The sequence below is a fragment of the Narcine bancroftii genome, chromosome 1 (genome assembly GCF_036971445.1).
Source record: "Narcine bancroftii isolate sNarBan1 chromosome 1, sNarBan1.hap1, whole genome shotgun sequence".
NCBI classification, from domain to species: Eukaryota; Metazoa; Chordata; class Chondrichthyes; order Torpediniformes; family Narcinidae; genus Narcine; species Narcine bancroftii.
The window spans coordinates 57,814,473-57,958,651 of record NC_091469.1 but is presented as its reverse complement, the minus strand read 5'-3'; positions in this window follow the sequence as shown (position 1 = coordinate 57,958,651).

The following is a 144,179-nucleotide window of genomic DNA, read 5'->3' as shown; positions in this document are numbered from 1 at the left end:
TTTCTCAAGCAAAATATTTCAGTAGTAATTGGGTCTCGAGCAGTGATTCTCAACCTTCTCTTCCCACTCACATACCACCTTAAGCAATCCCTTACTAATCACAGAGCACCGATGGCATAGGGATTACTTAAAGTGGTATGTGAGAGGAAAGTAAAAGGTCGAGAACCACTTATATAGACAATAAACAACAATGATCCCACCACCGATCCCTGAGGCACACTAGTAATCATAGGCCTCTTGTCTGCGAAGCAATCATCCATTACTATTCTGTCTCCTTCCATTCAGCGAATTTTGAATCCAGTTTACAACCTCTCCATGGATACCTAGTGTCTGAACCTTCTGAACTAATCTCGCATGTGACATCTTGTTAAAGACCTTACTAAAGTCCCCGTGGACAACATGCACATTTCCTTCATCTACTTTCTTGGTAACCTCCACAAAAAAACTCTATAATATTTGTTAAACATGACCTACCATACACAAAACCATGCTGACTATCCTTAATCAGCCCTTGGCTGTCCAAATATTTGTATATCCAATCTCTCAGAACACTCTCCAATAACTTACGAACTACTGACATAGGGCTCATTGGCCTGTAATTTCATGATTTACTTTTGGAGCCTTTTTTAAATGATAGAACAACATGAGCTACCCTCAATTCCTCCAGCTCCTTTTAAATATCCCTGCACTTTCTACATATATCTCTGAAGGTCTGAGGGAATATCATGTTAGTCCTAGGGGATTTATCTACCTTTATTTGGTATAAAGCAGCAAACACCCCTTCCTCTTTAACCTCTATATGTTTCATGCCACTACTGCTTGTTTCCCTTTCTTCCTATGCCAGTTTCCTGAGTAAATACTGACACAAAAAAATAACTGTTCAAGATCTCCCCCATCTCGTGAGGCTCCACACATATAACATATAACAATTTTCAGTGCGGAAACAGGCCACATTGGCCCTTCTAGTCCGCACCTATTTATGTGAAACTCCACTAGTTCCACATACCCACTCCCTTGTCCATAACCATCCAACCCCCTCGCATCCATGAACTCATCTAACCTCCTCTTAAATGACAGAATTGACCCTGCTGCAACTACTTCTACCGGTAGATCATTTCACTCAGCCACCACTTTCTGAGTGAAGAAGCATTCTCTTATATTACTCCTAAAGTTTTTCCCCCTAACCCTTAACTTATGACCCCTCGTTCCAATCTCCCCTAACTCAGGGGAAAGGGCTCAAACTAAAATTGGCAATGTGGTTAAATGTGTGGAGGAGAGACTCCATAAAGCTAATTAAGTAGGAGAACGATGAATGGAATTTATTTTATGCGGTAACACATTTGAGAAAATTATACAAGACAAAGGAATAAATAAGAATGGGAGGATTAAAAAAAAATAGACATACAACACGGTAACAGGCCATTTTGGCCCATGAGTCCGTGCCTCCCAATTTACACCCAATTAACCTACACCCCCTGGTATGTTTTCAATGATGGGAGGAAACCAGAGCCCCTAGGGAATACCCACATAGACACAAAGAGAATGTATAAACTCCTTACAGACAGCGCCAGGTTCGAACCCAGGTCCCAATTGCTCTCACTGCGCTAACTTCTATGCAACCATGATGCGCGATATTGAATAGTATGGGGCAAAAGAGGGAACCTTGGAATTACATAGATGACTACTCTGATCTTCTAAGGGACCAATCTTACTATCTTTTACTCTTAACTTACTTGTAGAACCCCTTTGGGTTTACCTTCACATTATCTGCCAAAGTACCCTCATGTTTTCTTTTTGCCTTCCTGATTTCCTTCTTAAGTATTTTCTTATATCCTCTATACTCTTCTAGAACTGCATTTGCTTTTTGTGGCCTATATCTTCTTAACCAGATCACCAATATCCATTGAAAATCAAGGTTCTCTATGCTTGTTAACTTTGCTTTTTATCCTGATAGGAACATGCAAACTCTGCAGTCTCAAAATTTCACCCTTGAAGGCTATCACTGGCTGAACACATCCTTGCCAGAAAACACATATCCCAATCTACTCTTCCTAGATCCTTTCTAATTTCCATGAAATTGGCCCTTTTCCAATTTATAATCTCAATTTGAGGACCAGATCTATCCTTATCCAAAATTAACTTGAAACTAATGGCATTATGGTCACTGGACCCAAAAAGTTCACCTACACATACTTCTGTCACCTGACCTGTCTGGTTTCCTAACAGGAGATCAATAGGAAAGTATTGCATCTTCTCTCATTGGTATATTGATTCAGAAAACTTTCCTGAGCACATTTGACAAACTCCAAGCCATCCAGCTCTTTTACAGTTTGGGACTCCCAGTCAATATGTGGAAAGTTAAAATCTCCTACTATCACAACATTCTGTCTCTTACATCAATCTGCTATCTCGCTACAGATTTTCTCTTCCAATTCTTTCTATTGGGCAGTCTATAGTAGAAGTCTATTAGTGTGGTCACACCTTCCCCTTCCTCAGCTCCAGCCATATGGTCTCTGTAGTGAACCTACTGGTCTGTCCTGTCAAAGCACAGTTGAGGTATTTTTCCTGACTAGTCATGCCACTCCTCCCCCTTTCATCCCTCCTCCTTTATCATGTCTGAAACAATAGAACCCCTGAACATTGAGCTGCCAGACCTGCCCTTCCTGCAAACAAATCTCACTAATACCAAAAATGTTCTAATCCCACATACCAAATCCACACTCTAAGCTTGTCTGCCTTTCCTTGCATTGAAATAGATACACATGAGAATTTTTCCACCAGCTTCAACCTGTTGACTTCTAACGGCGCATGCAAGTTTTACATACTTTTCCCTTCTCCACTCCTCCATCTGCACTGGCATTCTGATTCCCCTCCCCCTGAAAATGTAGTTTAAACCCACCAGAACAGTATTAGCAAATGAGTCCACAAGGATATTTGTCCCCCTCCAGTTCAGATGCAAACTGTCTCTTCAGAACACCTTCCCTGGAAGAAATCCCAATGATCTTAAAACCTGAAGTCCTTACTCTTACACCATGTCATGTGTTAAGCTGCATTATCTTTCTATTTCTAACCTCACCAGTATGGTGCATGGGTAGCAATTCTGAGATCACTATCCTGGAGGTCCTTTCCTTCAACCGAGCACCTAATTCACTGAACTCTCCTTGCAGGACCTCCTCACCCTTTCTACCAACATCATGGACCAAGGCTGCCCACCCTCTCACTTTAGAAATCTGTGAACTCGATCCGAGATATCTCGGACCCTGACACCAGGGTGGCCACATATCATCTGGGATACTTGATCTCCTCCACAGTACCTCTTATCTGTCCCCCTAATTATGGAATACCCTATCACTACAGCTCACCTTTTTTGCCTCCCTTCTCTTCTTAGCACAGGATCAGACTCTGTGCCAGAGACCTGATCGCTGTGACTTGTGCCTGGTAGGTATATTTAAAGCTGAGGTTGATAAGTTTTTGATCAGTAAGTATGTTAAAGGTTATGGTGAGAAGGCAGGAGGCATGGTGTTGAAAGGAAAGGTACATCAGCCAAGATTTGAATGGTGAAGCAGACTTGATAGGCTGAATAGGCTAATTCTGCTCTGAATTCTTATGGTCATAATGTCTTCTGTTGCCTGACGTATTTCCAACATTCTCTGTTTTTATTTCAGATTTCATTATCTGCAATATTTTCCTTTTTGGGTTATTCCATAATATTATTCAATTTGCAGACTAATTCAGGCTTGAAAGCAGTCTATTTCAAGAAAGAGAGAAAGCTTATTATGATGGTATTGCAAGCAAATTAACATTTGTTTCAAGTGTCTATTCTGGTACTCTCAATTTCATTGGAATTATTCTTATATTTATTATTGGAATTATCATTAGAATGATAGAGAAGTAAAAATAATGCTGGAAAAGGGGCAGGTTTTGCAGTAACTGTAAAGGGAAATAGTTAAGAGTTGTTGAAGGAACCCAGGAGGTCTTCAGGATTTCTGATTTTACTACAATCACAGCCTCTGCAGAATTTTGTGCTGTACTTCACCAAAGAGTCCCTTCATCAGAACTAGGAAAGAAAGATTTTCTTTATCTCTTTCTCTAAACTGATGAATGTTTCCAGCAATTTCTGTTTTTATTTTAGTTTTTTTTTCCACAGGTTATTTGATTATCATCATTTTTTTAGCAGGATTCTCTAATTCCATCTTTTCATCAAAACCTGATACAGAGGATTGTGCCTTATTCTTAATTTTCCATTCTGTCTTGACTCCAATATAAACAGTTATAAATAAACAAGCAACTCCTTAATACACATTGTACTCATGACAGGCCATCCCTCCTTCAGTGACCTAATGTGCCAAATCAAGGGCACGGTGTGAGGTTTCATTCCAAGGAGCAAATTAATTTTCCTCCTTGTTATTGGATGGAATCATGAAGCAACCACAGTTGAGTGTGTGGAATACATATCCAGCACATAGTTTTTCAAATATCAAGGCTGATATTTTCATGAAGTGTTTTCTGTTTCATTTTGCTTTGGTTTGTGTTCACCAAACCAATCCAGAAGGAAAATAACCCATTGTGGGACGATAGAATTTTATATGAGAGAGCTCAGACACTGTTAACATTTCAATGACCTCAATTGCCATTCAAACTCAGCTGCTTGCGGTGATATGATTATGTGCACTGGCTGGCCCGCCCTCCAGGTGTCTTCTTGTCCTTGACTCCTCCCTGGTCCTGCCCATGTGACCCCAGGCCATAAAGATCGAGTCCCCACTCATGGAGCACCCTGTCCCATACACCCTGAAGGCACTAAAGTGATGCCTGGGGTTGTTTTCCTATTACACACAATGGGTGCCCAACTACGTCGATAAGGCCCACGCCCTAATTCGATTAACTACCTTCCCATTATTGGCAGAGGCCCAGGCTGCTTTTAACCAAATTCAAGGAGACATCGCTAAGGCCACAATACATGCCGTGGATGAATCCATCCCCTTTCAGATGGAAAACAATGCTTCCGATTTTGCACTGGCTGCCACACTAAACCAGGCAGGCAGGCTGGTAGGATTTTTTTCCCACACCCTGCACAGTCCCTAACTCCGGCACTCCTCCGTTAAGAAGGAGGCACAAGCGATCATTGAGGTGGTGCGCCACTGGCGACACGACCTGGCCGGTAAGAGGTTTACCCTGTTCACTGACCAGAGGGCAGTGGCCTTCATGTTCAGTGCTAAACAATGGGGTAAGATCAAGAATTATGACCCCCCCCGGATGCCCTATCCCGAGGCAGCACGCATCTCGACCATCTCCAGACTCTCCAAAATAATCTGTGCCACCCTGGAGTCACGAGGTTGTACCAATTTGTTAAGACACGGACCTTGCGTACTCTGTTGAGGATGTCCGGTCCATGACCAGATGCTGCCAGATCTGCACGGAGTGTAAGCCTCAGTTCTACCGGCCAGAGAAGGCACACCTTATCAGGGCCACCTGCCCTTTTGAACGACGCAGTGTCAATTTCAAGGGCCTCCTCTCAACCTACTCTCCTACTCCCTGACGGTGGTGGACAAATTCTCCAGTTTCCCCTTTGCAATTCCCTGCCCTGATATGACCTCAGCTACAGTTATAAAGGCCCTGCACAGCATCTTCACCTTTTTTGGGTACCCTGACTATATTCATAGTGACCAGGGGACCTTGATCATGAGTGAGGAGCTGCGACGGTACTTCCTGGCCAGAAGCATAGCCACCAGCAGGACCACCAGCTATAACTCCAGAGATAATGACCAGGTGGAAAAGGAGAATGGCACCATCTGGAAGGCAGTGCTCCTGGCTCTTAGGTCCAAAAATATGTCAATGTCTCGCTGGCAAGATATCTTGCCCGAGGTTCTCCACGTCATCCAGTCGTTACTGTGCACCGCCACTAACACCACCCTGCATGAAGTCATCTTTGCTTTCCCTAGGAGATCAGCAAATGGTTCATCCATCCCTCCCTGCCTGACAACCCCAGGGCTGGTTCTGCTTCGGAAGCATGTCAGGGGCCATAAGATGGATCCAATGGTTGAAGCAGTGCACCTCCTACATGCAAACCCTCAATACACATTTGTTGAGGTACCCGGATGGCCATGAGGACACTGTGCCAATATGAGACCTGGAAAGGGCCGGAGATCCTGAGACTGCCTTGGCAGCTGCTAACCATGCCGCGGTTCCGATCGTGTTGCATCAGAGCACGACCCTGGAGTCCAAGCTGCCTGCCTTGCCGCTGGAGGTCCAGGCTTTTACCCTCTGTGAAGCAGTGGAGGACCCCCCATCATCCCGGGCATCCCTCTCCAGCACCCCGACCCCGATGGTTCCTGAAGAGGACTCTCCCCTGTCGGTCCCCTCTCCGGAGGAGTGCTGCATGGACACGCCAGTTCCCGGTGGTCTGGCAGAAGGAGGAGGTCGTCTGTGCGGCTAAACCTCCAGCCAGTGGGGGGGGGGGGGGTCCGCTTCTCCCGCCCCCTTTTGTGATAATTATTGATATTGCCACTGTTATTATTATTATTGATGTTACTGTTATTACCCCCGGTTTGCTGTTTGTTTTTCAGGTGGGTTTCACTTTTTTAAAAAAAGGGGTTGAATGTGGTGATATGATTATGTGCACTGGCTGGCCCGCCCTCCGGGTGTCTTCCTGACTTGACTCCTCCCTGGTCCTGTCCATGTGACCCTGGGCCATAAAGGTCGAGTCCCCTCTCCTTCCCGCTCATTTTCCTAGCCTCGACCCGGGCCAGCAGTCTATAGTACAATAAAGCCTATCGTTCCCCTCAGCCTTTGGTCTGTGTCATTATTGGGGCTACAGATAGCGCCCAACTATGCTGTATGTGAATGGCTTTCATAGATTCTGGACAAGCTATTAACCAGAGGATCTAAAGTTGTCAATAGTCTATTTTAAGGTAAATACAAGGCATTGAGAAGTAGTGCAGTATTTTGTCAGGCACATTCATTTTCAGTTGGATAATAACAAGTAAGACTTGATGGTGAAAAAAATCCTTGAAACTTGTTCTAAACTTCAGGAACATTTGCATTGACACAATATTTGGTGCTGGTGGTAGTAGTGTTGGGTGGTTCAGGGATACCGTTAAAAGGTCTTCAGAAAAAAATTAAATCATCATTTATTTCTTGGTGAACTTTGTTACCATAATTTTATTTGAGACAACCATACCTATTAAAGAGACATTCAAACTGTGGATGAAATTCTTGGATCAAGGATGAAACATCAACTCTCTATTGCTTTCCATGGATACTGCCTGACTTTGCAGAGTTTCTCCAGCTCTTTTTTTGTGTGTATTTTTTCAGTTCTCCAGCGCCTGCAGACTTCTGGTTTAATCTGGGATCAAGTAAATGATAAGAATCTGTAGAGACACACGAGAAACTCTAGATGCTGGAATCTGGAGCAACAAACTATCGGCAGGAGGAACTCAGCAGGTGAGCAGCATCTGGAACCTTTCATCAGCACTGAGAATGTGGAGGAGAGAGAGCTGGTTTAATGAGGACAGAGTGGGAGGGGTAGGATCAGGGCCAGTGGGGATTGATGACCTGGCACGGGTGAAGGATGATGGGCTAAGGTAGTTGACTGGCAGATGCCAAATAGAGGCAAAAAAAGCAAGGGAGTGAGACAGATTAAGGGGTGAGTTGGGTAACAGGTAGGGACAAAGGCTGCCAGTGCTAGAAACCACTGGATGTTAAATGTGTCATTGCGCCACAACCTGAAAATGAAGAAAATAAAGGTTTCTGGGGTTGCCGCAACATTAGGCAGAGTATTGTGAATCATTACATTCCTAACCTTTCCATGGTCCCAGACACTTTCATCAATATTTTTACTATTGCCATTTATTTCTGACTTTCATGTCCTTCGTTAAAGTTCTTGATCATAAATGTTGTACTTTTTGAAATGCTTTCATGAACTGTGTGTGCACAATGCCATTTCCTGACATGCATTTCTAGGATCTGCCAGAATTACTGAAGCCAAAAGCTCAGGGCAATTTTAATAAAATTGCCAACTTATTCAGCTTAATAAACATATTCTTTCAAAAGCAAAACATACAGAATTATGTTAAATGCTCAGAGATGTGTCCATAAAGAATATAGGTGAAACAAATAAATGGTTGACAAAGCACCAAACTATTCTTTCTTCTCTTCACATTGTCATAAAGTTGTTCTATTCCTACAATTCTGCTGTACAAATCATATGAATTCATAACTGTGCAACAAATTGCCTCAACTCATTTTTTCTCTGAATTCAGCTCAATGCTTTTTTTTCAAATAATTTGAAAAAAAAAAATTCTAAGTCCTCTTGGATTATTAAACTCGTACTTCCATTCTTCAACCTTCCTCGATTCTCGAATTTAAATAGTTTTTGAAAGTGCACTGTATATGTTGATATGTTTTGCAAATAACACCTGCCCTGAAAATGCTTATATGTCTTGAAGGGGAACATTCACAGGAAACCCAGGCATTTGAATTCAGTCATAGCCAGAAAATTAAAACGACAATGAAGGCATTAGGTAGGAGAGTTTTTCACAGAGAGAAGAACTGGTAATGATCACTGTAATTGGGCTACAAAATTGTGAGGTTCTGCTCAAATTTATTTGCATATTGGGAAGTGCGAAGTCGGTCATGAATGAGACTGAAAGCTAAACTTTAAAAATTGTCCCATAATATATTTAGGCAAGACAATTTTGTAACATTTGATTAATGAAACTTGTATTAGTCAAGAAGGTTATCTGAGTTTGCAACAGGGACTAGATGATTTGGTTAAGTGGGTTGATGGAATTTAACTCAGAACATGTGTTGCACTTTGGTAGGTTATACCAGGGCAGGATTTACACAGTGAATGACAATGCCCTGGAGTGTGTTGTAAAACAGGGAGACATGTAAAACCGAAGGACTTGTGAGTACAGGTACATAGTCCTTGAAAGTGATAACAGTTAGACAGGGTGGTGAAGAAGGTATTTGGCATGCTTGCCTTCATTGGAGAGTGCATTGAGTACAGGTATAGAGGTGTCATGTTAGACCTGGACAAGACATTGTAAGACAGTGTTGGGTGCTATTGGTAGCCCCAATAATGAGACAGACAGAAGACTGAGGGGAATGATAGGCTTTATTGAGCTAGGGACTGCTGGCCGGTGTCCAGGCTAGGAAAATTAGAGGGAAGGAGAGAGGACTCGACCTTTATGGCTTGGGGTCACCACATGGGCAGGACTAAGGGAGGAGCTAAGGCAGGGAGACACCCGGAGGGTGGGCCAGCCAGTGCATACAGTCATATCACCACAGTCAGCATGGAGTATCAGGTCAGTTCAAGTCACCCAGCTATGGGAAAAATATCATTAGGCTGGAAAAGGTGCAGAAAAGATTCACAAGAGCATTACCCAGACTAGTGGGCTTGAATTCTGAGGAAAGACTGGGAATTTTCTACATAGAAAGTAGTAGGCTGAGGGGAGGGATCTTATAGAGATGTATAAAATCATGAGGGACATAGATAAGATAAATAGTCATTTTTCTTAGGGTGGGAGATTCCCAAACTAGAGGGCATAGGTTTAAGGTGAGAGGGGAAAGATTTATTTATACATGTTTCAAAATTTTTGTACAAATTTATTTTATATTTTATGTCTATATGTGATTATTAAATGATGTATACTTTGTGTGTGAACCATGGTCTGGAGAAACATTATATTGTTTCATTATATATGAACAATCTGATAATAACAAAATTAAACTTTAAAAGGGACACGTGGGTCTCCTTTTTTCACAGAGATGTTGATGGGTATATGGAATGAAACAGAGGAAATAGTTGAGGCAGGTACAATTGTAATGTTTAAAAGATGTTTCTACAAGTCCCTGGATTGGAAAGATTTAGAGTGAAATGCCCAAATTAGACTAACATGGGTAGACAACTTCATTGACATGGACGTTAGGCCAAAAGACCTATTTCCATGCTGTTAAACTCTATCCATGATCGCTGAAAAAGTGGTTGTCACAAAAAGTGCAAGGGTATATTGTCAGTGCACTAACCATGAATAACTAGATTTTAAATTCATAAATTTTTTTATGATACTAAAATAGATTTCTAATTAGACTGGTTCTCGGCAATCATTCTTCAATAAATTTTAAACAAAATTCAGCACAAAGCCATTTAAAATCTGCCTTCTAGTTACATGTACCGAAAGGTCCATTAGTTTTAAGATTAATGTAAGATTGAAATGAACACCATGAGCAAAATTCCAAAAAACGTTGAGGATCCTTGTCCATTGTGGGAGTTTCTAATAACAGGCCAAAATATCACAGAAGCTTGAGTTGCAGTGGCTATAAATTGAGTTTAAAATTCTGCAATCTTTTGTACTTCTTGTGATATGATCAGAGGGACTGAGTCAATACACCAGATCACATGGTAAAATACTTGTTTTGAACAGTTTGCACTTCCTTTAGGGAGGACTGAAATTTTTGAAGGAATTGTCATTTGGTCAATGGCCTACGATAAAGTAATTTGATGTTAGAAATCTGAATAGGAAATGTAGACATTTACATACATTTACATACTAAATACATATGAAATTTGTTTGCAGTCATAGCTGCATATAGTTAGATGTGAATATAAACATCAGATTGATTGTATATTAGCAGTTTACAGTCCAATCATTCAATCATTGGTTTGCAATGTTCGAATGCTCTTTAAATCTTCCATCACTGTCACATACATGTATGAATTGAGATCTAATATACTAACATCAATTAAATCATGTCTTCACATTCCACTTCTGCTTTTTAATGTAAACAATTGCTCTGTACTGAAATGGATTGTTACTCATGTCACATTTTCTTTTAAATCATTTGTAAGTAATTCTACAACTTTTGGGGTGAAGATGTAAAGCATACTGGAAGCATTTTATTGTTAAAGAATGTTCAAAAATGGGCTTGACAGAAACAAATGCTCTTTGTCCTTTAGAAAAAACTGTTATATATTATACACACTTCAATTCAAGATCCATTTAACATACACTTTATGTTACATATTAATCAGTGCCAATCATTATTGAATGAAGGGGTGTCCAAGTTGATATAAACTTAGCTAATTGAGAGCATTGCACCAAGTGTAAATGAACCTGTGAACATGCAGGGAATAGAGAGATATGTATCATATGCAAATAGATTTTTAGTTTAATTTGGGCATCATGTTTAGTGCAGATACCATTGTCCAAAGGGTTTGTTCCTGGGCTGTACTATTGTATGATCTATATTTCTTGACAATAGAATTAGGTTTTATCATCTGGAAGCAGAATCCGATTTCAGAGCAGAATCACATGTAGCTTAAAGACTAAATCAGAGTAGATAAAATAGAGAAACAGAACATTGTATCTTTAGATAATCACATACTTCTTTAAAAATTGTGCTGCAGTTTGGATTGTAGAAATGTTTTGTGCAGAGTCATGAAATAACACTGAGTTAATTATGTGTTGGGCTAGACATAATCCAATGTGCATTCACCAGTGTTAATATTTGTAATTTAATGACATCTTGTATTTATGTAGCATTTTAATAAACTTCTAAAGGAAAAATGCAAAGCATATGGGCTGAGACTAAATCTGAGCTCAAAGCAGTCATAGCAACCATATAGTAGAGATCAACAAAGCAGAGTTGAACTATTAGGTTTTGAAATGTTTTTCAAATGTGTGGAGACTCATTACAAAATTGGTGTAAGGATGGTGGAGGGGGAGAATTCAATAATTTAGGGTTGAGGTGGTCAAGGTGATAGTTAGACAAGGAGGGATGGGGGTAAGAGTCCATAATGTATCAGAAACAGAGTAGTGGAAACAAAGTCATTGAGTAGATTATCCTAAGATATTTAGATGTATTTATTTTAAATGAAATCTTTATGTATCGATGTAATTATTATGTATTGTGTCTTGTGTGTGCATGTTTGTGCACTGTGGTCCAGAGAAATTATTTTTCGTTCAAGTTCAATTCAAGCTTATTAATAATTGGCTGTACCGGGCCGGTTGTGTATGTACAGTCAGATGATAATAAACTTGAACTTGAAGATAGAGAAATATTTCTTACTGACTTTGCAGCAAACAGGTTTAATGGATGAACAAGGCATAGTGAATTAGAATGGAGAGGAAGGAATTTTGGGCAAGCATATTGGGGCAGTACAAGCTACAGTTCCACCACAAATTTGGAAATAATTCTGGTCATGCCAGTATTATCCATGTCAACAGAACATAAAGAAGACAGGCTTAAAAGTAAAGTAATCATGGAAGATGACTTCATTATTACTAGGGAAAGAATAGGCAGAGAGAGAGAGAGAGAGCTGGAAAAGCATTGTCTTTACACTATATGGGGTATGAAGTTCAAGTCTAGGCTAGGTAGGACAAATAGATTGTAAGGTGTTGAATGAAATGAAAGGATGGAGTTTGAGCGTGAAAGTATTGGCAAGAATTGAATAAAAGAACTTCAATCGTCCCATTGTAAGTTGGAATAAGATTTGGCTCATCTATAGTCAGACATCATAAAAGTGGTTATAAAGCCAAAGGATGGAAATTTAATACTTGGTGTAATACAGTGCTGCATATGAGCATCAACCCTTTGATAATGGGTGATAGTGATAGAGGATAATTTGCCCTGAACAAGGGTAAAAAGTGGCAAGAAAAGTGAGTGCAAAATCATGTCAAATTACATTGGGTCAAGGGTGAAATAATGTGGTGCAACAGAGAAGTAGAGGTCTGCTACTAAATACCTTCAGAGCTTGAGAACAAATCAAAATAATAAGGTTGCTGTTGGCTTTTCTAGGATGTTTTCTGCTCTGCAGCCAGGTATAGAAGGCTACCTGAAGGCGGTACTGGAAAAAAAAACAGTACAGAAGGCAAGCAGGCAAAGTAGGCAGTAGAAGGATTTCAACCAACATTAAGAAAGGAAGGTATCAAAAATGCCAGGAATAAATAATAGACTGATTAATGTACTGTTGTTTAGAATGAGTCATTGTCATTGGTATCAATTTAATGAGATTGTATCTCTTTTGCTTCTAAATGTTGGATTCAGTTATCTCAGTAAAAGAGAATAGATCTAAAACATTTCAATTTCCATCTGACTTTCCTATTTAAATGCCACAAGCATTTTCCCAAGAAACAAGTTGGTTACATCCCAATAGTTGTTCATGCACATGACTCTAAGAGTAATTGATCCACTAAGATTGCTAGTCCTCTATGGAGAAGTGACTGGATTGAAATTAAAATTATTCAGTCTCTTTTTGCTATTGAGATGTGAAACAAATATCTAGTCTACAAACGGGAAACATCAAACACATTGGTAAAACAGCAGCAGATGTATAAAATAATTGTATACCCAGGAGTATTTCTTGTAACTTTAAGGAGTATCATTCACTAATAAAAACTTGGAATTTGTGATCTGTGACTAATCTGCCTTTAAAATGTTCCAGCGAGAATGAAATGACGAGACATAATGACCTTCTAGGTTGTATGAGGTATATAATTTAAGAAGACGTTCTGCCTGAAAATCTGAAGACTGCTGTTACTAAACTAATCCATACGCCATCTTCAACAGTTTTAGGCAAGGCATGAAACAGACATTATTCATTGTCTACAGGTGGTATTTCTTCTGTCAGTTTAATAGCAGGTGGTACCATGCAGGGAGAGGACATTTGTACAATAGATCATTTCAGTTGAACAAAAAAAGTATGAGCTCATCTCCTTTCCATTTTTATGGCATTGCCAGTTACCTGGGTTTCTTCTGTAAACTTTTTTTTAATTGAATTCATTCACTCCATTTTATAGTCTGAGATAGTTAACCCCATACTCCCACAGTTAAACAAAAAGGAATAGTATATGTAAAGGATATTTGTAATATGCTGCATAGGAAAATGGTTACAAACAGTTCAATGTTGGTTAACATTGATAAACGGAGGGTAAAGGCCACACCTGGGCTAAATCTGTTAGAATCTCAATTTGCACATGTTGAACCTCATTAAAGTGGAAGAACTAAATTAAGACTTACATGTTGAACAAATTTTAAAATGACCAACACAATTTTTTTTAAAGAAAGCATCAATAAAGTTATGCAGAAGTATCAATATTTTGAGGAGTTTGCGTGTACGATCTGAATCAAAAAAGCAAGTCTAAGAGAGATTCTGAAAATTTCTTCAGAAAATGAATTATTCAGCTGGAAGTGAGTTAAGCAAGCCACAAAACCAAAGAACACACAAGAAGGCACAATATTTGAATTATTTTTACCTTGAATGTTATTTTTTTATTTCACCCATTGAGGTATTCTTTTGCCTGAATCACACCATTTATGCCCCATCCAGACCTTAGCCTGACCTTGGAAAATTCATGAAAACAGGAGGAATGAAGTTTTCATTTTAAGTCACATCAACAGGTTGTGGGCTTTGCCTTCACAAGCTAATCTTGCACTTGAAAGGTGGAACACTGTTGACTTCAGAACAAGCTTACCATTCACTATATGAGCTGACCAGCAACTCTTTAAGGGATTGCTGTAGGTCATTATAAAATAAATTAAAAACACAAAAAGAAATCTTTTCAAATATTACCATGATCTTCACTGCTAGTCCCAAAGTGGTCTTCCTCCTGCTACTTTGGCTTGATTCCGTATTGTTGCTGCCAGATTGCTTGGCCCATTCCCAATTAGTGAGACGTCTGTCAGCACTCAGTCAGTACAGGCCTTGCAACACATAGCTCCCAAATGATAAAGTCAGGCATGGGAAAATGTAAAAGCACACTGATATGCTGGAGGAACTCAGCCTGTCTTTTCAGCATCCATAAAAAGTAAAGATATATTGTCGACATTTCAGACCTGAGCCCTTTTTTAAGGAATAAGCAGAATAAGCCAGAAGCAGGAAATCTCAGAAAATCTCAGAATTTAGACAATGCTGGCTGCAGGCCAACAAAAAGTGTTAAATGGATACGATAAAGGGAGAGGTAAGAATTTATCATGTTTATGTGAAAGGGGACAGAGAAAATGGATAGACAGAGCAGGGGAAGGCAAAGGGGGAAGAAATGGAGGGGGGGGGTGTGGTTAAGAAAAACCAGAGAAGTTGGTATTAATGCTGAAAGAATCCTCCAATTTGCAGGTGGTCTCAGTCTGGCCGTGCATGAGACCACGGACAAATGTCAGCGAGAAATGGAATGGGAAACTGAAATGGGTGGCCACTGGGAGATCCATGCTATTGTGGCAGACAGAGCCGAGGTGCTCAACAAAGCGATCTCTCAGTCTGCGTCCAGTCTCTCCAATGTAGAGGAGACCACAGTATGAGCACTGGATGCAGTAGATGACCGCTGCAGATTTACAAGTGAAATATTGCTTTATTTCTAAGGACCCGGAATGGTGGTGAGGGAGGAGGTGTGGATACAAGTGGAAAATCTAACCTTCAAAGAATAAGAAAACACTAACACTGATATCATAGCAAAAATTAGCTACAGTCTTATTAAATGATGGAACAGGCTCAAGGGGTGAGTTATTTTCTTCTTCTGTTTCTAATTTGTCTGTTTATTATATATCTTCTTTGGCTTGGCTTCGCGGACGAAGATTTATGGAGGGGGTAAAAAGTCCACGTCAGCTGCAGGCTCGTTTGTGGCTGACAAGTCCGATGCGGGACAGGCAGACACGGTTGCAGCGGTTGCAGGGGAAAATTGGTTGGTTGGGGTTGGGTGTTGGGTTTTTCCTCCTTTGCCTTTTGTCAGTGAGGTGGGCTCTGCGGTCTTCTTCAAAGGAGGTTGCTGCCCGCCAAACTGTGAGGCGCCAAGATGCACGGTTTGAGGCGTTATCAGCCCACTGGCGGTGGTCAATGTGGCAGGCACCAAGAGATTTCTTTAGGCAGTCCTTGTACCTTTTCTTTGGTGCACCTCTGTCACGGTGGCCAGTTTAACAGCAAATATCCAGTTTAGATAATTCCTAACACTGAAAGCTATAAAGTAGAATATAATGTATCAACATTTGATCATCAACAATTTGCAAAATGCTTTTTAGAAAATTATTAACTATTTTACAAATGTCCCATGTTTTCTTTGGCTGGGGTACTCAATGGATATTAATTATGGGCAGAGCATTCAAGGGACTTGTTCTGGTTGTCAAAGTTGCATTGTTACCACATATAACAATAGGATAGTAAATTGCACAGATATGTGAGCATTCAGTTGCTTGTAACAATAATGTCCATTCATATTCCAAAGAGCAACTAAATAGCATCGAGAGTCATAATAGAAAATACTTCTTGCAATAAATAAATGACTTCTTGCAGTAAATAATACTTCTTGCAATATTCATTAGACTGCTCATTATGCTGTTTGTCAGCAGGTGACTTAAGATTGTATGATCATTGTACTAGTGCTGCGGGGGGAGAGGCCGGAACAAATTTCTTGATTAATATGGAAGGTAAAGAGCAGTCAACATTTCAGGCCTGACCCCTTCTTCAGGAGTGCTGAAAATCAGGCAAACAGCTGAATAATAGGGATGGGGTGGGAGGTGAAAGAGGGTGGAGAAAGGAAAGATGGATACACGTGGGAGGATAGAAGAGAAGAGGCTGAGAAGTCACAGGATGATATGTAATCTGGAGAGTTTTCATAAATTGGAACATGGGTTAGTCATCTAATATGCCCATGACTTGAATGATGTAATAGAAAACTACATGGCTTTCAGAAATGAGGCATAGAGGGTGATAGGGATAAGAGGAAAAAGAAAGGAATCTCAGATTGTTTTCCGAACAGGAAGAAGTCTGTGCAGGAGTCATTGGATTTGGATCTAAGCATGTCATTGAATGTTAGTGTGCAGGTAGAAAAGGTGAATAGGGAATACCAAGGGGAGGATGTTTCATTTTGATTGTACAAAATCTTTGACAGATCTCTTCCAGTTTAGGAGATCACCTTAGGAGAACTGTCCAGTCCTAATTCACTAGGATTTAAATTGTTCTGCTTTGAGACCATGTGAGTATCATACAGGCATAAGGCACAAAAACTGGGTCTTCCAAGTCTGCTCTGACCATGAAATAGCCATTCTTTTGGATCCTATTTTATTTTTTTTCCATATTCTCATCAAGTTCCTCCAGATTTCACATATCACCTACTAAACTAGTGCCATACCCTAAAGTGCTGGAGAAACTCAGCAGGTCATGCAACATCCATAGAAGGCAAAAAGCAATTGACATTTCAGGCCTGAGTGCTGAAAAGCAGGCAGACACCAGAATAATAAGGTGGGGTGGGAGGGGTGCGGGTGGGTGGTGCGGTGAGGAAAGGTGAAGGGGGGGGGGGGTGAAGGGGGAGGATCAGAGTATGACAGATAAGAGGTGGATATAGATGGGAGGGTAGAAGAGAAAGAAGCTGAGAAGTCACAAGATGATTTGTAACCTACTGAGTTTCTCCAGCACTTTTATTCATAGTTCAAAATTCAGATTTATTCTCAGAGTACATACTGTACATGACATCACATATACCTGAGATTCTTTTTCCTGTGGGCCAGGCAGACTTTCTACTTTTCAGTAGTGCAGAAAACTGTACCCAAGAAGAGGTATGTATACAAAAGAGAGAAATGTAAACAAAGAAAGAATGTAAACAAATTGTGTAAATCAGAAAAAAAATTCAATAACCAAGAATGTGCAAAGTACGAGTCTCTGATTGAGTTTGTTGTGTAGGATTCTGATGGCGGAGGGGTGGCAACTGTTCCTGAACCTGGTGGTATGAGTCTTGTGGTACCCATACATCTTTCTGGATGGCATGAGTGGGAACAGAGCATGTCCTGGGTGGTGTGGGTCCTTGATGATTGATGCTGCTCTCTGACGGCAGCAATCCATATAGATTTTTTCCCATCTTGAAAAAACTAAAAGAAATGGGCATTATCGGTTCCATATTTTAGACTTTATTATTGGGTGACTAATATACATAATCTAGTTTTATTATTACATTTAGATAAACTAGTGAATCACCCATCTTGGGTAGAAATGGAATTGTATTTTTCCATAAAAACATCTGTCTTAGCAATCTTAAGTTCTTTTCTACCCTTTCCCTTTTCTAAATTGACATCTAACCCATTAATGAGACACAGATTAAGAATACAGGGCCAATTTAGAACATTTTTTGGTCTTAATAGATTTTCTCTGGTGAGTCTTATTGTAGATAATTACTTTTTTGAACAGTCAGTGATGGATGTAGGTTTTAAGGAATGGTTTAGGTTAGGCATTCAAAATTATAAGGATCTTTTTATTCGAGATAACTTTGCTTCCTTTGAACAATTATCTTCCACATTTAATCTTTTCAATAGACATTTTTAGATATTTACAAATTAGACATTTTTTAGAATCTAAACTTTCTGATTTTACTTTAATTTTGGAATTAATATTCTTGATTTGTTTTTGTAACTTAATTTTTTTTTCAAGGTGGATTAATATCATTTATTTACTATGAACTTTTGGCCTTAAGATCAGACTCAATGTCTGGGATTAAGAATGATTGGGAATGAGATTTGAACATAACCTTTTTGGACGAAGACTGGTACTCTACTCTCAGCTTGATTCATGATTCCTCATTTTGTGCAAGGCATTGACTTTTATAATTTAAGGTGGTACACAGAATACACATGTCTAAACTTAAACTATCTTGGTTTTATGCAGCATTTTTGAAGCCTCACTGTTTTGGGAATGCCCAAATTTAGAGAGTTTTTGGAAAGACATTTTCCAAACTTTATCCATGATTTTTAAAATCAAGATTGAGCCTTGTTCTTTAATTGTTCTGTTTGTTTTGTTTTGTGTGAGCCAGATATAACTTTGTCTGCAACTCAGAGAAAAGTTTTAGCTTTTATTACACTGATGGCCAGATGAGCAATTTTACTGAAATGGAAGGATGCATCTTCATCTACTGTTGCACAGTGGTTACATGATGTAATATCTTACTTAAGCTTGGAAAAATTAGATACAATTTTAAAGATCTAAAATTTCAATTTGTAAAGATGTGGAGCCTATTTTTGGAATACTATTATGACTGGAAAAATTATGAACTTTGAAGAGTCTGGGAGTTCACCGCCTGAAGCCTGGAGGTCGCAATCTGATTCCAAACTTCCTTTGGTATAACTAAGAGTAACCTTGATTAGAGGGAGGGGATAGATTAGTTTTAGTTTTATAGTTTTCTTTTTATCTTTTTTGGTAAATGGGTTTAATTATTTACATTAAGAATATGTTAATTGCTTTGTTTTTCATATGAATAGACAACTGGCTAACACATACCATTTTTTCTGATATGTGATAACTGGTTATATATCTTATTGAATTTTGTGTGCAATTTTATATATTCAACTCAATAAAAATATTTTAAAAAGAAAAGATTTTCTTGATAATGGGGAGAGTTTTGCATGTGATGTAATGGGCGAAGTCCGCTATCTTTTGTAGGGTTTTGCTCCCTGAGGTATTGGTGCTTCTAAAGCAGGCCATGATGAAGCTAGTCAGCATCCTTTCATCTACACACCTGTAGACATTTGCCAAGATTTTGATGTCATATCAAACCTCCGTAAAGTCCTGTGGAAGTAGAGGTACTGATGTGCTTTCTTCATGATGACTTTTGTGTGCTGGATCCAGGAAAGGTCCTCCGAGGTAGTGACCTCCAGAAATTTAAATTTGCTCACCCTCTCCACTTCTGATCTCCCAATCGTATCTCTGATTTTCCTTTCTTAAAGTCCACAATCAGTTCCGAGGTTGTTGGTGGTGCACCATTCAGATACGTTTTCAATCTCTCTCCTGTAGGCTGACTCATCACCCATTTTTATACAACCCACTACTGTGGTATCATCAGCAAATTTGTCAATGGAGTTATTGTCCTACTGAACTACACAGTCCTAGGTGTAAAGTGAGTAGCTAAGAACACAACTCTGTGATGCTCCAGTAACCATATAACTATATAACCATTTACGGAGCGGAAACCGGCCACGTTGGCCTTGCGAGTCCGCACCGGTTCACTGATTTTGTGCGCCCTCTTCAGGCAATGGTCCCGATGGGTTTGGCCCTCGAACTCCAACTGATGGAAATTGTGGAAGCCTGCTCTTAACTTGAAATATCTATGACCACATAGTCCCGTCTGCACAATAATCTTACATGGGTAAATTCAAAGTACTGCACGAGACCCTAGCATCTACATTTACCTACCAACCTGGACAATTTTTGGGGATGTGGGGGTAAACTGGAGCTCCTGGGGAAAATAAGATAATGCGCAAACTCACCTATACAGGACAGGAAGTCAAGGTTGAATCTAAGTCACCAGAGCTGTGGAGCAGTAGTTCTGTTAGCTGCACCATTCTATTGGACTATAAAGGTGGGGTGGGTGGGGTGGAATATATGGTGATCTAACTGGGTTATGTAAAATTACAGAACAATTTAATACAACAAACAATTAAGCAATTTCACAATTGGAGGAACCAGGTTAAGAAGTTAAAATTGTAAGATCTGAGCGAGGCGATTCAGGAATGAAATCAAGAATTATTTTTTTAAGCAAAGGATGTCAGAAATATGAAATAATGTTCTTAAATGACTGTGCTGGTTAAATTATAATTCTGAGGATATTGAATAAGATTGCTATAATCTCCTTTTCTTCCTATGTTCCTAAATTAGATGATGATTTAAATATATGTGAATATGCTATTCATAAAATATATTTTACTTCAAAATTATATTTTCAAAACACTTATTACAAGATGCCAAAGAAGCATTGAGTTGAAGCTTGACATGTTCTCTGCTAAATGTGTATTTGATCTTGGTTAATATTGAGGGTGAGTATATGTTAAATCCCTAGTGGAGTATATGTGTCTGACCCTTTGTGGTATTGATTGACCATATGTCTGATCTTTGATGCTGTTGTGATTGATATGAAGATTTAGCACTGGCTGTTATCTATTACCATTGGTCACCCACTAGGTGAATTTATGACTTCCTTGATTCAGTAATCTGATATTCAGAACATAATTTGATTTCAAAATTGAAAATCCTGCACTTCATTTTAAATGGGGAGTTATTCTAAATGATAGAATGGAAACACAGGTTTATGACTCTTGAGCATATAAATAAAAGGATATGCCTTTTGTTTGACAGAAAGGCACTTTTACTTAATTTTTTTTTCCTGTGAATTGTTACTAATAACTAAGAATGACTTTAACAGATGTTTGTTAATAATAAACAAAAGCACAAATTCGGACATTCTCAGGTCAGAGCTAAGGATATTTGCTGATGAATATGCAATGATCAATTCCACTTGCAACTCCTCAGCAAATGAAATAGTTCATGCCTGCATGTACCAAGACCTACATACATATGTGTTTTGAACTGATAAATGGCAAGTATAATTCATGCCATAAAGGTTCCAGGTAATGAATGACCTTGTCAACAAAAAAAAAAGATTATCCTCCTCATATGATTTTCAGTGGGATTACCATTACCAGGTCTTGTGGAAAGTACCTTGAAGAAGGGTTCAGGCCTGAAAAGTCAGTAATATATCTTTACCTCCTATGGACACTGCAGGACCAGCTGAGTTCCTCCAGCATTTCTGTGTTTTGATTCTCACCAACAGCATCTGATGCCCACTATTAAACAGGAATTCAACTGTAAATTTGGTACAGGATCAAGTCAGAGGCTAAGTGTCCTCTAGTGAGTGACACATCTTTGACTCTCATCTACCATTCACAATCACAAATGAAATACTCCCCAAATGCATGTATGAGGGCATTTCCAATAATATTTAAGAAACTTGACATGATTCAGAAAAAAGCAACTGGCATGACTGGCTCCCCACTTATTTATCTCTATAAACATTATTTGCCTCCATCACCAGTGCACAAGGGACTGTAATGTACCATTTACAAAATGAACAGCACCCACTCACCCTGATACTCTGATTACACTCCCAAATGCAGGATCGCTCCCACCAAAAGAACAAGAGCTTCATTTTCACAGGATACACCTGTGGATTCCTTTCCAAAAGATACAGCACCTTGCCTTCAAATTATATCTCCATTCCTTTGCTGTCATTGGGTCTAAATCCTGGAATTCCATCCCTCACAGTAAAGTGGGAGTGCCTTCAACAGAAGGACTCTAATTGTTCAAGAAGTGACTCAGTTCCAGCTTCTTAGGGTATTTACAGATGGCCCATAAATGTTGGTATTGTAGGTGATGCTCAGGTGGGCAAAAAATAAAAATGAATGTGTAGCTTTTGTACCAAGCTAATATTATCAGATCCAGAAAATGTACTGCAAGTCTGTAATAATGTCGGCGAAAACAGCCTAATTTGCTGCTAACAGCAAATTTGGACTTATTGAGGAATAGCTCCATGTATGATATTAATCTATTCTGCAGGGATCCTTTCTCATGCTGAAGCAGAGTACTTCAGGTGATTTGTGTATACAATTATCTTGTTATAAAATGCATTATGTACTAAAGCTTTCATTTTTTTTTCTGATGGGTTTGCAGGATTGTGTATATTACTAAGAATAAAACCGAGTATATTTCAAGTGTTTCCCAGAAGGTAAATCTCACATGAAGCATCTAGAAATTTTGATAGCTTCCCATTTGGCTCTAAGTTTCTAGTCTTATTAATGCAATTGTTTGATACCTATGGATGAAGGAACCAGCAATTTCATGGAATGCAAAGACGAATCAACAGAATTAAAAGCAGAGGAGTATCAATTATTTAAGTAGCCCATTTACTTTAAATCATGCATTACAAGGTTGCAACATTCAGACAAAGGTGAGATGTCGATGAAAAACTTCAAGGTTTTAAGTTTCTCATGTAATCTGAATAATTCAAAAGTGTTAAAGCTTTGTTATATAAGTTATTCATTTTGATTTCTGCACAAGAAATTCAGAATAAGGTGTCATTCAGTACCATTATGCATGTTGTGCATTTGCATTGTTAAATGTTTCTTGTCAAATGAAATCAGATAGGGCAAGAAGACTTTTTCATCAATATTTATGTTGCAACAATAATAAGTAAAATGTTACTGCTCTTGAGACCTTCAGCAAGCCTTGAGAATTGTCAAACTTCTCTCTATTAAAGATTAAGATCAACTATTTGTGTGTTGCCAGCTATAAGATGAGCTGAGCCAACATTTAGTTTTTGAGCAATAACTGAGTGCTGTTCCTATTGACTCCATGTTAAAACTGTGGGCCTGCTGCAGGGCTCAGCTCGCAGATTCCCAGCATCTCTGCAGTTTTGTACCTGCACCCTGATTGTCACTCTCTTTACAAACAATGTTCTGTCAGTTGTGAAGCTGCTGGCACCAGCATACCAGCCTTTTCCTGATGAATCAAAGAAGCCTTCTAGTCCTCCTACATACAGGATTTAGGACACAGGAATGCAAGAGCAGAATTACGCTTACATCAATTTCCATGTTATAATCTCAAAGGAAACCATTCACTTATTCATTCTTTAGGATTTTGATGTTACTTGAATCAAATTTTATTTAACATTGGGATTCTAATGTATTTAATTAAATGAGAAATTGACTATTTAGCATTTATTTAGCAAGGCCTTGTTATGTAAATGTGTAAATAAACATTAAGCTTTTTGGCAAGAAAAGGCATGCTAATTCTGATTTTCTTATCATAGATGGTGCTTGAACTGCTGAATATTTCTAGCACCATGGTATTTTGTGTTTATTATATATATTCTTTACCCATGTATTTTTATGTGCTTTGGCATAAATTACCACACTGTTTCATTCCTGGATGTTGAATCTTTAAAAAGATACTAGTTTTGCTATCAATGGTATTACCTTTAGTGGAAGGATGGCAATAGCTATGTTCTCATCCCTACAATTTCATGGGGAAAATGATGGCATTTCCAGCCAGTCTAGTTTGCAGCACATTACATGTTCTGAGATTAGTTTCTCAATTTTATAAATGTTCAGGATAATGCCTGTAAATATGCAGGTGTCCCAAAGAGTTTTATAGAATACCCTAATTGTGATATTCTATCATAAATAAGTCGCATGGTATTGTGAATGTTAGAGCAAGCATTATAAGGTTAAATGCACACAGAGATCTCATTGCAAAGGCCATGAAGGAAATTAGTTGGCAGTAAATTACAGGAAAGAAAGGAAATGGCGGCGACAAAAAAATGATGGGACTGAGAGATCATTTGAAAGACAGAGGAAAGGTCATGAGAAGGGAAATGTTTCAGGGATAATGAGTGGATGAAAAGAAATGAATGAGGGAGGCAGGGTGGCAGCAAGAAGATAGTGGAGAATCTCTTGGTGGGTGGATAGAATCTTTGGGGAAACATACAGAGGGTTATGTATGAGTGAATTGATGGGTTGCATTATGGATTGGACAGAACAATCACTGGGATAAAATATTTCCAACAGAATTTTAGGTAAAGTTGGAACCTCATTCAGTAATGCAGAAATTGGCATTAATACCGACTTGATGTATCAGATTTGTGCAAAGGTCATCAAAATTGAGCATTGCCTTCTGCATGCTAGGCAGTCCATTTGTACATGTATCATATGCTCAGAAGATTGGGAACAAAAATTCAGAAGTCCACAACTGGTGCATTTTATTTCCAATCATGTCGTGCAATCTGATTTTGAATACATTTTTATTGTTCAACGGTGGAAGCTTTGTGGCTTAAATTGAGACATCTCAGTGCCATCCATTTAACATAACCCAAAATTAAAACCATAATAGATTTAATTGTTTAAATTGCAGACACAATTTTTTTTCTGCCAAATACAAAGTTCTTGAACAAACATAGAAACATTAGTAAAAAGTACAATTCTGCTCCACAAGATTGTTCTATTCTTTAATGACATTATGAGTAATGGTTTAGTCAATTTCCTTTTATCTGTATTTGTTTTTCCTTCTGATACTCTTACCTAACTCTAATTTAGACTTGATACCTCCAATTGACCATCTTGCAGAGTGAATTTCAGTTTTCCAATGTCTGCACAAAAAGGAACAACAATTTCTCTCTTGAAACGACTTACCTTTAATTTTAAGATTAAGTTTTCTGACCAGAGGAAATTGCTTTAATGTACCTTATCAAATCCTTTTAACAATCCAAACATTTTGATCAGATCGGTTTTCAGTTTATTTTTGTCAGTAGAATGCAAAGTTGTTTTATGTGACCTGTCATCATAATATTTTAACATTTTCTCTTTGCTTCCTTTGTAAAAAAAATACTCAGATAGCACATTTTTCAGGATTTCCAAAAAAGTGCTAAAGAAAGAGTAGAAACAATAAAAGAATAAGAACATGCTGATGAAAGGCTTGGCCACATTGCTGAGGCTTGAGATTTATAATCAACATGACTTTCAAATAAAAGGATGCTCAGTGAATTTCATCCATTGTTCCAAACTCCTTTTGTATTGAGTGGCAATTGTAATTGTGGAATTATATTCAAGTAGATTTTAACACAATGGACTAACTGGAGCAGATTTAGAAAGTGACAAACCACTCTGCTCAAAGTTTCAGGTTAATAACTCTTTGCTGTGATGACAAGTGGTGCAACAGGAAAAAGAGCTGCTACTTTACAACCACATTAACCAGGGTTTAATCCTGACGTTGAGTGTTGTTTATGTAGATTTTAATGGTGGACTTAATGACTATTGACCAGTAGCACTTACATCAACAGTGATGAAATGTCTTGACAGGCTGGTGTTAAAGCATATCAGCTCCGTCTGAGTGGTGAGATGGATACATTCCAGTTTGCCTATCATAGCAATAGGTATGCAGCAGATGCCATCTCATTGGCTCTAAGTAAATCCCGAAAACACCTGGACAGCAAAGATACATACATCAGGATGCTCTTTATCGGCTACAGTTTGGCAATTAACACCATCATCCCCTCAAAACTCCAAGACATGGGACTCAACACATCTATTGTGCAATTGAACCTTTGTTAACCCTAAACTTCAGACCACAATCATTGAGGATTGGTAAGAACATTTACTCCATAATCCCCATCAGTACTGGAGCACCACAGGGGTGCATTTTTAGCCCCCTGCTCTACTCACTTTATACCAATGACTGTTTGGCTCTGTACAACAATAATACCATCTACAAATATGCCAACAATACCATGGTGGGGGGGGGGGAGGTTGTACAAAGAAAGGTGATGAGTCAGCATTCAGGAGGGAGACTGAAAACTTGACTGAATGGTGCACCAATAACAATCTTGCACTCAATGTCACCAAAACTAAGGAGCTATTTGTTGACTTCAGGAAAGAAAAACAGAGGTATGCAGTCCAGTGCTTTTTGGGGGATCAGAGGTGGAGAGAGTGACCAAATTTAAGTTCTTGGGAGTCACGATCTTGGAGGATCTTTCCTGGAACCAACACAGAGCATCATGAAGAAAGCTTGTCAGTGCCTCTACTTCCTCAGGAGTTTGTGGAGGTTTGGTAGGACACCAGAAACCTTGGCAAATTTCTATAGATGTGTGGTAGAAAATGTGCTGAGCAGCTGCATCATGGTCTGGTATGGGACACCAATGATCCCGAAGATAAAGCCATCCAAAATGTAGTGGACACAGCCCAGGTCATTATAGGCAAAACACTTCCCACTATCGAGAACAACTACAGGGAATGTTGCTGATGGAGAGCAGCAGCAATCATTAAGGATCCACACCACCTAACACATGGTCTGTTCTCACTGCTGCCATCAGGAAAGAGGTATAGGTGCTACAAGACTCACGCCACCAGGTTCAGGAACAGCTGCTAATCTTCAACAACAAACACAATTAGGGACTCATTTAAGGACTTTACTTTATTGATTATTTTATTCTCTCTGAATTGCATAATCATTTTGTTTACATTTGTTATCTGCTTGCAGTTCTTTATTTGTTTACATTAATATGCTGCGTGCAGTTTTATTGCACTACCAATAAGTGGCAATTCCTCGCCCCCCAAAAAAAAGAATCTCAGGGTTGTATATAATGCCATGTGTGCATTCTGATGGTTAATCTGAAATCTGAAGTAAGGGCGGGGATATTAAACCTTTGGCTCTTAATTGCATACAACTCCTCATTGAACCCTGAACGAATGAAGTTGATTAAGCAGTTGGGGTGAAATGATCAAGGAGGAAAGCTATAGCCAAATATCCAAAGAATTAATTGCAGACAATGGCTTTGACCATAACAAGGCATCAGGGGCAAGGAAAATCCAAGAACAACTATAGGACCCTCAGCACATCCCTGCCCTGTCAGGCTCACAAAGGATCACGTAATAAAATTTGAAAGACATTTTGCATGGGCTACTCTGGTCCTAGATGAGCTTCTGGAACTTCTTGATGGTTTTCATGGTTTACACAGTGGAATCTGTTACCAATAAATGATAACATTGAGTGGCTGAGTGAGTATTGCTGCTGGACTCCACTCTTACATTTAATGATGGTCTCATCTGCTCGGATGAATCTTTTTTTGGCTGGTTGAAAAACATTCAGTAAAATACTGCAGATAACAGATGCAGAATGGGCCAAATTAATGATATTTCATGAGCCTTGCATGGCCCTGTTTTAATTGGAGGCAAGTTTTAATATTGGGGAGAAGAATTGTTATATTCCCTCATTGCCTATCTTTCTTTCAAACATTCAACTTCCTTTTGACAAACATCACCTTTATCAAAACTATTTTATAGATGCTTTATTTGAGTGTTTTTTTTCTGGTGAATTGGACCAGCAGTTCAGTTAAAAACTTGACCAAAATCTAGTGTCAAGGCTCCACAGGTTTGCACAACCATGAAAGTTGGACAGTTCAAAACAAGACCGAAAAGAGACACGGGCAAGGGATCAAAATGCACTAAATCAAGTCTCCCTCAGCCTGTGAATGAGGTTAAAAAAAGTACCTTGACATCCTCTGTATAATGTAAATTTATAAGAGATATTTTCATAAGAACATAAGAAATAGGCAGGGCTAGTGCCAGATTATTTTGCGCTCTAGGTAAGGCCAACGACTTGCACCTCCACCTCCCCAAAAAATTGCCAATTTCAATTTTCAAAAACAGATGCTTTGTAGAAAAAATGAAAAGTACAAAACTTGAAACTGCTAAATTTACTTTAAATTGCAAGAAAGAATAAGTCAAATTCACTGACCTAAAAGATTTTCACAAACTTTGCAGCTCTGTTATATTTAACATAATATTTTTATATTAGTATAAAAAGTATTTTGCATTAACACTTAACAAAAGATAAAAACAAAAGGAAAAGACAGGATTAAACAACAAAGCTAAAAACTAAACTATTAATTTAAAATATAATAATATATCTTTTATCAACAAGCATTGAAACTATTTACAGGCCTGACGACTTAAAGTGATAGCATTTATTTGCTGTCAAAGCCAAGTTTCCTGAAATTTAATAAAGAGATATGTTGTGTGTGTGGGTGCTGTGCAGGCTCAACACAGATATCTATTTATAAACCAATTATCTTCTTCTTTGGCTTGGCTTCGCGGACGAATATTTATGGAGGGGGTAAAAGTCCACGTCAGCTGCAGGCTCGTTTGTGGCTGACAAGTCCGATGCGGGACAGGCAGACACGGTTGCAGCGGCTGCAGGGGAAAACTGGTTGGTTGGGGTTGGGTGTTGGGTTTTTCCTCCTTTGCCTTTTGTCAATTGTCAATTATACCGCACAACAAAATATATAGTGCGGAGAAAATGATCAGGGAAGACAAGCTTTATTGAGCTACCACTCGATAGCAAGGCAGACACGATCACTCATTCCCACGCAATGCGCATACATGGCAAGCATTGTGGCAGTCATGAGAAGAGTGGGAAAAAGATACTGTATATTTTTATTTGTGTGTGTGGCCACCACAACAAGATACATATAATAAATCAAATATGTTGGTGTCAGTTACCTGCATTTATTTATCTATACTTTATCTGTATTAATTTTTTTATGAATCCTCTTTAAAAATATTAATATTTGTCCCAAAGGATCCTCCCTTGACTCTCTTTACAATATCAATATTCTTTGCAGGGATCCCCCCTTTGCCTTGGTAGAGAATATTGATATTGTAAAGGGTCTTTCGCTTTGCCTCTACTGGGGGAGTAGGCCCGTGCTAAACTGTCCCACCTGTCTTCCGCACCCCCATTCTGGCCTCCACCCCCTCTGTTCTGACCTTCCCTTCTGTTTTGGATTCTCCCCTTTTCTTCTGTTCTGGCCTCTCTCCTCCCTTTTGTTCTGGCCTTTTGCCCCCCTCCCCTCTATTCTGGCCTCCGCCACCTCCCCTCTGTCCTGACCCACCCCCTCTTTCCCCTGTCCTGGTTCCCTCCCCCCTCTGCAGACTCCCCCTTTTTCCTGGCTCCCCCTCTGTTCTGACTTCTGCCCTCCCCTCTGTCCTGACTCCCCCCCACTACAACCTCCCCTCTGTTCTACTTCCCTCTCCCCTCTGTTCTGGCCTCCCCCTTCCCTCTGTTCTGACCTCCCCCTCCCCTCTGTTCTGATCTTCCCCTTCCCTCTGTTCTGACCCCCCTCCCCACTGTTCTGACCTACCTTCCCGTTACTTTCCACTCAAAGTCGACTAACGTGCTGCATTCATGGCTGCTTGCATCAGAAAAATGCCCCTGCGCATAGCTACACTAAAAATTCTCCGGTCTGTGGACCCACCGCGCATGCACCTGCAGGCCACATTACTCAAATCCATTGTACATGTGCAAGAGAATAAAGATGGCCAGTCACCAGACTGCGGGACATCGACTAATAAAGTAAGGGTTCAGTAACTGTTCACATTTCCTCATACACATAGGAAGTCTGGCCACCCTGACTGCACCCCTCTGAGGTCTGCTTAATTTACACAGTGGTAGTGCCAGGCCAGGAAATAGGAGCAGGAGTAGGCCATCTGGCCTGTTGTATCTGCTCCACCATTCAACGAGAATATGGCTGATCTGATGATAGCTCATCTCCACCTATCTCCCTTTGCCCATATCCCTTTATTCCCCTACTATGTAAAGATCTATCCAGCCTAATCTTAAATATATTTACTAAAATAGCTTTGATTGCTTTGAGGCGCAGCAATTTCCACAGATTCATCATGCTCTGGAAAAGGCAGTTCCTCCTCATCTCCATCCTAAATCTTCTACCTTGAATCTTGAGGCTAGTTATAGTCTCCCCCACCAATGGAAACAATTTGCTTACCTCTATCTTATCTATGACTTTCATTCTATAAGATCCCCTCTCATTCTTCTCAATTCTAGCGAGTACAGTCCCAGACAACACAATCTCTCCTCAGAGTCTAACCCACTTATCTCTGGAATCAACCTGGTGAACCTCTTCTGTACCATCTCCAAATCTAGTACATCCTTCCTCAAATCAGGAAACTAGAGGGTTGGATAAAATATACAAGTATTTGGACAGTCAAGGGCTGATTAAGGATAGTCAGCATGGCTTTGTGCGGGTAGGTCATATTTAACAAATATTATAAAGCTTTTTGAGGAGGTTACCAAGAAAGTAATGAAAGAAAGGCTGTGGATGTGGTCTACATGGACCTTAGTAAGGCCTTTGACAAGGTCCCACATGGGAGGTTAGTCAGGAAGGTTCAGACGCTCAGTATTCATGGCGATGTCATAAATTCGATTCAACATTGGCTGTACAGGAGGACAGAGAGTAGTGGTGGATAATTGCTTCTCAGACCGGAAGCCTGTGACTAGTGGTGTGTCTCAGAGATCAGTGCGTGGACCATTATTGTTTGTTGTCTACATAATGATCTGGATGATAATTTGGGAAATTTGATCAGCGTTTTTGCTGATAACACTAAGATTGGAGGTGTTGTAGACAGCAAGGAAGGCTTTCAAAGCTTGCAGAGGGATCTGGACCAGTTGGAAATATGGGCCAGAAAATGGCAGATGGTATTTAATGCAGACAAGTATGAGGTGTTGCATTTTGGAAGGACAAACCAAGGTAGGATGTACATGGTAAATGGTAGGCCATTGAGGAGTGCGGAGGAACAAAGGGATCTGGGAATAAATATATGTACATAATTCCCTGAAAGTGGTTCACAGATAAACAGCATTTTAAAGAAAACTTTTGGCATCTTGGCCTTCATAAATCAAAGTACTGAGTAAAGGAGTTGGGATGTTATGATAAGGTTGTATAGGACATTGTTGAGGCCAAATTTGGAGTATTGTGGGCAGTTCTGGTCACCAAACTACAGGAAGAATATCAGTAAGATCAAAAGAGTGCAGAGAAGATTTTCTAGGATGTTGCTGGGCATTCAGGAGTTGAGTAACAGGGAAATATTAAACAGGTTAGGACTTTATTCCTTAGAGTGAAGAAGAATGAGGTGAGATTTGATTGAGGTTTACAAAATTATGAGGGGAATAGTCAGAATAAATGCAAATTGGCTCTTTCCACTTAGAATAAGAGAGATAAATATGAGAGGACATGGGTTTAGGGTGAAAAGTGAAAGGTTTAGGGGAACATTTAGGGGAACTTGTTCTCTCAGAGAGTGATGGGAGTTTGGAATGAGCTGCCATATGACGTGGTAAGTGCAGGCTCAGTTTTAAAGTTTAAGAATAAATTAGATATAGACATGGAATGGGTTCAGGTCAGTAGGACTAAAGGAATGATGTTCAGCACAGACTAGAAGAGCCGAGTGACCTATTTTCTGTGCTGTAGTTTTCTACGGTTCTATGGTTTTCATGGTTCTGGAATTGCGTGCAGTACTCCAGATGCAGCCTTGCCAGTACCTGGTACAGTTACAGCATAGCCTCCGGGCTACTAAATTCAATCCCTCAAGCAATGAAGGCCAACATTCCATTTGCCTGCTGTACCTGCAAACCAACTATTTGCAATACATGCACAAGCACTCCCAGTTCAGCAATGGCAGCATGATGCAATCACTTGCCATTTTTCTTTGCAAAGCGGATAACCTCACATTTACCAACATTGTAGTCCATCTGGCAGACTCTTTGCCTACTCACTTACCCTATATATATATCTCTACTGAAACTCTGTATCCCCTGCACAATTTACTTTTACACAATACTCAGTATCGTCTTCTAGATCATTAATGTATATTGTGAACAGTTATGGGCCCAGCACCAAACCCTGTGGCACCCCGCTCACCACTGATTGCCAACCAGAAAAACACCCCTGTGCCCCAACTCTCTGCTTTCTATTGGTTAACCAATCCTCTATCTATGCTAATACATCACCCCCCAACTCTATGCATCCTTATCTTATGTATAAGTTTTCTATGCAGCACCTTATCGAACACCTTCTGGAAATTAAGGCAAACAATGTCCACCTGCTCCACTCTATCTACTGCGCTCATTATATTCTCAAAGAACTCCCTTTCCTGAAAGGATGTACAGTGACTTATAAAGATCCAACTCAATTTATTGATGCTATATTTATGTACAAGAAGAAATAATTCACATAATAATGGACTTTACAATTCCCAACACTTCCACTCTTAGGGTAATTGGTCTGTTTGAATCTACATGACCATTGACTTAAGTACTGATGAACATATGACCTGGAAAATAGTGCTGCCTCTCTCAAAGTACTTATCTGTTTGAATTTACTGTGATTGCTTTTGAAAATCTGCAGGAGGTTAACATATGCCTTTAAGCAGGAGCAGGTTGCACAAGTTCAGTCTTCACTTTAAAGGCAATAGTGGGACAACAGATAATATGGAGAAAAAGATTTATGTGCAGCCGCAAAATGTAATACCGACAGGCACATTTTAAATAAATAGGCTGATTTAAGGAAGTATCCTATCTGCAAAAGGTTTGAAGTTAATCCATATCCCTAAGGTTTCTGTATCAAAATAGTTTATCCATTTGCTCAACACGAAACACCATAAAACTGCAAAATCATTCTTTGTAGTCACACATGTGGTCAACTTTATCCAGTCTTCAGAATACACCAGGTTCTTTTCAACCACTTTCATCTTCTTGTATTAGCTTTTGAAAAATGAACCTTTGCAGGTCACAGAGAGCAATGCAATGGCAAGAGAGATGACGGCTGTTCCACTCCATTCTTCTCATGATATGGAGCTTGCATTTAAAATACTTGGAACAGGTAAAATCATTTCTCTGGCCATAGTTAACACTTATTGATTACTTGGTAAGTAATATGAACTCAAATTTGACACATTTTATTTATGGTTTACTCACTGAAATTAAATATTAATAAACATGGACCATCTCAATGTACATTTTATAGCAAATTCAATGTCTTTTCTAACTATTTTAATGAATAAGATTGTAAGACAATTTGTAAATGCCTCCAATAAAATAGAAATGTTCTGTAACAGTTTATTTAGCATGGGTATGCCTCCTGATTATTAATCTTGTTTCATGAAAGGGCCAAGTTGAGCACAAATAATTAAATTACCACTTATATAGTGAGAATCGTCCTTCCTGAAAGCTGTTGTTGGACCAGAACTATTGTATTATGTATCATTTCAATTAATATTAGAGTTATTTGGTCTTGGCAGAAAATGCCATGGATTTAATCTCAGGAAATATAGAATGCATTTGAATGTGGATATATACAAGTATTCTATGATCTGCAAAAAGCCACTGGAAGAAAATTCTATACGTTTAATTGACCTTGTATAATAGTGTAATTAATTGAAATAATATATCTAACATATTCAACAAGATTTTTCAAATGGCCTCTTGAGCTTTCAAGCAGCTAGTTTCAACTTTTACATGAAAGCAAAAAGACTATGCTGGAGAAACTTAGCTGGTCAAATAATGCATTTTATGTAGCAAAGATAAAGATACAAAACAAATGTTTCTGGGTTGAGCCATTCATCAAGGAATGAACAAAATGTGGGCACCCCAAAATGTTGGTTATATACCTTTATTTTTGCTACATGAAGTTAACTAAATAATCTGTTGAGTTTCCCCAGCATTGTGTTTTTACTTCAATCACAGTGTCTGCAGACTTTTGTGTTTTCTCAACTTTTACATGTTGATTAACCAATTTTTTTGTTTGAGCTCTGATGTAAAATTAACCTGATTTTTCACTTTAAATATAATGCTTGAACTGCTGAATACTTCGAGCATTTTCTGTTTTTATTTTATATTTCCAGCACTTGCAGAATTTTGTGGTGCCAAAGAAAGGCTACTTTGATACCAAAGGAAAATTTCATCTACAAAGTTAGATGAGAAAGTCAAATCACATTTACAGATGATGACTTCAATTATGATAAGAAATCTTCCTTTCAGATTAGATCCTGTAATAATTTGATCAAATTCTCAGTTTCAAGATAGTGCAGGTTTTGTTTCATACCAATCTTATGGGCCCGATCAAGATGACTGACAGTTGGGGAACCTGGTTTGAACCCTTAACTGTCAGTCCTTGGGCTCAGCCCATCCCTAACTACTGGTGAATGATCTGGCAAATATGACAGTTCAAAATGTCAATGCACCAGCCATTCTCAACGGGGTCATGTGGCTCCCTCTGGGGACCATAGCACGTTTAAGGAGAGCCACGGACTGAATTCTTTAATAAGGAGGGTGTGGTAAACCACAGTAATGCAGTAATGCAGTGATTGGCTACTGTCGGCTGGACACACCTCCCGAGACTGATCCTACTCACAACCCCTTGCATGCTCCCCACTCATTCTGCTAGGATCAGTCGATGAGGCTGGCTGCTGCTCCAGTCTATTGTCATAAGAGCCTATTGATTTCACACCCTCAGTCTTTGGTGATAATTGATGGTGCATCAATTTTATTGATTATAATTTTTCAAGAAAGATGGAACAATACCTGAAGCCTGATAAACTCAACATAGATCCTCGATAGTCTGATGCTCCGAACACTTTCAAACTCTGGCTATGCTGTATTGAGGACTTACCGACAGTGACCACGAATGTTGTTAACATGGATGAGGACAGACTGAAACTCCTCTTCTCATGTGTCAGACCGCTGGTCTTCCTAATGTATCCATGATGCAGAATCGTATACGGAGGCCATAAATATCCTGAAGGGTCAGTACTGCAGAAGGGTAAATTAGGTCTATGTAAGGCACCTCCTGGCCACCTGGAGGCAGTGATCTGGTGAGTCGAGCACTGAGTACCTTTGGGCCCTCCGGGTCCTTTGCAGGGTGTGCAATTGCAAAGTCATGTCAGCCGCACAGAACATAGAGGACCTCATCCGGGACATCTATGTTGCTGGCATTTGTTCCAGATACATAAGGCAGAGGCTCCTGGAGCAGAAGGTACCCGACCATCAAAGGGTGGTTGAACAAACAGAGATGCTGGAGGTGGCCCTCCAAAACTTGGACAACTATTCGACTGCCTCGTGGCTTCCACGACCGCTGCCAACTTTGAATGGGGAATCCTTCTGCGCCATGACCATCTGGTCACAGGCTTCATTGTATTCCTCTAGCAACCTGACCTTAGCCGCTGTGGCAGGCGATCTCCCCAAATGCTACTTCTGTGGGCAGCCAAGCACCCGAGGAAATGCTGCCCTGCCAAGGAGGTGGTATGCTCTAGATGTGGGAAAAGAGAACATTATGCAAAAGTCTGCCGGTCCAAATCACCCACAAAACTTAACAGTGCCGCATGTGGACAGTAACCACCCTGGTCAGAGTGATCAGTGGCATTTTCTCTGTGGACCAGCAACTCCATGTATGAGCCATGGTGGCCATCATCTTGGACCATGCTGTTGGTGCCATCTTCTTGGGCCTGCAGCACTTGGAACCAGCACCCGAGCAACTCGGGCCCTCCTCAGATTCGGACAGTGAATCTACACTGGCCTCCATCACCCTAGACCAAAGGATACCCACACAACCTCGCCAGATCCATGATGGATGTCCAAGTAAATGGACACATAATGAACTCTTTATTTGATAGCGGGCATACAGAAAGCTTAATTCATCCCGATACTGCTAAGTGCCTATCCCTCGAAGGGTGGCCAGTCAGCCATAAAATCTCACTTGCGTCCAAGTTCCATATGGAAGAAGTCTACAGGTCATTACAACAGTCTACAAGCACTTCAGGCTCCTGTCATGCCACAGCTCTGCACCCCCTTTGCTGCTGGGACTGGATTTTCAGTGCCAACTCGAGAGCTTTACATTGGAATTTGATGGGCCCCATTCCTCCCCTTATTGTCTGCAATGAACAGTTCCTAGACCGTCCTCCGTGCACGACCTGTGGGCTCTTGATCCTCAGGGTCACCCTTTCACTTCTGTTTGCGAACCTTACTCCTGAGTGCAAGCCTATGGCCACCAGGAGCAGACGATACTGCGCCTCAGACAAAGCGTTTCTCATCAGAGATTCAGCGGTTGTTGGGCAAGGGCATCATTGAGGCCAACTATAGCCCCTGGAGAGCCCAAGTGGTCATAATAAACAATGGGATAAAGAACAGAAAGGTCATAGATTATAGCCAGACCATCAACTGGTACACACAGCTTGATACATACCCCTTTCCTCACATAACCAATATAGTTAATCAGATTGTGGAATATTGGGTATTTTCCACAGCTCCAGATCCGCCTGGAAGACCACCAGTATACCATATTTGAGGTGGATGGTCACCTCTACCACTTTCTATGGGTGCCCTTTGGCATCACCAACTGTGTATCCATTTTACAGCAGGAGATAGATCACATCATGGACCACTATAAACTGCAGGTCACTTTTCCATACCTCGACAAAGTGATAATCTGCGGCTATCTCTTGCAGGACCATGATGCCAACCTTCGAAAGTTCCTCTGGGCCGCGAAGCTCCTGAACCTTACTTATAACATGGAAAAAAGTATGTTCTGCACAATCTGACTAGCCATCCTTGGCTGTGTGGTCAAAAATGGCATCTTTGGCCCCAGCCCCCAGCCCATGCACCCCCTACTGGGTCTTCCCCTCCCACACACCCTCAGAGCTTGAGGAGATGCTTGGGTTTTTTCTCATACTGTGCTCAATGAATCCCCAGCTATGCGGACAAAGCTCGCCCATTGGCCAAAGCTGCCTCTTTTTCTGTTGGCAGAGGCCCGTGCACTTTCAGCTGCATCAAGGATGACATCTTCAAGGCAGCAATGCAAACTATAGATGTGTCCACACAGTTTCAGGTAGAGAATGATGCATCTGGATTTGCCCTGGCTGCCTCATTCAACCCAGCGGGCAGACCCATCGCCTTCTTTTTGTATACCCTCCAAGGACCTGAAATCCACCACTCCTCAGTTGAAAAGGCCTAGGCCATCATGGAGACAGTATACCCCTTCAGGCGCTACCTCGCTAGCAAATGATTTACCTTCCTCATGGACCAGCGGGCAGACCCATCGCCTTCTTTTTGTGTACCCTCCAATGACCTGAAATCCACCACTCCTCAGTTGAAAAGGCCTAGGCCATCATGGAGACAGTACACCCCTGGACGTGCTACCTCGCTAGCAAATGATTTACCTTCCTCATGGACCAGAGAACAATCACCTTCATGTTCAACAACAGGCAGAAGGGCAAAATCAAGAATGATAAAATCCTCAGGTGGAGAATTGAACTGTCCACCTATAATTATTGGATCCTATGCCAGCCTGGCAAACTAAATGAGCCCCCGGACACCCCATCCCGCAGAATGTGCCATTGTCCAAATGGACAGATGACAGACCCTCCATAACAACCTTTGCCACCCCAGAATGACAAGGTTCTTCCATTTCATTAAAGCCCGCAACCTACCATACTCCATTGAGGATGTCAGGACAATGGCTAAAAACTGCCAGATCTGTGCCGAGTGCAAACTACACTTCTATCGCCCTGACAAGGGGCACCTAATCAAAACTACTTGCCCTTTCGAGCACCTGAGCATCAACTTCAAGGGGCCTCTCCTTTTTTCAAATTGGAACATGTACTTCCTCACTATCATTGATGAATACTTATGCTTCCCTTTTGCCACCCCTGCTCAGACATGACCACGGCTACAGTCATCAAGGCTCTCAGTAATTTCTTAACGCTCTTTTGATATCCCTGTTTCATCCACAGTGACTGGGAACCTCATTTATGAGCGATGAACTGCAGCAGTACCTGCTGGCCAGGGGCATCGTCACAAGCAGGACCACTGGCTACAATCCCAGAGGGAATAGGCAGGTGGAAAGGGAGAATGCCACAGTGTGGCATTGAGATTCCAGGGGTTCCCTGTTTCTCCCTGGCAAGAGGTCCTCCCAGGTGCTTTCCACTCTATACGGTTACTTTTATGTATGGCCACTAAAAATAGCCTCATAAACACATGTTCCCCTTCCCTAGGAAGACTGCATCAGGGACTACGCTGCCTGCCTGGCTTTGGAAGCATGGCAGGCAATCTAAGACTGACTCACTGACTCCTTCACCCAAACCCCCAGTGCACCTACTTGGGGTTTCCCTGATGGGTGCGAGGACATGGTCTCGATCCATGATTTGGCACCATCAGGAACCCCTCCAATTGCCCTTGACCACCAACAGATACTCTCCACTGCTACCTTGGGGGTCCCTGAACTTGCTACCGACCATACTCCATCCCCGGCAATGGTTCTCACCCATGATGCACCAGCACCACACTCCCTTATCCTTTCACTTGTCCCACTCCGCCATGCCCTCCCTCCCCCCCCACCCCCCCCCCCGCCGAACTATACTCAGTGGCAACAGACTTAACCCCCAAGGCTCATCAATGCACCATAGCTGTGCCACAATCATGACCACATCATTTGCAGTGGCAGAGGAGACCCTCTGACAGACTTAACCTGTAAATATGTGTATATATTTTCTTCATCTTTTTCACCCCACAGGACTCTTCTTAAAAAGGAGGGGTGAATGTGGTAAACCACAGTAATGCTGTGATTGGCTGCTGCCGACTGGACATGCCTCCCAAGACCGATCTTACCCACAACCCCTTGCATGCCCCCCCATTCACTCTGCCAGGATCAGTCAATGCTCCAGTCTATATTCAATAAGAGCCTATCAGTTTCACAAACTCAGTCTTTTATAGTAATTGATGGTGCATCAGAGAGGGTGGGGTGGGGGGCGGATGTAAAGTTGTATTATATAGTGGGGCATGGAAAATGAAAGGACTTTGCTGCTAGGGTTTGCTGTATTGTTGCCAAGCAACATGAATTTTTTTTCAATTTTGGAGGCATTTGGAGACAGCCAAGAATGACCAAGATAAACGTGGAAAATTAACAATGTTTTCAGTGTTCCTTGCTTTGATATGATTGTATTTGACTGACGTGGAACCAGTTTTGGGTGTGAATTGCCTTCCACATAGATGTTTTCTTTGTTCTGTCACCTTCAATTTCAGGAATTAAGCGTGCAGACTGAAAAGTTTTGCTTCATATTTCTCATGTTGGCAAATGCCCTCATTTTGCTTTGAATTTTCTTGATGTATCCTTCCATAAACTTTTATTGTAAGAATGTATGTATTGTACATTATTTTCCATAACATTTAAGACAACTTTTGAGCTAACCTTTGAAAGAAGTGCTTCATTTCATAATAATTAATTTTTACACTTTCAGAAATAATTTTACCCACGAGTTCCTCGGAAGAAAATGGTGTAGGCAGCGTTCAGTGGAATATTTATTGCATATTTTCATTATATTTGCACAAAATACTTCTCTGCCCATGTATTTGATTTGTTTCAATACATTTTCTAATGAAAGCATGAGGCCAAACAAGCTGAAATAATATATAGGAGAGATAAACCCTTAAATTACTTCAAAACCCTTAGATAATTTCAAGAGAAGGCGAACACTCAAGCAGATGATTACTGAAATGTCACAGAAATTATAAAAAAGGTCATCTTGTCACAGAAAAAAATAAGTAAATTTATTCCTGAAAGTGGAAATGCTCATAAGATCGCTGAGTTAATTATTTTGCCTTTAGTATCCATAATAATATTTGATGTCATGAACTTAAATGGAAATGATTCAAGCAATTCCTTCGAGTAATTCCATTGCTTCTCGAAGAATTGATGAGACAGCAAGGGAAATTGAAAAATAGTTAGTCATTCATTACAATCCAAGAAATTCTCTTTACAATTAGACAAATCCACTCTGCAAGAGACAAAGCTCTTCTCATGGCTTATGCTATATTCTGGAATGGAAACGAGCTGATGGAAGATGTTGTTTGTCAGAAGGATTAAAACAGATACTAAGGGACTGACTATTTTTGAAGAGGTTAAGAATTACATAAACAAATTCAAGAACTTATTTGCCTGTACAACTAATGGTGTTGTGTCAATGGTTGGATGATACAGAGGGTTCAACACACATCTGAAAAATGTTATACCTTCAGTCTTTACTGTGCGTGGCATCATTTATAGGGAGCACCTAGTGGATAAAATGTAGGAGGATGTTTAAATGCTTTGCTTTCAATTGCAATAAAAACTGTAAACTTTATAAAAGACTGTCTATTCTGTTGGCCATGTGAAGAAATTAACAAACATTTCCAGACGGTGCTTGCCTGCCCACTCTGAAGTGACTTTTTGTTGCCTTCTGGGACATGATTGTTTCCTTTCTTTCTCATAACGAGCATAGAGAAAAACTAGTTGATGCAAAGGCAGTTATCTTTGACAAATATAATTTATTGAACAAGATTTAACAAGGTAAACAGAATAACTTCATTGATAGAAAGCAAGTCATTGTTTCTTTCCTTAGAAATCTCAAACTCCTTTGGAGCAATATCATACATCAGGAATTTATACAATTTCCAAATATAATCATAATGCAGAGGCACAGAAGGGCGATATCATTACTGTTTTATGAAACAGCAAAATCAAATACACAAAGACCTGCAGGAAAGATTTAATGACCCATTAAACTCTTATATCCCAAATTGGATATTAGATCCATTTGAGGAACAACCCATCGAAGTTGATGCAGAAATTCAAGAGAGACGATTGATCTTCAAGAGTGATATAATTGCATGCCATAAGTTCAATCATTTTAAAAAAAGATTTTTGGAATAAAAGTGAATAGATTTCCAAAACTATAGGAAAAGGATGAAATATTTTTCATTAATTTTCTCTCAACATACTTAGCTGAACATGGATTCAGCAAGGTAGTTGCCTTGACAAAATTTAGCACCAGACTTGATATTCCAAGAGGTGACCTTCCACCATCACTATCCAATTTGGAACCTGACATCAAAAAACCTGCACAGGAACATCAAGCTCAAGGGTCTCACTAATATTTTCAATTTATATTTTTTTCCCTTTCAATATTTTTATTAACATTGAAATTTCACATCCAAAATACAGAGTGTATTTGGATATATGTTAAAATGCAAAAAGATACATTACACATATCATATAATTTCATCCAAGGTACTCCACATTTCAATCAAACAGAGTATATTTTATTAATATTATATTATTTTATTATAAATAAAAGGAAAATTTAAACCCTCTACCAAGAAAGAAGGAATTTGGCCCAAAAAAAGACAGAATTCTTCTCAGAGTGATAAATTACCTCATTAGTCAACATTTCTACCCTCATAACAAATCAAAGATGATGAAAATAATTCAAAAAGGGTCCCCACAGAGTTTTAAAATTTAAATTGAAATTGGAAATTGAGCATCTAATATTCTCTAAATGTAAACATGACCTGACATAAGTATTAATTTTTTAATTTTTTAAAAAATGTTTCATGTCATAGAGTTTATGGATAATGATTCATAGTGTACAAACCACTATGTTCTAAGAATTTTAAAAAAATTATTTTGTAATACAGTGCTCTTCATATTTGGGATATAACAATGGTAGATATATTAGCCATGTTTAGTACTTTGATACAAATCCCTTGCAATGACTGCTTGAAGTCTTTGATTCCAAGACATGATCAGGTGCTGAGTATCTTCTCTGGTGATGCTCTACCAGTCATCTACTTTAGTCATCTTCAGCTCTTGCTTGTTTTGGGGGCTTGTCCTCTTATGTTTTCTCTTCAGTATATGGAAAGCATGCTTAATTGGATTGAGATTGGGTGACTGATTTGGCCATTCAAGAATTTTCCAGATTTTAGCTTTGAAAAACTCCTTTGTTGCTTTAGCAGTATGTCTTGGATCATTGTCTTGCTTTAGGACCAAGCGTTGTCTCATGAGTTTGGAGGCATTTGCTCGAACTTGAGCCAATAAATTGTTTCTCTACACCTCAGAATTGATTTTGCTACTGCCATCAGCAGTTACATCATCAGTGAAGATAAGTGCACTAGTACCTGTGGCAGCCAGACATGCCCAGGCCATAACACCACCACAACCTGTTTCGCAGATGAGCTGGTATGGTTTTGATCTTGTGAAGTTCTTTTCACCTCTGCACATTGCACTTGCCATTACTCTGATGCAAGTTGGTCTCATTTGTCTACAAAACCTTTTTTTACAGAACTCTACAGGCTCTTTTAAATACTTCTTGGAAATCTGTAATCTGATAATCCTGTTTCAGTGGCGAACTAATCATGCAGTGTGGCTTCTCTATTTCTGTTCACAAAGTCTTCTGCGGACAGTGTGATTGATGAATCCACACCAGTATGCTCTTTCTTCATAATGATATTCCAAAATGTTGATTTTAGAAATCCTAATGTTTGGGTGATGTCGCTTACTGCTTTGTCCTTGTTTTTAAGCCTCATAGTGGCTTCTTTGACTTTAATTGGCACAACCCTGGCCCTCATTTTGAAAAATGGCATCTATAGACTCCAAAGGTGATCAAAAGTTTAGAAGCAAGCCTAGCTCTCTTTTACCTGCACCAATGAAGCAATTAAACATTCCTGAGTAAATGTCTGTGAACCCAAATATCCCAAATATTATGGTACCCTGAAATGGGGGAACTATTTATTTTAAATTTTAAATTTAGATATACAGCACGGTTATAGGCCATTATGGCCCATGAGTCCATGACGCCGGATTTGCACTGAACAAGTATATAATGTACTCCAACAATAATAGTCAAAAATTAAATGATAGCAAATACAAAACAGAAAAAAGAGGTAATAAATATAACAATTTAAATAAATGCATATTCCTAGTTGCTCTGTGCACAATAAAAGAAGTGGTGTTTCTGTAATACAAATAGATCTTTTTGGTGGTCCTGGGGTATTTTTATGGTTTAGCTAAAGTTCAAGAGCCTGATTGTTGTTGGATGCCATTGATCACTGAGGATCAGAGGTGGAGAGATGAGCAAATTTAAGATCTGGGGAGTCACTAACTTGGAGGATCTTTCCGAGATGTAACACACTAATGGCATCATGAAGAAAGCACATGAGTGGCTCTACTTCCTTAGGAATTTGCAGAGGTTTGGTATGAAATTGGAAACCCTAGCAAATTTCAACAGATGTGTGGTAGAAAGTGTGCTGACCATCTGCATCAGAGTCTAGTATAGGGACACTAATACCTCCAAGTGTAAAGCCCTGCAAAAGTAGTGGACACAGCCCAGGACATCACAGGCAAACCCCATCCCACCATCGAGAAAATCTACGATAAATATTGCTGTCGGAGAGCCACAGCAATCATGAAGGATCCACACCACCCAGTACACATTCTGTTCTCATTTTACCATCAGGAAAGAGGTATAGATGCCACAAGACTCACACCACCAGGTTCAGGAATAGCTGCTACCCCTCCACCATCAGACTCCTCAACAACAAACTCAATCACGGACTCATTTAAGGACTCATACTTTTGCATTTTATTGTTCTTTTTTCCTCCTCTGTATTTCTCAGTCAGTGTTTTACATTTGTTTATTTGTTTACATGTGTACATTGTGTACAGTTTTTTTTGCACTATCAATATGTGATAATTCAGCCTGGCTCAAAGGAAAAGTAATCTCATGGTTGTATGTGAGGTCATGTATTTACTCTGACAATAAATCTGAAATCTGAATTTGAATTTAAACCATTTGTGAACCTGGAAGTGCTGGACCATGCATCTATATCTTCTATCTAAAGGGAGTAGTGAGAAGAGATTATGATCAAGGGGCTTGGCTGCCCTCTTTTCTTAAAACACTTTGCTTAAGCACTTTAACAAAATTACACTTTGCTAAAGAAGTCAGCCAGCAAGACAGTGGAGCTAAAATTTTGAATGCAAAGCAGAAAGTGAAATTGAAAAGAATGAGCGCATGGGACATTTACCCTCATTTTGCTGTGCATACTACTCCAACCAAAGCTTATTCCTCACCCCATTTTACTTTCAACTGCGCAGAGTTGTCTACATACTTTCTCACATCCCCACCAGCCCTCACTCTTCCTATGCAACATCTCATCCCTCCCTTTTGCTCATGTTCATAGGTTATCTGTGAAGGATAAACAAGAAGCAGAGTTGGGCTTTAAGCACCTCATAATTTATAAATGCTGAGTAACAATGACTGAAAATTTGGAAATCCTAGGTGTGCTTGGCTCTTGGAAATGGGGGGATATGAGGCTCTCAGCTATGTTCTGATGGAATTAAGTATCAGACAGCCACATGTCGAAGAACACTTGCTCATGTTGAGTTGATGTAAATAGCAAGTGAAATATGATCGTATGCGTAAGTTCAAACACTCTCACTGTGACAAAACCCATTAATTTTTTAAAATCTCCCACAGTGGTCCATGTTACAGACAAAGATCTGTCCTTGTAAGAGCCATTCCTCTGAAGGCATTTTGACTCTGGACTTATGCAGGTCATGAACCAGCTTATATATGCACACTTCACAGGACCAGAGATGCAGAAATGTTGCCTTTCTTCACAAGTGACATAACCAAGACCAAAAGGTGGAGAAAGTGATGGTAGCAGAGAGTCTGCCATGGAGACAGCATGACCTTTTAGTTTTGTTATGTTTGTATTTCAGTGATCCCTGCCCTACTACACACTTCTGAGAGTGGGAATACCTACAAAAAGCACCTCAGGGTACTGGAGTGGTACTATCAATAGTGTCATTATAAATCCATTGTCAAACAGGATATATCTATTGTAGACAATTTATCATGGAGTGACAGGCATCTCAGCTTTATCATGCATGCATACAGTGAAATTTGAAGAGTCCATTTTGATTGTGATTGTTGCAAGTCTTTGTAACGATATCTTTACCCACAGATAGAACAAGGCTATCACTTAAATGCAGGCTTTTACACTTGTTTTCTATAAATTCCTCCTTATGATGGAAAAATGATGCCGACATTTTAACCATTCCTTGTCCATTGATGCATCAGATAGTTAATATTTTTAAACAATTTAGACATACAACACAGTAACAGGCCATTTCTGCCCATGAGTCTGTGCCGCCCAATTTACACCCAAATAACCTACATCCCTGATATGTTTTGAATAATTGTAGCAAAATGATTTACAGCACATTAACCTAATTTATTGCCTCCCCACAGCCAATACCCCTCAATCTACCTTGTTGCCTTACGGTTTATTGTGTTCATGCATTGATGCTGTTGGAACAGCATCCACAACTTGAATTTATAAAATGAACTTAATGTAGCAAAATATTCCAGGGTGATTGACAGGCGCACAAACAAATTGAATTTGATACTGAGCTACATCAGGAAATGCTCAGGTTAATGAAGAATGACTTAGTGAAAAAGGCAGGTTTTAAAGAGCATGGTAAAAGATGAAAGATAAAAAGAGAAACAGGATGGATTAAATCTCAAGATCAAAATCAGTTTGTTTATGGTCTTCAGAGTCAGGGAGGGTGCCATTTATTAATCAACAAGAGCTTTTTCAGTTCCATTATAGACTTTGAGGATTCTGACAGATTCAGAAACATTTTTTTCCATTCATCCAATAATAAATATCCATCATTGCCAGGGCCAGCATTTAATGCCCATTCCTAATTGTCCTTGAGAAGGCATCAATGAGACAACCTTTTGAACTACTGCCATCCTTATGGGAAAGGTACATCCACAGTTTTGTTAAATATGTGTGTGGTACTGAATAATAAACAGTAAAAACATACTAATTAGCACTTAGCTATGAATAACATTGCTGTTGGCAACTTCATCTACGGTTATCAAACCCCTAGTCTGTTGGTTTAAGGGCAAGGGTAGAATGTGGTACAAGATAGGTCATGAAGTTTACAAACTGTGTTGGCTGATGGATTGGATTCTGTGAATTTACATGTTGTAGCTATGGGATAAGAAGTAGAGATAAACAACTGAGAAATGGGAGAGTCACACATCAATCTATTTAAATTCTACTCTAAGGTTCCCAGACCTATCTCTAAGGATCAGTTGTCTTAAGAACATTTTAAATAGGAGAAGCTTTCAGTAGGAAGGGGACCAATATTATCTTTAAAACTGGATATATAACTTTAATAGCAAATCACTTAGAGTTAACAGACAAAACAGAATATTTAGACTGCATATTTCAGTTTTATTACAACATTTATCTTAATATCTTATTATCAGTCCATGTGTAAAGCATGCATCTGAATGAAAAGCTAAAAAAATGTGATTGTGAATATAAAACAAATATTTGTGTAAACCCTCTAGTTTCCTATGTTAGGCTGGAAATCATGCAGTTTAATTAACATTTTGTTTTATTAGTGACAGCTGCACTTATCTTGATTTTTAAAAATGTATAGAACTAAGAGGAAGCACAAAATTCCTCCCATCAGCTAACCACATACCATCTCAGGACACCTCCTGGGCTCAGCATGAAGCTGGCCGTAAAGAATCCCAAGCTACTGAGATGTGTTATCCGTAACCTGGGAAGATACTAATTATTAACAGACCGTTCCCTCCTCATGTATATGAGTGATGGGTTTGTTGGCGTGTGACCTTGCCCGGCCAACAGTGTGCAGTGTCCAGATCTGTGTAATGTCTCGAGTGCTGGGAAATTCTTCAGTCAAGATGAAGAAACCTGACTAAGTAATCAAACCTGCTTCTTCTGAGTATATGTGGCATGTTACTGGCTCATAAAATAACTCACTAGCAATCTTTAAAATGATAGAAAGGAAACTCGAGCTGTAAAAAGAATATTCCTGCCTAATATCTGCAGGATCTTGTTAATTTAATTAATTTTAATAATTTTAATGAGTAGAAAAGTATCAAAACTATCTTTAATGCTATTTGTTAATGTGTTCTTTAATATAAGTAGGAACACACTTGAAGATGGGATGTCACAAATGACTTATAAGGCTTGAAATTGCAGTTCGCAATTTTAGTACTTGTATACAGCGTTGCTTTTTCAATGTAGATATTTGATCTACCATTTATTTGAAGTAAATGACAATTTCTCATGAATAATGATTGCATATAGAATTGGACTGTCTGGTTAAATTTCTTCCCATACTCGACTAAAGGGCTTGTTTTCTTTTGGCAGTAATTCTAATTCTACCACGAATGCCTCAAGACTCTTTGTAATTGAATAAAAAAATTATACATTATTATTTTGCAATGAGTAAGACACCTAAATAATTTAAGGACCAAACCTAACTGAAAAGAAACAAGGCTACTTGGTTTGTTGGTAAACATTGAGGCTCACCAGAAGGCAGGCGAACCGGCACCGCTTGTAAGCACGCGGCGGGGCAGCTGGCCAAAATGGCGCCATCGGGGGTTTCCCTTCCTTCCAGCTCGTGGCTCAGAAACCCGCGCTCGGGGACCATGTGACGCCCAGATGATGTCAGCGCTGTCCAGCGTGGTTCTCAGCCAGGTCCGGGCTGGGAGTATAAGTACAGCCCAGCAGCCTGCAATAAACTAGTCTGCTCACTGAGTTCAACCCGTCTGGTTGCGTGTGTTGTTGCAGGAGCAGTGTAGCCGCCGCTACAATTGGTGACCCTGACTGGTTCAAATGTCTTTGAACCCATCATGAGTGAGCCTGGGATCAGCGCTATAGCTGTGAAACTGCCTGAATTCTGGGTTCAGGAGCCAGAGACCTGGTTTGTCCATGCGGAGGCCCAGTTACACCTCCGCCAGATTTCGTCCGACACGACCAAATTCTATCATGTGGTTGCTGCCCTGCACCAGGCCACCGCCAGACGCGTGCTGCACCTTGTTCAGCACAACCCGCCGAGAACAAGTACGAGACCATCAAGCGAGTGCTTACCGGGTCCCTTGAACTATCCAGACACCAGCGTGCTGCTCGGGTGCTGCACCTCAACGCGCTGAGGACAGGTCCCCGATGGAACTGATGGACGAGATGCTCTCGCTCATGGGTGAGCACACCAACTGCCCACTTTTCAAGCGCATCTTCCTCAAACATATGCCCGGGGACATCCGCCCACTGCTGGTTCAGGAGAGCTTCACTGACCTGAGGAAGGTCGCCCAGAAGGCCCAAGAGCTATGGCTCGCACAATTCTCGGAAGGGTCAGTGGTCCAGCAGGTCACAAGGCATGGGCAAGGGCACGGCCACACCAAGCTCACCCCTAGTGCTGCCATAGAGCACCCTGTCCCTGCAGGGGCCCCCAAGAGCATAACCAAGGTAACAGCATCTGCTTCAAGCTTCTGCTTCTATCACCAGCGCTAGGGATCCAAGGCTCAGAAGTGTCATCAGCCCTGCTCATTCCAGGGAAACGACCAGACTGGCCGCTGTTAATGGCTGCAGCGGCTGGCCAAGGACCAGCCTTCTCTACCTGCGGTTGCTCGTTGACACTGGAGCCCAGATCATCATCATACCAGCAATGGGCATCGAATCCAGGAATTGACCTCGTGGACCTCCCCTCCGTGTGGCCAATGCAATGGCAATCCAGATGTATGGAGACAAGACAGTCCACTTCCCAGATTGGCCAACAGAATTTTGTGTGGAGGTTCACCGTCTCGTCCCTCCCAACTGCCATCCTGGGTGCAGACTTCCTCCTCGCACACGGGCTTCTGGTGGACATTCGAGGTAGGCACCTGGTGGACACCTGTACCTTCCAGGCCATTCGCCTTGATGCCTCCCACTTGGAGCAACCGCAGATGGCTACGATCAGCATGCCCAGAGACGAGTTCAAGAAGATCCTGGACGAGTTCCTGACACTCCTCAAGCCACAGTTCTCCTCTGCCTTGCTGCGCCATGGGGTGTTCCACCACATCCCCACCCAGGGCCTGCCGGTTCATGCAAGCTGACAAGCTCCAGGTAGCAAAGGAGGAGTTTTCGCACCTGTTGGAGCCGGGGATCATTCGGCAGTCTGACAGCCTGTGGGCCTTGCCGCTCCACCTGGTCCGAAAGCCTTCGGTGGCTGGCATACCTGCAGAGACTATCGACGGCTCAACGAGGCAACCGTTCCTGACTGTTACCCAATCCCTCACATCCAGTACTTTACGGCTAACCTGGACGGTGTGAGGGTCTTCTCCAAGGTTGTCCTTGTGCGCGGATATCAACAGATCCCGGTGCACCCTGAGGACATAGCCAAGACGGCCATCATCACCCCCTTTGGACTGTTCAAATTCCTGTGCATGCTGTTCGGGATTAAGAACACCGCTCAGTCCTTCCAGCGCCTCATGGACTCGGTGAGCAGGGACTTGGATTTCGTCTTTATTTAGTTGGACGACATCCTTGTCGCCAGCAAGGATTGGGTGCAACACAAGGCCCACCTATGTGCCCTTTTCTCCCAGCTGGCCGACTTCGGCCTTACCATCAACCCGGCCAAGTGCCAGTTCAGGAAAGAGTCTATGCTGTTCCTGGGCCATAACATCATGGCCGAAAGAGCCACTCCTGCCGCTGCAAAGGTTGCCACCATCAGGGTGTTCCCATGCCCGAACAGCCTCAAGGGGCTGCAGGAGTTTGGGGGTATGGTCAACTTTTACAACTGCTTCATCCTGGGAGCTGTGCGCATCATGCAGCTGCTGTTCGTCCTCATCGCAGCCAAGCACAAGACACTCACTTAGAAACCAGAAGCCTGCAGTGCATTCGAGGCCAGCAAGGACACCCTTGCAAAGGCCGCCGTGCTTGCCCACCCGCACACCGACCTGCATATGGCACTCTCTGTCGATGCCTCTGCCATAGCCGTCGGTGCCATCCTGGAGAAGCAGGTGAATGGGCATTGGAAGCCGCTGGCATTTTTCAGCCACCTTCATCGCCCGCAAGTATAGTGCCTTCGACCGCGAGTTACTGGGCATGTACTGGGTGGTGCGGCATTTCCGCTATTTTTTGGACATCGTCGGGCTCTTATCCATTTCCCGGGGCAACCATTACCTGTTTACGATGGTGGACTGCACCACTCACTGGCCCGAGGTGATCCCGATGCCAGATGCCTCCACCGACTCCTGCTCCCGAACCCTGTTGCATGGTTGGGTCGCCCGGTTCAGCGTCCCGGCTTACCTCACCAGTGATCGGGGTACCAGTTCACACCTGTGCTATGGGCACAGCTTGCCAACGGGTTGGGAATACAGCTACACTGCACCATGGCCTACCACCCACAGGCCAATGGACTGGTCAAACGTCTGCACCACCTCACCGGTCCCAACTGGATGGACGAACTGCCTTGGGTGCTCCTGGGCATCCGCTCCACTCCCAAGGAAGATCTACTGGCGTCATCAGCTGAGCTGATTTACAGTGCGCTGCTGGCACTACCTGGTGAGTTTGTCAATGCACCTCACAATCCCCAGTGGTCTCCGCATGAACTACTTCCTCACCTCAGGTCGCGCTTGGACTCCTTTGAACCTCCACCGCCACCCAGGCATGGCACCCGCCCGACTCACATTCCTGGCGAACTGCTATCCATGGAGTTCATTGTTGTTCGGCGGGTCACGACTGTGGCACCTCTGCAGCGACCGTACGAGGGACCGTACCGGTTTATACAGCGTTCCGGCTTGACGTTCACAATGGACTTGGGCGGCAGGCATGAGCTGTTTATCATGGATAGGCTGAAACCAGCGCACCTCGGTCCCATCGAGCCTGTGGTCTTTGCCCAGCCCAAGAAGCGAGGCCACCTGGCAAAAAGGACATTGACACTAGTTCTGGGGGGGGGGGGGGGGGGGAGAGAGCTGTGTGGTGGCTCACCACAAGGCAGGTGAACCGGCCCCGCTTGTAAACCACGCGGTGGAACAGCCGGCCAAAAGGGCACCGTCGGGGGTTTCCCTTCCTTCCAGCACGGGGCTCAGAAACCCGTGCTTGGGGACCACGTGATGCCCGAATGATGTCAGTGCCCTCCAGCGTGGTTCTCAGCCAGGTCTGGGCTGGGAGTACAAGTGTAGCCCAGCAGCCTGCAATAAACTAGTCTGCTCACTGAGCTCAACCTGTCTGTTTGTGTGTGTTATTGCAGGAGCAGTGTAACCTCCGCTACAGGCTATTAAAATTAACAGGTTCCTTGCAAATCAAACAAACACACTCCCCTTTGACTTCTGTGAAAAATTATTTATTTTCCTGCTGAATCTGATATTTTTGCACACTCTTGCTATTTTGGTTCCACCATGTTTAATCAACGGAGTTAAATGTTTTTTTTTAACTGAGGTAAATGTTTTCATCAAAAGTAACATTGCAACATTAAGTCTAGTAGTTGTTCAAAATGGCAGCAACATCAAGTGTTGAAGCTAAAAGGTGCAATGAACATACAGTGCAATTTATTGTTAGAGATTATCTATGTTGTTTTGGGCCATATTCAATTTTATTTTTAAAATTCACCCTGGGCCACTTAAAAATGGGCAACGTGTCACAGTTGGCCCAGGGTCCATAGTTTGGCCTCCCTTGTATTTAGCTCAAACTTGAATTCTACATTCAGGTGAAGAGTTTTTTTTTAACTTCTCCACTGTAATTATTATTTAACGTGTAGAATAGTTTACTGATTGGGCATTTTACTTTGGAATTTCAAGGTTCCTTAAAGAACTTGTTAAAACAAATGGCTATTACTTCATAAATAGTAGGAAAGTTTTTTCGGGGAGGAAGTGGTTTACTCACTTCACAATACTTAAATTCTGACCTTCCCTTGAAGCTGTATTATTTATGTGGCTGGTTCTGATGAATATTAATCAGGGATGTTGATAATATGGGAAATGCAATTGATCATTTCATCTGATTTTAAGAAGATGGTTCGACTTTCACTTGCTGGAGATTATCATTGCCTGGAAACAGAATAATATGTATGCTACTGGCCTTAATGATGTCCAGATCTTCATGGTTATGGTTTTATTATCTTTCGAATTACAAGTACCTGGATTGGAGAATGTGTCCCATGAAGAAGGGTTGACCAAGCTAGGAATTTTCTCTTTAAGGGCGATAGAGGATAAAAAGTGACTTACTAAAGGTATATAAGATAATGAGAGCATAGATAGCAGCACCATTTTCTCGGGCAGCAATGCCCAATGCTAGAGGACTTCTGTTTAACGTGAGTGGAAGAAAATTTTGGGAAGATGTCAGAGATATTTTTTTATATGTTGAGAGGTGGGTGCCTGGAATGCATTGCTGGGGTGGAGAGTGAATAAATAGGGACATTTAATAGAACATGGGATGTGAGGTTGCGAAGGGTTAGATTGATGCAGGAACAGATTTATATAGGTAAGCACAAATTTGTCACCGAAGGTCCTACATTGTGCTCTACTATTTTATGTTTTAAATGGAACACTGTGCAACCATGAGATACCTTGATTTCCAGATGGAGCGAAGGTTTCTCATACAGCAGCAGAAGTGGTTAGGCTTAGGACATTGCTGCAAGGATATCCTGGAGCTGAGATAATTGGGTTACTAGAACAATAGTTATTAGTTTATGTTTGAAATACAGCTCCATTGGCAACCCACTAAACATGATCCTCATTAATATCCATGATTTTAGATATTCTTGAAGTTGCTTTGCATTAATTGATGTTTTAATGTCAAGGCCTATCTAATTCATCTCTAATATTCAACCTTCTGGGTCATGTTTAGTCTTAGGCTCTTAGGAGGTCTAAAACTAAGTGGTCTTGTTGGAACCTAAACTGAGTATTGGTGAGGAACTGATTGGTAATGAATGTGGACTCTACAGATGATTGAAGAGGTCAATGCAATTGCATTTGTTTTGTTTTGCTTAAGAGGTCAACATCTGGAGTACCATTTATAAATTGGTTCTATTATTTAAGGAAGGGTACAAATGCATTGGAAGCAGTTCAGAAGGGTTCTTCTAGACTAAGAATTAGTGGATGGTCTGACAAGGAAAGATTGGTTAGGCTAGGCTTGATTCTGCTGGAATTTGGAAGAGTGTTTGGGAATTTGATTGAAATGTACAAGATCCTGAGGGGTCATGACAGAAAAATTATAACAAGAATGAATCTTGAATGAGAGGCCAATGTTTGAAAAAAAGGTTTGGGTATTTTTTAGATTTGTTAGTCTCTAAAACTCTCTTTTTCAAAGAATACAGATCACTACAGAAGGAACAGGTAAGACCTGCAAAGAGGCATCTCCCGGGTGAAGTGGAGTTTGGAAATGGAAACCACGAGGGATACCTAACAACTGTGGCAGGGTCTAAATGACATAACCTACTAAAAAACAAAATTTAATTCACTAGGGGATGGTAAAGCTTCACTCCCAGACAAACTTAATGCCTTATACGCCTGATTTGACCACAAGCTCAATAAAGAAACACCACTCCACACCCCCATGTCCCCTGATGATCCTGTCATGTCCCTATCTGAGGATGACGTGCAGGCTGCCTTCAGGAAAGTGAATTTGAGGAAAGCATCTGGTCTGGACAGAGTTCCCAGCCAAGTATTAACAATCTGTGCTGACCAACTTACCAATGTGTTCACAGCTATCTTCACTCGGGCAGGGTGTCAACTGTTCCGGTGCCCAAGAAGAGTGTGGTAACCTGCCTAAATGACTATTGACCTGTGGCATTCACATCAACAGTGATGAAGTGTTTTGAAAGGTTGATGTTGAAGCATATCAGCTCCTGTCTGTGCAGCAACATTGATCCATTCCAATTTAACTAACAAAGCAATCTCATTGGTTCTACACAAAGCCCAGAACACCTGAACAGCAAAGATGCAAATACTGTATCAAGATGCTCTTTATTGCTACAGTTCAGCATTTAACACCATCATCCCATCAAAACTGATCAGCAAACTCCAAGACCTGGGATCTCAATACCCCACTGTGTAATTGGATCCTTGATTTCCATACCTACAGTCCACAATCAGTGAGGATTGTTAAGAATATCTCCACTACAATCTCCATCAGTACTAGAGCACTACTGAGCTCCCTGCCCTACTCGCTTTACACCTATAGTGGGTTGTGTAAAAAGGGCCAATGAGTTAATATTCAGGAAGGGGATTGAAAACTTGGCTAAATGGTGCACCAACAATTATATTGCACTCAATGTCACCAAAACCAAGGAGCTGATTATTGACTTCAGAAAGGGAAAAATAGATCTGTATGATCTAGCGATTATTGGGAGATCAGAGGTGGAGAAGGTGAGAAAATTTAAGTTCTTGGGAGTCACGATTTCAGAGAATCTTTCCTGGACCCAACACATCAATGGCATTGTGAAGAAAGGACATCAACACCTCTACTTCCTCAGGAGCTTGCAGAGGTTTAGTATGATGTTGGAAACCCTGGCAAATTTCTACAGTTGTGGGGTGGAAAGTGTGCTGACTGGCTGCATCACAATTTGGTATGGGGACACAAATACCCCCGATTATAAAGCCCTGTAATTCGTAGTGGTCACAGCCCAGGACATCACAGGCAAAACACTCCCCTCCTTCGAGAACATCTACGGGGAATGCTGCTGTCGGAGAGCAGTAGCAATCATCAAGGATTTGCATCACCCAGCCTATGGTCTGCTCTTGCTGCTGGCATCAGGAAAGAGGTATAGGTGCCAAAAGACTTGCACCACCAATTTTAAGAACAGCTGCTACCCCTCCACCATCAGACTCCTCAACAATAAACTCAATCAGGGACTCATTTAAGGACTCTTACTTTTGCCTTTGTTGGTTTTTTTCTCTTCTGTAATAAGTGGTAATTCTGCCTCACCCACAGGAAAAAGAATCATAGGGTTGTATGTGATGTCATTAATGTTCTCTGACAATATATCTGAAATCTGAGAACTCTGAGAATCTAATAGTGGATTGAATATTTATAAGGCAGATGAAGAGAGATTTTTAATTAAAAAAAAATGCAAGGTTAACAAGGACAGGTAGGAATATGGGGCTGAGATTATAATCTGATAAACTATAATCTTACTAAATGCCAGGGCAAACCTACTCCTGCTCCTAATTCATATTTTTATATTTGTATGATGTTTCAGGACAGTTTTCAACATAATCAGTTTGATCCCAATTCTAGCACTAAGCGAGTCACTCTGCATAAGGAAAATTATTCTGCAACCCGCACTGACTGCATCATCCAGTTGACAGCTGCTTTCAAGGATTTTATTGCATCCACATTTTCAAGACAACACAAATATAAAATAATATAAAATACTTAATGGGAAATGGCTTAACAAAGGGAAGAAAGGCACAGATTACTTTTCCTAAGTAGTAGAATATCCCATGACACAAAGGAAGAATAAATATTCCAAAAAATCATGCACCAAAAAACTCTATCCATTTTCCTAACAAGGTGCTGCTGCAAGCTTCCTAAAGCTGTCATCTCCAACAAAAGAAATCTCCAGACAAAGCACATCTGATTTGTAGTAATTATGGATGTGTGGTGGCTCACCACAAGGCAGGCGAACCGGCCCCGCTTGTAAGCCATGTGGCGGGGCAGCCGGCCAAAATGGTACCGTCGGGGGTTTCCCTTCCTTCCAGCTCAGGGCTCAGAAACCCGCGCTTGCGGATCACGTGATGCCCGGATGACATCAGCGCCCTCCAGCGCGGTTCTCAGCCAGGTCTGGGCTGGGAGTATAAGTGTAGCCCAGCAGCTTGCAATAAACTAGTCTGCTCACTGAGCTCAACCCGTCTGGTTGCATGTATTATTGCAGGAGCAGTGTAGCCGCCGCTACAGATGCTTATTTTATTCTTTCCCCAACAAGCACCATTACCTTGTTGAGCAAGGATGGGTGTGCTCTTGTCAAATCTCAGCCATGTCTGCTTTCAAACTGTCCACTAAAACATGCATGAAGTTCTCTGTATCTCCTCTGTCAGGTACTTTTTTTTCAGTATATTTATATTTCCCATAAATCATGTTGCATGAAACTGGCTCAGTGGTTTTGACCTTTACCAGCACAGGTGCAAAAAGGATGGATAGGCTTGTAAGTGAGAAAAATGAGGTCAGTGACTTTATGAAGAAAGGCTCTGCAGACCTCTATCCCACATAGTGAATTATTTAAGAGTCTTTAGTACAATGCATGAAAAGGAATCTGACAAACACATTTAGAATTTAAATTTCTTCTGCTTCCTATTTGTAAAAATACAATAAATGCAATCTTTATTGTATTTGAAATTTTGATACAAATATGGGGATAGCTTCTGGGAGGTGGGCACTTATAAATTTATCTTCTGTCAAAAGCATGTCTAGACTATGGGAATTCCCTTTTGTTGGCTAAATAACTTTACATTGTTCCTTCTCAACTCCCTTCTACAAAATACGAAGCAAAATTTGGTTTAATTATAGTGACGAGAATTTGTTACAGCACAGGAGACCATTTAACCCATTGAGTTTATGCTAGATCACATTAATGCCATTTATCCAAAGATTTGCAAGTTGCTGTTCATCTAAATGCTTACTTCTTTCCCTTTGAAAGTTTAAATTCATTCTGTTTCCATTTACCTTGGTTTTAGATTATAGTTTTTCTGTGTATGAAATTAGTTTTTCCTCAAATTTCCCATTGCACCTTTTACCCATGCTTGAAACATTCAAAAAGGGGAACAGCTTCTTCTACTTAGCGTATTTTAATCATGTGTTACGAGCCCAGAGGACCCAAAAACCCAGCAGCAGTAGATATTCACCAAGACAAATGATTACTTAAACAAAAGTTGTTTTTAATTATCTTTAAACATGAAAATAGAATCACACTTTAACTTATCACTAACGAACTTAACCTAACTTAACCCCCTTCAAATTCTAAGTGCACATGTATGTAGTGTGTGTGTAAGTTCAGAAAAGTTCTTTGGTTCACAGTCCACTCTCACTTCTCATTCCACCAAGTTCACTGGTTGCAGGCAATTCTTATACTGTGCACAGAATCTAACATGTACAAAGTTCACCAGGCTCTGGTGCTTGAAAGGTAAATGGTTACTGATCAGGAAGGTTCTTGTGGTTTTCAGAGAGAGATATGTTATTCCAGGACATCCACAACTGATGTACTTCCACCAGCCACTCCAGTGACTTGCTGACAAAACTGCCCCTTCAGGATTCTCCAGATGATAACCTCTTTCTTTCAGGTCACCACAGAGTTCCTTTCTATTTCACTTATTCCAAGTGAAACATTAGACAGCCGGTGCTCTCCTCTTGCATGAACCACAAGGGCTTTGAACAGGCTGTCTTCTAAAATAGGGCTTTTGCCAGCTTGTCCTGTTCTAGTTCCAGCTGCTCTTGCTAGCTGTAACACTGTACAAGTGATCTCTTTGTCTCTCTCTGAGAGAGAGAGAAAGCCTGTTTGACTCTCTCTGCTTACAAAACCACATGACCCTCTTACAACACCAAGCTGTCCTTCCAGACATCTGTTTCCTTTTGCAAACAACAATCCATTAGTGAAGTTTCCTGTCCACTCTTCAAGGCTCTTGCAAAAGCTGCGAGAAGCCAATTAGCAGAACTCCAGTGTTTCAAATAAGATCTGTTTTAAAGTGTTTGCATGTGACCTACTCTGACAAACCTTTTCCAATTTATCTCCCAAAAACATATCTATATATTCTATATACTCTGTCATACATGCACCTCTATCAGATCTTTTCTTAGCCATCTCTGCTCAGAAATGAACTGCTCCAGCTTCTCCATGGACTAGATGTCTATAGGCTTGACCTTCAAACCATTGTTTCATATTTTTGGAACAATATACATAATACCATAGTGAGTAAAGACATCCCATTTTAAATGCCAGTCACTTACTAGGAGTATTATAATGGAATAATCAACACAATTCCATTTACATTAAATTTCCACATAAATCCTGAAGCCAATGAGTATCCAATCTCTTGGATTTTGGAAAAGCACTTGCATCTTTAGCCAAAACAAAAATAATACTGTAATCTAAGCCATCAGATGCATAGAAGTCATCAGAAAATATGAACTAGAGGGAAATATCACTGATTCAACACATCAGGATTACTCAGGAATTGTCTCCATTCATTCTCATAACAGCTGCTCATTGAACATGGAAAGGTACAGCAACAAATAAAAGGGAATGCATTATATCCATAGATGAAACAAGCTATACTTGTTCTTTCTTTAAATTAGACCTCATAGGATTCTTACTTGCATCTCACTGTGAGTTTTTGATTATAAACTGTTCTAGATAAGAGATTCTTTAGATAGTTAAGGTATCTAATTGTTCAGTTTCAAAGACCATGTTTCAAAATATAAACTTCAATTAAAGTACCTTGGGGCATCATATTTTTTAGTATTTGCTTGAATTTTATTATCATTTAAGACAGTTCTTCTACTAACATATTAAGTGGACACATCTCAGCATGGTAGACTGATGTCTGTGTTGTTTTCAAACCTCTCAGAAATTAGTGCAATAGATCAAACACTAATTTAAAAAAAACATTAACTACACTCATTGACTCTGGTCAAGGTATATAATCTGGCTGCAATGGATTCAGGTGTTGCACTAGTCAGAATGTTTTTTTAATTTTTTAAAATTTTTCACACTATGAACCATTCCAAACAAAATAGACACAAACATTTCCCTCTTGAATATACATTTTCTCCCCCTTTTTCCCCCTTCCCTTCCCTCCCTCCTTCCCACCCCCCTCCAAACCCATTAAATGTTCAACATATACAATACAATAAACCCATTAAACAATGTCATCACACAATGAAAATAAACAAGAAAATTGTGTCATCTACTTTTACACACTGGATCAGTTCATTTCGTCTTCTTCTCATTCTATCATTTTAGTGGGTGGAGGTCCACGGTAGGCCCTCTGTACATGTGTTCCATGTACAGTTCCCAAATTTGTTCATATAATGTGACTTTATTTTTTAAAATTATGTTAATTGTTCCAATGGAATACATTTATTCATTTCTATGTACCATTGCTGTATTCTCAGGCTCTCTTCTGATTTCCAAGTTGTCATTATACATTTATTTGCTACAGCTAAGGCTTTCATAATAAATCTTTTTTGCGCTTCATCCAGTTTGAGGCCTAATTCTTTACTTCTTATATTACTTAGAAGAAAGATCTCTGGAATTTTTGGTATGTTGCTTTTTGTGATTTTATTTAATACCTGGTTTAGATCTTCCCAAAACTGTTCCACTTTCTCACATGCCCAAATTGCATGTACTGTTGTTTCCGTTTCCTTCTTACAGTGAAAACATCTATCTGATAATATTGGATCCCATTTATTTAACTTTTGGGGCATGGTATATAACCTGTGTAACCAATTATATTGTATCATGAGTAACCTTGTATTTATTATATTTCTCATAGTTCTGGAGCATAACTTTTCCCATATTTCATTTTTTATCTTTATGTTTAGATCTTTTTCCAACTTTTGTTTGGGTTTATAGCTTATTTCATCATTTTCTTTCTCTTGCAGCTTGATGTACATGTTCATTATAAATCTTTTAATTATCATTGTGTCTGTAATCACATATTCAGAGCTGCTTCTTTCTGGTAATCTCAGTCTGCTTCCCAATTTGTCCTTTAAGTAGGTTTTCAGTTGGTGGTATGCAAACATTGTACCATGAGTTATTCCATATTTGTACTTCATTTGTTCAAATGATAATAAATTATTTCCCAAAAAACAATTTTCTATTCTTTTAATTCCTTTTCTCTCCTATTCTCTAAAGGAAAGGTTATCTGTTGTGAAAGGGATTAGTAGATTTTGTGTCAATAATAATTTTGGTAGTTGGTCATTTGTTTTTTTCCTTTCTACATGAATCTTCTTTCAAATATTGAGTAAATGGTGCAGTACTGGTGAAATATAGAAATATTGTATCAGTTTTTCATCCCACTTATAAAGTGTATTTTCTGGTACCTTCTCCCCTATTTTACCTAGCTCTATCTTGGTCCAATCTGATTTTTTCCTTGTTTGATAAAATCTGATAGATATCTTAATTGTGCTGCTGTATAATAATTTTAAAAGTTTGGTAGCTGCAAACCACCTTGTTTGTACCATTCTGTTAATTTATCTAGGGCTATCCTCGGTTTCCCCCCTTTCCATAAGAATTTCCTTATTATTCTCTTTAGTTCATTGAAGAATTTCTCTGTTAAGGGAATTGGTAATGATTGAAATAGGTATTGCATCTTTGGGAAAATATACATTTTAATGCAATTTACCCTTCCTATCAGTGTGTAATTCTTTCCAATGTTCTAAGTCATTTTGTAATTTCTTCATTAATGGCTGATAATTTAATTTGTATAGGTGGCCTAAATTATTATCTAATCTAATACCTAGGTATCAGATTGCTTGTGTTTGCCATTTAAATTGTGATTATTTTCTAAACTCTGTGTAATCTGCATTATTCATTGGCATCCTTCACTTTTATTTGCGTTGATCTTGTACCCTGATATTTCTCCATATTCCTTCAATTTCTTATGTAATTCTTTTATTAATATTTCTGATTCTGTTAAGTATACTATGATGTAATCTGCAAATAAACTGATCTTATATTCTTTCTCTTATTTTTATCCCTTTTGTTTTATTTTCTGTTCTTATCAGTTCTGCTAATGGTTCTATTGCTAAAGCAAACAGTGAGGGAGATAGTGGACATCCTGCCTAGTTGACCTGCTTAATTTAAATTGGTTCAATATATATCCATTTACTGTCACCTTCGCCAATGGTCCCTTATATAATACTTTAATCCAAATAATATATTTCTCTGGTAGGTTGAACCTCTGTAATAGTTTGAATAAATAATTCCATTCTACCCTGTCAAAGGCTTTCTCTGCGTCTAAAGCAACAGCCACTATTGGTATCTTATTTCCTTGAACTGCATGGATTAAGTTAATGAACTTACAGACATTGTCCGTTGTTCATCTTTTCTTAATAAATCCAGTTTGATCTAGTTTTACTATTTTTGGTACATAGTCGGCCAATCTGTTTGCTAATAGTTTTGCTATTATCTTATAATCTGAATTAAGTAGAGATATTGGTCTATATGATGCTGGTATTAGTGGATCTTTCCCTGTCTTTTTTTCTTATCACCACCTTTCCCCCTTTTCCCATTTTCATCTCTCAGTTTTCCTTTTTTAAGCTCAATGTATGACAACACTTCTAAAACATAAAATACTTCAACCACTCTAACATATAAAATTCCCTTAGCCCCAAGAATCCCCCCCTCTCTGAGTCACCCCTTGTCCCTTGCTGGTCAACCACAACTCCCCTCTCCATTTGGATTGCGAACCCGTTTGCAAGTGTCAACTGATTTCGCAGTGACTGTTATTCTCTCCCACCCAACCCTCTCCAGAAAAGACTTTTATCTTCACATTAAAACAAAGCTCCCCCTCTTTTCTTCCCCCTCCTCTTTTTTCCCCCTTCTCCCTTACTTCCCTTTTCCTTTCTTTAGTTCTTACTTATACATTATTTTTACATCTTTATATGTAGTTTGTTGTCATTCTTTGTTCTTGTTACATCTCTTCATCTCTCTTTCTGTCCTGCAGGCGTTCTGCAAATTCTCGTGCTTTCTCCGGATCCGAGAACAGTCTGTTTTGCTCCCCCGGGATAACTATTTTAAGCACTGCTGGATATCTTAACATAAATTTGTAGCCTTTTTTCCATAGGATTGATTTTGCTGTGTTAAACTCTTTCCTCTTCTTTAGTAAAAAATTTTGACCCTTGTACTCTGATGGTTTATATTTTCTCTTGTTGTGTGTCTCATAAATTTTACTAAAGCGGATCTTGGTTCTTGTTGTGACTGTGGTTTTGGGGCTAGTGTTCTGTGTACCCTTTCTATTTCCATTCCTTCCTGCATTTCTGGCATTCCCAGAACTTTTGGGATCCATTCTTTTATAAATTCTTTCATATCTTTGCCTTCTTCATCTTCCTTTAGGCCCACTATCTTTATATTGTTTCACCTACTATAGTTTCCCATTATATCCATCTTCTGAGCTAACAACTCTAACTTTTTTGTCACTTTCTTCCAATTTTCTTTTTAAGTCATTCACTTCCATTTCTACACCCATTACTCATTCTTCCACAGTTTCTAATCCCTTCCCTACATCTGTTATGACCAGCTCTATTCTACTCACTTTTTCTTCTGTATTTTTCATTTTTCTTTTCATTTCACTAAATTCTAGTGTCAACCATTCTTTTAATGCTTTCATTTGTTCTTGAAATTTTATTAAATCTATGTACTGTCAATTCACTTTACCTTCTATTCCTCTGTGCAGAGCTTGGTCTTCTTCTTCTGCTTCTTCTTCTTCTTCTGTGTCTGCTCTTGGGCTTGTGTCTTCTACTTCTCTTCCTTGTATCTGTTGCTCCTCTGACTTTCTTGTTGAGCTGTTTGCCTCAGATTGTTGGGTGTTTTTTTTTCATGGCTTCTTGATGTTGGTCCTCTTCTTCAGGGCTAGTTATCTGTTGAGCTTCCAGTTGCTGTTTTTCTTTCTTATCACTCCCTTTCCCATTGCGTTCCACTTCTTCCAGCTGAGAGCCCTGCTGTTGGGCATCTCTCAGCTGGTCGTGCTGTGTAGGTTCACTCTACAGCTGGGCCCCCCTCCCGTCAGTGTTTTCCTTTTCCTTGTTGTGTGCATGCACAGTTGCGCACCTCTGTTTGGCTCAGTGAGCCATTTTTTCCGTCCCACGGTCGGGAGGTCACAACCCTGCAGGGTCTCCACTAACCTCAGGGAGCGGGCTCCTCTGTCCATGGTAGGTCCCTGCTTCTTCATGCAGGTAAGGCCTTCTCCTTTCCCTTCCAGCGTCTTTCCTTCTTTTTTTCCCGTTGTTTTCAGTTTATCTTTCTTAGGTGCCATTTTCTTTCTTTTCTCCACACATTTATCTTTTATTTGTTGTTTTGTGTTTCTTGAGCTTTGCGTTTCCTTCACTTTTTTTCTTCTTTTCTGGAGAGGGCTGGTATTCTCCTACTGGCCACTACTCCATCATGATACTCCTCCATAATGTTTGATGGAATGTTACACTTCCTGGAAAAGTCAGAAATCAGATACAGTATAACTTAAGACCTGGAAATAGTTTTGTGCATATGAGCACTTTGGATCTCAGTGACATATACCTTTCTATCTTTTTTTTCAGAAAAATATGTCTGTTCTATAGTTTCTATCTTAAAGATAATTTTGTTGATTTATAATAACACACTATCAAATCTCAGATCTGCATAGCATATTGTACTGTACTCTCCAAATTACAGAAACATTCATTATTAAGTAGTTAATGTCAAGGGAACAATTTTCCTGTATCAAGATAAAATCAGAACATTGTTACTCATTGTTTGCTCAAAACTATGTGCTACTGGAAATCAAAATGCCTTTGCAAATTGAGCCAAGCTAAGCACCCAACAATGTCAATACACAGGGCATAGTGTAAAGGCCATGTATTTTGTAACAGGTAACAGAGAAATTGTGAAGCTCTTTTGTAACTTTTGCAACTATAGGAAATGAGATGAAATATTGGTCTTGCTGACCAGCACATTAATCACCTGCAGACAACATTGATACTACCAACAATCCCCTTATATTATGGGAAATATTATGGGAAAAAGTGAATTTGACTGATATTGAAAATGTTCTCCCTGTGCCGCAGGTGTCGTTGTAACAGATGGCAACTTCTCCAGCTGTTTCCCTCCTCATTTGGACCACATTGAGTTATTTGTCCTCACTTATTGGAAGAAATTATTTGTGCTCTAAAAATGGGTGCAGTTACCTGAGGTTTCTGGCAGTTAAACTTCCTGGCATGTTTTCTTCTATCTTATATTGCTCCAGCACTCAAACATGGCAAACATGGATGTTTATAATAGCCTTTGTCATCGACTTTACATGAATTGGCATTGTTGCATTAGCACACAAAGAAAATGAAAAAATAATCAGTGATTTCAATGAACAAATGCACTTTATAAAATAAAAGCATTTTCCTCAAAATGATATAAGCTTAAAACAGTTGCAATTGCTCTCAGCCCATATTACACATTGTCACAAATGTTACTAACATTAGCCTTGTGACTCATAGTTATTACTCCAAAATTAAGGAAAAATGTATGCCCTCTACTTTTTTTTATTATCTCCTGGTTCTGTTGAAATCTTAGTACATATTTCGGTCACCAAATTAGATGGTGACTATTAACCATATAACCATATAACAATTTTCAGTACGGAAACAGGCCACATTGGCCCTTCTAGTCTGCACCTATTTACGTGAAACTCCACTAGTTCCACATACCCACTCCCTTGTCCATAACCATCCAACCCCCTCGCATCCATGAACTCATCTAACCTCCCCTTAAATGACAGAATTGACCCTGCTGCAACTACTTCTACCGGTAGATCATTTCACTCAGCCACCACTTTCTGAGTGAAGAAACGTCCTCTTATATTACTCCTAAAGTTTTTCCCCCTAACCCTTAACTTATGACCCCTCGTTCCAATCTCCCCTACCTCAGGGGAAAGGGCTCAAACTAAAATTGGCAATGTTGTTAAGAGTGTGGAGGAGAGACTCCATAAAGCTAATTAAGTAGGAGAACAATGAATGGAATTTATTTTATACGGTAACACATTTGAGAAAATTATACAAGACAAAGGAATAAATAAGAATGGGAGGATTAAAAAAAAATAGACATACAACACGGTAACAGGCCATTTTGGCCCATGAGTCCGTGCCTCCCAATTTACACCCCCTGGTATGTTTTCAATGATGGGAGGAAACCAGAGCCCCTAGGGAATACCCACACAGACACAAAGAGAATGTATAAACTCCTTACAGATAGCGCCGGGTTCGAACCCAGGTCCCAATTGCTGTCACTGCGCTAACTTCTATGCAACCATGATGCGCGATATTGAATAGTATGGGGCAAAAGAGGGAACCTTGGAATTTACGTTCATAGATGCTAAGAAGAGCAAGATGGTTCATTAAGAAGATTAAAAAGTAATTGAGATGCTTTTCTTTTATTAGCTGGGGTATAGCTTTTAATAGCAGGGAGGGTACGATACAACTGTATACAACATTATTAGACTGGCTGAGTAAGGGATACAGTTCTAGTCACCACAGAAAAATTCTCATTGCCCTCAAAGGGTGTAGAAGACACTTATGAAGCAACATTAGAAGTAAGATTGGGTACATTAAGGCTCTCTTTGTTTGATCAGATTACTTAATTGGAGGGAATAATCTATAAGTGACTTAGATAGAGTAATTTCTTCTGCAGAGGGCTCACTCAGAATGATGGAGGGGTATAGCATGGAGATAAGCTCTTCATCACACCAAGTCTGCACTTACCATCAATACACATTTACACTAATATTACACTAATCCTATTTTATTCTCCCAACATTCTCAACAACTCTCCTCCCAAAATTATATCTCTTACCTATACACTATGGATAATTTATAGTGGCCAATTAACATACCAGGCCATACATTTTTGGGATTTGAGAGGAACAAGAACCTAGAGGAAGCACATGCGGTAACAAGGAGAACATTCAAACTCCACATGGACAGCACCTAAGTTTAGGATTGATCCCATAACTCTGGCATTGTGAGTCAATGACTTAATTGGCTGCAGCACCATATAACACTGGATTTAAATATTGATAAAAGATAGGAGGAGAGGTAGAGTAAATGTTTTCACCACAGAGTAGTTGGTGTCTAGAATTCAATGAAAAGGTTTTGACTAGAAATCAATCAATTTTTCTAATGTGCAGCCATCTTATAACTATTCCAGGTCACTTGAGTGGATTGACCCAGAAAACACACCCTAGCAATGGATAAAGAACTACTTAAAGAACTATAGAAAATTTGATAAAATCCATGCAAACGGACAAATACTCAGTTGCATCCATTATAACTTAATTAGTTATGACAGTTGCTAGTTTATCTTTCTTTGGATTCTTTATGATTATTGAAAGTGCCCCTTTAATGCTTTACATATGAAATTTCATAACTAATGGAAAGCTGTGCCCTCTCAATCAAAATCTAGTGTGTCAAAAAAGAAATCTTTGCCTGTGCTCTCACTTCCAGAATATTTGGCCTCTACAATCTTTCATCACTTTTCATGCACAGCTTGATATTTGTTTCACTATAAATTATATTACTTGCTCCAACTGGCTGGTTAATAGCCTTTTGCAAAGATAATTTGGTGAAAGGTGAATTAAAATAGCTGGGGATATTTACTGTCATAATTAAAATAAATTAAATTTAAAATAAATGCTAAATGAATGTGTTATTACAATCTGTCTATTTAAAGGTCTAGATTTAGTATTCAGCCATTACCTTTTACAATCCTTTGGAATGGAGTCAAACTTGCACCTGCTGGTTCTGCATTTCATCGCTGATTACACACAATTTTCAGCATGGAAAATGTGGCTCCCCTACATGCATTCCCCTGAAGATAGAATCTAGCACCACTATCATGGTGGCTCAGAGACAAATGACAAGAATACATAGATTCCTGGACAAGGCTTTGGAGGTTCTAGTGGAGGAGGTCCAGTCTTCTGGATCTGCAGTGCAGAAACAGATATTTTGCTATATTCTTCTCCTGTCTCCTTCAGATTTCTGTCTTACCTCATGAGCTCCTATCATTAGTAATGCAGATCAGGTAGGACTCTGGCATGGCATGGTGTTACCTTTTTTCTGAATATACCTAAAATGTGCCCAAGGAGAAAGAACAGCATAGTACTAAAACTTCATCTCTCATTGGTGATTAAGACATTGGTAAAGACAGAGTGCATTGGACTCCAATACTGTACTGCAAAAGAAAATAACATGCCAGTGTCATCTGTCAGCAAAGTCTGTGAAACAGGATAAAGAGTCAGTTAAGCGAAATCCTGGTTTGATTCATGAAGTCATAAGATCATATAAGACACTGATGTCACAAGTGGTTGTCTGAGTCACTTTGCCTGTAGAATTAATAGAAATGAGAGTCTGGAAATTTTCTGGTCCTTATGACTGCACCTTTAAAATATTTGCACATGTTAAAAAATTATTCATATTGAAGTCTCACATAATGTATAATTTAAATATCATACAAAGTTTTCTGGAGAAACTTTTGGAAATGAATGTTAAAAAGTGTCATTTTAATGCCTTCACATATGTGGTATCACAAAAGTAAATTGAAGAGATTGGTGCAAAACTGAGTTACATCTAAACCTACATATGTTCATTTCTTCCATGAATTTCCGTTTGTTTAGGAATCATACTGAAATGAGGTCTCACCAACAAGTTCACCACATCTCCATGCCAAGATTCTAGAATTCCATGGCTGCATGTTTCAGAAAAGCTCTTTAAGATGCGTTAATTTTCCAAGGTGCATGAGTACTATTCAGCAGATTTTAGAGGTTTTTACATCCAAATATTTGTAGGCTGTCTTTATCATATCAACAAACTCCACTGAGTTTCTTGTTTTGTTAATTTGTGATTCAAGAAAAGAAGCTGAAAAGGGTTCCTATAAATCTACAAAGGAATGATTGGGTATTAAACCATTTCCACCTATCTCCTACCACTGCCTATCTTAAAACTCCCACCGCCCCTTCCTCTACCTGGCTCCCTCGTCTCATTGTTCCTCACTTCACTTGATTCCATAGGACCATAAGGTCAGAATATATGGGAGCATAAGTAGGTCATTCGGCCCATTGACCTACTCTGCCATTCCATCATAAGCTGATCTATTTTCCTACACCCCTGACTTCTCATAACCTTTGATACTCTGACTATCCATCAATCTTTGCCTGAAATGCACCCAATGACTTAGCCTCCACAGTCACCCGCTGTAGCAAATTTCAGAGGTTTACCACACTCTGGCTAAAAAAAATTCTTCTGCATCTCTGTTTTAAATGGACGCCCTTCAATCTTGAAGTTATGCCCTTTTGTCCTAGACTATCCTCCCATGGGAAACAACTTTGCTATATCTAATTTTCGAAGGACAAACCAAAAAAAGGACATACATGGTAAATGGTAGGGCAATGAGGAGTGTGGCAGAACAGAGGGATCTGGGAATACAGATACATAATTCCCTGAAAGTGGTGTCACATGACACATTTGCCTTCATAAATCAAAGCATTGAGTATAGGAGTTGTTAGTTATGGTAAAGTTGTATAAGACATTGGTGAGGCCAAATGTGGAGTATTGTGTGCAGTTTTGGTCATCTAACTGCAGGAAATATATCAATAAGATTGAAAGTGAGCAGAGAAGATTTACTTGGATGTTACCCGGACTTCAGGAACTGAGTTACAGGAAAAGGTTAAACAGGTTAGGACATAATTCCCTGGAAAATGAGGGGAGATTTGATAGTTATTTTATATTATGAGGGGGATAGACAGAGTAAAGGTAGATAGGCATTTTCCACTGAGGGTAAATGAGATACAAACCAGAGGACATGGGTTAAGGGTGAAAGGGGAAAGGTTTAAGGGGAACATGAGAAGAAATTTCTTCACACAGAGAGTGGTTGGAGTGTGGAATTAGCTGCCAGCTGATGTGGTGAATTTGGGCTCAATTTTAACATTTAAAAAGAATTTGGAACTGTACATGTATGGAAAGATATGGAGGGTTATGGACTGGTGGCACGTCAGTGGGACAAGGCAGAAACATAGTTTGGCACTGACTAGAAGGTATGAGGAGGCCTGTTTTTGTGCTGTAATGTTTTATGGTTTTATGGTACTTATCCAGGCCTTTCAACATTCAAAATGCTTCTATGATGGCCCCTCCTCATTCTTCAGATCTCCAAGGAGCACAGGTCAAGAGCCGTCAAACATTCCTCATATGCCACTCTCTTCATTCCAGGAATCATTCTTGTGAATCTTCTCTGAACCCTCTCCAATGCCAACACATCCTTTTTTTAAATAAGGATCCCAAAATGGTACCCTGTACTCCACATGAGGCTTCAACAATGCATTATAAAGCCTCAACATCACACCTCTGCACTTATATCCTATACCTCCAGAAATGAATACCAATATTGCATTCACCTTCTTCACCATTGACTCAGTCTGGAGGTTAACCTTTAGAGCAGTGGTTCTCAACCTTTTTCCTTCCACTCACATACCATTTCAAGTAATCCCTATGCCACAAGTGCTCTGTGATTAGTAAGGGATTGCTTAAGATGGTATGTGAGTGGGAAGGGAAGGTTGAGAACCACTGCTCCAGACCCAATTGTTCCTGAAATATTTCGCTTGATAAAAATTGTCATTGGCCCATTTCCTTTGGAGCTATAAAACCATGCACATAATGAGTCAATTAGGTATGATTAAAACAGTGGCTTTCAACCTTTTTCTTTCCACCCACATACCACCTTAAGCAATCTCTTACTAATCATAGAGGACCTATTGCATAGGGACTCCTTAAAGTGGTATGTGAGTGGAAAGAAAAAGGTTGAGAACCATTGCTCTTATCATTGCATTCACCTCTCTACCCTGACACCCCTTGAAAGTCAGGAATACTGATAATGTCTTCCACAGTGAAGATTGATGCAAAATACTCAATCAGTTCCTCAGCCATTTCTTTGTCTCCCACTGCACCTTCTCCACCTGTAATCCTCTGTATTACCCTCCCTCTCCCTTCCATATGTAGGCTATCTTCCCTCTACATTCCCAGTTCTGATGCAGCGTCTCAAAGCAAAACAAAACATTGATCATCCCTTTGCCTCCAGAGAAGTTATTTAATCTGCTGAGTTCTTCCAAAAGTTATTTATTTTAAACTATTGAAGTTTTTTTTGAATATCTTTATAAGTAATTCATTTTGTAATTTCATATTAGTTATTCAGATTGAACACTGGACACCCTTCATAAAATGCTTAATTTTTTGATAATTTTTTTTTCAATTGTATTGGTAAAGCTGCAATGGAATTTGAATGTTAAAACTAAACCAAAAGAATATTTTTAAGCGGATTGATTAAAACATTTATTTTCTATTTTGCTACTAGATTATACAGGCTCATGTTACATTTTATACATGATTAAGGAAGTGAATTTTACTATCAACTTGAAATGCAATTTTAAGCTACATTAAGGTGTAATGCCCTCATCTTTTTGGAGGGGGAGGGAAGGTTTAATCTCTGAAGTCCAGTAAATGATCATTATAATTATTTAATTCCAAAGAGCTAATGTACAAATAACCAATTGCCCTTTGAATCAAATGCCATCTGATTCTTAATATATCTCCCTTCCAGGTCATTTGCTTAATTAGACCCTTGTGACCCTGGGAGGTTGAAGTTGTTAACCCGATGAGAGCCCAGTAGGAGAGCACTAAATGCCAACCCACTCAATAAGAGCACTTGCAAGCTATGAATTTCACACCTCCTGCTTAGGAAAGGGCATAAGGTTGGATCTTGGAGAGAATGAGGTGGGAAAGGCCAGAAGTTTAAATCAACAATCCAAAGTACGCATGCTCTTTACCCACATTCATTAATGATCCATAAAGTTCAATTAACTGCATGTTGACTTTATCTTTTGCTGTGTTTTTGTCTTTCTGCTCCTACATTCATTGTGCTAATAAAGATCAGAAATGTAGATATAAGCAGTATAAAGGACTATTAAATTTTAATATCATAAAATATCATCAAGTAACAGCAATACAGAATTTTAAAATAGATTGTGCTGTCTGTTAAATGAGGCCTGGGGTGGAATTTTTGATATGACATTGTTTTCTGCCATAAATGCAAAATTACAAGAGGCATAATGTATTGTTCAAGTCTCCTTCATTTGATCTTCCAACATCATTCACAATCTAATAACACTTTATTCATTTACTGGTATAAAAAATTTGATAGTTAATCAAATGATCCATTTTTTAAAAAAATTGAACATTTCTTTGCTTTTCAATTTGTTTTTTGAGTTATAAACATTTCTTTCTTTTTAAAATATTTTTATTGAGTTTAACATATAGACATACATACAAAATTTTAAGGAACACACATAAAAAGTAATCTCATATACATACAAGTATAAAAACAAAAAAAGAACAATGGAACTACATTGGATAGTTCCTTAATCCACATGAGAAACAAGTTATTGAATTAATCTATGATAACCATGTTGAAACACATATTTGCTAAATTAATCATATAAAAATTGATAAAAAGGAAAAGAAGGGAAAAAAACACAAAAAGAAATCCTAAAAACTGAATCTAATCTACCCCTTCCCTTTAATCAAGGTAATCTTTGTAAAAGAAAAGGGAAATTGTGGTTCTATAGAGTTTAGTTCTCTTGTATAGATTCAGAGAATCTCCGGAACAATCAAAATTCTTAATTCCTCCAATCATGATAATATTCTATGAATGGGCCCCACATCTTTATAATTTGAAACTTTCTATTGTTAATTTTGTATCTAATTTTCTCCAAGTTTAAATAGGACATTGCATCATGTAACCACTGTGTAGGGGTAGGATAACACCTGGGATTAAGAGTGATTGGGAAGGAGATTTGAATATGACATTTTCAGATGAAGATTGGTACTCTACTCTCTGTTTGATTAATGATTCTACATTTTGCACAAGGGATTACTTATTAAAAATTAAGGTGGCCGATAGAATACATATGTCCAAATGATTTTGTTTTTATACTAATGTTGATCCATTCTGTGAGAAGTTTAAAATTTTTGAAGCTTCACTAATCCATATGTTTGGGAGTGCCCAAATGTAGAGATTTGGAAAGACATTTTACAAACTTTATCAAAGATTTTTAAGATCAAAATAGAATCATGTCCATTAATTGCTTTATTTGTTTTTTTTTTAAATGTGAGCCAGATATAATTCTGTCTGCAACCCAGGAGAAAGTTTTAGCTTTTACCACACTGATAACCAGATGAGCAATTTTATTGAAATGGAAAGATGACTCTTCACCTACTCATACACAGTGGATACATGATGTAATGTCCTATTTAAGCTTGGAGAAAATTGGACATTTCTGACCACGACCTTAATTTAAAAAAATCTGTCAGGCAGCACAGTTAGTGCAGTGGTTAGGGCAATGCGGATACAACATCAGCGATTGGGACCATGGTTTGAATCCCGCGGTGTCTGTATGGAGTTTGTACATTCTCACTATTCTGCATGGGTTTTCCCCGGGAACTCCTGTTTCCTGCCACCCTTCAAAATGCACCAGGGGTGCAGGTTAATTGGATGTAATTGGATGGAATAGGCTCATGGGTTGATAGGGCCTGTTACCAAAGTAAATGTCTACATTAAATACATAAATAGATTTAAATTTTTAAAAAAAATTTAAATTCCATAGACAATTTTATTAGATTATTTGTCAGACCCCGCAAATGTCCTTACAAAATATTTATATGAATGTGGAAAAGGTTTTGATTTTACTTTGTACTCGCAACAATAAAATGTTGGGAGACTTCGGTTGGTTCACTTTCTCAGCATTATTTACAAACTAATTAAAAAGAGATCCCAATGCAGGTCAGTAGACCTCTTGTTTTCCATTTTTTATCATTGCTTCATTTACAAAATATTTCATTTGTTATTTTCTTTTAAGGAATATTCATTCCATTTCTATACAATGACACAGTTCACTTATCCTGTTTGACACTGTTCACCACCATGCCCACGTAAAGTGTATAACTGAGAGAGTTTCTTCTATTGTGTGTACACATTTAATTCCGTCTTGTTTTCTTTTGGAAAAAACATTGCTCTGCATAGTGATCCTGTCCTTTGTACTTATTACAGACTTTCCCATAAGATGGGCATTGCTTTGGTGCATCATCAATACAAATGATATACTTGGTAACTGAAACAAGCAAGTGATTGTTTTTTAATATCTGGCATCAGCCACTTTAATGTTTGTCATATGTGTGAATTGGACAAACCTGGGTTATTTTCTCTGGAGTGCAGGAGGTTGAGGGGGTAACATGATAGAGGTTTATATAATGATGAGAAGCATTAATAGGGTGGTCAGTCAGAATCTTTTCAACAAGGTAAAAGTTTCACACACTAGAGGACATGCATTTAAGGCAAGGGGGAGGAAGTTTAAGGGAGGTGTGCCTGGCAAATATTTTAGACAGAGAGTGTTAGGTGCCTGGAATGAGCTTCCAGATATATATGGGAATATGAAGAGGATGGAGGAATATCAATCAAGAGCAAGCTGTAAATTTTTAAATTTGATTTGGACATCATGTTAAGCACAGGTAATGGGCTGGAGGGCCAATTCCTATGTTGTACTTTTCTGTTCTGTCTAATTTATGCTGAAAAATGGAGCAGTATGCCATCTGATTTTGTTTAAATAGAACCGTAGAACTATAAAACATTACAGCACAGAAACAGGCATCTTCAGCCCTTCCAATCTGTGTCAAACCTTTTTTTTTTGCCTAATCCCACTGACCTGCACCCAATCCATAGCCCCCCATACCTCTCCCATCCATGTACCTGTCCAAATTCATCTTAAATGTTAAAATTCAACCAGCATTCACCACTTCAGCTGGAAGCTCATATCACACCCCCACCACTGAAGAAGTTCCCCCTCATGATCCCCCTAAGCTTTTCCCCTTTCACTTTTAACCCATGTCCTCAGGTTTGTATCTCACCTATCCTCAGTGGAAAAAGCCTATCTACATTTACGATGTCTACCCCCTTCATAATTTTAAATACTCTATCAAATCTTGCCTCATTCTTCTATGCTCCAGGGATTAAAGTCCTAACCCATTTAACCTTTCCCTGTAACTCAGTTCCAGAAGTCTGGGCAACATCCTAGTAAATTTTCTCTGCACTCTTTCTATCTTCTCGGCACTCTCTATCTTATTGATATTTTTCCCTGTAGTTAGGTGACCAAAAATGCACACAATACTCTAAATATGGCCTCACTAATTTATTTTACAATTTTACCATAACATCCCAACTCCTGTACTCAATACTTAGATTTATGAAGGCCAACATGCCAAAAACTGTCTTTATAATCCTATCTACCTGTAATGCCACTTTCATGGAATTATATATCTGCATTCCCAGATCCCTTGTTCTACTACACTCCTCAGTGTCCCACCATTTACAGTGTACATCCTTTCTTGGTTAGTCCTTCCAAAATGCAACACCTCACACTTGTCTACATTAAATTCCATTTGCTATTTTTCAGTCCATTTTTTTCTGGCTGGTCCAGATTCCTCTGCAAGCTTTGAAAATCTCTTTGCTGTCCACAACTCCTCCAATCTTAGTGTCATCTGCAAACTTGCTTATTCAATTAATATAGATGACAAACAACAATGGTCCCAGCAACAATTCTTGAGCCACATCACTAATCACAGGCCTCCAGTCTGAGAAGCAAATATCCACCATTACCCTCTTGCTTCTCCAATCCGGCTGTATTGAATCCAGTTCAATACTTTACCATGAATACCTAGTGTCTGAACTCTCCTGACTAACCTTCCATGTGGGACCTTGTCAAAGGCCTTACTAAAGTCCATATAGACAACATCCACAGCCTCTCCTTTGTCAATTTTCCTAGTAACCTCCTCGAAAAACTCGATAAGATAGGTTAAACACGTCGAACCATGCACAAAGCCATGTTGACTACCTCTAATCAGTCCATTGCTATCCAAATAATTGTACATCTGATCTCTTAGAACACCTTCCAGTGATTTACCTACTACTGATGTCAGGCTCACTGGCTTGTAATTTCCAGGGTTACTTTTGGAGCCTTTTTTAAACAACAGAACAATATGAGTTATCCTCCAATCCTCCAGCACCTCACCAGTGATTAAGGATATTTTAAATATATCTCCCAGAGCCCCTGCAATTTCTACACGAGCTTCCCTCAAGATCTGAGGGAATATCTTGTCAGGCCCTGGGGATTTATTCACCTCTATTTGCTTTAAGACAGTGAGCATTTCCTCCTCTTTAATCTGTATAGGTTTCATGACCTCGCTGCTTGTTTACCTTATTTCCCATGACTCTGTGCACTTTTCCTGAGTGAATACTGATGTAAAAAAAATATTAAGACCTCTCCCATCTCTTTTGGCTCCATACAAAGCTGGCTACTCTGATTTTCAAGGGAAAAATTTTGTCCTTTACCATCCTTTTGCTCTTACTATACCTGTAGAAACCCTCAGGATTTTCTTTCACATTGTCTGCCAAAGCAATCTCATGTCTTCTTTTAGCCTTCCTGATAGCTTTCTTGAGGTTTTTCTTGCATTTTTAAACTCCTCAAGTATTTAATTTTCTCCATGTTGCCTATACCTGTTATATCTCTCTCTCGTCTTTCAAACCAGATCCTCAGAATCCCCCATCAACCAAGGTTCTCTATGCCTTCTAATCTTGCCTTTGATCCTAACAGTACAAACCCTGTACTCTCAAAATTTCACCTTTGAATCTCACCCAATGCTGCTCAAAGTAAAAACACAAAGCTGGAGAAACTCAGCAGGTCAAACAGTGTACTTTATACAGTAAAGAGAAAGATACATTTTCTTTGGCTTGGCTTCGCGGACGAAGATTTATGGAGGGGGTAAAAGTCCACGTCAGCTGCAGGCTCGTTTGTGGCTGACAAGTCCGATGTGGGACAGGCAGACACGGTTGCAGCGGCTGCAGGGGAAAATTGGTTGGTTGGGGTTGGGTGTTGGGTTTTTCCTCCTTTGCCTTTTGTCAGTGAGGTGGGCTCTGCGGTCTTCTTCAAAGGAGGTTGCTGCCCGCCAAACTGTGAGGCGCCAAGATGCACGGTTTGAGGCGATATCAGCCCACTGGCGATGGTCAATGTGGCAGGCACCAAGAGATTTCTTTAGGCAGTCCTTGTACCTTTTCTTTGGTGCACCTCTGTCACGGTGGCCAGTGGAGAGCTCGCCATATAACACGATCTTGGGAAGGCGATGGTCCTCCATTCTGGAGACGTGACCCACCCAGCGCAGCTGGATCTTCAGCAGCGTGGACTCGATGCTGTCGACCTCTGCCATCTCGAGTACTTCGACGTTAGGGATGAAAGCACTCCAATGGATGTTGAGGATGGAGCGGAGACAACGCTGGTGGAAGCGTTCTAGGAGCCGTAGGTGGTGCCGGTAGAGGACCCATGATTCGGAGCCGAACAGGAGTGTGGGTATGACAACGGCTCTGTATATGCTTATCTTTGTGAGGTTTTTCAGTTGGTTGTTTTTCCAGACTCTTTTGTGTAGTTTTCCAAAGGCGCTATTTGCCTTGGCGAGTCTGTTGTCTATCTCATTGTCGATCCTTGCATCTGATGAAATGGTGCAGCCGAGATAGGTAAACTGGTTGACCGTTTTGAGTTTTGTGTGCCCGATGGAGATGTGGGGGGGCTGGTAGTCATGGTGGGGAGCTGGCTGATGGAGGACCTCAGTTTTCTTCAGGCTGACTTCCAGGCCAAACATTTTGGCAGTTTCCGCAAAGCAGGACGTCAAGCGCTGAAGAGCTGGCTCTGAATGGGCAACTAAAGCGGCATCGTCTGCAAAGAGTAGTTCACGGACAAGTTTCTCTTGTGTCTTGGTATGAGCTTGCAGGCGCCTCAGATTGAAGAGACTGCCATCCGTGCGGTACCAACATTTAAGACCTGAGCACTTTATCAAGGTATGAATAAAAGGCTCAGGCTAGTTATGCATCTTTATCTTTACTGTCTAAAGTACAATGTTTGACCTGCTGAGTTTCTCCAGGTTTTTGTGCTTTTACTTCAGATTTTCATGTTTTTCTCCATTGCTGTTCAAAAACCACCTTATTCATTTTAAAATAGGTGTTATTTCTGCATATAGCATAGATTAGGTGTGAAATGTACTAATCAGCCTGCTGGAAACCACTCAAAAAGAAAACCCCAAACAGTATGTCACCATAAATTTCCATGAATGTCCAATGCCTTTTTCTCCTCCATCAGAAATATTTTTCCACCTCATACAAATCCCCTACCTGCACTGCAGGTCAGTTCACTGTAGGTGAGAATTAAATTCCTGTATAGACTTGATGATTTTCATATGCAGTTTTTAACCTTGAGTCCAGGGTTAAAATAAACTGGAGATACATTTCTTCTGATGGTTGTCTGTAAATTATTGAATGGAGGAACATGCTTGTGATTTTATTACAAGTTAACAGCAAGAAAATTCACTTTAATGTAGGAAAAGGCAGATAAATTTGATCTGTGACCCATCATTGCAATGCTTGGCTTAACAGTGGTTTGTGATTTTACCAAATCATCTATTTTGCAAATATGTGCTTGGATCAATATTTTAAATTTTACATTTAATTTAGACACACAGCATGGTAAACAGCCCCTTCTGTCCAGAGCCCATGCCACCCATATAGCCCAATGAGCCTACAACCATCATATGTTTTGAAAGGAGTGAGCAAACAGGAGCACCCAGAGGAAACACCCACTGAGAATGTACAAACTCCTTACAGGTAGCACCAGATTCGAATATGGGTCATTTGGCACTGCAATGGTGTTGCGTTAACCACGGAGATAACTCTGCAGCCTGAGGCAGAAAATTGTGGACAGTGGATGTGAAATGCTGGGAAATCCAACAACAGATGGTAATCAGTGCATTCTTAAGCCTAGATCTCTCTATTTTTTTGGACCAGTGATTCACCTCAACAAAAGATCGAAAACACAAAATTACTCAGTCCATCAGGCAGAAGGAGAGTTAATGCTTCAGGTTGATGACCTCCCATCAAAACTGTTCAAATTTAAGGTTACTGGCCCAAAATATTTCATCTCCCCATAAATGAAGTTTGACCTGTTTATTTATCTCTAGCAGTTCCTGTTGTAATTTCAGGTTGTTAGCATTCATAGTTCCTAACTTTGTAAAATGGAAACATACATCCTGATCTGGATTTCTGCCTGCAGTTGAGGGAAAAGAGAACAAAATTTGGATGCATTGTGTAAGAACATAATCGATCTAAATTATTCTTAAAATGTACAGTGTGTAGATAAACAGTTTGAGACAATGACATTTTTGCTATAGCATAGCATTGCATTAAAATGTATTTTCATAAACCATTCTCGATGATAGAATATGGATTACAAAGACATAGAGTAATTCAAACCAGAAGATGTAATAAATCACAAAGCAATACTCGAAAAATCTATTCATTGCTAGAAACCCAATATTGGATTACTATTTGGTAGGCTTTTACTGGATTTAGCTATAATCAATGTGAACATTGCTTTGCTATTTTCTCTTTGTGACTGAGACATCCCTCATTCTTTTCTACTCTTTTGCAAAGGACAACACTGTCAATCATTCCACCCTCCATCACGTCTGTGGCAGATGTCCTTGATACACCCACATCTTGATCTCATTGCTACCCCTCCCATCAGTAAGTATGATGCTAAGGCCTGATTTCCTCCATACATCATTGTTTCTGGCATCATACACTGGACTCCTCAATTCTTTTTTAGAAACCTTTTCCAACAAAACAACACCAAGAACAAAGCCATCCTGCTTCACTTCCACTGGAAACTTCATATCACTTGCAACAGATCAACCACTTCTCAGAACAGCATTCCCAGACTAAAGCTAGCATCAAATTATTGTCACATTGGATTCCAGTGTATGTTCTCCATCTGTTCACTTAATGAGAATGACTTCTTTCTACCTTTGTAAGATTGCTGGTCTACCCTATCCTAAAGTTGTTAAATCTCTTGTCAATATCTTAGAAGGTTGATTTATTCCAAACTACATGTCACATGATGCCAGGAATTTACAGTTCATTCATGACTATACTGTTCTTAATTTATGACGTTTGGATTTGCTTTTCAGTCAATCGACTGAAAACTGTCAGCGAACTGTCTTGACAGTCATCCAAATATATTAAGTTCAATTTTTTTTTCATCTTATTTTCAAATGACATAAGCATCACATTTCCACACTATCTCAAACATGTGTGCTCTGCTTTTCTGAATCATATCACTATTTGGTGGCAAAGCACTTGAACTCCAATATGCTCTGCACAAACCCTCCTATTTTATGTTCAAGTCAATGCTAATCATGCTTCATTGGCTGGTATACAGTATAATGACAATAAAGTGCATCACATCACATCACTGTTCTAGCTTTATCTACCCTACATTTGACTCCAATTCCATATTGTCTCTTAGAAGCCCACTGAAGTAGTCATGTGCCATCTTTCTTATTGAGGTTCATAAGCCGATAATAACTTAGTAAAAACAAGATTCTAACAGGGATCTTACAAAATGGTTGAGGATGTTATGCCGCTAAATTACAAGTTACCTCTTGCCAAATTGTGACTTGACAAGTCATCAAATAATGTAGACATTTTGAAATGTTTATAATTTTCTGTAAGTTATAACTTTCTCTTGTATGCAGAAGAATGCTAAAATACCACAAAACAATTGAATTTTATATTTCAATGCTGAATCCCTTTAGCAGTTGCCATCAAGTTTATGTTTGCAAATCATTTCTTGCTGTTGTATGTGGTGTTCAGTCTACATGCAACCTAAGCCTATTTTGCTTGGGAGAACCAAAGAATGATCAAATAAAAATGCTGAAACATGGTTGGGAGTGAATATATCCAACAAAGCTATTAGGGAATGATACTTTAATTGAACATCATTATTTTGCAATAATGAAGTTTATAGAGATTAGGCTTTAAAATGAAGGTAAATTTCCTTTATGGTTTAATTTCCACAACTCATTCTTCCATATATGATGCAATGTGCATTTCTTAATGAGATTTTAATTATGTTGACTAAACATGAAACAAAATAATTCAGTTAAAAAATGTATCAGCATTTTTTTTTGCCTTCAGTTTTTAATCCTTACTCTCATTTAAACGTGAATGATTTGGTAATTGTACTCACATATTACTCAAGGCAAGTTCAAAATCCTTTTGGAAAACCCTTTCCACTCCTTAATTGTTCAAGTATTTAATTTGCATTGGGCATATCAAAATTGTCAAAAATAAAAAAAAAGAGGAAAGGAATATCCTGCACTTATGCAAGACATCATGGTAATAAAAACCATCCAGATTTGAAATGAAAATGTAAACTATTTGTACCTTCTAACCTGCTCTCCCATTGGAATTCCTTTGCTCTTCCTATGGGAACCATGTGGAATAATCATTTTCTTTCCTTCTTGTCTACAGTATCTCCAAGGTATTTTACAAGCAGCGAGTTAGTATCCTTAATTCTTACCAGCAGCAGACCCAGTAGCACATGATATCTTAAATGTAACAATCAAAGAGCCATGCAAGGTTTTGGAATTTCCGTCAGCTTGCAGATGTGCAGAGCCTGTGTCCAAATGCTGTAATGTCAACTTTGGACACATTAAAACAAAGATATCAAAGCATAAAAGAGTTTAATTACTATTTAGTCAAGAGTAACTAATCATAAAATTGCCTAATGCAGGCTTTCCAAATCTCCATCTTGAAATGTAAACTTATATCTTCAGACATATTGTAATCAACAACTCCTGTCTGACACACACTAATCCCTGCATTCCTCAATGCAGTGGAATTTAAATTTATTTAAAACACTCAGTGAATCTCTCCATTATTTATCAGTTTCTCATATAAAACTTCAGCTTTATGGTGCTGTATTATTTTATTTATTTATTTATCTGACTATACCTTTATACTACAAAACTGAAACAAATAAATATTCACTAAGGCACCAGAATTGTATAGATTTGGGCATCTCATAGTCAATTCATGTAATCTTATTGGACAATACACACTTAACCTTAATGTAAAGTCCTTTGACTGCACTGTCTACAGTTGTTACAGCATGTTATTGTAAAATGGCTAGCTTCTTATTCAGGAAATCAATTAGAATTATTATATATTTACTGTATATGTGTGGATCAATTTAAACAGATACCCAGCTTAACTTTATTTTCTGTGAGTAAATATTGTTTCAGTCACAAATATAATATTTTAACCACTTGCATTTTGCTATAAAAATATAAAGTTCAAGTGAAAGTCCAAAAACTCATCATCATTAAGATTTTTATTACTGGGATTTTGAACTTCACATCCCATACAAATAATGATGCTGTATCTATAGAGAAATGAAATCAGTGAACAGCTGAATATGTATTACATTGGCATAAAAGATCCCCGAAGTCTACTTCATTCTCTAACTTAGCCCTTTTCTGTCAGCACTGGCTTTAGTATTTTTCTCCACAGCCAGCTAATAAGTAATCTGTCAGTGCTTTACTCACCAAAGGACATACAACACATCAGATGACATTGATCTGACAAGTGCCCGGACCTCTGCATCCAACCATGTTTTCTGGTTAGCCCTGGTTTTGTGAAACATTTGATCTTGGCAACATTTTCAATGCACATGTTGATGTAGCCAGTCACTGTGCTCGTGTTATCTTCGATATTTACATGGCCATTGTAAGTGGCCGTCTCTCTGAAATAGCTCCAGTCTGTGGTCTCAAAGCAGTCCTGTAGCTCTATTGTGTCCCCCAACCCCTGGACCTGATCTCCCTTTGAGCTGACTTTATTTGTTCTGCCAGCAGTCTGTACATTGTGGTTAGAAGGACAGATATCTGATCCGAGTAACCAAGGTAAGGGCGAGATGCAGCCTTATATGAACCAGGGACGCTGGTGTACCCATGATCCAGGGTGTTCTCTAATCTGGTAGTGAAGTTTATTTGCTGTTGAAACTATGTTTTCGAAGATTTCTGAACTGTGGACCATAACCCCCAGTTATTCAGGGAGTTACTTTCCCAGCAATAACTGATGATCAAGACACTTGGACTTTGCTATGAAAGCAGACACAGCATGTCAGTAGTATCAGGCAGGACAAGGTTCTTCCTGGTCTCAAACAAGAAATTCTGCAGATGCTGAGGTTGAGTGAAATAGGTAAATGTGCTGGAAGAACTCAGCAGATCATAGGAATTAAAGAATAACCAACTTTTAGGGCCTTGGCCCTTCATCAGGTATAGAGTGGAGGTGAAGGTCACCTACCTAGACACTGAGTCGTAAGTATGATCACCAAGGTACTTCATTCAAGGAGATGTAACCTTGTTCCACTCCCTCTTTCCAAAGCCAAGCAAGTAAAGTGAACACAAAGGTCCTGTAGCAACCCCATGATATCACATCCCATTGATTCTCCAGATAATGCATCATAAGTGCTTCATATGACATCTGGCAGGCATTAGAACTGAAAGTAATTACACAGCTCACAGCTCATCGACTGTGTGTCTATAAGCAGAAAATCATACAACAGCTATGATGCTTTCACTATGTCCTCCTCACTAGCTGTATTCAGCTGTCATGGTGAACTAGGGAATGACCTTTGGGCAACAAAGGATTACCATGGACAATATGACTTGATCTCCAATTCATAATCCACTAACGTGGCCTCAGAATACTCATGAAACCAAAGGCATAGGACAGTGATTCTTGACCTTTTTTCCCCACTCATACCACCTTAAGTAATCTCTTACTAACTGCAGAGCACCTATGCTATAGCATGTGACAGAGCAGATCATCAACTTGCTGAAGCAACAATTCCACTGCTAGAACTGTTTTATAAGAGAACTACAGAAATTCAGCCTGGCAGCTGTCAAGACCCATCATAGTATTTTGCATTCAGCAATTTTCCATTACTCTCCTGGTGTGTGATTGCCTTTCATTGAGTTGCATGATTTGGAGAATGCATTAACGTGAGCTGCCACAGAACAGGAGAGAAACCTTGTCTACTAGCCACTGAAAATGTCCAGCAATGCTATTTTCATCAGGATGTGCAGTAACTGGAAATATTACATTCAGCATGAAGGAATTCTTATGTGGATTCATGTCAACCTGTGCAATGTGAGAGAAAAAACTTTCCCTGCTGGTGAAAAAAAAGATCTGGGTTCTTCAAGGGAGTCCATATGAGCACACAGAAATGAAGCCAGCAATATTATCAAATTCCAGTGTCAAAGCTAACACTAGTTCATCGCTGAAATCAAAGGAGATAAAACCATTTCTTTATGAGTGTTGTGTCTGATTGATCTTGATGAGAATACATTTTTCATCTGCTAGCCTCAAATAAGATGTAATTCCTCTGAAGACTCAAAGTTTTTCACTGATAGATGAGTCTTTGCTTCCGGCAAAGACATCTGTAATGCACCCTGGTCATGGTAATTAAACGTCAGAGATAATGCTTCCTGCTTACGTATATTTTGTAGAATTTGGATTGTGTTTGAGCAGCTTGCAGTCAGTTCTGAATCTGCCTATTCTAGCCCCCTAGTGTTACAGTGTCCCATTTAACAGCAAAAAGAGTAACAAATGAATAGAATCTGCTCCCTGTTCTGTCTAGGGACAAAAGTAGCCAAGTTCAAAGCAGAAAAAGGACATTATTTAAATAATGAGGTAATTAGGGGTATGGCCTATACCAGGGTAATGTCTGGCTTGCTAATGTGAATTGTCAATGAAAGACCAAAGTTGGCAAAATTTCACCCAGAAATTATTATTACCACAAAATATTCAAGAAAAAAAAGCACATCACAAGTACAAGCCCTGCACTTCCTATTTTGGTACTCCAACTGCCCTGTAATAAAGCTGCAACAACAACAAAAAATGCCCTTCTTCATTGCATGCTGGACCTTCCCGTTTAATTTCTGCATCTTGTGAACTAGCAGGTTTATTTGTTTCTCACTATTTAAAAAGTACTGTGTTGTATTATTCTGTTCTTCTTGCCAAAATGAATAGTCAAACATTTTTCCACATTTCAAATGCCAATTTGTTGCTCATTCAGTTATTCTGTTAATATCTCCTCATTGACTATTTAAATCCTACTTGTGTTCTCTTGCAGGCCTACGTCAAGCACAGCAAGGTATTATGGAGTTAAAGAGTCATGGAGTCCTGAGTTCATACACCATTCAGCCCTTCAGCTCACCATGTCTGCCCAAACCATCAAATGCCCATTTACCCCATTGCTACACCAATTCTAATTTATTTTTCTCACATTTCTATCAATGCCTCCACATTCCATATCAGATTATGCAATTTATGCAGTCATAAATCTATACAGCATAGAAATAGGTTCTTCAGCCAAACTTATCCATGCCCATTATGTTTCCTCTCTGAGCTAGTCCCATTTGCCTGCCCATACCCTTTAAACCTTCTCTATCTATGTAATTGTCAAAACATAATTTGAATACTGTAATTGTTCCTGCCTTTACCACTTCCTCTACTCCATTTTCTCTGTGAGAAAACATCCCTTGGGACCCTTTTAAATTTATCTGCTTTCACCTTAGACCTATTATCCTCTACTCTGGAAAAACAGTGACTATATTCCTATTTAAGCCCCTTAATGATTTTATATTCATTCACACACTGAGAGCAATTTACAATGGCTAATTAACCCACCAAATCACACATCTTTGGAAAATAGAAGGAAATTAGAGAACTCAGAGGAACCAATGTGATTGCAGAGAGAACATGCAAACTCCACACAGATAACAACAGAGTTCAGATTGAACCCCAGACACTAGAACTGGTAGGCAATAGTTTTATCAGCTGTGACAGTGTTGGGCATCTTGGCAAGTGGAGCAACAGTTTGGACTGGTTTGAAGAGGGCTCGCAAGACATCTTTCAGCTACTCTCATCAGGTACAAGATACAGGAGTACCAACTCCAGAACCACCAGGCTGAGAAATAACATCATCCCATGGGCAATGTGAAGGCTGAATGAACTGCTCATATACACCATCCAATGCACTGCTATTTATTAAACAATACTAATTAAATAATATTTATTTATTTATGTAAGTATGTGTGTGTATATGTACTGCATAAGTATTGTTTGTCTGTATGTGTATTGTGTCTGGATGTGTGTATGTGTTTTTTTCTGAGGGCTGGAGAAAACTGTTTTGTTTGGTTATACTTATGCAATCAGATGATAATAAGCTTGAACTTGAAGATGAATATGAATGATATCCTATTCTATTCTGTGAGAACTTTACTCCTTCTCTTTGAAATCCTAGCTTTGAAACCATGACTGGGAATGACTGGGTCTGCAGAAACCTTGAAGTTTACAGAAATAAACTGCAACTCTTTTCACATTGGCCTCTGTAGAGTTTTGAAACTTTCATTTGGAAGCATAGAGAATGGGCAGGAATGGAGCAGCAGGCTCAGGGAAGAAACTTTGCTGTGCCCACTTAAACAAGTACACAGGAAGGAGCACTGAACTCTGAAAAAGCAGTGCAGTCATCAAAGTAGCACTGAATGATGGCTGGCATCAAGATGTATCTATTCATCGTATATGCGACACATATTAACTTCATACATGCTGAACATTTATCAAAGTGCCATCATCTTGTTTCACGTCAGAAATTTGTATATGTACAATGACAGCATTTTGGATTCTTAAAGGCTATTCTATCATAGTTAAAGAGCCCATTTCACCTTTATTACTCACTGATAGTCGGGCTATTACCTTGATTTAGTTTTCCTCTCTTCATTGCACAGTCAGTTGTTCACATTTCATTATTTGTTCACATGTGTACTTGGTGTACAGTTTTTTTGTACTCCCAAGAAGTGGTAATTCTGCCTTGCCCGCAGGAAAAAAAGGATCTCAGGGTTGTCATGTATGTACTCTGACAATAAATCTGAAATATAAACCTGAAATCTAAATCTGAAATCTGAATTGGGGTGATTTCAATAATGTAAGAGAGGGCCTGGGCAAAAGTGGATTGGGAGCAGATATTTGTGGGTAAAGCAACAGCTGACAAGTTGAAGTCTTCTAAAATTGAGTTAGAGTTCAATGGCAAGGTACTCTGATATATTAGGGAATGTTGGAGAATAAATGATATTGAAATTTTGATTAAGGAAAAACAGGAAACTTATTGTAGGTGGAGGCAAGTGGGATCAAATGAATCTTTTGAGTAATAGAGTATATTGAAGAGAATTTAAGAAAGAAATTAGGAGGATGAAAGATGGTCATGATATAGCCCTGGTAAGTCAGATTAAAGAGAATCCCAAGAGTGTCTACATCAGGAGCAAGATGACATCTAGGAAAAATGTGAGTCCCCTCAAGGACCAAAGTGTTAATCTATTATGTGGAGCCAGATGATATTGGTAAAATCCTAAATGAATACTTCTCATCTGTATTCACTAAGGAAAAGGGCATGGAAGACAATGATTTCAGGGAAAGATATGTGAATAACTTGGAGCAAGTCAGCATTAAAAAGGCTATGTAAGATCCCATGGAATACATAAGGGTTGATAAATTCCCTGAGATCTATTCCAGGTTTAATTGGGAAGAAAAAAAAGAAGGTGTTTGGGGTCCTACCTTGGATTTTTCCAAAATGTGGGAAAAAAAAATCTATTTTCCTTATTCTATAAACTTTCATAAATCCCCTTCCCACACTCCAGGGAGAAATCTCATGCCACTCCCTAGAATTCAAGCCCAACAGTCCTATAATATTCTTGTGAATCTTTTCTGCATCTTTTCCAGCTTAATATCTCTCTTACAGCCAGGTTGCTAAAAGTGCACCCAATACTCCAAGTGTGGTCTCTCCATTATTCTGTACAGTTGTCACATGAGGTCCCTGCTCATGCACTCATTGCCCTGACTGATGAAGGCAAGCATGCTAAACTCCTCTTCATTGCCCTATCTATCTGAGTCACCACTTTCATGGAACAATATACCTATATCTCCAAGTTATGATGTTCTGCAGCATTCTTCAGGACATTACCATTCATTGTGTAAGTTCTGCCCTGGTTTAACCTACCAAGTGCACACTTCAAACTGAGTTAAGTTCAGACTATTATTTCTTGAGCCACTTTCCCAGTTCATCTGGATCCTTTTGTATTCTTTACTGTCTCCTTTCCTGTCATTATTTTTTGAGGAAATAGTTATTCAAGATTCAAGATTTCTTTATTGTCATATAATAGTACAAAACATGCAATATTACACAAAATTGCCTTCTGCCTACTTTAAGAGAGATAAAGAGTTGCCATTAGTGTCACCTGGTGCTCTTTACAGTATGAGAGAAAGAGAAGCAAAAGAGAGACCCTTCGTAGTCAGTGGATTCACCTCCAACGCTCACGCAGCCTCTGTAGCCACATAGCCTCCAGTTCGATTCAGCGGCAATCCAAGCTCCAGGTTGTAATGATATGGTTGTATGTACTACAGGCACAGGCTGGCCCACCCTCCTGATGACATCCTCTCCAAGACTCCTCCTTGGACTCCCAGGCCATAAAGGTCGAGTCTCCTCTTCCTTCCCTCATTTCCCTAGCTTGGACCCGGGCCAGCAGTCTCGTGTGTAATAAAGTCTATCATTCCCCTCAGTCTTTGTCTCTGTGATTATTGGGGCAACTGGTAGTGCCAAACACAGATCCAAACCTCTAAACCCTTTAGAGACTGAGCCCATTCAGGAGCTATTCATACCCTCAGCACCCTCCTGAATCATGGCTCTGATACCTGGTTAAAAATATTGATGAAGTTAAGGTGGTAGATATTATTCGTATAGACTTTAGCAAGCGTACAGATGGATATAGATCAGAGGGAAATTTATGTAGATTATTGGTTGATGGAATTTAATTCTTACAAGTAAGGTGATGCATTTTGTGAAGTCAAATAGAATGGAGGACATAGAGAGTAAATCGTGGTGCACTAAGGAATACTGATGAACAGAGGGACCTTGGGTTCAAGTCCATTGTCCATTGAAGTGGTAACTCAGATAGATAGATTGTGGAAAAGGTCGATGATATGCTGGCCTTCATAGGTCAGGGTATAGAGTATGAAAGCTGGGTATAATGTTATAATTTTATAAACCCAGTTTTGACTGCATATGTATATTCCACTGTACACTGGTGGATCTTCTCTGCATTCGAGAAAGTGCAGAGTAGATCCACTAAGGGGAATTTAGTTATGGGGCAACCTTGGATAGGCTATGTTTCTTTTCTTATATAGGATGGTGAAAGATGGCCTGATAGAAATTATAAGAAGTATAGATAGGGTAGAGAGTCAGAATATTTTTCCTATGTTAGGGCATCAAAAACAATGAAGCTTGGGTTTAAGATGAGAGGAAGATATTTTGAAGAGGATTTGAGGTAAAAAAGTTTTACACAGAAAATTATGTATATCTTGAACTCACTCCCAGAGGAAATGGTGGAGTTAGATATAGTCAGTATGATGAAGAGACATTTAGACAGCTTTTGAATTGATAAGTTATAGAAGTCTTTGAACTAAATATGAGCAAATGGGACAGTGTAAATGGACAAAATGTAAAGGTGGGTCGAAGGGGCAATTTCTGAGCCGTGCAAATCTATGGATCTATGTTGTTGAGCTGAAAGGCTTGGTTCACCAGCCTCACTTTCTTCTATATGAACATATCTTTATCTTTCTGGAAACTTCAATTCAATCTCTTCATCATTTTACAGCCAGGTAAGACATTACCCTCGTGCTGCCTTTTCCTGTAATTGGTCATGGAAAATCTTTTCTTCCTGCTCACACACCATTACCTATGGCTAACTCTTATCCTTAATCCTTTCTATTTCTTATCTTGTTGCTGTAGGGGGAAAAAGAAACAGAGTTTCATTTTCAGCATTTAAAGTAATTAAATTGAGCTTCTCTTGACCTCTCTATTGCTTGTCAATAGCTGGACTATTTGTCCAACATCCAGCAATGGCTGACAGAAATTTCCTATTAAATAAACCCCACACCAAGTTATACTCACCCATCACCCATCATTTCTACATTAACATCAGCTCCTAATTAAACAAGGCCTCAAATGTTATGCTTTTGTTCTTGCTTCCAAATCCTTCACGACCATGTCCCTTTGCATTATGGCATTATGACTGAAAGCATTACATTTAAGGTGCATCAGAAAGAGAGTGAGAGTGGTGGAAAGGTTTAGGGAGGGAATATCAGAGTTGAGCCTTGCAGACCAATGGTGAAACAAGTAAAACTGTGGATGCTCAAAACTCCCTTCTTTCTGATGCACCTTAAATGTAATGCTTTCTGTCATAATGTCTATTAACATGTTTGATGATGTGACATTTTATGACATTAAATGTACTCTATAAATTCAAGTTATTGTTGTTGCTTAGTAATAAGCATGCAACATGAACCAGTGTCTGAAACAATATGCTTAGAAAACTCCAAACTTATAAAAAGACATTTTGTTTGCAGGCGAAGTGAAGGCAGGGAGCCAATTTGGCTCTGGAATGAATATTTTTTTGCTTTAGGTTTCAAAATGAAGATTGCTGAGTTGGCTGCAGACCAGTAAAATATGAGCCCTGGAGTGGAGCCTCTCTTCATTGTAAATTTGATGCCAGACAATGGATACTTCTTCTGTTAAGTGCTAATCAAACCAAGAATGCATAACATACATGTAGAAGGGAATTCAGCCATTAGATTTTCTGAAATGTATAGCTTCCCAAACAGGAAAGTTTCATTTTTGAAACCATGCGGGGTGAATATTATGAAAGGGATGTCAGTGCTCAGGAATGAGAACATAATTTTTTTTTGCAGTTCAGTTTTAACTTCAAGCTACTCTAGCCAAACAAAATGTAAAGTGTACTGTCTATCTGCCTGTTACGGCACCATTGCTACTGTAATATCATAAACATTTACTCTGGTACAGAATGGAGGACCATCGCCTTCCCAAGATCGTGTTATATGGCGAGCTCTCCACTGGCCACCGTGACAGAGGTGCACCAAAGAAAAGGTACAAGGACTGCCTAAAGAAATCTCTTGGTGCCTGCCACATTGACCACCGCCAGTGGGCTGATATCGCCTCAAACCGTGCATCTTGGCGCCTCACAGTTTGGCGGGCAGCAACCTCCTTTGAAGAAGACCGCAGAGCCCACCTCACTGACAAAAGGCAAAGGAGGAAAAACCCAACACCCAACCCCAACCAACCATTTTTCCCCTGCAGCCGCTGCAACCGTGTCTGCCTGTCCCGCATCGGACTTGTCAGCCACAAACGAGTCTGCAGCTGACGTGGACTTTTACCCCCTCCATAAATCTTCGTCCGCGAAGCCAAGCCAAAGACTCTGGTATACCAAACATGCATGTTCTTTTTTCCTAAGAGTGATTGATGATTTGAGTGATTGTTATAAATTATTACCAAATTTTGGGTATGTTTGCTGAAGTCATTCATATGAACTTATTCTGTACATAGAGGGAGAATCCATTTGTAAGACATATCTAACCCTTGAAACTCAGGTATCCTGAAGCCTGCCCTACATGGGGAGTAACTTTAAGAACTTTTAGTTATGGACGTCCTCCTAATTCTGACAAGTCCATTCACGCTGGGTAATTGTGCAAGCTTGTTCCACTTTGATGAACCAGCTCAGTTATGCAGAAGTGGGACAATCCATCTGAGGGACCAACATTTTGTAATTCCCTGCCATTTGAGTTCTAAGAATCTTCAAGGGAGCACTCATATTTTTTCATCCTTGCATTTGATTCCTTTTCCAATTCTGTGTTGCTATTTTTGGTAAATATGAGCCATTATGCTGCTCACTTACTTGAATGTTTGAAATGTTCTTCTGACAAATAAAGCTCATGGCAGTCATTGCATATTAGACACTGATCACAGATAATATTCCCATTCACTTCCTGCCTTTCAAGCTGAAAGTAGCAACACAAGCAGAAAGGTGAAGAATGGCACTGAGTACCAGTTGACATGTCATGCTACAATCATACAAAACATTGGTTGGACCACTTCATTCATTCAAGTGCCTTGCCATTTGGTGTGGGTAATCATGTCTCTCCATCCGTCATGATGTTTGACCCTTCAAATTGTAGTCATTGCCTCCCCTGTTCTCCTTCGGCGAAGGCTCCATCTTTGAGCTGAGACCATAACTAATGTTGAGATCATGATTATACAAAGGAAAAATATTGAAGTGGTTTCCCGTTGCCTTCTTCAGTTGCAGTATCCGTACTAGATGGGTAACCCTGGCCATTGATCAGCAGATTTATCTGTCCACCATATTTGGTTTTACAACCATAAATTCCAATTTGTAGGATCTGCTTGTAAAAATCATCCACTATCTGCAATTTATGGCATCGCATGATCCTAATTAGGAGGCTAAACAGGTACTACACCATGCCCAAGGGTGATCTAGAGGCTATTGGACGGAAAGAGTGCCTTACTCCTCCTTTTGCTGAACAATTGTGCAGCACTAACACTGACCATTGGAGAAGCACAAACTGCAGATGCTGGAATCTTGAGCAGATAAAGAATTGCTGGAGAAACTTAGCTGAGACCACCTGAAAACACCTCATCTTCCAACTGGGCACCCTCCATCCAGATGGCATTAATATTGACTTCTTTAGCTTTCATTAAACAGTCCCCTTTCCCCCCTGCTGCCTTTCCCTATGTCTGTCTCTCCATTTTATCTCCTTCTGCACAAACATGATAAATTATTACCTCGTCCCTTATCATATCCAATTAGCACCTTTTGCTGGTCTAGATTCCTCCCCAATTCAGCACTGTCCAAATTCTGAGATTTTGCGAGATTTCCTGTTTCTGGCTTATTCCTTGAAGAAGGGCTCAGGCCCGAAATGCTGACAATATATCTTTGTCTCCTATAGATGTTGAAAAGACCGGATGAGTTCCTGTAACATTTTGCTGTGTTTTCACTATAATCACAGTGTCTGCAGACTTTGGTGTTTCACTAAACTTAGCTGATCAAACAGTTAGATATCGTGAAATATTATATGCTGTTCTGATCATCATGGTATAGAAAGCATGTGATTAAGGTGGCAAGGTGCAGAAAGATTTCAAACAATCACTGCCAGGATAGGAGGGCTGGAGTTATAAAGAGAGATTAGATGGGCTGGGACTATTTTTCCTGGAATAAAGGAGGCTGAGGAGTGACCATATGGAGGTTTTTAAAAATCATGAAGGGGTATAGATAAGGTAGCTAGTCCGAGTAGTTTTCGTAGGGTAGGGGAGTCTAAAACTAATAGACAAAATTTTAAGGTGAGAGGGAAAAGGGAGCTGACGGGCAGGTTTTTCACATGGAGGGTGGTGGGTTATATGAACTCAGTTACCAGAGCAGGTAGTGGAGGAAGGCACAATTACAATGCTTAAAAAAAATGTTTGGACAAGTGCATAGATAGGAAAGGTTTAGAGTGGTATGGTCTAAAAGCAGATAAATGGGATTAGGTTCGATTGGCATCTTGCTCAGTGCAGACATTTTAGGCTGAAGGGCCCATTTCTGCTCTGCACAACTCTATGAATCTAAGACGTCTTTATTGCTCTGATTTAATATTTATCTATCAGTAAATCAACAGCAAAAAAGAAGAGGAAGCAGATCAGGCAGCATCTTTGGAAAGTGAAAGTCAGTTAAGATGTCAGGTCAATGGGCCTTCAGTAGGAGTCATGATGAAGTGTCTTTTAGCTGAAGAAGCATTACTGTTCTTTACACAGAAGTTGCTCAGTTTATTTCAATATTTCCTTTTTTATATTCGAGTTTTCCAACATCCTCATTACTTTGACTTTCATTGTTTTGAACCTCTGTGATTATGAGACACAAATCTTAAACTTGACAATGAGAAAGCACAATTAATACAGAATTCCCGGAACTGTGATCAGGATTGGTATAGATTAAGAGGGGAACTAAAGCCTCTTTCACACTTCCAAGCGATCCCAAGAATCAAACACTAATTGGCCTTTAAATTGGAAAGTGTGAAGGCAAAATCAACTCAACGCTGGCATCAGATGATGCCATCTCATACCAGGGATTGACAGCTTCGACCTCCAGTGCAATCCACAGTATTTGTAGATGACGGTGTTGCAATCAGGCAAACGTGAAAGGGGTCTGAATTGTGGGATTGAAATGACCTAAGTTTTTGCGTGAGTGCAGGAAGAAAAGATTGAAATGAAGGTATAAACTTTGCCATGGGAAAGTCACAATGGGAGAGAGAGAGAGAGAGAGAGAGAGAGAAGAAATAAATTGCAATAAACAGCAATCTGTGCTGTACATAAAGCTTAATTATGTTATAATTAGCTATGATTAATTTTGTTCAAATATAAGATCATAATACATTGATCAGGATTTAGGGCAAATCCACCATCTAGATGCATCATGATATCACTGGTAGAAGGTAGAGCAGTCCTAACCCCAGGGATGGCAAGTGTGAAAATGTTCAGTGTTCCAGTTAGGAGTGGTCAAGCGTGAAAAGTCAAAGCCCCATTCCTATCCCAGGACACTGAACAGCCAATTTAGTGGAATGCAAGTGTGAAAGGGGCTTAAGTAGTTTATTGGCTAATGTTTGAACATGTTGATAACTGAGCAATTTTGTTATTTGGTGAACTACATGTCTTGGGTTGTTCAAATGTGTCCCCATGCACATAGAGAAGTACCTTGTATGGCTGGAGGCTGCAATGGGAAATTTATTCTTCAGGTTATCATTTACACACGTTTTATCAACAAATCAACTCCAGATCTTGTGCATATGTCTAATTAGCTTGTGGCCATCTGTTGCTCTACATGTAATTAGTAGTGTGACCATGAGACATCAATCAAATCCTTACCCACAATACAGAGTGTGAAAGGCAGCTCTGCAAAAGATAAACTGTAAATGGTTGATTCGGCCTGATAAGCAGGTGTGCAACTGGTGCAGAGGGACCAATCAAGTGGGATTGCAGGCTTGACGCCAATTTTTTTTCTCTCTCAGCTTGTAATTCCACACTCTTCAGCATTTAGTGAACACAAATGTTTGCATTTAGTGAACTCAGATTTCTGCATTTAATGACAGAATTCCTGCACTCGTAAACTTATCAAAATCTCAGCAATTAAGCAATATTTGAGCCATGTTTTTCACTCATTTGGAACGGAAACAGGAGAAGGAGCATAAAACAGCAATTTGCTTTGGTCTTTTTAAGCAATTTCAAATTTTTGAAATATTCATTAATTTTTAAAATAGAAAATATTGGGGATCACTCTCCTTATTCCTAAACGTTTGTTTTCAAAATGTTTCAAGCATGGTACACAATTAATCAAATAATGCAAAGTAAATAAAAATATGCCAGTAGGTCGCGCACCATGAGTTACCAACCAGCCACTGATGGAGGATAATTAGTCACCTTGCTCAATGTCAGAGTTTTGTAGTTTACTAAAATGCTCATTGAATTGCAGAATTATAAAGTTTTATAGAATCATTCAATTATAACATCTCACATCAAATTTTAAGAACTGCCTAATTAGTTGTACTTCCTATTTTTTGTGGCCTCTAATTTCTCTCCTTCAAACATTAATCTAATTCCATTTCAAAAGACACTGTTAATTCTGCTGTCACTACATTTTCAAGCAATACATTTTAATTCATAATAATTCCTTGTTTAAATAAAAATATTTTTCACCTCTGGCATGTTTTCAAATCACCTTTGAGAACCGTCTTTGTTTTCTTTCAATGGAAACAGTTTTGATTTATTTTCAATCAAAAAACTACACACATTAGAATTAATTTGTTAAGTTTGCTATTAATCTTCTCTTTTCAAGTCAAGATAATAATCCAGTAAATCTCTACAAATTGAGATTTAAGCGGTGAATATGTCTAACATTTTAATTCATCACACCACTAAGCGATGTGTAAAGACTATAATTTAGAATGTTTTTGTACAGGGACGTGATGTTTGGGGTATGGCAGCAGGTTGGAGAGGGGTTCAAATACCAACTTCAGTCCATTCTGGAAAAATAAGTCGTATATTTCTGTTTCAAAGATTCAATGTGGATGATGTGACTGTGGAAAAGGTTCATCATACTTTACATTTTGCCTCTGTACTCCATGTGATAAATGAGTGGGTAAAAAAAAATGTAATGAATGAGATATAAATTTGTATGAAGCAGAGGAGTAAATGCTATGAAGCTTTGATTTCTTGGCCATCTACTTGGAAAATTGTATCATTGGTATGTCTTATTTTGCCAGAGCTCTTAAAGTGCACTCTTCGCTTTTCCCAGATGCTACAGATTGTGCAGCTACACAGCACTTAGACAATGCGATGAGGAAGTATTCCTCCATGAGCTAAATAAGATCATCTCTTTTCTAAGCCAATGACAGTGTTTTAACACATATTTAATGCAGGTTTTGAGGTTTGCCAATCTGCCACTTGCTCAAATCGCCATTCAATGTTCCCATAGTCCAGGTGCCTGAGCTGCAATTTCCTTGTTACCAATAGTCCATAGTTAAAGCTGAAAGATTATGTTTGCCTTTAAAAAGGTTAACAGAATTTCTACCCTCAAAATTTCTACTCATTCATTTTCAGATAGAGACTATTGAAGGCTACAGGTTTCTAACATTTTGTAGGACACCATCAAGTAACATTCATCTCTCACATGTGCTAGACAATGACTATCTTCAATAAGCATTGGATTTTAACTCAGAACATTCAAATCATCAATTTTGTATGTTCTCCCCATGCAAACACGGGGAGAATATACAAACTCCTTACGGAGAGTGCGGGATTCGTACCCAGGTCCCGATCGCTGAGGCTGTGATAGCATTGCGCTAAACATAATGCTAAATGTGCCACTCATTATTGATGAACAGTATCCTGTAACCAAGTAAATCATCCCAAAATATTTAAATTTATTTATTTAAAATTAGATTTCTATGTATACATGTGAAAGCAGTGCTGCTGGAGCTTCTGTAATGGCAGTGTGGCCACTGGTGCAGACCCACGGAGAGTGGGGAGTGGAGACTCAGCACTCCCGTGGAATCCAACCACCCAGTTTGACTGGCGTCAGCTCTGTAAAGGCTTTGAATGGCCTGTTAAAGTAGCCAACAGTGGTTTTATTTAAAATCTGTGCCAAAGATGGTGGTGTCTATGATCGGCAGCAGCCACAAGGGGCTGTGTACTTCAATAAAGTGAAGGACTGTTGCAAGGCACCTGAGAAGGAGAAGCAGAGAAGATGGCCCATGGAATGATGACACACATGAGGTGGGCTGCGGGTGACTCAAGGTGAGGAACCCCTAGAGGCTGTGGGCTGCTGGAAACTGCGCTCAAAAAAGTTCCCCCTAATATTCCCCCCTTAAACTTTTCCCATTTCACTTTTAATCCATGTCCTCTAGTTTGTATCTCACCTACCCTATGTGGAAAAGGCCTATTGCATTTTCTCTGTCTATACTCCACATAACTTTGTATATCTCTATAAAATCTCTCCTCATTCTTATCCACTCAAGGGAATAAAGGGGTACCTGGTAGTGGAACTGGGATGTGAGAGTGTGCAAAGGGAGCTGAAGGGTTCCTGATCGTGTTGGAGGTTCAGATCTGGAGCTTGGGTTAACGATGGTTTGGACTGGACCCTGTGTGACTGCGGAGGCTACGGAAGTGCTTTGGCAAATCCACAGACAATCCGTGACTCTAGGGGGGAACTCTCATTTGCTTCTCTTTCTCTGACTGTAAGATGCACTCCAGGCAATTTCTGCTGATGGTGAATCTGTCTGCCTTACAGCAGACAAAAACAATTTTATGTAATATGACACTCTTTTTATTAATGACAATAAAGTAAATCTTGAATCTTGAATTATGTACTGTGCATTATGTGTATATGTGTGTGCACTGTGGTTCAGATATATGCTACTTTGTCAGTTTGTACATATGTAGTCAGATAGTGATAAACTTGAACTTCAACTAGAACAAATATTGAACCCCACACATGTTTATCTTGCCTTGGATAGGAGTCGTTTTTCCATTTAACAAAAAGAAAACTGAAACAACCCCCATTGTAAAAGCAGATCAGAGATTGTACCCTCAAATATCTAGAACCATAGAACATTACAGCACAGAAAACAGCCCTCAACCCTTCTAGTCTGTGCCAAAAAACTATTCTGCCTAGTCCCATACTTATCCCATCCATGTACCTGTCCAACTTTTTCATAAATGTTAAAATTGAGCCTGCATTCATCACTTCATCTGGTAGCTTATTCCACTCTCTCACCACTCTCTGGTGAAGAAGTTCCCCCTAATATTCCCCCCTTAAACTTTTCCCATTTCACTTTTAATCCATGTCCTCTAGTTTGTATCTCACCTACCCTATGTGGAAAAGGCCTATTGCATTTTCTCTGTCTATACTCCACATAACTTTGTATATCTCTATAAAATCTCTCCTCATTCTTATCCACTCAAGGGAATAAAGTCCTAACCTGTATCTTAGTTTTTGAAGACCAGCAACATCCTAGTAAATCTCTGTACTATTTCAATCTGATTGATATCTTGCCAGTAGTCAGGTGATCAAAACTGCACACAATAATCCAAATTTGGCCTCACCAATGTCTTGTACAATTTTACTATAACATCCCAACTCCTTAACTCAATACTTTGATTTAGGAAGGCCAATACTCCAAAAGTTCTCTTTACCACCCTATCCACCTCTGATGCCACTTTTAGGGAATTATGTATCAATATTCACTGATCCTTCTGTTCTATTGCGCTCCTTATTGCCCTACCATTTACCATGTATGTCCTACCTTAGTTTGTCCTTCCAAAATGCAGCACCTCACACTTGTCTGCATTGTTCCATCTATCATTTTTCATCTAATTTTTCTAGCTGATCCAGGTACCTTTGTAAGCTTTTAAAGCCTTCCTCGCTGTCCACCATGCTTCCAATCTTTGTGTCATCTGCAAACTTCCCAATCCAATTTACCACATTATCATCCAGATTATTAATATAGATGACAAACAAAATGTCCTCACATTGATCTCTGAGGCACACCATTAGTCACAGGCTTCCAGTCTGAGAAGCAATTATCCACCACTACTCTCTGTCCTCCTGTACAGCCAATGTTGAATCCAATCTATGACATCACCATGAATACTGAGCATCTGAACCCTGACTAACGTCCCAAGTGGGACCTTGTCAAAGGGCATTCTAAAGTCCATGTAGAAATCATCCACAGCTTTTGATTCATTATTTTTCTCAGCAACCTCTTCTACAAGATTGGTTAAAAAACAACCAACCACAGACAAAGCCATGTTAACGATCCCTAATCAATTCCCAGCTATTCAAATACTTTTATATCCGATCTCTTAGGATACCTTCCAATAATCTAGTTCACCTATTGACTCATCAACATCTATCACTTTCCAGGCACATTTCAGGATTGTTTTAGAATGCTATGTTCTTACATAGATTTTTTTTTAAACCAAAAATAGATCTTATTCACAATGAAATATTTACAGAAAGAAAACTGTTCATAGTTTCTTCACACCCTTAGTTTCATGTCAATATATTCCCATCTTTGTACATTGTTACAGTCTCTCTATTTTAACCATCTTCTTATTACTCCCCCCTCTGATTGGGGTGGGAGGGGCTTCCCCCCCACCCCCCCCCCCCCCCCCCCCAGTCTCAGCACCTCAATGACTGGGAATTATAATGCCTGTAAATTCCTCTCCAAGTCATGCAACATTCTGATATGGAAATGGGACACTAATCTTTTTATGTTACTGAATCAAAATCCTGTGTCTCCCAGGGCTCTGAAATTATTGTTATCACTTGGATTATAATAAATTCTTCAAGATTGCAACTGGTCAGTACATTAAAGAAAAGTCACAAGACTTAAGAAGAATTCTTATTTTTTTTTTGCATTTGCTGCTCCCAATGTAGCAATTGCATTCACAATTTTACTTTGTAAATCCTTCAGCCTTTAGCTCTCCTCTGAGATCTTATTTGGGAAAACTGGCTGGAAATTCCCATTGATGTAAAGGAACAAATCTTGGATGCAATTGTAATATTCAGTCCAACTTCCCTTGCATCCAGCCCACATTCTACACCACCACCATCAGAGGTCCTTTGAACGGATTACATCCTGGCAGCATTGCTTGAATCAAAACTTCAGATTTTTTGGGAGGAAGCATTTTTTTCAGGTGCCCCCGACCACACCCACTCCATTCTAACCCCATTACAGGAACTTTCAGGACTGAAGCATTTTATTGCAAATAATCCTGCTTTTTGACACACTTGAAAGAACAGAGATTCCTATTTGAAGTAGTTATTTCTGATTCTCCTTCCCTTTTACATCTACCTCCCTTTAAAACCTAATATAAATTCTGCTTTCATCATTGTTTTAGTCCTTCTCCTGATAACTTATCTTTTACCTTTATCTGATAGATATAATTCTCCATGCCTCTCCCTTTATGCTTTTTGGCTCTGATTTTAAACTTCTGCCCTTCTGACTCTTGGTCTTTCCAATTCATCTAATCAAAATTTCATTCAGTTTCTCAGTTTTTGGCAATACTATTAGATCTCCTCCAAACATTCTTCATTTCACTTAGAAGATTAAAAAGGCAGAGAACCTCTGATCTGCTGAATTTAATGCGTCCTCATGAATTGTGAGCAAAATATTTTTTTTCTTGAGTCCAAGATTTTGCAGCACTGTTCCCTTTCCACATCATCCGTGGTGACTGCCTTTACTGCCAACCAAGGTAGACTAAGTCAACAAAGCTCTACATTTAAATTAGGTTCTTACATAACAACACAAGAACAGAAAAAATAGGAGCAGGAGAATGCATCCGGCCCGTCAAGCATGCTCCACCATTCCACCATTCAATGTGATCATGTCTGATTAGATGATAGGCTCATCTCCACCTACCTCCCTTTTTCCCACATCCCTTAATCCCCTCACTATGTAGAAAACCTTGTTTTAAGTATATTTACTAAGGTAGTTTCCACTGCTTCAATGGGTAGCGAATTCCACATATTCACCACCCTCTGGGAAAAGAAGTTACTCCTCATCTCTGTACTAAATTTAGTACCCTGAATCTTCAGGCTATGTCCCCTAGTTCTGGTTTCCCCTACCAATGGAAGCAATTTACCTACCTTCATCTAATCTATGCCTTTCATAATTTTATGTTTCAATATGATCCCCTCTTATTCTTCTAAACTTAAGCGAGTACAGTCCCACATGACTCAATCTCTTCTCATAGACCAACCATTTCATCCCTGTAATCAGGGTGAAGCTCCTCTGGACTGCCTCCAAAGACAGAACATTCTTCCTCAAGTAAGGAGACCAGAACTGCATACAGTTCCCAGATGTGGTGTCACCAGTACTTTGTACAGTTGCAGCATAACTGCCCTGCTCTTAAATTCAATCCCTCTAGCAATGAAGGCCAACATTCCATTTGCCTTCTTGATAGCCTACTGCACCTGCCAAAGAGCATTTTGCGATTCATGCACAATCATTCCCAAGTCCCTTTGGATGTCAGCATGCTGCAATTGCTTGCCATTTAAATAATATTCTGATCTTCTATTCTTTCCAAAGTGGATAACCTCGCATTTGCTAACATTGTACTTCATCTGCCAGACCCTTGTCTCACTATCTATATCTCTCTGCAGTCTCTCCCTATCTCTGCACCATTTGCTTTTCGATGCAATTTAATGTCATCAGTAAACTTAGATACACAACACTCTGTCCCCTCTTCCAGATTGTTTATATTTACTGTGAGCAATTGCAGGCCCAGCACCAACCCTTGCGGCACCAGAAAAAAGCCCCTCTTCTCGGTCCATAATTCACTATCACATCTAGGCCATAAATGAGAGTACTGTTTTAGTGATGGTATGAAATACAATTAGGAATGCTATCCACTTCAGCACATATAGCACTGCTCTAAAATTGAGGCTTGAATTCAAAAAGTATAAAAGGAAAATCAAAATCTGACTCAACTGAACTATGAACCTTCAATTAACTCTTCATAGATTGCTTTTTATGTCCAATCTATGTGTTTTGTATTTGAATATTTTATCCAAATGTCTTGATAAATCAAAGGGAATTATTAATAAATTAAATGACATAATTCCTAGCAGATGAAACAATTGCTGATACAAGTATTGATGTAGGCAACTTTGCATTTAAAATTCTGAGATCAGAAAAATGTAAACTGTACCTGGGCAGAGAATGAATATGGTTGTACTAGATTTAATAAGGTCAATAAGACAACTCTTCCACTTTATTAAATTAGATTATCAATGAAAGGTACAGGGTCTGAGGCTTTATTATCTATTATTAATTTTAAATTCAAAATGGTCAATCCCTTTTTAAGGGTTAACACTGGCCCAGAAATAAACACTTTTAGACATGGATATGTATTCACTAATGGAATTCTAGAAGCAAAACTTTGCCTCTTTATTCAAGAATATATTGGGGATCCTCAAATGCATTGGTTAAAAATGGCTTCTCACACAGCACACTACATGTTAAACTGCTGCTCTTTTATTTATCATCTGAATACATGGAATGGTGCAGTTATGATAATGGAATACAGCATTTTATGTTTGCATGCACTGTGGTAAGTATGCAATTCAGAAGAAGGAAACTGTTGCACCATAATGATTCTGCATCATAACTTGTCTCCACTTCATCTGTTCCTTTGCTAAAATACAGGTTTCCGTTGACAGCGTCGTGGTTAAGTGAAAAAAAACACACAAATGCTGGAGAAACTCAGCAGGTCAAACAGTGCCTTTATGTAGCAATGGCAAAAATACATCACCAATGTTTTGGGCCTTGAGCCTTTCATCAAGGTGTGGGTGAACATGTAAGATGTCCAAACAAAAGGGGGAAAAGGGAAGGGGGGATGGTGAGGGTGGGAGATGATGAATGAAGGGGGGGGGACACGGCAGGAGAGGGGAGGAGTCTAGGCTAGGTGGAGAGAGAAAGGAAGTAGGAACTGGAATAACTAGTGGGGGGGGGGGAAGGTGGTGAAAAGCAAGCTTATTAGTTGAATGCAGTGAACTCAATGTTCATGCCTGGGGGGGCGGGGGGGGGAGGGGCCCTTGCCTGGACACCGGTACACCCTCTGTGGCCTTCTCTACATCAGACAGACCAATCGCAGATTAGGAGATCGCTTCGCCCAGTACCATTTCAATACTGAGTCACACTCTCCAGCTCACTTGTCTGTCCATGGTCTTTCACATTATCCCACAATGACCACCTGCAGAATGGAGGAACCACACCTAATTTTTCAAGTGGGCACCCTCCAACCCCAGGACATGAACAATGAGTTCACTGCATTCCACTAATAAGCTTGCTTTTTTCCCCCTTCCCCTCCCCCTTGACAGTTATTCCAGTTCCTACTTCCTTTCTCTCTCCACCTAGCCTAGAATCGTCCCCCCTCCTGCTGTGTCCCCCTTCTCCACCTATCATCTCCCACCTTCACCTCCCCTCCCCCTTCCTCCTTTTGTTCGGACATCTCCCATGTTTCCCCACACCTTGATGAAGGGCTCAAGACCGAAACATTGGTGATGTATTTTTACCTTTGCTACATAAAGGCACTGAGTTTCTCCAGCATTTGTGCATTTTTTTCATTTGTTCCTTCGTTTTGTTACATGTTAGATAGCACTACTACAAATTGCCTGTGCTGGCAAGTACAGAAAAAGTATGTTGTGATTTATTTCCTGAAAATCTATTCTTGAAGGAACATTGTTTTTTAAAGAATTATTCCTGTTAAATTTTGAAAATATACCATTTATCTTTTTTCATTGGTTTGTAATAAATTGGACATAATTAATGTTAAAATGTTTTACAAAACATTGCCTTAAAACAATAAAAATACTTTGCAGGAAAGAATTTCTGCAGGTAATCTTTGATCTTTTGCCTGCAGTTCAGGAGAATTCTGGAGAAATGGGATATAATAATTGATTGTAAGTCATACATCTGCAGGCTTTTTCTTGAAATTAGAGACAAGAAGAACCAAGATAAAAGTTCTACATTTCATGCAAATAAATATTGATTAAAATTTGCTTATGACTGAACACTTATCACTCCTATCTAGTGTGCATTGAAATTATAAAGCTTTCCATTCATGTAGGTGTAATCTATTTGCAAGGAAGTTATGCATGAGAAACCAACTGGAGCTATTTGAGGTTGCAACAGGCAATTAAGAAAAGACCTGTGGATATGATGTAAATGTGACTTTCACTCTATCACCATCAACTCTGATTGAAGGGTAGGTCACATTGTTCTGTTGTTCAAAAAAGGCACCAAAAGTAACCCTGGAAATTATAGGCCAGAGAGCCTGACATCAATAGTAGGTAAATTATTGGAAGGTGTTCTAAGAAATCGTAGATACAAGTATTTCAATAGCCAGGGACTGATTATATATAGTCAACATGGCTTTGTACATAGTCATGTTTAACCATTCTTATAGAGTTTTTCAAGGAAATTACCAGGAACGTTGACAAAGGAAGAGTTGTGGATGTTGTCTACATGGACTTTAGTAAGGCCTTTGACAAGGTCCCACATGAGAGGTTAGTTAGGAAGGATCAGATGCTTGGTATTCATGGTGAAATAGTGAACTGGATTTGACAATGGCTGGACGGGAGAAGCCAGAGTAGTGGTGCATGATTGCTTCTCAGACTGGAGGCCTGTGACTAGCAGTGTGCCTCAAGGATTCGTGCTAGGACAATTGTTGTTTGTTATCTATATCAATGATCTGGATGATAATCTGGTAAATTGGATCATCAAGTTTGCAGATGACACTAAGATTGGAGGTGTTGTGGAAAATGAAGAATGTTTTAAAAGCTTGCAGAGGGATCTAGACCCATTGGAAAAATGTGCTGAAAAATGGCAGATGAAATTTAATACAGACAAGAGCGAGGTGTTACATTTTGGATTTTACATTAAACCAAGAAAGGACATACACAGTAAATGGTAGGGCACTGAGGAGTGTGATAGGGCAGATGGAGTTGTCATCTCAATCTACGGAGGAGGAAGAAGAAGACATTGGTGGAGGATTTGAAGAGGAAGATATCTCTTTGCCTACTGAAGAAGAGGAAGATATAGAATATATATCAAGGTGGGCCTACTTCTAAGCAGCCAGAAGGATCTCAGATTGGATATTTGACTAAACAGATTGAGGCTATGTCTAAACAAATGAGTCAAAGCTTTTTGTCAATGAAACATAAATTTATTAGCTTAAGAGAAGAAATTTCAACTATGAAAGCTGATGTGACAAGAGTAATGGATAAAGTTAAGAAGATTGAAAAATGACTTTATGATTGTCATGATGAAGTTGAACAATGTAAAGAAAAAAAATGTATATGTTGGAGGATTCCTTTACTGGTTGAGAAATTCAAAGAAATGACTTATTAAAGAAAATTGACGCTTTAGAGAAACAGAGCCATAGAAATAATATTAAAATTGTTGGACTCCCAGGAGATTTTGAAGATTTGGACCTAGTGCAGTTTTTTCAAAAATTGATTCTTGATGTTTTGGGAAAGGAGTATTTTCCGAATGGACTGGTATTAGATAGAGCTCATCGAGCACTTAGAAAAGAAACCACTTCCTACTCAACTGCCATGCTCTATTCTAATTAAAGATAAAGAAACGATTCTGCCCTTAGCAGTTCAGAATGCAAGAAAACATCAGGGTCCTTTGGTGGTAAAGAATAGTAGAGTTTTCTTTTATGCAGACTTGAGCCAAGTCATTATCAAATGCCGAAAGAGTTTAATCCGGCTAAAACAGTTTTGTGGAAGAAAGGTTACGAAAGGCCTTCCGATATCCAGCAGTGTTAAAAGTTTTCTAAGGAGAGTATCAAACACAATTTTTTAGTGATGAAGCTGAAGCTCTGGCATTTACTAATTCTTTGCCAGGAAAGAAGTCAAGAAGGTATTTTTTTCAGCAGCTGCATTCAGTTCAAGAAGGGAAGAAGAATGGAGAGCACAAAGTGGATAAGTGTAAATCAGCTGAAATTTATACTGTTGATGATCAAGTTAGCAGAGATTTGGAAGAATCTTAGAATACTTGAACTGTTTTATTTACTGTCTTTTAATATAGTTCTGTTCAGGAGGGGTGGTATTTGTTGCTTCTCCTCCAGAAGTCATTAGCCACTTAGAGGCGTAGGTCACTTCCCACGTGGTAGAGGGAGGTAATACTGTGGTACAGTATACTTTTTTGTTAATTGGGAGCGGGATGGAGTTCTTTTCTCTTTTTGTTTTTTTTTCCTTTTACTTTATTAAAGAGATGAACATTGTATTTCAGTTAACTGTGGATTGGGACTTCACTACATGGGGTAAAGAGGTTTTAAGATTTAAATAAATAAGATGCCTAATTTAATATTTGCAACATTTAATGCCAACAGGCTCAATAACCCAATTAACCCGATTAAAAGGAAGAGACTATTGGCTTATATTAAAAAAATTAAAGTAGATCTTTTACAAGAAACTCATTTAACTGAAAAAAAAACCATCAGAAATTGAAAAGAGATTGGGTTGGTCAAGTTGTTGCTTCATCTTTTAATTCTAAAGAAAGAGGAGTTGCTATTTTGATAAAGAAATTGTCGTTTAAATTGGAATCTGTCATTGAATTGGTTGGTAGACTTTTAGTTGTAAATTGCAAAATTTATTCGGAATCTTGGACTCTTATGAACATTTATGTACCCAATGTGGACAATGAAAAATTTATACAAGATTCCTTTTTAGTTTGTCACAAGCATATAGCAAAGTTATGATTAGAGGTGATTTTAATTGTTTTCTGGATCCATTATTCGATAGATCTCCGAAAACAGTAACTAGAACTAAAATGACAAAAAAAGTATTAATCTTAATGGAGAAAACTAAATCCTAAAGAGAAATATTTTTCTTTTTATTCATTTTGATATGATTATTATTCTGGAATAGATTTATTTTTGTTATTGGCACAATTACAAGGTCAAATAGTATCTGCTGAGTATAAAACTAGACTTTTATCAGTTCATTCTCTTTTATTAATAATATATATGTAGGATCAGAAAAAGTGGACATTACATATCGATGCAGATTTAATTCTTTATTATTAAAAAATGTTGAGTTTTGTAATTTTATGAAGGATCAAATACAGCAGATTTTGAAAATAAATGTAAATTCTGTTAACAGTATGTTTATATTATGGGATTCTTTGAAAGCATATTTAAGAGGACAAATTATCAGTTATACGTCTAAAATTAAGAAACAACATTTATCTGAAGTAAATAAATTAGAAAGGGAAATAGAATCCTTAGAGAAAGATTTACAACAGAATCCAACAGAAGTTTTTAAAAAATGGTTAATAAAAATACAATATAATTCATTACAGATTTATAAATTTGAAAAATTACTACAAAGAGCTAAACAGAAGTATTATGAGTTGGGGAAAGGGCTCAAAGTTTTAGCTTGGCAATTGAAATCAGAGCAAGTTTCAAGAATGATAAATGCCATTAGAAAATATTCAGATATTACATATAAACCTCAAGAGATAAATGATGTAGTTAAGGAATTTTATAAAAAATTATATACTTCTGAAGCCATGAAAGATGAAGTTAAGATAGATTTTTAAAATCTGATCTTCAATTGCCTTCAATAACTAATAAGGAAATTAAGGAATTGGGGACCTCTTTTACTCAAAAGGAAATTATAGAAGCACTAACAGGAAATCTCATGGTGAAGGTGGGTTTACAGCTGAGTTTTATAAGAAATTTCAAATTATTGATATCTTTATTGATTGAGGTTCTTAAAAAAGATATGGACATTCATTCTTTACCAGATTCTTTTTCTCAAGCTATTCTTAAGAAAGATAGAGACCCTTTGAAAGCAAGTTCTTATAGACCTATATCTTTGTTAAATGTTGATTATAAAATTGCAACAAATGTTCTAGCCAATAGAGTGGCAAGGTATTTTCCTTCTTTGATTCATATGGATCAAGCTGGATTTATTAAAGACAATTATTCTGCTGATAATATTACAAAGTTAATTAATTTGATAAATATTTTGCAGTAGATATCTAATTTGCCAATAGTTTTATCATTAGATGCTGAAGAAGCATTTGATAGAGTGGAATGGGGATTTTTATTTAAAGTGTTGGAAAAATTTAAATTTGGACCAAATATTTATTAGTTAGATTAAGGCAATATATAAAAAGCCAATGGCAAGAGTTGTGGTGAATGGGCAGATATCATCGTCATTTATATTGGAGAAGTCTAATAGACAGATTTTCCCATTGTCACCGGCATTGTTTGTATTGAAAATTGAACCTCTGGCTCAATTAATAAGACAAGGTAGTAATATTAAAGGCATTAAAGTGAAATTAATGAATTTAAAATTAATTTATTTTTGGATGATGTTTTGATTTATTTAACAGAACTGTTACGAGCCCAGAGAACCCCCAAACCCAGCAGCAATATATATTCACCAAGACAAATGATTACTTAAACAAAAGTTGCTTTTAATTATCTTTAAACATGAAAATAGAATCAAACTTTAACTTATCTCTATTGACTTACTTTACCTAACTTAACCCTCTTCTAATTCTAAGCGCACATGTATGTAATATGTGTGTGTGAGTTCAAAAAAAGTTCTTTGGTTCGCAGTCCAATCTCACTTCTCATTCTTCAAAGTTCACTGGTTGCAGGCAATTCTTATACTGTGCACAGAATTTTACATTTATAAAGTTCACCAGGCTTTGGTGCTTGAAAAGTAAATGGTTACTGCTCAGGAAGGTTCTTGTCAGTTTTCAGAGATTTGCTGTTCCAGGACATCCTCAACTGGTGTACTTCCATCAGCTACTCCAGTGTCTTGCTGATGAAACTTGCCCCTTCAGGGTTCTCCAGATGATAACCACTTTCTTTCAGCTCACCACAGAGTTCCTTTTTGTTTCACTTCTTCCAAGTGAAACGTTAGACAGCCAGTCCTCTCCTCTTGCATGGACCATAAGGGCTTTGACCAGGCCATCTTTCAAATGGGCTTGCCAGCTTGTGATGTTCCAATCCCAGCTACCTTCCGTGTTGCAACACTGTACAAGTGATCTCTGTCTCTGTCTCTGTCTCTCTCTCTCTCTCTGAGAGAAAGCCTGTTTGACTCTCTCTGCTTGTAAAACCACATGACCCCCCCAGCTCTCCTCCAGACAACAGTGGCTCCAACATGCTCTTTCATCTGTTGTCTCTTGCAGACAACAATCCATTAGTGAAGACTCTTGAGAACTTTTCAAAGCTCTTGTAAAAGCTGTTGAGGCTCTGATATGTCTAGCATTAGCAGAGCTCCAGTATTTCAAATAAGATCTGTTTTTAAAGTGTTTGTGTCTGACCTACTCTAACAAACCTTTCCCAATTTATCTCCCAAAAACATATCTATATATATCTATAAACTCTGTTACAGAACAAAAAAAATCTTTGAGATTTTTACATGACAGATTGGAACATTATGGAATAATATTTGGTTATAAAATCAACTGGAAAAAAGTGAAATTATGCCATTGATTGAAGATGATTATACCCCTTTGTAAGAATATAAGATCAAATTAAATATTTAGGTATTAAAGATGACAAAAATTTTAATCATTTATCTTCTTTGGCTTGGCTTCGCGGACGAAGATTTATGGAGGGGGTAAAAAGTCCACGTCAGCTGCAGGCTCGTTTGTGGCTGACCAGTCCGATGCAGGACAGGCAGACACGATTGCAGCGGTTGCAAGGGAAAATTGGTTGGTTGGGGTTGGGTGTTGGGTTTTTCCTCCTTTGCCTTTTGTCAGTGAGGTGGGCTCTGCGGTCTTCTTCAAAGGAGGCTGCTGCCCGCCAAACTGTGAGGCGCCAAGATGCACGGTTTGAGGCGTTATCAGCCCACTGGCGGTGGTCAATGTGGCAGGCACCAAGAGATTTCTTTAGGCAGTCCTTGTACCTTTTTTTTGGTGCACCTCTGTCACGGTGGCCAGTGGAGAGCTCGCCATATAATACGATCTTGGGAAGGCGATGGTCCTCCATTCTGGAGACGTGACCCATCCAGCGCAGCTGGATCTTCAGCAGCGTGGACTCGATGCTGTCGACCTCTGCCATCTCGAGTACCTCGACGTTAGGGGTGTGAGCGCTCCAATGGATGTTGAGGATGGAGCGGAGACAACGCTGGTGGAAGCGTTCTAGGAGCCGTAGGTGGTGCCGGTAGAGGACCCATGATTCGGAGCCGAACAGGAGTGTGGGTATGACAACGGCTCTGTATACGCTTATCTTTGTGAGGTTTTTCAGTTGGTTGTTTTTCCAGACTCTTTTGTGTAGTCTTCCAAAGGCGCTATTTGCCTTGGCGAGTCTGTTGTCTATCTCATTGTCGATCCTTGCATCTGATGAAATGGTGCAGCCGAGATAGGTAAACTGGTTGACCGTTTTGAGTTTTGTGTGCCCGATGGAGATGTGGGGGGGCTGGTAGTCATGGTGGGGAGCTGGCTGATGGAGGACCTCAGTTTTCTTCAGGCTGACTTCCAGGCCAAACATTTTGGCAGTTTCCGCAAAGCAGGACGTCAGGCGCTGAAGAGCTGGCTCTGAATGGGCAACTAAAGCGGCATCATCTGCAAAGAGTAGTTCACGGACAAGTTTCTCTTGTGTCTTGGTGTGAGCTTGCAGGCGCCTCAGATTGAAGAGACTGCCATCCGTGCGGTACCGGATGTAAACAGCGTCTTCATTGTTGGGGTCTTTCATGGCTTGGTTCAGCATCATGCTGAAGAAGATTGAAAAGAGGGTTGGTGCGAGAACACAGCCTTGCTTCACGCCATTGTTAATGGAGAAGGGTTCAGAGAGCTCATTGCTGTATCTGACCCGACCTTGTTGGTTTTCGTGCAGTTGGATAATCATGTTGAGGAACTTTGGGGGACATCCGATGCGCTCTAGTATTTGCCAAAGCCCTTTCCTGCTCACGGTGTCGAAGGCTTTGGTGAGGTCAACAAAGGTGATGTAGAGTCCTTTGTTTTGTTCTCTACACTTTTCTTGGAGCTGTCTGAGGGCAAAGACCATGTCAGTGGTTCCTCTGTTAGCGCGAAAGCCGCACTGTGATTCTGGGAGAATATTCTCAGCGACACTAGGTATTATTCTATTTAGTAGAATCCTAGCGAAGATTTTGCCTGCAATGGAGAGCAACGTGATTCCCCTGTAGTTTGAGCAGTCTGATTTCTCGCCTTTGTTTTTGTACAGGGTGATGATGGTGGCATCACGAAGATCCTGAGGCAGTTTACCTTGGTCCCAACAAAGCTTGAAAAACTCATGCAGTTTGGCATGCAGAGTTTTGCCGCCAGCCTTCCAGACTTCTGGGGGGATTCCATCCATACCTGCTGCTTTGCCACTTTTCAGTTGTTCGATTGCCTTATATGTCTCATCCAGGGTGGGAACCTCATCCAGCTCTAGCCTTAGGGGCTGTTGAGGGAGCTGGAGCAGGGCGGAATCTTGGACTGAGCGGTTGGTACTGAAAAGAGATTGGAAGTGTTCTGACCATCGGTTGAGGATGGAGATCTTGTCGCTGAGGAGGACTTTGCCGTCTGAGCTGCGCAGCGGGCTTTGGACTTGGGGTGAGGGGCCGTACACAGCCTTTAGAGCCTCGTAGAAACCCCTGAAGTCGCCAATGTCCGCGCTGAGCTGTGTTCGTTTGGCGAGGCTAGTCCACCACTCATTTTGGATCTCCCGGAGTTTGCGCTGAAGATGGCTGCATGCGCGACGGAAGGCTTGTTTCTTCTCTGGACAGGACGGCTTTGTAAGGTGAGCCTGGTGGGCAGCTCGCTTCTTTGCCAGCAGCTCCTGGATTTCCTGGCTGTTTTCGTCAAACCAGTCCTTGTTTTTCCTGGAGGAGAAGCCCAGTACCTCTTCAGTGGATTGCAGTATGGTAGTCTTCAACTGATCCCAGAGGGTTTCAGGGGACGGGTCCGTGAGGCGGGTTGCAACGTCGAGCTTTGCTTTGAGGTTTGCCTGGAAGTTTCCTCTCGCTTCGTCTGACTGCAGTTTTCCAACATTGAACCTCTTTCTGGGGGCTTTATTGTTCCTGGGCTTTGGCTTGAAGTGAAGGTTGAGCTTGCAGCGAACCAGCCGGTGGTCAGTGTGGCATTCCGCGCTAGGCATGACCCTGGTGTGGAGCACATCTTGTTTGTCACTTTCTCGCACCAGGATGTAGTCCAGGAGGTGCCAGTGTTTGGATCGGGGATGCATCCAGGTGGTCTTAAGGCTGTCCCTCTGCTGAAAAAGGGTGTTTGTAATGACAAGCCGCTGTTCTGCGCAGAGCTCCAACAGGAGGCGCCCATTGTCGTTGCACTTGCCGACGCCATGCTTGCCCAGGATTCCTGGCCAGGTTTCTGAGTCTTTGCCGACACGAGCGTTGAAGTCGCCCAGGATGACAACCTTGTCGGCTGTAGGGGTACGTTGGATGAGGTTGCGCAGGTCGGTGTAGAACTTGTTCTTTTCTGCTGGTTCCGCCTGGAGGGTTGGAGCATAGACACTGATGAGGGTGATGTGACGCTTGTTTTGAAGTGGGAGTCGCATGGACATGATTCGGTCCGAGAGGCCTGTCGGAAGGTTTTCGAGTTTGGAGGCAATGAAGCTCTTGACCATGAAGCCTACACCAGATAGGCGTCGTTCATCCGAAGGCTTGCCAGACCAGTAGAGTGTGTAGCCCGCGCCGCGTTCTTGGAAGCTGCCTACATCTGCCAGGCGGACTTCACTGAGAGCGGCTATGTCGATGTCAAGTCTGAGGAGTTCATGTGCAATGAGGGCAGACCGACGTTCAGGTCGATGGCTGTCAGTTATATGAATTAATTATTTACCTTTATTTTATAAAATTAAGAATTATTTAAATCAAAGGAAAGATTTTACTAATAACATTAATATGTAGAGTTAATTGTATTAAAATGAATATATTTTCTAGATTATTGTATTTTTTTTAGTCCATCCCTTGTAAAATTCCTCAGAAATTTTTTTAAAGATTTCAATTTTATAGATAGGAAATTTTTTTATGGAAAGGTAACATGCCAAGAGTGTCTTTACAAAAATTAATGTGGAAGTATGATTTAGGATGTTTATAACTTCTGAATTTTCATAATTATTATAAGGTGGAATAATTATAGTTTATTCATTGAATGTTTGATTTGGAAAGTCGATTGGTATGGGCAGATAATGAGTTAAACCAAATTAATGAGAATAAGAGGGATTTATTTTATATATAAATGGAATTTGAAATTGTTACATAAATATAATTCATCAATTTTGATACATTTGATTGAAATATGGAAAAAGATAAATGAAGAGATAGGTACACGTGGTAAAGTTTCTATGAAGACGCCTTTGAATCAGAATAAACTTTTTCCTCTAATGGTTAATTATCAAGTTTCAAAAATATGGGATCAAAAAGGAATTAAATTTGTGCAAGATTGTTATGAAGCAGGTTATTTTATTACTTTTCAAAGAATTAAGGAAGAATATGACATTATATTAAATACACTTCTTTGTTATTATCAAGTTAGAGCTTTGTTAATGGATCAATTTGTGAATACTATAAGGTTGCCTAAACAGACTAGTTTTGAAATTTTAATTATGGATGGCAGAAAAAAAGATTTATGTGAGAAATTTATGCATTATTACAGAATAACGTGTTTAAGCCAGATTTACAGAAATCTAGGTCAAAATGAAAAAAAAAAAAGATTTAGGAACACAAATTAATCAGGAGGATTGGAGAAATTTGTGTAGAGATAGTATGACAAAAATAGTGAATGTAAGATATAGATTAGTTCATTTTAATTTTATACATCAATTCTATTTAACTCCTGAGAAATTAATGAGACATAATTTACTTTCTACGGATTTATGTTTTAGATGCCAGAAAGAAAAAGGAACGTTTTTACATTCCACATGGCTCAGTGAAAAGGTGAAACTTTTTTGGATGCAGTTTAAGGAATTTTTACAAAATATTTTGAAAGTTAAATTCCCAATAGATCCATCAATATTTTTGATAAGTAATATTAATTTAAATAATTTATTTGGAATTAAGATTAAATAAATTTAAAATAGCATTTTTGAGATTAGCATTGGCAGTAGTGAGAAAATATATTGCGATTACTTGGAAAAATGATATAGAGTTGAATTTACTTCGATGGCATACAGAATTGAGAACTTGTATACCATTGGAAAAAATAACATATAATTTATGAGATAACTATCTTTTTTATCAGAAAGTTTGGAGCCCTTATTTGGATTATATGGGTTTTAATGTTTTGAATACTTTTGCTTTGGTGTGGTGGAAATGCCTCAATCCACGGTATTTATCTATGACATTATAGTTTACATCTCCTTTCTTCTTTTTATAAGGGGTAGTTAGGGGGCAGTTTAGGGGTGGTTTTAGGTAATGAGTATAAAAGGGGGAGGGTTAACTGAGTAAGGGGGTAAGGGAGTAAGGGTTTTTCTGTTATATTCAATGTATACATTGATATTATATATTTTGTATAGTTTATAAACTTTATGTATCATGGTTTTTAAATTTTTTAATAAAGTATTAAAAAATTCATATATGCATTTGTATATAGTGACATTTTTCATTTTCTTCCCATTCCACCTCCATCTCCACCACCCAAATAACACAAGGAAAAGAAAAAAAAAGAAAGGGGAAAAAAAAAGCAGAATGTTATCCAGTTATTATCTATTTTTTTAATTAATTCATTACGTATAACATTTATTATCTCATTAACATTAAGACATTAAGAGTTGGAGATTTGAATCTGGCAAACACTAATAAACTTTATACATGGTTTCAAAATTTGTTTAAGTTGTCCAAAATTGTCTCTGAAATTATAGATAATTTTTCTTCTAATGGAATACAATTATTCATTTCTATACACCAAAATTGTATTTTCAAAGATGTTTCCATTTTCCAAGTTACCATTATACATTTTTTTTTGCTGCTGCTAAAGCAATCATAATGAATCAATTCTGAAATCTATCCAATTTTAACTGTAGATTTTTGGGTCTTTTGGTATTTTACTTTTTGTTATTTGATTTAATATTGAGTTTAATTCCTCCCAAAAAGATTTTACTTTTTCACGTGTCCAAGTTGAGTGTAATATTGTATCAATCTCCTGTTTATGGCAGAAACACTTATCTGACAATCTGGGATTCCATTCTTTTAATTTTTGTGGCGTAATATATAATCTATGTAACAAATTTTCTCCCACAGAAAGCAATTGAAGCCAAATTATGACACATGTTAAGAAATATATACAATAGTTCTTTGGGCTAAAGGGAAATTCAGGAACATGGATGATCAGTCATTTTGTTTCTATTTTCTAAAAAGTTTCTACATGTCTTTATTTAAATAATGAAAATAGCTTTAACCTAAGGAAAGCCAGTTTTTAATAAATTATAAATTATTCTTATAAATACTTGGCAGTACCTTGTTAACATTTACAAATACATAAGGGAAAATATGTTTAGATGACTGTCTGCGTAAACAAAACATCTGTCCAATCTATGAGGCACAATGGATTGTAGACAAATTGAGATCAGTGATGTACCCTGTGGCAATGCAGGAAAAACAATTAGATAGAATTTAAAAGCAGTTGTCATTTAAACTAGTAGCAGGACTTCAGCACTGTTTCTTCATTGTTTATAGAGTCACATAGCACAGAATAGGCCCTCAGCCCAACTTATATATGCCAACCAAGTTGGCACTCTGGGCTAGCCCCTTTTGCCTTTATTAGGTCCATATCCTACTGAGTATATATCCATCCAAATATCTTTTGAAAGATGCACTTGCTTTTATAGATTCTTCTGGCAGCTTATACCAGATGCAGTCTATCCTCGGAGTAAAAATAATGTTCACTACAGTTTCCCTTTAAATCTCTTCCCTCTCATCTGAAACATATTCCTTCTAATTCACAAAAATTCTACCTGGTAAATAGACTGTGAACATTCACTTTATCTATACCTCTCATGATTTTAGAAAGAAACAAACTATGCCCAAGAAAATAAAGATCCAGTCTATCAAAACTCTCCCAGTAACTCTAGTTCCAGCAGCATCCTAGTAAATCTTCTCTGCACAGTTCAAACTTATTGATATTTCTCCTATAGCTAGGTGTCCAGAGCTGCGTGCAATAATCTAAATGTGGTTTCTCCAATGACTTGCACAATAGTATTGTTAAGTATAAAATTTCCATTCAGTATTTTCCCCAATGAAATCAAGCATGCTAAATGCCTCTTTACCATCCTAATACATAAGTCACCACTCTTTTTGAAAGGTACACCTATACAAGTAGGTTTCTCTATTCTACTATGCTCTCCAGACCTTGTCATTTACAGTACATTTACTTACCAAAGTGCAGCACTTCTCACTTCTCAGAGTTAAATTCTATTTGCCACTTAACTGCTCCAGATCCTGTTTTTAAACAGATACCTTTCTTCACTGTCCAATACAATACCTTTTTTTTGTCATCTGTTAATAATCATGTAAATTACATTGTCTTCCAAATTGTTAATAGAGATGACAAACAACAGTGGATCCAGCATCAATCCCTATGGCGTACCAATAAGCCAGCGCACTTTGGATCCCATGTGATCGAATGCTCCAAACTAACTTATCAAATGGACTTCATCAACAACCTTGTTAAAGTTCAAGTATACAATGTCCATTGCCTCCCTCTCATCAATCGTCTTGGTCACCTCTTCAAAAAATCTTTGATTTGTGAGATAGGATCTCCCATGCTCAGAGCTATGGTGACTACCTCATATCAGTCCCTGACTATTCAAATGTTGGTAGATCCTATCCCCAAAACAACTGTCCTTCCACTGACATCAGAATCACTGGCCTGTAGTTCCTGGACTTGTCCTTGGAGCCCTTTTTAAGTAATTCCACAACATTTACCATATTCCAGTCTTCCTGTACTTCACTCAAGGCTAATGATGATGTAAATAACCCTGAAAGGGTCTCCACAATTTCTTTCCTAAGTTTCAAGGATGCACTTGATCAGGCCCTGGGGATTTATGTTCCTGTACACATCCTCCCTGATAGGCCGAATATGGTGCAGGACATCACAACTCCTTTGCTTCAGTCCTTTACCATCTTTACCTCCCACAGGGTTCTTTCCTCTTTTTAAAAAAAATATTTTAATTGATATTTTTACAGTTAAATAATTGAACAATACAATTTTAAAGTGTGCTACAATACAAGAAAAAAAGAGTTATAAAAATGAGAGGGCCAACATGTTAATGGTAAAAGGAAAGCTAGAGACAAAATTGGTCCCTTAGAAAATCAGAGCGGAAAACTGTGTGTGGAGCCTAGAGAACTGGGGGAGATATTGAACAGCTTCTTTTCTTCGGTATTCACTAAGGAGAAGGATATTGGGAGATGTGAGATAAAAAAAGCAAATTGGGTAAATATGGGGAATATAGAGATTACAAAAGGTGTAGTTTTAGGGCTTTTGAAAAATATAAAGGTGGATAAGTCTCCGGGACCAGACGGGATCTTCCCCAGGACATTGAGAGAAGTGAAGGAGGAAATAGCAGAGGCTCTGGCAGTAATTTTCCAAATGTCATTAGATATGGGGATAGTGCCGGAGGATTGGCGCATTGCGCATGTGGTTCTGTTATTTAAAAACGGTTCAAGGAGGAAGCCTGGCAACTATCGGCCTGTAAGTTTGACGTCTGTGGTAGGTAAATTAATGGAGAAAATTCTTAGAGATAGTACTTATAAACATCTGGATAGACAGGGTCTGATCAGGAGCACTCAACATGGATTTGTGGGAGGAAGGTCATGTTTGACCAATCTGATTGAATTTTTTGAAGAGGTGACTAGGAATGTGGATGAGGGTAGCGCAGTGGATGTTGTCTATATGGACTTCAGTAAGGCCTTCGATAAGGTACCACATGGAAGGTTAGTTAGGAAGGTGCAGTCTTTAGGTATAAATTTTGAGATAGTCAAATGGATTGAACATTGGCTGAAAGGGAGAGGCCAAAGAGTGGTAGTGGATAATTGTCTGTCAGGTTGGAGGCCGGTGACCAGTGGTGTGCCTCAAGGATCTGTATTGGGCCCAATGTTGTTCGTTATATACATTAATGATCTAGATGATGGGGTGGTGAATTGGATTAGTAAATATGCAGACGATACTAAGATAGGTGGAATAGTGGATAATGAAGAAGGTTTTCAAGGATTGCAGAGGGATTTGGGCTGCTTAGAAAAGTGGGCTGAAAAATGGCAGATGGAATTTAATGCTGATAAGAGTGAGGTGCTTCATTTTGGTAAGAAGAATCAGAATAGGACATACGTGGTAAATGGGAGAGCATTGATGAATACAGAAAAGCAGAAAGATTTAGGAGTAACGGTACATCGTTCCCTGAAGGTAGAAACTCACGTGAATAGGGTGATGAAGAAGGCTTTTAGTATGCTGGCCTTTATCAATCATTGCATGGAATATAGGAGTTGGGAGGTGATGTTGAGATTGTACAAGACGTTGGTGCGGCCTAATTTGGAGTTCTGTGTGCAGTTCTGGTCGCCTAATTATAGGAAGGATATAAACAGAGTGGAGAGAGTGCAGAGAAGGTTTACCAGAATGTTACCTGGGTTTAAGCATCTAGAGTATAGGGAGAGATTGGACAGATTAGGTCTTTATTCTTTGGAGCGTAGAAGGTTGAGAGGGGATTTGATAGAAGTATTTAAGATTATGAAAGGGATAGACAGAGTGGATGTGGATAGACTATTTCCGTTAAGAGGAGGAAAGATTAAAACAAGAGGACATGAGTTAAGAATTAAGGGGCAGAGGTTTAGAGGTAACATGAGGGGGAACTTCTTTACTCAGAGAGTGGTAGCCGTGTGGAATGAGCTTCCGGGAGAAATAGTGGAGGCGGAATCAATTGTATTATTTAAGAAAAGGTTGGACAGGTATATGGATGAGAAGAAGATGGAGGGTTATGGGCATTGTGCAGGGAGGTGGGACTAGAAAGGGATGTTTGGTTCAGTGTGGACTGGAAAGGCCTAATGGCCTGTTTCCGTGCTGTAATTGTTATGTTATGTTATAACACAATGCCAAGATTCCAAATTAACACTAAATCTTAAGGTTATGTTAGTCGTCCATGAATGAGCCCCATATCATTTGGAATTTAAGATTTGAATCAATGATTCCATATCTAATTTTTTTTTCCAAATTTACAGAAGACATAAATATCACTTAACCATTATGCATGTGCAGGTGGAATACTATCTTTCCATTTAATCAAAAGTGCATGTCTGGCCATCAATGAAGTAAAAGATAAAATGGGGCATTAAATTGTAGTTAGTAACACATTATCTTCTTGGAATGTTCCAAAAAGAGCAATTAAAGGGCTAGGTTCCAATTTTAAATTGAGAATCAATGATAATGTTTGAAAAACTTAAATCTAAAATTTTTCTAAGCTAGGGCAGGTCCCGAACATATGAATTATAATAAGCATCACTTGTTTTATGTCCGAATAAAAACAAGACTATTTAACTTTAGACATATGTGCTCTGTGTACCACTTTGATTTGCAACAGACTATGTCATGCACAAAGGGTTCTCCATAATAAAGAATGACTACAAATATTCATTTAAATTCTCAACCAACTCCTGTGCTCCACACAAAGATGACCATGTTGATATTTAATGGGATCAATTCTCTCTTTGGTCATCCTTTCTCTCTTTATAGTTCTGAAAAATTGTTCAGATTTTAAATTTACAATTTTATTTATTTTAGAGATACAGTATAGTCACAGGCTCTTCTGGTGCAAGAGCCCAAATACACCCATGTGACCAATTGACCTACAAAACCCATATGTATTTGGAAAGTGTAAGGAAACTGAAGCACCTGGAGGAAACCCATGTGGTCAAAGGGAGAACATACAAACTCCTTACAGTCAGCGGCCACTTCAAATCCAGGTTATTGGTGCTGTTTGGCTGTAACAGCATTTTGCTAATTGCTAACTGTGCCACCCTATCCTTTTTCCTACCTGCTAGATCCATCTCATATCCTCTTTTAGCCTACCTGTTTTATGCTGACTGGTGGATTCATTTGATCTAACGGTTTAAATCTTACATATACCTCCTTCTTTCCCTGACCATAAATTCAAAGTTCAAAGTTCAAATTTATTGTCAGGATACATACAATCCTGAAATTCTTTTACCTGCAGGCGAGGCAGAATTACTACTTCTCAGTAACTTTAAATTGTGCACAAAAAGATATGCATACGAAAGAGATGAATGTAAACAAAAATAAATGGAAACAAACTTACTGTGCAATATAGAAAAAAATAAATATTCAATAATAAATAATTTACAAAGTAAGAGTTCTTAAATGAGTGTCTGCTTGAGTCCATTGTTTATGAATATGATGGTGGAGGGGTAGCACCTTTTCTTGAACTTGAAATATAATACAATTCTTGTTGCACCTACATTCTTCCCTATTGGCAGCAGTGAGAACAGAGCATGTCCTGTGTGGTGTGGATCCTTGATAATTGCTGCTGCACTCCATCGGCAGCGTACCGTGTAAATTTTGTCAATGGTAGGGAGAGGTTGTTGATGATGTACTAAGCTGCGTCCACTATCTTTTGCAGGGCTTTCTGCTCAGATGTGTGGCGGCCCTATAACATGCAGGTCAACATACTTTTCACCACACATCTGCATATTTCTGATCTCATATCAAATCTCTGGAAAACTCATAAGGAAGTAGAGATGCTGACATGTTTTCTTCACAATAACACTAGGTTGTCGGGTCCAGCTCCTCTGAGGTAGCCACTTCCAGGAATTTAAATTTGCTCACCCTCTCCACCTCTGATACCTCAATGATTACTGGATCATACACCTCTGGTATTCTCTTCCTAAAGTCTACAGCCAGCTCCTTGGTTTTGGTTTTATTGAGTGAAAGGATGTTTTTAATACACCATTCAGCCAAGCTTTCAATCTCCCTCCTGTATGTATGCTAACTCTTTGCTCCTTTTTATACAGGCCACTACTGTGGTATCATCAAAAATTTATAAAATCTGTTATTGTTGTACTGAGCCATACAGTCATAAGTGAAAAGCAAGTAGAGCAGTGGGCTAAGTACACAGTCCTGATGGAGATTATGGAGGAGATGTTCTTGCTAATTGGGGTCTGGAGATGAGGAAATCCATGATCGATTTGCACATTGGGTATTGAGGCCCAGGCCTTGTTTACTTTTGAGGCGATGATGGTGTTAAATGCTGATCTGTAGTCAGTAAAGAGCATCCTGGGTATGCATCTTTGCTGCTCAGGTGTTACAGGGTTTTATGTAGAGCCAGCAAGATGGCATCTACCTTAGACCTGTTGCTGCTGGAAGCAAATTGGAATGGATCAATGTCACCATTCAGACAGCAGTAGATACACTTCAACATCAGCCTCTCAAAACATTTCATTACCGTGCATGGGAGTGATTCTGGTCAATAGTCATTTAGGCAGATTAACACACTCTTCCTGGGCAGAGGAATGATGGAGGCCTGTTTAAAATAGATGCATTCCATGCCTGCCAGAATAAGAAATTGAAGATATCCATGAATACATTACCAGATGGTCAGCACATCTGTATAGTTACTCTGTCTAGATCTGATGCTTTGGTCAGCCCGTATGTGATCTTTGGATATTGACAGTAGAGAATCATCGGGGATCTGGGGGTGTGCAGTGGATCTTTCTTGTTCTAGTCATCAAATTGGGCATACTGGTATTGAATTCATCTGAGAATGAAGCTTTGCTGTCTCTTATTACACTAGATATGGGTTTGTAGCAAGTTATGCCATTTAGACCCTGCCACAGTTTTTGGGCATTCTTCATTATTTTCATTCTTGTCTGGAATCACCACTCTACCCTAGAGATGACTTTCTATGTGTTGTACCTGCTCCTTGTGTAGTGTTCTGGATCTCTAGATTTAAATGCTTGGATCTGGCTCTCAGCAGGTTCTAGATTTCATTGTTCATCCAGGACTTCTGGTTGAGGAAATCCCTGAATGATTTGGTGAGGATACACTTGTCAATAGTTATTTTGATAAAGTCCATAATAGCTCTGCTGTAGTCATCCTTAGTATGCTTCACCAACCAATGTTTCCAAAACTTGCCAGCTTTTCCTTCAGCCTAACAGGAACATGCAGTGCCTGAATGCTTGTGATCTCATCTTTTTAGCCTCCAACTTCCTAGCCATTCCCCTTACCTGTAAGAATCCTCTTTAAATCGACTTCCTGCTGAATGCCTCCAAAATTGACCTGATCCGTATTTAGGGCTTTAACTTACGGAGCAGTCCTATCTTTTTCCATAACTATTTAAAAACTAATAGAGTCATGGTCACTAAAGCATCAGTACTTCCCATGGACTCTTCAGTCTCTTGCCCTATCTTGTTCCCTCAGAAGAGCAGTGTTGCCTCCCTCTTTTACTAGGCTCCCATATAATGATTGAGGATGCTTTCTTGAACACACTTCACAAATTCCCCACCATTCAAGCCCGTTACTCTATGGGTGCTCTAGTCAATATTAGAAAAGTTAAAGCCTCCCATTGATACTTTCCTATTATTTTTTACTGCTCTCTACAACCACCCTATACTTCTGCTCCTGCTTCCTGTTGACTATGAGGGACATATAATACAGTCCAATTAAAGAAGTAATTCCTTCTGTGTTTCTAAGTTCTACATTTTCAGCCTTACTGGATGTTCCCCCTTCCTCCCCCCCCCCCCCCCCCACCCAGCACTATCCTCCCTAAGCACTATTGTTATGTCTTCCCTCATAAAAGCAGCAATTCCCCTTTCTTTCCTGCACCTACATCAGACCTGTGATGTCTGTACCTTGGAACACTGAGCTGCCAGTCTTGTCCTTCTCTCAGCCATGTTTATCTTATGACTATAAGAGCCAATCCATGCACTGAATTCATCTGCCTTACCTGTTAAGCATCTTGCATTGAAATACATGCAATTTAAACCACCATCTTTCCTCTTTGTTGCTGTATCACTATCTGTCCTGACTACCTAACTTGCTGTCTTTGACTACAGTATTTTCCTCCAACTTCTTATCTGCCTCATCTCTCCTGATTAGTACTAGCAAATCCTGCTGCTAGGCTATTGGTCCCTCTTCAGTTCAAGTGCAATCCTTCCCTCTTTTACTAGTCACCTCTGCCTGATAGGAGAACCAAGAACCTAAATCTCTTCCCCCTAAACCAGCTCCTGAGCTACATATTCATTTAGCCTATCTTTCTATTTCTAACATTGCCCATTGAGAAGGTTCTACAGTTGCTCAGAGACATTCTTGATACTGACACCTTGGAGGCAACATACCACTCTGGTGTCTTGTTTGCAGCCACAGAACTTTCTGATTATCCTCTAACAGTATCCAAAGTTACTGAGGAGAATGGCCTGAAGAGACACTGCACTCTCTGTCTACTCCCTTTAACTTTCATAATGGTCATCCGCATCACTATAACTGTGAGCTAAGATAATCCGAGCCAGAGTTTCAATTCTTTGACTTTTGTCAGTCAGTAGTTGCAGCTGGATGCATATTCCATTGGTGGAGAAACCAAATGCAGTGGAAGTTTCGTCATACAGCAAGAAGATACCTCTGCCCTAACTATCATCCCAGCTGCATTTCCTGAAAAAATCTTTTCCTGTCCACCTCTTACTCGGCTCTATTACTGCAGTCTCATGAGTCAAAATCTCAGCACTTATTGTTAATCACAGCACTTGCATGCCAAGCATGGTTGCACCCAAAATGGCCTCTCCAAAGGGCCCCTCCTCTCTTCCTTCAATAGGATATGTGTCTCACAATGTGCAAATCAAAGTTTTTGCTCTGCCTTGGCTGCAGAAGCTCATTATGTTTTTATGCCCTATTGTATTAAATGCCCAATTGCAGCCCTCTTGTGCTTCCTTTGAAGCGTTTCAGGCACTGTCCTTTAAAAATGCTGGTAGGAGAATTTCAATCCATGCTTCAGGCAGCAATGTTCGTTATTTGCCCTTTTCTAAAATCCTCTCGGATCTGCTGTGTTATCAGCTTCACATCTTCCTTCAGTTCTTCACCCTCATGTTGACATAATCAAACTAAACAAACTATAATTGATGGAAAGACTCAAATCTGAATTTTATTCTCAAACTGCTTATGAAAAATGTAATTGACTTAGAATTATTGGCAAAGAAGGACTGAGATTAAATTTTTTTTAAAAATCGCAAGCTTCTTCTCCTGGCTATCCATCCCATAGAAAGATGATGGTTTCTTTCAGTCAGTCTGTGGGGTTTGATATGAGGATATCCCAAACCTCAGAAAGGAACAGCATGTGTGTGAATGGATTTTAGGTGAGTAGGGGTTGCACAGGTCCAGACCCACCCTGGCAAGCCTGGCAGGGAGCCAGTTTAGTCGCCAGCCACCCGACCATGTGACAGGTAGTTCTGGGTTATATGGTACCAGTAGCACTCAGGTGAGTGACCTAACATATGACAAACATATAAATTAGATTAATCTAATTTGATACTTTGCTGCAGTTATGAATTTAGATGCATAAATAAATTTAGTACCTTCGAATAATATGTTATTTATCATACATTTTCTCCGTTTTTTTGTTGATACTATGTACATTAAGCATAGTTTCTAAGATTTTGTTGGGGGCTTTTGCAGGACTGTGTGCTATAGAGAAAGAACTGCACTATTTATTTATGGATCTATCCAATAATTAGGCCATATTCACTGGTGTGGCCAGATGTATACTTGCAGATAGATGAATTAATGACTTTCATGCTGATAGAGAAAAACTTTTGATTTTTTATTATATTTTTCATGGTAGGAAAGCAGCACCACTGGGAGTTAGATCATATTACGTCAAAGAGTATTGGTGGAAAAATGTAAGTTTTTGTTGGTTATTATTGTTCTTATCAAGATTAGGGTTATTAATGGAGGGAGAATATAGCTTTTGGGACATCATGTCAAGACTAGAAACCCATTGTTCAATTATAGAAAAATGAATTTAAGGTTACTTTAATCCAAATAATATTATGGAGGGTGGCATGGTTGCCATAGCAGTTAGTGCAATTAGGACTGGGGTTTGAATCCTGCGCTGTCTGTAAGGAGTTTGTACATTTTCCCTGTGTCTCCATGGATTTTCCCCGGGGCTCCAGATTCCTCCCACCATTCGAAATGTACTAGGGGTGTAGGTTAATTAGGTGTAAATTGGGCGGCATGGACACATGGGCAGAAATGGTCTATTACTGTGCTCTATGTCTAAATTAATAATCCTTAATAAATAATTTACTGATCAGACTCTATGGTTGCATAACTTTAAAGAGGAATTTGGTCAGGTACATGGATGGGAGATGTCTGGAGGGCTATGGACTGGGTGCAGGGCAGTGGGACTAGGCAGAAAAATGGTTCAGCACAGACTAGGACTGAAAGGACCTGTTTCTGTGCTGAAATGTTCTATGGTTCACCCCAGTTTCCAGTAAAGCAAAACCTATGAACCCCAGAAAATATTTCAATTTCTCTGAGAACTACTTTTATAATCTCTTATAATGCAATTACTTATTAGTACAACATGTAGTAATGGATAGGTTGCATAATATGCCCCAACTAAAAATGGGTTAATATACTCTTTTCAGTAGGAAACTTATAGTTGTCAAGGAGAGGAAACATGTCTTCCTTGATTTAAGGTGCAACAGGAAATAGAGGTAGAATGAGCGGACTAAAGCTTTTTGTGATATTATGCTTATTTTGATCGTGGACGCCTGATGGAAATAGTGGCTGAAGGAAAACACAAATAAAAGATAATAAGGCAAATCAAGTTCATAAGATTTTGTATTTAAGGTATCCTGCATCTCTCCTTTTAAAAAAATAATTTAAACTGCCAGAAAGCATTTTCAGTTTGTTCTCCTGAATTTCTGACATTTTTTATAAAAGGATCTTTGGATAAAATTTGCAGCATATCTACCCGTACAATAAGGAAAGTGATCTAGTTTTTTTTTGTCATGCATGCAAATACCACATCTATCTCACATAATCATTGTGTTTAACGCCATGTGTAAATCTCCGACTCAAATTTCTACCCTTTCTCATTCTAAGCATGGAATGATGAAATATATCTCACTGCAATCTTGGCAATTCTGCCAGTATTTTTGACTTTGACTAAGATTAAGTTATCCTGAAGAAAAAACATAATACACCCTGAACACAAATATACACTCAGGTGTAAAAGATCTTCAGTATTTCTTGAGCACCTCAAAACCCAGATCCTTCTAATTTTCAGAGTTCCTTCTGAAAATGTAATTGACAGAAATAAATGAAGCTCGGCCCACATTCTGTATGTTGGGAATGCACTCTAGAGGAGACAATCCACTATGGAAATGGGACAGACTTGGATCATGAGCCTATGATTCAAGACTGGATTTCCCCATTAGAAAAAACAATTTTGTTTGCTTTTAGTAGCCCCAGTATTACAATATCTGTAAGGTCAGGTCAACAGTGTTTCCTGTAGGAAGGAGCAAACAAAATAATGGTTAATGTTTTTTGAAGATTAGCACACATCTTTACAATCATGAATATTTCTGAGTGGAGGATTTGACTGAGGCATCGCCTTTGAGATTTATTGGTTCTTTTGCCTGTATAAATCTCTGAGATTTGTGGCATTTCTTAAGAATAAAAAAAAAAATAGATAATTGATTTCATCCTGTAGGGACCTGGCTCAGCAGATGTAGATATCAGGATATTGCCGTCTCGCTATGTATGACTTTTGACAGATTTGATTTATTCAAGGGGAGTGTATTCATCAGCAACAATTAGCAAAATCTGTTAAAATGTATTTTAAAATATATAAACTTAAAAAAGATTTCAAACTCATTCCTAATGAAGTTCATTGACTACTGGAAACATTCACAATTTTGCATTCATTATGAAGGAGATGACACAGAGATTGCATGGATGAATTCTTGATTGGTGTTTTTGAAGGGAAGTCTGTACACTTAAACATTTTGACTTTTTACAGAGCACTGAGTGCTATGTATTATTTTACAACCAGCTTTTGGTGGCATGGAAGTTCTAATAATTCAATGACAAAGTAACATTTGGAATAGTTAAAACAATGTCTTTTATGCAATCCCAAGGCACAATAAGCTGAAACTTTCATTTTTATGGTCAATAGCTATATATTTACTTATCTTCAATGACCTTCTAACCTGCCATCAATTAGAATTTACATGGCTACCATTTTCAAACTTTTGCTTTTTGAGATTTATTCAATTCTTGGATACCTGGCAACTCAGTTGGCCTGGAGAAATATGTTTTACATTCATGATACTATAAACATATATAACAATTACAGCACGAAAACAGGCCAATTTGGCCCTTCTAGTCTGCACTGATCCAAGTACCCTCCTCTAATCCCACTTACCAGCATTCTACCCATATCCCTCCCATCCATATACTTATCCATCTCTTTCTTAAATGACAAAATTGACCCTCCCTCCACCACCTTTCCCGGAAGCCCATTCCACACAGTAACCAGTCTCTGAGTAAAGAAGTTCCCCCTCATGTTACTCCTAAACATTTGCCCGTCAACTCTCAACCCATGACCTCTTGTATCCATCTCTCCTACTCTCAATGAGAAAAGCCTTTCCACATCTATCTCTCTCATTTTCTTAAACACCTCTATCAAATCCCCTCTCAGATGCTGAAACCCAGGCAACATTTTTGTAAATCTTCTCTGCATTCTCTCTATCTTGTTAATATCCTTCCTTTAAATCGGTGACCAGAACTGCACACAGTACTCTAAATTTGGCCTCATCAATGCCTTGTGCAGTTTCATTACTTCCAAACTCCTATATTCTATGCACTGATTTATATAGTTGAGCATACTAAAGTCCTTCTTCACCACCCTATCCACATGTGCTCCTACCTTCAGGGAACAATTCACCATTATTCCTGCTCCACTGCATTCTTCAATGCCAGTATTTCATTTACCACAGATGCCTTGCTTTGATTATGCTTTCCAAAATGAAGCACCTCACACTTATCAGCATTAAACTCCATCCGCCATCATTCTGCCAACTCCTCGAAGCTGTTTAAATCCCTCTGCAATATTTGAAAACCCTCTTCATCATCCACAATATTATTTTTTGAAAAAAAGTTATATAAAAATCAACCTGTTTTAAACATCCAACAAAAGCTTGGAAAGTCTATGACTGCCAATGGAAATTCTTTGCACACGGATTGTTTTTGATGGTTCCATATTATTTAATTTGCTTTATTAGATCTTACCCTTAACTACATGGCTTTACTTGGTAATGACAATTAATGCTGCAGGAATATCAAAGCCTCAAAAGGGGTAAGAGACAAACACATCAAAGTTGATGCATTTGAAGGCAGAAAGGTAGCACTAAGTGATGGTTGTATTCTTAGCTTTCTGGTACTTTTGAATTCTTGAGTAATAAGCTCAGAATAGCATAAATTTAAATTTTAAATTTAAATTGAAACATGCAACATAGTAACAGCCCTCTTCTGGCCATGAGCACATGCTACCCAAATAATTAAATGAACCTACAACCCCTATAAGTTTTGAAATGTGGGAGGAAACTGGAGAGCCAGGAGGAAGCCCATGCAGACACGGGTAGAAGGTATAAACTCTTTGCAGATAGTGCCAGATTCAAACCCAGGTCACTGGCGCTATAATAGCATTGCCCTAACTGCTACAGTCACTGTGCTGCCCTTTTCAAGTTTTCAGAGTTTGAAGTTCAAAGTTCAGGTTTATTGTCAGTGTCCATACATGACATCACCTACAACTCTGAGATTCTTTTTTCCTATGGTCTAAGCAGAAGTTTTACTTGTAGTTAAGTGCATAAAACTGTTCTCAAGAAAAGATACATATACAAAAGAGAAATATAAACAAAGTAAAGTGAAAACAAACTGACTTTGCAATACAGAAAATTAATATTCAATAATAAATAATGTTGAAAGTAAGAGTCATTAAATGAATCTCTTCTTGATTTGATGGTTTCAGAGTCTGACAATGGAGGGGTAGCAACTTTTGCTGAGCTTGGTGCTTTGAGACTTGTGGCACCTAGACCTCTTTCCTGATGGTAGCAGTGAGAACAGAGCATGTACTGGGTGGTGTGGACCCTTGATGATTGCTGTTGCTCTCCTATGGCAGTGTCCATGTAGATAGATTCTCTCGATATTGGGGAAAGTTTTGCCTATGAAGTAGTGGGCTATGTCTGCTACCTTTTGCAGGGCTTTCTGCTCAGAGGTAATGGCCTCCCATACCAGGCCTTGATGCAGCAGGTCAGTACACTTACCACTGCATTTCTATAGAAGTTTACGACATCATTCAGAACTTTTGGAAAAGTAGAGGAACTGAAATGCTTTCTGCATGATGACTTTTGTATGTTGAATCCAGGGAAGGTCCTTTAAGATAGTGACTTCCAGGTTTTATCTTCCAAAAGTCCACAATCAACTCCTTGGTTTTGGTGACATTGTGTGTGAGGTTGTTGTTAGTACACTACTCATCTATTTTTCAATGTCCCTTCTATATGCTGACTCATCGCCCCCTTTCTATACAAGTCACTACTGTGGAGTCGTCAGCAAATTTATAGATGTTGTTGTAATGAGTTGCAGAATCATAGGCATAAAGAGAGTAGAGCAGTGGGCTAAGTATACCATCCTATTGTGCTCTGGTACTGCGGCAGATTGTGGAGGAGATGTCTTTGCCTATCTGTACTAATTGGGGTCTGGAGATAAAGAATCCAAGATTCAATTACACAGTGGTGCTTTGAGGCCTAGGTCTTGGAGTTTGCTGATCAGTTTTGAGGGAATGATCATCTTGAATGCCAAATTGTTATATATATATATATATATATCCTGATGTATGCATCTTTGCTGCCCAGATGTTCCAGGGCTTTGTGTAGAGCCAGTGAGATGACATCTGCCATAGAATTGTTGCTGTGGTAGGCAAATTGGAGGACATCCATGTCAGACAGGAGCTGATATTCCTTCAATACCATCTTCTCAAAACACTTCATCACTGTGGATGTGAATGTCACTGATCATTTAGGCAGGTTACCACACTTTTCGTGGGCATTGGGACGATTGAGGCCTTGGTACCACACCCTGCCAGAGTGAGATGCTGAAGATATTCATGAATACATTGCCATGTTTGTCAGCACAGGTTTTCAGTATTCAGCTGAGTACTTCATTTAGTGTGATGCTTTTTTGGATTCATTCTCCTGAAGACAGCCTGCACGTCATCTTCAGATACTGATAGTAGAGAATTATCAGGGGATGTGGGTGTGCACAGTGGTTCTTTCTTGTTCTGGTAGACATATTGAGTGTAGAAGGCATTGAGTTCATCATTGAGTGAAACTTTGATGTTTCCCACGGCACCAGATTTAGTTTTGTATCAGGTTATGTCATTTAGGTCCTGCCACAGCTGTCCAGTATTCATCGTTGTTTCCATTCTCATCCGGAATCTCCACTTTGCCGGGAGATGGCTTTTTATAGGTCACATGTGTGCTATTATGTGTAAATAAGTTCTTAATTTCCCAGCATGCAATGCATATGGCTGGGCGGAAATGGGAAGTGACATATGAAGGGGGTGGTCAGTTGGAAGTGGGTTGAAGCAGCTTCAGGAAAATAAAGTTGGTTAAGTGTTAAACCCATGTAAAGTTGTTCCACTTGAAAGAACAAGCATAACATGGTGTCAGAAATGTCTGAGTGAGAAAGAGAAGACAATAGTTTATAATAATGGATAAGTTAAGTCTTCTCTCACCAGTGCAGTTTACTGGCAATCTAGCTGATAATTTGAAATGCTTCAATCAGTGATTCAACATTTTTATTTAGAAGCTGGTGGAATGGAAGAGACCTGGAAATGCTCCAGAAGATACATAAAGGACATCTTGGTGAGGAAAAATGCAAACATAGAGCTCAAGGGGTGATGTATTGGCCAAGAATGAACCAAGACATAAGCCAGACCATTGCTTCATGAAAAATATGCCTTTCCTTGAGACCAAAGCAGCAAGCAGAATTGCTTACATCACACCCTGTACTAGACAGGCCGTACTTCAAAGTTAGAGTAGATTTGTTTGACTGCTATGGCAAGAATCATATAATGGTATCAGACTAGTTTTCCAATTACCCAGAGGTAACAACACTGCATTCAACATCCAGCAAAGCAGTTATCATGTTCATAAAAAGTGTGTTTATTAGGCATGGAGTTCCTTGTGAAGAAGTATCACACAATGGTCCACAACTTTTGAACTGTGAATTTGAGACTTTTGCCAATACTTGGGGATTTTGGCATATAATTTCAAGCCCACATTACCCAAAGTCTAATGGCCATTGAGTTTTGTCAATGTGGTGAAGAGAATCATGAAGAAAGTGCATGATGAATGAGAAGATTTTCACAGAAGTCTAATGATTTACAGAAGTGCACCACTACAGAATGGCCTTTTTCCTGCCCAAATGCTGAATGGTTGATGCATACGTATTAACCTTCCAATACATGAAAATCTGTTGACACCTAAAGGAGCACACAAGGGCAAACAGACTAAAGTGGAAGAGAAAGTAAAACAGAAACAGTATCATGATAAGACTGTGAAAAGCCCATCAATCTTGAAGCCTGGAGTTCCATTGCAAATATGAGATCATAATTCTGGCTCATGGGGATTGCCAGGATATGCACAAGAGGAAATAGATCCGTATTCCTACCAGATCCAGCAGAGGGAGGGATACCTCTGAGAAGGAACCATGTGGATTTATAACCACAAGCTCCAATCCATTTTTGTGACCTGTCACCTTTCAATACACAAAAGGGTCCAGGACAGGAAGAAAAGGAACTTCTGTTTCAGAGTCTACAGAAAGGCACTAAGTCTAACACAGCAAATGCAAGCAGTACATTGGTGGAAACACGTATCAGACCGAAAAGGAGTATTAAACCATCTCAGTGACTGATTGGAAGCCTCTGAATGGAAAGAGGATGGGCACGGAATGTAGATACGTACTTTTGTTATGTAAACATAGTATTGTGTTTTTATTTTTGTTTTTTATATAAGAGGAAAGATGTGTTATTATTTGTAAATCAGAACTACATTTCCCAGCATCCAATGCATGTGGTTGGGCAGAAACAAGAAGTTTGACAGGGGGTGGTCAGTTGAAAGTCAGTTGAAGCAGCTCAAGTAAAATAAAGTCGTTTTGAAGATGATGTTATAGTATATTTGACTAAACCCAAAATTTCATTGAATAGACTAAATGAAAGACTAACAGAATATGGATTCATTTCAGGATATAAGGTTAATGAGGATAAAAGTGAAATGATGCTGATGGTTAATGCAGATAATACACAATATAAAAAGTTAGCAAAATTTAAATGGCAAAATGAAGGGGTTAAATATATGGGGATAATAGTAAGTAATTAATTGAATAATTTGTATAAATTGAATTATTTACCACTTTTAAAAAGATTGGAGGAAGATTAAAAAAGATGGAAGGAATTACCAAAACATTCATAATTGTGTTAAAATGAATATTTTTCTCAGAATTCAATACTTATTTCAAACATTACCAATTCAGGTACCTGAAATGTTATTTTTTTAGATGATTAAATAAGAATATTATGGAGTTTTTATTGAAAAGAAAATCAGCAAGGATAAGTATGGAAAAGTTGACATGGAGAAAAGATCAAGGAGGGTTAAGATTACCAAATTTGAAAAGTTATTATAAGGCAGCTCAATTGAGATTTTTGTCTTCTTGGTATCAAAGGGGAGAAAAAGTATATTGGGTAGATATTGAGGTGAATAATATAGGTGAAGTAAGTCCAGACCAAACATTGTATAAATGGAATTATGAAATTTTTAAAGGTAGAAAGGAAATACCAATTTTAAAATATTTGTTTCAAATTTGGAACAGAATACATGTGGAAAGAGATATAAGGAATTATCAGTTGGCTCAATTGACCTTCAAACAAAATCAACTTCCCTTTACAATGAATAATTCCTTATTTAACAATTGGTATGAAAAAGGTATACAGAAAATACGAGATTGTTTTAGAGGTTCATTTTTTATGACATTTGATCAATTAAAGGAGGAATATGGTTTATTAAAATACAATATTTGCATATTATCAATTATGATCATATTTGAAGGAAAAAATAGGAATGAATGAGACTTTGGAGTATAGTCAATTTGAATATGCTTTAACAGATACCTTTATTATTTAAAGATTTATAACTACTATGTATAATACATTACAAGAAATAAAAAAAAAATAAAGATTTGTATAAAACTAAACTGAAGTGGGAACAGGATTTAAATATACAAATTCAAGAAGAAATATGGATGAAATTGTGTAGAGATAGTGTTACTAATACAATCAATGCTAGATATCAAATGGTTCAATATAATTTTTTTTTACATCAAATATATTATACACCCTAAAGTTGAATAAATTTAATTTAAAATTTTATGCTCCTTGTTTTAGATATAAAAAAGAGGTTTTGCATTTAGTATGGTTGTATGAAAAGGTGAAAGATTTTTGGAAAGAATTATGTGTCATCTTAGAGAAGATATTAAAAATGAAGATTAAATTAAATCCAATTTTTTTTGTTGGGTAATATATATGAAGACATTAAGTTGGAATTAGATAAATATAAAAAAGATTCTTGAGTCTAGCAACAGCAATAGTGAGAAAGTGTGTTGCTAAAATGTGGAAATCAGAAAATAATGTAAATTAAAAGAATGGTTTAATAAAATATTGTTTCCCATTAGAAAAAAATTGTAATATTGGAGATGATTATGATAAATTTTGTCAAATATGGAAGCTTTAAATGAGATTTATGAATATAGACTAATCCAGACCTAATCCAATCTCCCCTGAAAATATGATGCTTTCATCAAGAAATATATTATGGTATTATTTATGTGTTTATAATCATTATGATGAATGTTTTCTTTCTTTTCTTTTTCTATCTGTAGGGGTTAGGGATGGTGGGAGGTTGCGGGAAGGCACATGAAATTGAAAATTATTTAGTATCTATTATGTAATGTTATAGCACTTTCATTTGAAATGTATGAAGATAATAATAAATAACATTTTCAAAGAAAAGAAAATTAAAGTTGGTTAAGTTTTAAACCCATGTAAAATTGTTCTCCTTGAAAGAACAAGCATAACAACATGTGCTCCTTGTGTAGAGTTCTCGATCTCCAGACTTAAATGCCTGTTATCTGGTTCTCAGCAGGTTCTATATTTCATTACTCTTCCAGGGCCTTTGGGGAAAACCCTGAATGATTTGTTGGGAACTCATATGTCTACAGCTGTTTTAATGAAGTCTGTAATGACCTTGGAGTGATCATTCAGATCCTCAGCTGAGTCCTCAAACACTGCTAAATCCACTGACTCAAGGCAGTCCTGTAACCATTCTTCAGCCTCTTGCGACCACCTTTTGGCTGCCCTGATCTTTGGAACCTCTTTTCAAGAAGGCAGAAGGAGCACCACCAGATGATTTAACTTGCCAAAATGAAGTCTCGCAATAGAACGGTAGGTCATCCTTATCTTGGTGTAGCAGTGATCTCCGGTACAGCAGATTACATGCTGATGGTAACTGGGCAGGGTTTTCTTGAGAAAGGCCCGCTTAAAGTACATTGTGATGGGCCGTCTTTTGTTTACTGACCACATCATGCAGCTCCTCAAGTGCCTGTTTGTAATTGGCTTCAGGAGGGATATAAGCTGCAAGGGGAATCACTGAACTCTTGGGGGAGATAGAAGGATCTGCATTTAATTAAGATTTGCTTGAAGACAGTGGAGCAGGAGGTCGACATGATCCCAATGTCTGTGCACCAACAGGTATTAAATAAAAGCACACAGCACCCTCTCTTTCTTTGCCAGAATCCAAATTCCGATCCTGTCTGTGAGTGATGAAATCCTCTAGATAGATTTGTTTCTTCTCTACACCAAAGAAGCACAACAGTAGCTAAGGGAGAGGCTCCAATACTTATCAACACAAAACTTATCCTGACACACAAAGCTGTGCATATTTATCTTCAAATATGTGTGCATGTCTAAAAGACATGAGGTTAGATTTTGGAAGAGTAATCCACGTTTACCTTTAGTCCAAGGTAAAGTTTTGATTAATGTTCTTGTATGTTCTTTGGCAAATGTGCATGTAGTTTTTGCGGGGAGTAAAACAGTAAGAAAAATACAAAAGAAAAAGTGATCAAAAATACAAAAAAGTGAATTTGGCATTTAGTGTTAGTTATTAATTACAAGGTGAATGAAATAAATCAGCTATTAATTGGAAGAACAAAAAAAATTGGCTAAATAATTCTCTTAACATTTCTCCTTTTAATCTTATAGAAAGTATTGTAAAAGTTGATCCCAGTTGAAATAAGCTAGCTGTTATCTGAATTTATGCTAGTAACTTCTAGTTATCCAGTATAGCTTTGCTTAGACCACACAGTTCTAAGTTTCAAATCTTATGCAGTTCTTTCCCCCATCTGGGAAACTAAAATGCCTCAGTTTTGTTTCTTGGCCAGAAGTTGGAAAACTAAACTAATCCTAGGAGTTCTCTTGAAGGGCTTCAAAATAACATTGCAGCTGGAAGAGTAATCAGGAAACCAGTTTAGAAATTGGTGAGACAAAGATCAGCCATCTTCAAAAGTGTGCCTTTTGGCATGAGGCAAACCTTTCTAGATATTTGGGAAATGAAATATAAAGAAAGATTTATTCTCCCAATTCACTGCACCTTCTGAGAATATGATATTGATCTTAAAACACTCCTGCTGCTTTAGCATTCAATATGTCACCATGGAGACTAGTAAGCAGATCTCCTTGTTGTACTGACCTGTCACACAATGTAAGATCTTTCTTTGATTCATGAAATGTAAGGTTTGCATGATTAAAAAAATAGATTCAAGTGAGATAAACAACAGATTTTGATGTCAACTTAAACTACAAGTATAGGTTCAATGGCTTACATGCCATGTTGGTGGTACAACTGGCTATCAGGATTATAAAATCCTGCTCTATTCACTCAGGATAAACTTGACAGATTTTATTAAATTGTGTGCAGATATGAATGCTATATAAATGTGGCAGGACTTTGAATACTGAGTATCATTAATTTCTATTTGAATTAATGTTAAAAAACAAATAGTGGTTATTGATTATTTAATATTTGATAGCCTTCAAACACAATAATGGGAAGTTTAATCTGAAGGATGACATTGGTTTGGTAAGGGTAGAAGGTTAAAATGACCAAAAATTTCAGTGCAACAGAAAGCTGTTAAGTCACTGAGGTCCAGCTGCCAAGGAGAGACAGTTTTCCTTTCAACAAAAGTTAATTTGAACAATACTTCAACTAACTTATAGATTTAACTGTGCATCTGTGGGTTTTCTGAACTTCATACAGTTCAACAGTGAAAATTAAATGAGATCACAATGGCAATTGAGATGGCTGAATCAATCTCTTGGAAATGCTGGAATACATATTCAGGACAGCTGCTTTCATAAATATTGTAGGTCAGGGTTATTCACAGTATGTTTGTTGAGAGCTCAGGATAACTGGCTTCTTAATTCTGGACTAAAGCAGTAAAACGAGTTCATTAGATATACTCAAAGGGAGTTGGATTAGTCCCTCATGGATCAAAGGTAGAGAGAGAAAGTAGAAATGGGGTACTGAGGCCACATGATCAAATGTTGCTGCGGGCTCAAAAGGCTGAATGTCTATGAATTCCACTAATTTCCATTTACTTCATTTGGTGCTCCTGTTGTGGCCTACTATACATTGGAGAGATTGGACACAGATTGGCAGCTCTCATTATTGAGCACCTTCCCTCCGACCACTAAAATATCCAGGATCTCCCAGTGGCCAGCCACTTCTCATTCCCATTCTGATATGTCTTACCATAGCCTACTGTACTGCCAGGTTGTGGCTACACACAAATTGGAGGAACAGCCCTTTGGATTCCATCTCACAGTCTCCATCTAGATGCCATTGACATTAACTTCTTTGATTTCCTGTATCCTCTCCCAATGTTTTCTCAACCCAGACTTGCTATCTGAGGTCCCTTCTTCCTTCATTTCCTTTCCTCTCCCCTAACCTTTATCTCTGCCCATCACCCACACCTTCCTTCTCCAGTTCCCCACCTCTTCCTTCCCTTCCTCCTATCAGAATACACCTTCCTTAGCCCTTGGCCTCTAGCTTTTTACATTTTTTTTCCATTTATTTCCCCTCCCACCTGCATTCACCTATCACCAGCCAACCTGTGCTCCTTCCCTCCTTCCTCCAGCCTTTTATTTGAGCTTTTCCCCTCTCTCTTGCAATTCCTGATGAAGAATTTCAACCCAAAACATTGACCATTCATTCCTTTCCATGGATACTGCCTGACCTACTGAGTTCCTCCAGTATTTTGTGTGATGCATTGATTACATGGCTCTGGTGTAATCCTAAACAGATAGTTTTAAACATTGAGACCAGATCACTAAATGATGATTCTGTTAATTAATGCCATCCTCCTACTTAAAACTAGCTTCAAAGTTTGCAGAACATTACCTCGTATTCTCCTCTGCTCCCTGGTACTACTCTGTTCTTTCATCACACCACCAGCACAAAGACTAATAATAATGCATATTTTCCCAATAGTTAGTCTATTTATTGGGGGTGACCATCAAGCAAAGCCATGAAAATGTTGAAAGCATCTGACTTTTATTCCATATCCTTCTAAGCCTATCCTATCCTGTGAATATCGTTTGAACATTGAAATTGCATCCATTTCGAGAATTTTGATTCTAATCAATGCTCCTGCTCAATGTTGGCAAGCAGCCAAATGCCTTCTTCACCAGTCTGTCCACCTGAGTTACTGCTTTGATGGGACTATGCACCTATATCCCCAAGTCTGACCTTGCTCTGTCTTATCAAAATGCAGCCCCTCACAAATCTGATGAATTCTACTTGCCACTCCTTAGTTCACTTCCCCACTGATCTAAATCCTGCTGTAAGCTTAAATATCCTTTCTCACTCCCCACTACTGATTTTGGTGCCATTTGCAAATTAACCAATTGAATTAACTATATTGTTTTCCAAATTGTTAATGTAGATAACAATGGACCCAGCATTGATCCCTGCTGCACTCTTCCAGTCACAGGTTTTCAATCAGAAAACATTATCCTCTGAGTCCTTCCACTAAGCCAGTTTTCACCATCTTACCTGGATCCCATGTGCTATAATCAATCATCCAGGCTAATCTTCATTGTGGAAGCTTGTCAAATGTCTTGCTAAAGTCATCCACCACTCTACCCTTATCAATCCTCCAATTTTTGAGATACAATTTTCCCTATCAAAAACCTTTCTGACTACCTCTAATCAAGTTCAAGTTTCAAGTTTATATTTATCATCATGAGTGCCAAGACACAGTGAAAAGTTTTGTTTTATGTACTATCCAGCAGGTCTATCCATACACAAGAACAGCAACTTTCCAATTATTGACATCAGGATTGAATACAGAGCTAGAGGAAGGAAGGCATAGGCATAGGTGGTGGTGGTGGGGGGAAACTAATGGAAAATGGAGTTCAATGTTAATCCGGTTGGAGGGTGGCCAGATGGTATATGAGTTGTTGTTCATCTAATTTGTGGGTGGTCTGAGTCTGGTAGTGCATGAGACAATGGATAGACTTGTTGGCATGGGAAAGGGGGAGTGAATTGAAATGCATGGCCACTGGGAGATCCCACTATTGTGGCAGACAGAGCCAAGGTGCGCAGCAAAGTGATCTCTTAGATGTAGAGGAGATCAAAATGTGAACATTGGATTCAATGGATGACCCCTGCAGATTCACAAGTTAACCGTTGCTTCATTTGGGAGGACTTTCTGGTGCCCCAAATGGTAATGAGGGAGGAGGTGTTTGCACAAGTGCAGCACTTCCTGGGGTCATAGAAGTTGGTGCCAAGGGGGCGATTGCTGGGAAGTTAGGAGTGGATAAGGGAGTCATGAAGGGATCAATTCCTGCAGAAGGCAGAGAGGGAAGTAGAAGGAAAGATGTTTCTGGTGATGCAAAAATGATGGAGGTTGATACATATTGGATGCAGAGGCTGGTCTGGTGGAAGGTAAGGACAATGGCAATCCTGTCCTTGTTGCACGTGGTGGTGGAGGGGCCAGGGCAAATATGCAAGTAATGGAGAATATAGAGGTAAGTGCTGAATTGATGGTAGCAGAGGGGAAGCCATGATTTTTGAAGGAGGGCATCTCGATGATCTGGCATAGAAGACCTCATCTTGAGAGCTGATGCGACAGAGATGGAAGAATTGAGAGAAAGAAATAGAATCCTTTCAGGGGGCAGGGTGTGAATAGTTCAGGTAGCTGTGGGAGTCAGTGGGTTTGCAGAAGATGTCAGCCAAGAGTTTTTCTCCCAAGATTAAGACAGAAAGATCGAAGAAGGGGGAGTGTTGTTAGAGATGGACCAAGTAAATTTGAGGTTGGTGTGGAGTTTGGCAGCAAAATGGATAAAGTCAAGGAGTTCATCATCGGTGTATGAGGCACCACCAAAGTAGTCATCTATGTAACAGAGGAAGAGTTGAAGAGACTCGCATCGGGCCCATCTGCATCCTAAAATTAACTTGTTTTTTCTCTTTGTCTGACCTGAAACTTTAAACCCTTTCTGTTTGCATGGATACTTTTTGTTCTATTGAATATTTCAATTATTTTCTGAGAGTGCAATGATGAATGCAGGTGAACACATGAGTAGAACTGTTCTCACTCAAGCATACCTATCTCATATCTACTTTTATTTCTAAATAAACCATTAATATACTTCCCGAATGGAATCAATGAATGTGTCATTGTGCTCTGGCCAGTGACTGGTTAGGTCATCTCTACCTCCATCCTTGGTGTAAGCAGAGCCTTCCACCTTTCATTGGCAGGGTAGACTTTGGCTTTACAATTCTCTCTGCAGCACATCAGCACATCTGTAGCCCTGTAATAAAGCCTATGCTAGTCTGCCTGTCCCGCATCGGACTTGTCAGCCACAAACGAGCCTGCAGCTGACGTGGACATTTACCCCCTCCATAAATCTTCTTCCGCGAAGCCAAGCCAAAGAAGTCAGATATACCTGCATTACATCTTCGACTTAAACTCTTTCTTTCTCTTCCAAATGTCATCTTTTCATTGGCTCTTTCATTGCTGAAATTCAAATTGCATTATCTTGCCAACTCCCACAGACTGGATGGGAAGCCCAGAGGCATAATGCTAATATTGATGCAATGTAAGGGTTAAAAGCAATTAAAAGTGAGTGGTTGGGTAACCAGGTGAAAAGGCTTTCTTGCAAAAATTCAATTAAGTCACAGGACCTTGAGTCATATAGCAATGTAATAAGCTAATGACACTTCTCCATAGGCAGGAATCAAGATTAATGCTGCAGACCTCAAGCCTTTAAGATTAGCCATTATTTGTGAGTCTGTGGAAGGCAGAAGAACATGAGATACATTTTATTGTTTATAGAATCTTAAAATCATAGAACATTACATTAGGCCCATCTAGTTTGAGCTGAACCTTTTTTGTGTGTCTAGTCCCAATGACCTGCACCCAGTCCATAGCCCTCCTTACCTCTCCCATCCATGTACCTGCCCAAATTCTTCTTAAATGTTAAAATTGAGCCTGCATTCATCACTTCAGCTGGAAGCTCGCTCCACAGCCCCACCACATTGTGTAAAGAGGTTTCCCCCTCATGTTCCCCCTAAACATTTCCCCTTTCACTCTTAAACCATGTCCATGTGAGGGTTGTATCTCACTTACCTTCAGTGAAAAAAGCCAATCTACATTAACACTGTCTATCCCCTTCATAATTTTAAATATCTCTGTCAAATCTCCCCTCATACTCCAGGGAATTCCACACTCCCACTACTCTCTGTGTGAAGAAGCTCCCCCTCATTTTCCATCCTTAAACCATACCTGCTGGTTTGTATCTCACCTATCCACAGTGGAAAAATCCCTATCTACATTTACTCTATCTATCTCCCTCATAATTTTAAATACCTCTATCAAATCTCCCCTCATTCTTCTACACTCCATGGAATAAAGTTCTAACCTGTTTAACCTTTCCCTGTAACCCAGTTCCTGAAGTCCAGGCAACATCCTAGTAAATCTCTGCACTCTTTCTATCTTATTGATATCGTTCCTGTAGCTAGGTGACCAAAACTGTACATAATACAACAAATTTGGTCTCGCCAATGTCCAAAACAACTTTACCATTACATCTCAACTCCTGTACTCAATACTTTAATATATGAAGGCCAATATACCACAACTCTATCCATCTATGACACCATTTTCACGAATTATGTATCTGTATTTCCAGATCCCTTTGTTCTATCACACGCCTCAGTGCCCTACCATTTACCGTGTATATCCTTTCTTGGTTTGCCCTTCCAAAATGCAACACCTCACATTTGTCTGCATTAAATTCCATCTGTCATTTTTCACCCTATTTTTCCAGCTGGTCCAGATCCCTCTGCAAGCTTTGAAAGCCTTCTTCGCTGTCCACAACATCTCCAATCGTAGTGTCATCTGCAAACTTGCTGATCCAATTTACCACATTATCATCCAGATCATTGATGTGATTGACAAACAACAATAGTCCCAGCACTGACCCCTCAGGCACATCACTAGTCACAGGCCTCTAGTCTGAGAAGCAATCATCCATCTCTTCACTCTGGCTTCTTCCATCCAGCCATTGTTGAATCCAGTTCACTACTTCACCATGAATACCTAGCATCTAAACCTTCTTGACTAATCTCCCTTGTGGGACCTTGTCAAAGGCCTTACTAAAGTCCATGTAGACAACATCATATTTCACTTTTCCTGGTAACCTCCTCAAAAAACTCTATAAGATTCATTAAACAAGACCTACCACACACAAACCATGTTGACTATCCATAATCAGTCCTTGGTTAACCAAATAATTGTTTATCCAATCTCTTAGAACACCTTCCAATAATTTACCTACTACTGATATCAGGCTAACAGGCCTATAATTTCCAAGGTTACTTTTAGAGCCTTTTCTAAACAACAGAACAATGTGAGCTACCCTTCAATACTTTGACACCACACCAGTGGCTAAAGACATTTTAAATATTTCTGCCAAAGCTCCTGCGATTTCTCCACTAGCCTCTCTTAATGTCCGAGGGAATATCTTGTCAGGCTTTGGTGATTTATCCACCCTTATTTGCTTTAAGACAGCACTTCCTCCTCTTTAATTTGTATAGATTCGATTACCTCACTATTTGTTTTCCTTACTTCCCATAACTCTGTGCCCTTTTCCTGAGTGAATACTGATGAAACAAAAACATTTAAGACCTCCCCAATTTATTTTATCCCCATACAAATCCAACCACTCTGATCTTCAGGTTGACCAATCTTGTCCCTTGCTATCCTTTTGCTCTTAATATACCTGTAGAAACCATTAGGAATGTCCTTGAAATTGTCTGCCAAAGCAACCACATGTTGTCTTTTAGCCTTCTTGATTTTTTATATTCCTCAAGTACCTCATTTGCTCTAAGTTGTCTATACCTATTATACACCTTTCGAACCAGATCCCCAGTTTTCCTTGAAAACCAAACATTATAACCTTGCCTTTGGTACTGACAGGAACATATAAATTCTGTACTCTCAAAATTTCACCTTTGAAGGTCCTCCACATACTTTGCACATCCTTTCCCAAAACAACTTATGCTAATCCACGCATTTTAGATCCTTTTTCATTTCCTCAGAATTAGCCTTTCTCCAATTTAGAATCTCAACCCAAGGCCCAGATCTATCCTTCTCCATAATTAACTTGAAACTAATGACATTATGTTCATTGGACCCAAAATGTTCCCTGAGACATACTTCTGTCACCTGTCCTGTCTTGTTTCCTAATAGGAGATCCAGTATTGCTCTCTCTCTAGGTAGTACCTCAATATATTGATTTAGCAAACTTTCCTGAACACATTTGACAAACTCAAAACCATCCAGTCATTTTACAGTATGGGGGGTCCCAGAAAATATGTGGAAAATTAAAATCTCCTACTATCACAACCTTATGTTTCCTGCAGCTGTCTGCTATCTCTCTATTGATTTGCTCCTCCAATTCTCACTGACCATTGGACAGTCTATAATACAACCCTATGAGTATGGTTATATCTTTCCCATTCCTCAGCTCCACCCATATAGCCTCAGTAGATGATCCCTCTGATCTCTCCTACCTGAGCACATCTATGATGTCACTCCTCCCCCTTCATTCCCTCCCCCCATTCTATCACATCCAAAGCAACAGAAGCCCAGAACATAGAGCTGCCAGTCCTGCCCCTCCTGCAAGCAAGTTTCACTGATGCCGACAATGTCATAATTCCATGTTCTAAGCTCATCTACCTTTCCTACAATACTCCTTTCATTGAAATATATGCTACTGAAAACATTTCCACCACATTCAATCCAGTGATTTCTAAGGATGCATACAATTTGAAACATAACTTTTTTCCCTCCTCCACTCCTCTATCTGCTTTGTCACTCTGGTTCCCCTCCTCCTGCAAATCTATAACACCTTCCCACAAGGATATTAGTCCCATCTCAGTTCAGATGCAAACCGCTCCACCTTCCCTGGAAGAGAAACCTGAAGCCCTCCCTTCTGCCATGTCTTTAGCCATGTGTTCAGCTGCATTATCCTCCTATTTCTAAGCTCACTAGCACATGGTATGGGTAGCAATCCTGAGATCACTACCCTAGAGGTTCTGTCCTTCAACCTAGCACCTAACTTCCTGAAATCTCCTTACAGGACGTCCTCACCCTTCATACCTACATGGACCATGTCATGGATCACGTCATCTGGCTGCTCACCCTCCATCCTGAGAATGCCCTGAACTCAATATAAGATATCCCAGACCCTGGCACCAGGGAGGCAATATACCATCTGGAATACTCAATCTCTTATCTGTCCCCCTACCTATAGAATCCCCTATCACTACAGCTCATCTCTTCTCCTCCCTTCCCTTCTTAGTCACAGGACCATACTCTGTTCCAGAGACTTGGAATATTTGTTATTGAGCCGTAGGGGTACCCTGCATTGCCTGCCTGCTTCCTTTCCCTCTCCTGACTGTCACCCTTCTACTCTCCTCCTGCCACCTAGGTGTGATAGTTTCCCTGCAACTCCTGTCTATCATCCCCTCTGCCTCCTAAATAATTCTGAGTTCATCCAACTCCAGCTCCAATTGTCAGGAGCTGCAGCTGGATGCACTTCTCACAGATGAAGTCATCAGGGATACTGCTGGCTTCCCTGGTGACTCACATTTAGCAAGAGGGGAATTCCCCTTCCTTGGCTGCCATTCCCACTGTCTGTAACTAGAAGGACAAAATATATGATATCTAAAAAACCTGCCCTTAGTTGGGCGTACTTGCTGAATCCTTTTTGTTCCACGAATAGGGTGGCTTTTTCTGACTTCAACTCCGACTTTTGCTCGCTTCTTAACTGTTCTCGCTGAAGCCTGTTGAGCCAAAGCCTAGCACTCTGACTCAGCCAACTCTGAGTCTTATTGTTTCAATAAATAAATAATTTGCAATTTCATTGTGTTAGTGTTCTTTCTCCATCATTGATTCTAATCCTTCAAACCTCACAGTTGGCTGATCCCAATTCTTGAATTTTTTTCCAGATTGCATGTCTAGTGTCACCATCCAAACTAATATGTTCCATTGACATTATTATACAATTAATATGCTTCATTATTTCTGTCATGATAGTTGCCTCAGACTGATCCTATATGGTATTAAAGTAGGAATTACTTCAGGCAACAAATAGGTGACTTTACTGCCGTTCAGTATCACCTGAGATTGGAGAGTAATTGCTTGCCCATAAGGGACAGATGAAGCAAACATATTGAACTGTAAGATTCAGGCTTTGTTTTTTTTGAAACCTGAGCCAGAATGTAATGTCTTGCTTCAGGATTTTGATCAGTTAACATTTTCTCATTATTTTTCAAATGAAGAGGTTGCTCTGTAAGAAGGTATACACATGAACAGAGGCAGTTATTTTGTTGACATAACACTGTGAAAGTTCTACATATTGCATTGATGCCCCACTATACAAAGACACAGCTGAGTGGAGAGGAAATTCACCAGGATGTTGACTCAATTGGAGGACTTTAGTGACTGGGAGAGATAATCAGCATAACTTTGCACATGGGAAATCGTGTTTCAGAATTCTGATAGTTTTTTTGAAGAGGTGATCAAGAGGATTGATGAAGGCAGGGCATTGAATATTGTCTAAATGGACTTTAGGAAAGTCCTTTGACAAGCATCAATATGGTAAGATAAAAAGGAAGGTCAGCTCATATGGGATCCAGGATGAGCTGACCAATTTGATTCAGAACAGGCTAGGTGGAGGGAATCAGAAGGTAGTAATGGAGGGTTGCTTTTCTGATTGGAGGCCTATGCTCAATGCCACACAGTTTAGTGTTAAGTCCATTGTAGTTTGTTATCTATATTAATGATTTGAATGACAAAATAATTAATAAATTTATGGATGACACAAAAAAGGTGCTGAGGTGGACAGTGAGGGAGGGTATCTAAATTAACCACATAATCTAGATCAGTTAGGAAGGTGGGCCAAAGAGTGGCAAATATAATTTAACTCTGACAAATGTAAGGTGTTACATCAAACTAGGATAGCACTTA